The sequence below is a fragment of the Argopecten irradians genome, chromosome 13, assembly GCF_041381155.1.
Source record: "Argopecten irradians isolate NY chromosome 13, Ai_NY, whole genome shotgun sequence".
Taxonomy (NCBI): domain Eukaryota; kingdom Metazoa; phylum Mollusca; class Bivalvia; order Pectinida; family Pectinidae; genus Argopecten; species Argopecten irradians.
In genome coordinates this window covers 2,549,020-2,693,198 of record NC_091146.1, presented here as the reverse complement: position 1 = coordinate 2,693,198, position 144,179 = coordinate 2,549,020, and the positions used below count along the sequence as shown (strand labels likewise).

At 36.9% G+C, this 144,179-nt stretch overlaps 4 protein-coding genes and 1 long non-coding RNA gene across 6 annotated transcripts; 3 read left to right on the top strand and 2 right to left on the bottom strand.

Annotated features, from left to right (window-relative positions):
• The first annotated feature begins 10,685 nt into the window (after nucleotides 1-10,685).
• On the top strand, nucleotides 10,686-14,441 carry LOC138306019 (uncharacterized). The gene is made up of 4 exons (XR_011205760.1): nucleotides 10,686-10,890; nucleotides 12,347-12,457; nucleotides 13,236-13,346; nucleotides 13,873-14,441. It is a non-coding gene; the product is annotated as an uncharacterized lncRNA (long non-coding RNA).
• A 9,275-nt stretch (nucleotides 14,442-23,716) lies between these two features.
• On the top strand, nucleotides 23,717-25,171 carry LOC138306592 (uncharacterized). Its single transcript, XM_069247031.1, has one exon. It carries the CDS (start codon nucleotides 23,717-23,719, stop codon nucleotides 25,169-25,171), a length of 1,455 nt encoding a protein of 484 aa, XP_069103132.1.
• A 293-nt stretch (nucleotides 25,172-25,464) lies between these two features.
• LOC138306591 (uncharacterized) lies at nucleotides 25,465-26,064 on the top strand. Its single transcript, XM_069247030.1, has one exon. The coding sequence runs from the start codon at nucleotides 25,465-25,467 to the stop codon at nucleotides 26,062-26,064; it is 600 nt and encodes a 199-aa protein (XP_069103131.1).
• A 6,882-nt stretch (nucleotides 26,065-32,946) lies between these two features.
• Nucleotides 32,947-117,700, bottom strand: LOC138305940 (ficolin-2-like). 2 transcript variants are annotated; one of them, XM_069246245.1, is made up of 5 exons: nucleotides 117,199-117,700; nucleotides 43,440-43,561; nucleotides 34,409-34,505; nucleotides 33,972-34,136; nucleotides 32,947-33,431 (listed from the first exon to the last, which is right to left on the bottom strand). In XM_069246245.1, the coding sequence occupies exons 2-5, from the start codon at nucleotides 43,464-43,466 to the stop codon at nucleotides 33,175-33,177; spliced, it is 546 nt and encodes a 181-aa protein (XP_069102346.1). In that variant the 5' UTR covers nucleotides 43,467-43,561; nucleotides 117,199-117,700; the 3' UTR covers nucleotides 32,947-33,174. The 2 variants fall into 2 exon arrangements, with proteins under 2 accessions (XP_069102346.1, XP_069102345.1); XM_069246244.1 differs by lacking the exon at nucleotides 117,199-117,700 and adding an exon at nucleotides 51,155-53,586.
• A 10,470-nt stretch (nucleotides 117,701-128,170) lies between these two features.
• On the bottom strand, nucleotides 128,171-139,731 carry LOC138306509 (fibrinogen-like protein A). Its single transcript, XM_069246968.1, has 5 exons — nucleotides 139,163-139,731; nucleotides 135,364-135,485; nucleotides 130,174-130,270; nucleotides 129,215-129,379; nucleotides 128,171-128,681 (listed from the first exon to the last, which is right to left on the bottom strand). The coding sequence occupies exons 1-5, from the start codon at nucleotides 139,605-139,607 to the stop codon at nucleotides 128,422-128,424; spliced, it is 1,089 nt and encodes a 362-aa protein (XP_069103069.1). The 5' UTR covers nucleotides 139,608-139,731; the 3' UTR covers nucleotides 128,171-128,421.
• Nucleotides 139,732-144,179: the final 4,448 nt, after the last annotated feature.

Genomic DNA, 144,179 nt, shown 5'->3' with positions numbered 1-144,179 from the left:
TGACGAGTGGGGAAATCACAACAACATTGACCATCTCAGTAACAATTGACATCACAACAGTCATAGACATCGTAGGTCATCTCGTGGTATTGTAACAACACAACAGTAACATTGAGTGGAAACAACACAACAGTAACATTGACATCTCATCGATCGTAGGTAACAAAAAAAACAGTAAAATTGAGTGGTACAAACACACACAGTAAACATTGACATCTCATCTCGTAGGTATCGAATGAACAACACAACTCAGTGGCAACATTGACATCTCATCTCGTAGGTATCGAGTGGAACCACCACACATGACAGTAACATTGACATCTCATCTCGTAGGTATCGAGGGGAACAACACAAACATAACATTGACATCTCATCTCGTAACAACAACAACAGTAACATTGACATCTCATCGCTATCGTACATTAACAATACAACAGTAACATTGATCTCGTAATCGAGTGGAACAACACAACAAAACATGGTATCATCGAGTGGAACAACACAACAGTAACATTTAGACATCAGTCATCTCGTAGTGTATCTCATCTCGTAGGTATCGCGTGGAGAACAACACAAGCAGTAACCTAGTGCATCTCATCTCGTATTGTATCGAGTGAAACAACACAACAGTAACATTGACATATCATCTCGTAGTTATCGAGTGAACAGACATCCACAGTGACATTGAACATCAGGTGAATGGAACTACAACACAACAGTAACACAGCAACAGTAACAATGGCAATCTCATCTCGTAGTTATCGTATGGAAACTAACACAACAGTAACATTGACATCTCATCTCGTAGGTATCGAGTGGAACAACCACAACAGTAACATTGACATAGCTTCATCCTCGTAGGTATCGAGTGGAACAACACAACAGTAACATTGACATCTAATTTCGCTAGATATCGATGTGAACAACACTACAGTAACATTGACATCTCATCTCGTAGATATCGATATAACTTGACATCTCATCTCATAGTGGAGGGAACATCACAACACAGTAACATTGACATCTCATTTCGTAGGAGGTATCGAGTGATGAACAACACACAACAGTAACATTGACATCTCATCTCGTAGGTATCGAGAGTGGAACAACACAACGAGTAACATTGACATCTCATCTCGTAGGTATCGAGTGGAACACACACCGTACCATTGACCCATCTATCCGTAGGTATCAACTCACAGAGAATGGAATCAACACAAACAGGTACACATCACGACAAATCTCATCTCGTAGGTATCGAGTGGAACAAACACAACAGTAACATTGACATCTCATCTCGTAGTATCGAGTGAACAACAAACAGTAAATTGACATCTCATCCCGGAGGTATCGAGTGGAACAAAACAACAGTAACATTGTACTATCTAATCTCGTTAGGTATCATCGAGTGGAAACAACACAACAGTAAATTGACATCTCATCTCGTAGGTATCGAGTGGAACAACACAACAGTAACAATGACATCTCATCTCGTAGGGTATCGAGTGGAAACAACACAATACAGTAGTAACATTGACATATCATCTCATCTCGTAGGTCATCGAGTGGAACGAGTAACACAACAGTAACATTGACATCTCATCTCGTAGGTATTCGAGTGGAACAACACAACATCAACAGTAACATTGACATATCATCTCGTAGGTATCGAGTGGAACAACACAACAGTAACATTGACATCTCATCTCGTAGGTATCGAGTCGAACAACACAACAGTAACACTCACATCTCATCTCGTAGGTATCGAGTCGAACAACACAAACAGTAACATCGATATCTCATCTCGTAGGAGTATCGAGTGGAACAACACAACAGTAACATCGATATCTCATCTCGTAGGATATCGAATGGAACAACACAACTGTTAACAGTAACACATTGCATCTCATTTCGTAGGTATCGAATGGAACAACACAACAGTAACACTTGACATCTCATCTCGTAGGTATCGAATGGAACAACACAACAGTAACATGAGTACATTAAATACATTGTTTATATTCCTCCTATTGTATCATCCCTATTATCAATTAATGGGTAATGGTTTCCAACGAAATTATTCATTGATTTTGTATGTGGAAATTGATTTCAGACAATCTTGGTTAATTATTTTCTGATATGATATTTTGTAATCATATGATTGTGTTTTAATTATCATATTTTATAGAATAACATGAATATAAATATATCTCGGGTTTCTTTGCAAATATGACAGTTTGAAACATATTTAATTCATCAATACCCAGAACATGGTTTTGTACTAACATGCCAAGGAGAGCTAACACAATGGAATTGCCAATCACCAGCTCCAAGTTGCGGAGTGCAGCTGTTCCGTTTGACATCCCGCAACAAATATATTCATTGATTATGTATTGGAAATTGATTTCAGACAAGCATGGTTAATTACTTTCTGATATGATATTTTGTAACCATATGATTGTGTTTAATTATCAGATTTTATAGAATCATGAATATAAACATATCTCGGGTTTCTTTGAAAATATAATAGTTTGAAATATATTTAATTCATCGATACCCAGATCATACAGTAGTTTTGTACTAGCATGCCAAGGGAATTAATACAATGGAATGGGCTAATCATCAGCTCCCAAGTTAAGGTGTTCGTAGCTGTTCCGCTTGACACCCTTTAACACATATAATAGACACTATTTCATATCAATTTGTTTATAAGTGCGAAGCTCTGTTTCGCTAACATATACGTTAGCACAAGTACATACTAAGATCAATGACCTGTTAGCATGGATGGCTAATTTTGTTCGTACTTCCTGTTTGACCTATTCCGGTTTATGCGTTGCTCCGGTACTGTTCTCCGCAGTAATGGAAAGCATGATTGTATAATTTAAGGATTAACTTGAATAAATTGTTTATGTTATGGAGATATAACACAAAAATCTGAGTGTAATTTAAATAAACCGCGTAATTATTACGCCATCATCACAGCCAACCAGAAGCCATGTTACAAACGGCGACGCCATTTTTTCCTTTATGGGCTGATAAAGTGAATTTTAAGCCAATGAAAATGCTTGTAACAAGGAAAATTAAATCATATATTTATCTAATGCAAATGAATTCATGGGAAAAAAACATTTTTTTTAAAGATAATAATAACACGTTTGAAAATAAAACGCTATAATGGAAACTGTTGACTATGCTAGAACAACCAATGTATGTTACACACCAATGTATGTCAAAAGTATGACAACCAAAGTATGTTACAGACCAATGTATGTCAAAAGTATGACAACCAAAGTATGTTACACACCAATGCATGTCAAAAGTATGACAACCAATGTATGTTACACACCAATGCATGTCAAAAGTATGACAACCAATGTATGTTACACACCAATGCATGTCAAAAGTATGACAACCAATGTATGTTACACACCAATACATGTCAAAAGTATGACAACCAATGTATGTTACACACCAATGCATGTCAAAAGTATGACAACCAATGTATGTTACACACCAATGCATGTCAAAAGTATGACAACCAGTGTATGTTACACACCAATGATTGTCAAAAGTATGACAACCAATGTATGTTACACACCAATGATTGTCAAAAGTATGACAACCAATGTATGTTACACACCAATGCATGTCAAAAGTATGACAACCAATGTATGTTACACACCAATGTATGTCAAAAGTATGACAACCAATGTATGTTACACACCAATGATTGTCAAAAGTATGACAACCAATGTATGTTACACACCAATGCATGTCAAAAGTATGACAACCAATGTATGTTACACACCACCATGCATGTCAAAAGTATGACAACCAATGTATGTTACACACCAATGCATGTCAAAAGTATGACAACCAATGTATGTTACACACCAATGCATGTCAAAAGTATGACAACCAATGTATGTTACACACCAATGATTGTCAAAAGTATGACAACCAATGTATGTTACACACCAATGATTGTCAAAAGTATGACAACCAATGTATGTTACACACACCAATGATTGTCAAAAGTATGACAACCAATGCTTAAATATTGCCTTCTACACCATAAGGTTTTAGCTTGTTTAATAATGTGACTCGCTTTGTCAGATGTATACAGCATGCATTTCAAGTATATAATCAAATGTTTCAGATATCAGGTCAGTGAACCATACAGTTGATCTTTATGACATAAAACAATACTGCTCCTCACAGAGGAGAGGATTTATAAAATTTGAGAAATGAACAACATTTTATAAAATTGGAACTAACGACACAGGTCTGTAATAAGGAACGTATTTACGTTTACCTGATTTAAAAATGGGAATTACATTAGCCCTTTTAAAATCGTTTACATAACTCTTTAGCACACTCTTTAAAAATAATACCAGTTATGAATATTGCCATAGCCACAAAACCTTTTAACACCTATCTGTTTCAGTGCTTTTTGAACATCTGTACATTTCAGAAAGCTGAAAGGACAATAAAATTTAATGTACAGCATATATTTAGGAATTATAACAATTGTCGTCAGCACGGAACACACTTTTGAAAAACGAGTTAAAAATGTTTTCGGAATCAGTAATGTTAGAAAACGATGCGGAACTGTTAGAGATCGAGTAATCAGCGACTTTCCTCTCCTACCTCCGCGTACCTTTAACAAAACCACAATAAACATTTGTAATTGTCTTTTATAGAAAGTTCAACACTTAATTACACTTGATATGTAATCAGCATATTTGGACGTTTGAAGTTATTAGCGTAGCTATCTGATTAAAATACATATCCTTATTATCCCTACGTCTGATAAGAGGATATGACAATATCCCATTCACGTTCTTGTGACCTTTGGAAATGGCCAATCAAATTGCTGCAGCCAGAATCTTGGCTGGGGACGAAAAGGTTTGAAAAAAGCTGTCAGAAGTATTTTCGTTCGTATTGTCATCTCGCCAAAGAGCACAAAAAAAAACTAAAAGTATATGTATACTGGGACGAAATTGAGTTATCAATTGACATTTGAATGTGTAGAAAATTAATTTAATCTGAAGTGCACGTGGTAAAAAGGACATCCGAACATGACCTTGTATGGGATGTTGTCAGATCCTCTATTGAACGGAGTGGTTATAAGGATTTGTATTTTCATCAGATTGTTAGCGTAGGGTAGAATCATGCAGTGACGTGCTTGACGTAGGCAGCATATGTAGTTTCTCTCTCTAACAAATGCTATTGGGTCATTGGCTTATCATAAAAGGAGGCATTTTTTTCTAGTTTTACCGTTGGAATGCGCACACTTTCAAAGTTAAAAATGATGGCGTCGTACAGTTTTTTTGTAAAAATCATTATCGACAGTTCCAGAATAGAAAAAAATAAAACACACCAGTCTGCACTTGAGAACATTCTTCTCGTGGAATAACTGTTTGCACGTTTATAGTTCATAGAAGTACTGTTTGTTTTTCCAAATCGCGTACCTCAGAAATACCAGTAATGCCGAGATGATCGGAGCATGAAGTGTGCGTTAAGTGCGAGTTGCCTGTCCTGGGCTTCTTGTATAGTGAAACATTGTACAAATGACAGCCAACAACACATTTTACGCATGAAACACCACAACACATTGTACACATGACACACCACAACACATTGTAAATGACAGACCAAAACACATTTTACGCATGAAACACCACAACACATTATACACATGACACAACACAACGCATTGTACACATGACACACCACAACATATTCTAGACATGACAGACCACAACACTATCTACACATGACACACCACAACACATTGTACACATGATATACCACAACACATTGTACACATTATATACCACAACACATTGTACACATGATATACCACAAACACATTGTACACATTATATACCCACATCACATTGTACACATGATATAACCACAACACATTCTACACATGACAGATCACAACACATTCTACACAAGATATACCACAACACATCCTAGACATTCACACACCACAAGACATTTTACACATGCATCACCCACAACACACTGTACATATGGCAGACCACAACACATTGTTCACATGACGTACCACAACAAATTGTACACATGTCAGCCCACAACACATCGTGCATATGGCATACCGAAACACATCGTAAACACGACAAACCACAACCACATTGTACACATAACAGACATAACATATTGTACACATGACACACCACAACACATTGTACACATAACACACCACAGCACATTTTATACATGACATACCACAAAAAAATTGTACACATGACACAACACAACACATTGTACACATGACACACCACAACAGATTGTATACATGACAGACCATAACACATTGTACATATGACACACCATAACACATTGTACACATGACAGAACACAAACATATTTTAAACAAGACAGACCACAAACACATTGTACATATGACAACCACAAACATTGTAAACATGACACACCACAACACATTTTAAACATGACACACCACAACACATTGTACTCATGACACACCACAACAAATTGTACACATGATACACCACAACACATTGTATGCATGACATATCACATAAAAATTGTACACATGACACAAAACAACACATTGTACACATGAAAGACCACAACATATTCTAGACATGACAAACCACTACACATTGTACACATGACACAACACAACACATTGTACACATGACACAACACAACACATTGTACACATGACACACCACAAAACATTGTACACATGACACATCACAACACATTGTACATATGACACACCACAACACATTGTACACATGACACACCATAACACATTGTAAACATGACAGACCACAACACATTGTACACATGATATACCACAACACATTTTACATATGACATACCACAACACATTTTACACATGACATATCACAACACAATGTATACATGATATACCACAACACATTGTACACATGACACAACACAACACATTGTAAACATGACAGATCACAACACATTTTAAACATGACACACCACAACACATTGTACACATGACACAACAAAACACTTTGTACACATGACAGACACAAAAAACATTGTACACATGATAGACCACAACATATATTAGACATGACAGACCACAACACTTTCCTAACCTGAAATTGACCTGAAATTGGACCAGAATTTCTGGTTAAAATTTTGACCTGAAATTGACCTGAAAGGAGCAGAACAGTCAATTTCAGGTTAAAAACTAACCTAAATTTCACCTGAAATTGACCTGAATTTCACATTAAAATTTGCTGAGGTCAAATTCTGGTCAATTTCTGGTCAAATTCATGTGAAATTCTGGTCAATTTCAGGTTAGTTTTTTAAACCTGAAATTGACCTCAAATTATATTCCGGTCAATTTCATGTGAAATTCTGGTCAATTTCAGGTTAGACTTTTAACCTGAAATTGACCTCAATTTTCTGAGGTCATTTTCAGGTGAAATTCTGGTTAAATTCATATGAAATTCTGGTCAATTTCAGGTTAGATTTTTAACCTGAAATTGACTTTTCTGCTCTTTCAGGTCAATTTGACCAGAAAAAATCTTGACCAGAAATTGACCTGAATTTCAGGTCAATTTCAGGTCAAGTTTTCTTCTGGTCATTTTCATGTCAATTTTACTGGCAATGTCCTGGTAAATGGTTCACTTGCATCACTGTAGTTCTAGAATTGTACCCATTTCTGAGCATATCAGGTGTTGCAATCACACTGCTGAGGAATGTTTGGTGATTTTTGGTCATTTGTATCAAGATATTTTGGAAAAGGAAACAGTCTTTTACAGTTGAAGAATATTAATCAAAATGTGACCATTGAATTGTTTTTATTTTTCATAACATTTTCAACTTTACTGACCATAAGGAATGAGTGTGACCACCCAAAAGTAGCAGAGGCGGCTTAACTACTTCTAAACCATGAACTTCGTGGATATAAAAGACCGCATCCAGTTCATAGCAAGGAGCTTATGGCCCTAAACATTCCAAATGATCAGGTCACGAGGCTACTAGGTTGCAGCATCCGCACATGTTTATAACCTCCTTCAACACGTACAGTCGGGTAATGCTACCATCAGGAGACAACCTAGCGAAGTCTTATAAGAAATTACAAATTGTCTGACAAAAAGGTCACATTTTAACAAGTTTTCTTCACCATAGCATATTGTTTAAGTTTTATATACATGTACATGTAGATATACGTACATGTTGTAAATACATTTATCTATTAAAAGAAGAAATGACAATCAGATTGTTTTGTCACTTCATGATAGCTTTAAACGATTCACATTCAAAGAGGTTCACCTTCTTCAACTATTTTTTTCTAGGAACTTCGACTTTAGTGGGTCGATTTTTTTCGTAGAGGATCTGTTACACAGCCTAGAACCCTCCTCCCCTCCCTCCCCTCCCCATCCATAGGAAAACAATGACAAAGTCTGTTTTCTGCTTTATGTTATTTATCTTCCAAAAGTTCTTTACTTGATCTTCTTGCCACTGCAATCCCTGAAATGTAAAAGAGAAACATTTACATTCCAACTGCACATGATCTACAAGTTATTTTAGCTGAATCTACGGACATAAAGTCAAACTGCATGTAATATACTGGAGATGGCATACTGTGTTAACACTTTCATTAGAAGTCGGAATCATATTGTACACTGTTCTAGAAATAAAGAACACTTTGTCATCAAATGCATTGGTTTTTTCCCTCTAAAATAGTCATAGTAAGATAAAAAAAATGTTCAAGTTTCTCTTAACATTGGGTTATATATACAATAAATCAGATGACTCAGCCTTACCAGTGTTTTAATTAAATTAGATATTAAAAGTTTCAGGAAAAATCATATACTGTGCTCACTCTATGGATAGAATTTTGGGCATTTTGCTAATAGAAGACACTAATTGCTAAAATAAAGATAATCATTTTAGCATTTTTTACTAAGCCATTTTTTTGGCTGAAGAACGATAATAAATTTGTAGTTTCATTTTTTTTTTCATTCTAAATACCTGAGCTATCAAATCCATATGATTCAAGATGGAATTTAAGTTCCTAAACATTTGTCATTCCAAGTGTTACACTGAAAAAATAATGGCCTGGTTATGGCCTTGAGGAATAAAGGGAGGGATATGTGGAAGAGTATGAAAATATCATGTTCTTTTACTATTTTCTTAGTTTACTTTTAGCAATTTAAAGCATTGCAAATTTTGCCCTATGCGCTATTGTAGAAGTGACTTTGTTGGGCACTAGGTGTGTTCTGCTAAAAACATTTCTTTTTTGCTAAAGATAAAAGAAAGGTTTTAGCAACTTTTGCTAAGGCGTTTTTTTTATCTAGAGTTACCAGAGATATATACATGTAGCATCTGACATAATTTTTTCATAAAATAAGTTATTGCAAAAGCTTAAGGATGTCATATGGAATTGTTATTATGAAATAAAGTCAGTCCCGTGTGTGCGTGTTATATTTGATATTTTATTAGAAACCATTTAATGCATCGTTGTAACTGCAATATGGTAATATTAGTCAGTCATGTCATGATGTGATTCATGTCCAAATATATATATACATGTATAAGCAACCTGCATAGCTAGAGATACCAACAGGCATGCATTTACACTACAATCATAATTATTAAATATCCCCAAATATCACGGATTTCATCACAAATCTCAATACAGCAGTCAGTCAATTTATTATATACAGCATAAGCCTACATGTACAAATGTAGTTGCCTGTTACAATATTTTACTCAACATGTAATTAACATAATAATAAGAAAACCAACAAATCAGAATAAATTAACAATAAATCTGTGTAATTATGACACTAGAATGTTTTATAAAGGCGTGATGTTTTACATACAACGATAATTATTCTATATAGACAATGCACTTTGTAACTTGTTTTTTTTAAGAACTTGTATTAATAGGCCTAGCATAAAGTACAAATGTAGTTCTACATTGTACATTACTTGTCATTAGCTGCAACAAATTAGCTACTGTTTTAGCTAAAAGATGTCACCTTCTGACTGATCTTTTTTTTTATTCTTTATCTTGTGCAGGTACCCCTATTCTTAAAACCACTTTTAAATATGGTACTGAAAATCAATAGGAGTAGTTTATATATGTATATTGTATATTTACATACCGTACATGTACAATTGACAAAACGTCAAGCTCCTGCATGTGATTTACGTGTACTGGCTAGGCTACTTCATAGTCATATTTTTCTGTATTTTGACAAAATTTCAATTTACTGTCATAATTGTATTAATTTTTTTAATTGGCAATTATTGCAGCTACACTGTATGGGCTTAACGAATCATATTCCCAGGGAAATCTAATAAAATATCCCAAGGGCCAGGACCCCAATGAAACTTTTCACAAATATTGTCTGATCAACAAAACAACAACCTTGTTTGTTTTATGAGAGAGAAAAAACTCGTCTAAATTTCATATTCATATCGACGGATTACCTGAAACACCTTCTTTCGCCTCTACTCATTTTCTACGGAAGATTGTCAACATCGATATCCCGGCCTCTGTAGTCAAAACGCGCACGTGCTGTTGTTTACGTCTGCTCGATATAGTCTGCTCTAGTTCAAATCTAGATCATCGATAGTTTATCATTTACGGCTCGGCGGAGTCAAGCATCTCATGACCCAGATTGGATGGAGTCTGTGACAACAGATCAAGACAGTGGCCTATGATATTGTCACAATATTTTGATTATATCGTCAATATTAGTGAATGTGGTGTAATACATTACGATATATGATGTTTGCCGGTACACTACGACTAGGATGCCTAACTGTCAGCGATATTACAAGTAGCTTAACTATGTTATCGGAACAAAATACGACAATCACAAAGTAAGTTTGAGAAGCCAACATCTGATGAAAAATAAAATACTATGCCGCCCGGAAGCGGAGAGGTTCTGATTAAGACAGTAGTTTTTTTACAAAGTACCTAAAATTAAAGCCAAAATAAATCCGTAAGAAAGCTCAGTCCATCTGACCCAATAAATAAAGGTGTATACATTATGTCCGATAGGCCTACTGTTTGTAGGTCTACTCTATGTAGAGTCTAGTAGTTTGTGTATCATCAGGTCCTGTATGGAGTGTATGCATATCCATATTCAGTGAATTAGATTGTCACAACCCATACTGTAATGAATCCTTCAAATTATATTTATAATCATGATTGGCATGAAGAAGTATACATGTACATTAATTGTACCCTACATGTAGACTACATAGTACATGTAGAAATCTACATATAATAATTGTACATGTAGAACTAATTATATATATTTATAAGACTCAAGACTGTCATCATTCTCTATTGTCCATAACCTTGCTTAAATAGGCTTATATAAAGAATAAAGGTTAAATAAGAAATCAAATAAAACAGGAAATTAGAAATCAAATAAAACATGAACACTAGCTGTTAGGTAGTGTTATCACAACTTCAGTGTGGTAATTGTATAAATTCCACACCATAATGGATAATGTTTATATATGTAAATGGTGAAGTTTACATTGGTATACATTCTGCAGCTTCACAAATTAATAAATATAGTGCATAATTATGTACATATACCTACCAGGAAAGGATCTCTTCATGTTTTCGACACAGCTTTTGTAATGAAAAAAAAATCACTAGACTAAGAAATTAGAAATACCAGAGTAGTGATGCATTAATTTAGATACAATAATAATGTTATAATTAATATAATCCTCATTCCTGATTCAATGATGGCATTTATGTTTTGTAAACATTCTTTAATTTGTTCTTAAATTTATCTATGGTACATATTGTGTCAACTGAATATTAATTCAGATCCAACATTGATGATTTCTTTGTGAATCTTATCAATATGCAATTTTGAAATACATAGATTATTTATAGTAAATAACTGGCAACCAATGGCTTAATATAATTATATGATTATTTAATAATATATTTCTAATATTTTTGCTATCATGAAAATATAGAATATTGAAATTAATTGTGGATACTTATAATTACATTTCGTATGTCTAGTCTTTGATGAGGACATTTATAGAACTTTTAACTGATTCGATAGTTCTGTTAAAGTTTATTTTAAGAGAACAGTTATCAGCATGGTGTAATAGGGAAAAGTAAATCTTTTAAAGAACCTTACTTGCAATATTGATTCAATAACCCCAAGTAAATACGGGTAGTTAACCTATAGGTACATATAGTTACATATACACAAAATGTATACATGTACATACATGTATATGTCAGAGATACAAACATGCTAAATTGCCATCAGTAGTTTATTTTTCATTTATTTTCCAGATTTGACAGATTGATGTCTTTGAAATTAAATACCGGAGATATAAAATTGATTTTAATCAAGAAAATATTCCAGGACTGGGCAAGAAGAACTTACCCAAACTTTTTTATTTGGTAAGCAAACAAAATGTGGAAAAAAAAAGTTTGTATGATATTGTACATATGAATGTCACTGTATTGATAAGTGTATTGGGAGCAAAGTTTTTATTCATTGTAAGTTTTATTCCATAATTAACTTTAAAATCAGATTGCTATAACTCATGTGGTATATTATACAATATACATGTATACTTCATAATATCTTCCCTTTGAATGAAGTGAGATATATTGTTTACAAGAACTGGCTCTTCATCCTCTTCTTATCTAATAATATCCTGGCAAAGCCCTGCATTTCTGTAGTGTTAAATATATGACTTATGGTGATGAAATTTGAAGGATACATATGTAGTTCAATTCTGTAACTCAAAGCTGATATTTAATACACTACATTCAGGTAATTGACCCTATGTTCTAAGAGAAAGGTAAAAAGTAAAAGCCAAGTTCACAGTGATTTGATTGTCCAGGCTGGACCCTAACTTCTGAACTATTTGTAGTAATAACTACTAATAAGGGGAGACAATCTTGAGTTACGCTGCATATGATTTGTTCTACAGATGTATTGTTTAATTTAGTCACAATTTTTCTTTTTTTTTCTTTTTGATACACATGGGTCTGTGAAAGACTTGCTTTGTATAAAAAGTATGTAACCATTTTCACAAACATGTACATGATCTAATAGTAACATTCCAACATTATAATTTATATGTCTAGGCATTGATCATAACAAAAAGGCACTAGTATTGTAGCCTCTTTGTTATAAAACTTTATTAATGACAACTGTTGAATATTTCAGACTGACCACATTAAAATGCATGGCCACAAACAGCACTTTTCTCCAGACGTGACAGTGTTTGAAAATTGAAGATCAGCAAACTAGCCATGCCTCTTCGGCTACGAAGATCAGGTATTTTTTCACATCTGAAATGATTTCATACTTAAATACGAGTTGTCTTTCTGAAATTTATGAAACTTACTTAGTCAATATATTTCTTTTATGACATTAAGTTCCTGCTTGTAAATTTTAAATAATGTGGTTAACATTTACCTTGTTTGAAACACATACATTTCTAATGTAAGAAATAGGACTTTTTAGTTCGAGTTGGAGAATGGTTTTATACTAACCATGTAGAATTTTAAATACATGTTGTAATACCTTCGAATAGATCAAATGTCCATAATTAATTAACTTGGTAAAAGACATACAAATGGTTTTCTGGATGAATAACATGACTTGGTAATTTGACGAACAAATAAACAAAATGTTTTTTTCTTTTTTACTTGCGGTTAATTAAGACCAATATTCATATTTTATGCATGCCGGCAAACCACAGAAACATCTAGTAATACATACGTGTACATGCTATCATGATATTTACTTAGTCAACATCATATTCATTGTGGCATTTGTTTTTTATTTCTATTTTTTTTAGGTTTTCTTTCTCCCTAAATGGAGGGACTGATGCCTTCTGTTGGTATGAGATTGCAGATATCTGGGGCCAGTCAGTGCCTGTAACCCCTGAATTGGAGGGAGAAGTCCATACTCTGTTTGTCTGAATTATTGGTTAGGTCAACAAGCGCCGGCTACTCTCAAGTAACAGGCTTGACCAAGGCAACAAGGGATTTGATTGGCTACAAGGCAACACCTCTGGTCATATACAAAGCTCCATATACATTGTATATCACACTGACAAAACCCACATCATCCTTTGTACAAAGCATGTACATATATGTAAAAAGTTAACTTCATCAGTGTATATACCAATTATTACTGAATTGTGTAATTATAAGTACAATTGCTATGTGTCAGAGCAGGAACTTTTGTACATACCGGTATATATATCATGCATAATTTGCGTATTTCTCTGTCCAAAGTGATGCTCAAACATGATATTGGTAAAGAGTTATCGCTCTTTGCTACAAATGATAAGCAAAACATGTGCTTAAGTTTTATGTAGCAGTTATTTTTCTTAACTGCAAAATAAATACTGTTTTAAAAACACTTACAATGTCTTCTCTTCATTTTTCAGACGTTTTTATACTGGAGGAATCATTTTAATAGACAATTTTACAAATTATTTTTAATAGAAAGTAGATCTATGAAAGCCATAACAGTATCCAGTAAATGATCCAAAGAAAATTTGACCTGAAAGTCACCCAAGGAAATCTTAACCAGAATTTCAGGTCAAGATTTCTTGACCTTAAATTGACCTGAAATTGACCAGAAATTCAGGTCAAGAAATATTGACCTGAAATTCAGGTGAAGATTTCTTAACCTGAATTTTAGGTCAAGATTTCTTGACCAGAAATTGACCTGATATTGACCAGAATTTCAGGTCAAGAAATCTTGACCTGAAATTCAGGTTAAGATTTCTTGACCTGAATTTCATGTCAAGATTTCTTCACCTGAATTTCAGGTGAAGATTTCTTGACCTGAAATTCACCTGAAATTCACCAGAATTTTGCATGAAATTTGACCTGAATTTCAGGTCAAGAAATCTTCACCTGAAATTGACCAGAATTTCTCTTGAAATTTGACCTGAAATTCAGGTCAAGAAATCTTAACCTGAAATTGACCAGAAATTGACCAGAATTTCAGGTCAAGAAATCTTGACCTGAATTTCACCTGAAATTAACCAGAATTTCTGGTCAATTTCAGGTGAATTTCAGGGCAAGATTTCTTGACCTGAAATTCAGGTTAGGAAATATTGGCTGTGTACAAACAGGACACAGGAGTCCTACTATCACAAGGAGAACAAATCATCACAACTGAAACATCCACTCATTTACACCAGCAACACATTTTATACATGGGCATGTGGGCGTCCGAAAATAGTTTATTGTAATGGAACATTTGCCTAAACAAAGCAAAATCAACAGATGCTAACCAGTTATATTTGTCTACTAACAATAATTAGACACGTCTTGTCTGGAACCAAAATAATCTAAGATATCGGCCGCGGAGTGGTTCAGATGTCCAGACATATTACCACAAATCCTCCACTCTGGGTCGCGATATCGAATCCCAAGTGGGACTGTTGCCAGGTGCTGACTGTAGGCCGTTGATTTTCCTTCCAGACACTCCAACTTGCCTTCACTACATAAACTTGGTACGTCCAAAAAGACCCAGGTTGGTAACAGGACGGTAACAATAATCAAACCAAATGAAACTAAAATGTATTCCAGAAGTAATTATTGACAAACACATTTTGCCACACATCGTGACACCTGATTATCTGCTACGGATTCTGGAGATCGAAAGTCTCCACCAATATGATATTTAGTGACACGACCTTGAAGTGCTCGTGGACCACACAAAAATGACATCATTGATCATTTGCGATGTTTTATTCAACTGATTAAACGTATCGAAAAAAAATGACCCAAAAAGGTTTATTATCGCGAAAACGAGATTTGGGTAATTAAATTTGGTTAAATGGTTGATTGGACTTGACACATTATTGATACATCTTGCAATACGTTATATATGTTAAGATTCGATCATCATAGTACATATATATATATATATAGGTTGTTGACAGCTAATTACATTATCCATAGCCTGGAGCACTTCCGTGTAGTGGGGACGTAGTTTGTTGCCTTAGCCTGGAACAATTTATTGTAGTGGGGACGCAGTCTGTTGCCTTAGCCTGGAACAATTCAGTGTAGTGGGGACGTAGTTTGTTGCCTTAGCCTGGAAAAAATTATTGTAGTGGGGACGTAGTCTGTTGCCTTAGCCTGGAACAATTCAGTGTAATGGGGACGTAGTCTGTTGCCTTAGTCTGGAACAATTTATTGTAGTGGGGACGTAGTCTGTTGCCTTAGTCTGGAACAATTTATTGTAGTGGGGACGTAGTCTGTTGCCTTAGTCTGGAACAATTCAGTGTAATGGGGACGTAGTCTGTTGCCTTAGCCTGGAACAATTCAGTGTAGTAGGGACGTAGTTTGTTGCCTTAGTCTGGAACAATTTATTGTAGTGGGGACGTAGTCTGTTGCCTTAGTCTGGAACAATTCAGTGTAATGGGGACGTAGTCTGTTGTCTTAGTCTGGAACAATTTATTGTAGTTGGGACGTAGTCTGTTGCCTTAGTCTGGAACAATTCAGTGTAATGGGACGTAGTTTGTTGCCTTAGCCTGGAACAATTTATTGTAATGGGGACGTAGTCTGTTGCCTTAGTCTGGAACAATTCAGTGTAGTGGGGACGTAGTCTGTTGCCTTAGCCTGGAACAATTCAGTGTAGTGGGGACGTAGTCTGTTGCCTTAGCCTGGAACAATTCAGTGTAGTGGGGACGTACTCTGTTGCCTTAGCCTGGAACAATTCAGTGTAGTGGGGATTTAGTCTGTTGTCTAAGCCTGGAACAATTCTATGGAACGCCATAGCTGCCTTAAGACTAGATGTTTAATTGCATCACGTCACCATGTTATAGCATCGTGTCAACATGTCATAGCATCGTGTCACCATGTTATAGCATCGTGTCACCATATCATAGCATCGTGTCACCATGTTATAGCATCGTGACATCATGTTATTGCATCGTGTCACCATGTTATAGCATCGTGTCACCATATTATAGGATCGTGTCACCATATCATAGCATCGTGTCACCATATTATAGCATCGTGTCACCAGGTTATAGCATCATGTGGCCAAGTTATTAAGACGTTTTCCATTAAGACTACTCGGAATGCATTTGGATTTTACCTTACAGTCAAGCGAAAAGACGATCCAGATCACCATCTGCTAGCCAGAAATTATCTCCAGTGTTGTTTGGCGGGAGGACGTTTGGTAGGTATGATTAGATCTATGGTTAGATCTACAGCTACAAAATGACAATTTTCTAATGACTTTTTTAATGACTAATGAAATAGGTAGCGAATATATATTCTGTTTCGTAATACTTTTCGTATCTTTGAAAAGGTGTCTCCTTTTTTATTATGATACAGTCGCTCTATTTTTGGCGGTGTACAGTCAAACAGAAATACTTACTTTAAAAGGTCCCAGTTAAAAAATTATACACAAAGGTTCTGTTTCTATTAAAATTCAAGAAACATATTACGGCTTTGTTGGTTATTAATATTTCAACTGTTTACAATGTACGTTGAAAAGTTCAAAGTATTGTGGTATGAAAGTACATGTACATGTAAATAAAACAATAGAAAGTAAAACGATCAATTAATGGTTATCGTGTTTTTCATCTTTCTTTTTTTCATATAATTGTCTTAAAATACTATTTTTTTCTTAATGTCTATAATCGATTTTTATTGCTTCTGTAGTAATAATCATAAGCATAAATATATTGATCACATTTTGGCTGATTCGAAGGTATTAAGAGAACAAGTTAGGCCAAAATTTCGCACATCTCACTAAAAAATCCTTCCTTGCGGTCAGTAGATAGAGAAAATGTGGGTCAAATATAAAGTGTTGTTTTTTTAATTACGTATCTCTATAATGAAACTGATGTCCGATAGTTGTTGTCTTCAAATTTCTTGTTGTAACGCGGTATTTTAGTTCTTCAATCTGTACAGATACAGTCATTAACACTCAGGGGCGTATGAGGCGGGGGGCGACATCCACCCCTCCCCCCCCCCCCCCCCCACCTTGTAATAATGATGATAACTAGATATACACAAACTAGACTAAAATGTCCATCAAGAGATTATAGTGTTTCAAAAAATGTCTCTTAAAGGTAGGTTTCGCCCAATGAAATATAAAGACTACGAAATGGAAATTTATCCAAAACATCGATATTATCTTCAGATCATTTTCAATGCATACAGCGAACAATATGGGTGGTCAGTTGCCTAGCTTGACCAGGAAAATACTCCTCTAAAAATAGAGCGAAGTCAAGCTTTACATAGAACATGACGTATTTTTTCCCCAAACGAGACCGCAGCAACAAACGGAAGCGTGCAACAAAAAGTCAGATCGCAGTGACAGTTTGCCACGGCATGTTTAGTTAAAGATACAACAACAAATTGAAGTGCGAGGAACTGTTTATACATATCGTATAGTCTAAAACACTTCAATGTTACTTACATACGCTCGCTAGCTTCGTACACCAAACATACATGTAGTTAGTCTGCGGCTGTATGTGCCCTGGCATATTTGTTGAAAAACTCACCACGTGCAACGCCGTTACACGAGTCCCAACAGATCCGAGCAAGTTCCGCTTGGGATGTGGCTTCTGTTTCTTCTATTGCTACATGCCATCTCTGAATTTAAATCCCTATAGATATCCTAGGGTGCTACCGATTCCATTATAATTCCTTCCACTTTGTTGCCGCTTCAGATATTTTTTTTATCTCACACACTTTCGTTCAGCCATTTTGTTTACTTTTAGTGCGTAACAATGCGCATGCGCGAAACTTCGACAACACAATCCATCGCAGCTTCATTTGCATACTATTTTGTCTGACGGACACCGTAATAAATCAAGGATTTCCTTCAATTTTGTATTCAAGACACATTTGTTCAATCTCAAAACGTATAAAGAAATTAAATTGAGGTATTTTAAAAATGTTTTTTCATCTTTTCTTCCGTTTATTGGATTTTACAAAAAATATTTATTTGGTTGGGCGAAACCTACCTTTAAAAGATTCATTTGTTTATATGTTTTAGCAAGACAATTAATTCATTATTATTTTGAGATACACAACAATGTGCCGATTGTGTGAATCCGGTATACATGAATATGTTCAGATCGAGCAGGGTTGCATAATGGTATGACGACATTCACAATTATCATTTCTAAATGCAGGTACTTTAAATCGAAACAAGAGGCCCATGGGCCATAACGGTCACCTGAGTTAGAATATATAATGAAACAAATAATGAAACAAATTAAAGACATATAAACACTATATGCTGGGCCTTGACGTTGGTCAGTGATTTATAAATCTGACTTTTTAAACTATGAAGAGTATTTGCTTCCATCAAACCTGTGAACTTAGAGGTATTTTTTGAAATTTTAATCATTTTGACCTTGTTTGGTCCTGCCCCTCTGGTCCCCCAGGGGGTCATTGAGGACGGATATGGATGTTAAAATGGCTAATAATTCTAATCAAGTTTGACTAATTTCCTACGAAAATTGGGCAAATAATGTTCACAAATATGTTTTTCCTATATAAACTAAAGTAAACTTGACCCCTCCTCAGGGGGTAACGTGAGACCCCAAGGTCATATAATTCACAATTTTTATAAAACACCTTAATATCTTTCCATCTATAATTATTTGATTCTACTATATCCAGAGTGCGCTACAAAACAATGTACACAGCACCAAGGTCAGTGTAATTGTGAGCGAGATATTTACCTATATCACGCTTCAGATATCACGCTTCAGATATCACGCTATCGCCACGAGGTAGTTTTAAGCCCATTTAGCACGATTTCCACGAGATATTGCGCAAGTAACATTAATTTCGGAACATCCCTCGTATGTTTCTATAACTGCACTTTTTCAATACTCATTTGTCTCGTCAACATGTTACTGATCTAGTCATTAGATATTGTTGATATATTTCATGTCCATTTACTATAAGTTACTCAAGCTTATTATGTCAGTACTGTAAAGTAAAGCAACAAGCCAGTTTATTAAGGATGCTCTAGCCATAATTATATTAAAAATATTTGCAAGTGTAAAGTGTATAACTGTGTATGGATGAGACAAGAAATAAGTGTAACCATAATTTTTGGTACTGTTAATGTTGTCTATTATGCCGCATTGCCGTTTACATTTAATGTAAATAATAATCAAACCATCATCAGCATACTTATGTAAACTTTGTTTACTTTCAGCTTTCACTATTTCATCAATAAATCTGACAAGTTCATACATTCGAGCCAGGCTTGTTTATTGTCAGTACAGTGAAAGACAGTCAATCACCACCAATCATGGAGGCAAAAAAGGATTCAAGCTGTCCTGAAACCAAACAGATCACTAATGAGGATCAACCATTAGATGGTTCATCAACTAATCAAGATTTTGAAGGAGATGAGAAGCGGCTTAGGAAACTATCTCAAAAAACAGAGGAACAGTTTAAGGAAACTGTGACAACATTCTCCTCAAAGTTTTTAAGACTCACCACAGATATCGATGATCTTATTACGGTCGACATTCCAGCCTCAGAGTTATCTCGTGTACATGAGGTAAAGGCACGCATTCGTGAATTATTACAAAATTACACAGAATTATCAGAAAAGTTCTTACAGTTCCTCACCAAAGAAAGGTCACAGAGCAGCCTAGAGGAAAAGTCTAATCGCCTATCACATCGTTCACACCTAGAATCAAGAGTACAGCAGGCTCTTTCTCAATTCAGCGTGAATGTGGGAATCACTAACATTGGAACAAAACACAAAGCAATAAGCAATAGATCAAGGGCACGATCAGAACGAAAGGAACAATTGTCTCGCAGTAATAGAAGTTCTAAGGAAAGCAGTGACTATGCTTCGTCATCTTCATCAGTCCTCAAACAGCGTCTTAAAGTGGCGGCTACTTAGGCTCAGTTAGAATTTGAGTTAAAGGAGGCTGAGCTAAGGAAAGAGAAAGCCAGGCTAGAGGAAGAGGAATAAAAAACCTCAAGCAGCTGATACCAGGAAAAAGTTAGAATTACAAGTGGACTTAGATGTTCTCACAGTTAAGAAAGAAGCAGCTTTAGCCGCTACAGAACTAAAGGTTTTAGAAGAGGACAGCCTTTCTGAAAGCGAAAAGTCAAGTGTGGACCAGGAAGTAGTAAATGAAAGGACTCGGCAATACGTCGAAGTACAGAACTCTCTAAATGGAAACCAGTTTAGTGCTAGTCCGAATGATAAGACTGAAATCCCACCTCAAGTAAATTATCAGCGAGAACAAACCTTTTGGAATCCTGCAGCCCCTTCATTTCACCCTACAGCGGCTGTCAATGCTCAAACTCATTGCCTAGATTTTACAAAGTGTCTGATGAAGAAAGAAATGACAATGTCTAGACTTTCACAATTTGATGACCTTCCAGAGAATTACATATGTTGGAAGGCTAGCTTCCAAGCCATTATGAAAGAGGTGGATGCAAATCCATCAGAAGAGCCTGACTTACTGGTCAAATGGTTGGGGCCTAAATCTTCACGTCATGCAAAAAGCATACGGGCATCAATAGCTGGTAACCCGAACCATGGTCGTGAAGAACTATGGAGAAGATTAGATGATCAATATGGCTGCCCTGAGGTAATTGAACCCTCGCTAAAGAAAAAGCTGGACAAGTTTCCTAGAGTCACTGCCAAGGACCCTGAAAAATTATGATCTATTGGACATCATAACAGAAATTTACACTGTGAAGCAAAACAGCAATTTTACAGGAATCCTGTCATACTACGACTCGTCCCTTGGCATCAACCAGGTGGTGTCGAAGCTACCACCCAGATTGCAATTTAAATGGACAGATAGAGCAGCATCGTATACAAAATCACATGGCAATGTCTATCCTCCATTTGGATTTTTCGCAACCTTTATGAAGGAGATGACATCGGTGCTAAATGACCCAGGCCTAATGATATTCAGTCATGATAGCTCATCTGCTGCCAGCACACGTCGTTTTGATAATCAGCGTCGCACAGATATTCGGATGAAGAAAACCGATGTAAAGGGTGATACTCAGCACAAAGACGTGGTCTTCAAAGAAGGTAGATGTATTATCCATGACTCAAATCACACACTTAACCAATGCAGAAAATTCAGAGAAAAGTCTTTGTCGGAACGCAAGAAGTTGCTCGCGGAGCATCACATCTGCTTCAAGTGTTGTAAGTCGAACTCGCATCTCTACAAAAACTGTCATGAAGTGATATGTTGCGATATATGTCGTAGTAACAAACATCCCACAGCTCTCCATCCAACTTCTGACAACTACCATAAGAACTCTGATAAACAGCAAAGGGTTAAGTCAAGTCACGTCGAGGAGAGAACTCCCAGACCAGTCCAGCTCCCTCAATCAGAAAATACAGAGAGACATGATCAGTCAACGTCTGTGTCAAGTCAGTGTACAAGAATATGTGGAAAGGGATTCAGTTGACGCTCCTGCGTCAAAACACTTCTTGTCAAGCTACATCCTGCGGAAGAACCAGATAAGTTTCGTACTATATACGTGATCCTGGACGATCAAAGCAATAAAAGCCTCGGACGCTCTGAAATCTTTGACTATTGGGGTATTCCCGCAAGCGGCTCCGTACCTTTCACAGTAGTAGCATGCTCAGGAAAGCAAACTACACATGGCCGTCGACTCAATGGTTTGGCCGTGACATCTATGGATGGGACATACACCATGAACCTACCTACTATTATCGAGTGTAATCAGATTCCTAGTAACAGGGAAGAAATTCCTCCACCACAAGTGGCTACCTGGTATCCCCACATGTCGGACATTAACTTGCCCCTCGTGGAACCAGAAATAGATATCCAACTCCTCATAGGAAGAGACTTACCAGAAGTCTATCATATGACTGAACAGCGGACAGGGTCCAGTTGTGATCCTTTTGCTCAGAGATTGAAGTTAGGATGGGTCGTAGTAGGCGAGACCTGCCTTGGGAAAACACACAAGCCAGATGTTGTAAGCGTAATGAAAACGAAAGTTCTTCCGGACGGAAGAGTGAGTCTATTTGAAGAGTGTGCTAATAAGTTTCAGGTTAAAGATTCACCTGACCTGCGCAACAACATATTCCTTTGCACGAAGCATGACGACAAACCAGGATTGTCACTCGAAGATCGCTCATTCATGGAGCTGATGGACAGAGAATTTGTCAGAACCACAGATGGGTCTTGGTCAGCACCATTACCCTTTCGCGAAAATAGTCCGCGTCTTCAAAAAAACCAACCCCTCGCTCTTAAACGGGCACGTATGCTGGATGCTAACCTGCAGAAAAATCATACCAAGCAGGAACATATGGTAAATTTCATGAAGGGTATCATCGACCAGGGTCACGCAGAAATAGAACAAAGATGAGAACAAAGAAAGATGGTATCTTCCTTTATTTGGCGTGTACCACCCAAAGAAACCCGGCAAAATCAGGGGAGTTTTTGATTCATCAGCGAATATTCGGGTATATCCCTTAACCAAGTCCTTTTGAAAGGCCCTGATCTTACGAATAACTTGCTTGGCGTGTTACTTCGCTTCAGGAAGTAGGAGATAGCAGTAACTGCTGATGTACAGCAAATGTTTTACTGCTTCTCAGTAAGACCAGATCATAGGGATTTTCTCCGTTTCTACTGGTACAAAGATAATGACCCCTCGCAACCCTTGATAGAATACAGGATGACCAAACACGTGTTTGGTAACGGTCCGTCCCCCGCTGTGGCTAGCTATGGACTCAGGAAAACGGCTAAGGATGCCGAGACCGATTATGGAAGTGATTTTTATGACTTTGTACAAAACAACTTCTACGTAGACGATGGCTTGATTTCTGTGTCGACTCCGGCAAAAGCGGTTAGCCTTCTCACACGTACTCAAGCAGCTTTGGCCACAGGTCATATTCGGTTACACAAGATCTGCTCCAACTCCCAGGAGGTTCTCGACAACTTCCCATCCGAAGACCTTGCGCAGGATTTAAAAGATCTTAATCTTGGCGATGACGACATACCGTCTCAGCGTAGTTTAGGCCTGTGTTGGAGACTTCATACCGATGCGTTTTTCTTCAAGGTGTACGACACTCCGAAGCCATACACTCGTCGTGGGGTGCTCTCCACCATCAATTCCCTCTACGATCCTTTAGGTTTTTTGGCTCCGGTGATCATCAAAGGAAGGGTCCTGCTTCGCGATATGGTCGCGGGAACGGTTGACTGGGACGAGCCCCTATCTGAAACACAACGCGTCAAGTGGGAAACCTGGGAGAAATCTCTATTACATCTTCATAGCTTCTCAATTCCGCGAAGAACTCCCATCTCAAAAGGTGACTTGACCAACGAGGTGCATATATTTGCTGACGCTTCGGAACGCGCTATAGCAGCAGTGGCGTATCTTACCCTAAATAACAACGGAGAGACTTACACCACATTCCTCCTGGGGAAGTCCAAGGTGGCCCCCAAACATGGCAACTCCATACCGCGCCTAGAGCTGTGTGGTGCTCTGCTGGCTGTCGAAGTAGGCGAGATTCTTTCTGAACAGTTGTCGCTACCTCCAGAACAAATGACATTTTACTCCGATAGTAAAGTCGTCTTAGGATATTTGAATAACCGTACAAGACGGTTTTATGTCTACGTTGCCAACCGAGTAAGTAGGATACTCAGATTCTCGAAACCAGAACAGTGGTTTTATGTCGCATCGGAGAGTAACCCTGCTGATGAGGGCACACGGTTTGTACCTGCATCACAGCTGAAAGATAGTATGTGGATCTCTGGACCACCTCAACTTTTTCTACGCTCTACGTTAAAGGAAGAGTCGTGTTGGCTGGTGGAACCTTCGCAGGATGAAAATGTTCGCCCAGAGGTTGTTGCTATGAAGACTCAAATCTCGCCTACCTCTGTTACAGATCTAATACACAAACATTCTGACTGGATGAAACTTATTCGAGCTGTATCTCGGGTCATACTTACCGCGGAACGTTTCAAAAATCTACAAAGAAAGGTTAAACCTGATGAATACCAAAAGCCCCAAGGACTGCTGCATGCTGCTGAGGTATTTATAATCAAAGAGGTCCAGAAACAAGCAGATAGTCGTGAGGTTGACGTTCTTGGACAAGGAAAACCTCTACCTAAAACAGTTCTCTACTAAAACTGTGCCCTATTATAGACGAGGATGGACTACTGCGCGTTGGCGGTAGACTAAATATGTCCAGCCTGCAAGAAAACATCAAACATCCGATTCTGATCCCAGGGTCACATCATATAGCTACTCTCATTACGAGACATTACCATGAATCTGTGTCTCACCAAGGGAGACACTTCACTGAAGGAGCAGTCAGGGCAGCTGGATTTTGGGTGACTGGTGGTAAAAGGTTGATATCCCTCCTCGTACATCGTTGCGTTATATGCAGAAGACTCAGAAGTCGCCCCTGTACTCAGAAGATGGCTGATTTGCCTATTGACAGGGTCACGCCCACACCGCCAGTTTCCTTTGTGGGAGTCGATGTCTTATTGACATGGGGGATAACAACTCGACGTACTAGGGGTGGTGTTCTTTCCAACAAGCGCTGGGCAGCTCTATTTACCTGTATGTTTACGAGAGCAGTTCATATAGAGGTACTAGAAGAGATGAGCTCTTCCTGTTTTGTAAATGCAGTTAGAAGACTGTATGCTATACGCGGGAAAGTAAAACAATTCCGGTCAGACAGAGGAACAAACTTTGTTGGTGCTACCTCCGATCTTGGAGTCACTGTAATCGAAAGTAAGGACATGAAGGACTTCTTGTCAACTCACGGCGCTACATGGATATTTAACCCTCCTCACGCCTCCCATTTTGGCGGAACATGGGAAAGAATGATTGGTGTGTCACGCAGGATTCTCGATGTCATGTTGTTGGGAAATAAAGGAAAGGACCTCACCCATGAAGTCCTCTGTATCTTCCTCGTTGAAGTTACTGCCATCATAAATGCTCGTCCTTTGGTACCTGTGTCATCTGATCCGGAGCAACCATTCATCTTATCGCCATCCACTCTTCTTACCTAGAAGACTGAAGATCAAACGTGGACAGAGTCCGTCCAACATCTTAGTCTCAAAGACATGTACCATTCACAGTGGCGCCATGTCCAGGTCCTTGCAGAGAGGTTCTAGTGTCGTTGGAGAACAGAGTATTTGGCTTCCTTACAACCAAGGAGAAAATGGCAAGAGAAATCGTGCAATGTGATGGTTGGAGATGTGGTGCTAATGAAGGATTCACAGACAACGAGAAACGATTGGCCTAAGGGAATTGTGACACGCGTTATTCATAGTGAGGACGGATTAGTACGTCAAGTCGAGCTTCGTGTGTGTCGCGACAACAAGATATCTAACTTTCTACATCCTGTCTCTGAAATTGTTGGACTGGTTCCTATGGAATAATGATAAGGAGAAATGTGACATTCCTATAGCTACGAACATTTACTTGTGTTGACACATTCCCTATTATATGTGTCATACTTCGAGATCAAGTCAATCTCATTACAAGTGTTTGCCTTAAATAACTGGAATTTTAATTTTTACTGCCAAGTGTTATTTTGTTCAATTTTATATGCTGTCAAGTTAAGAAACATAACATCTTGCTTTATAATATATAGATAAGATATATATAATATATAATATAAGATATAGTGATATAATAATATCAGGCGAGGAGTGTTCTGCCTATTAGGCCTGTAATTATATGGGTGTATGCTACCTATAATTTTTATGTGATTTAGAGTTATCGCCCTTTGTATTTCTCCATATCCGCCCAAATTTGTTTTGATACGGTTCTCAATATGCTGTTTGCCACTTTTAGCCTTTATTGTGGCCCATACTGTGTAAGTCTATAGCTATATAATAATATTTGTTGATACCTTTATTATATAATAACATTGTTTCAAAGCCAAGGTCATAGAATAAATAATTAATCGATAATTGCAATATTATGATATGGGGTCGAAGCGGTAAATTTAACCACGTGTTTACGGTGTTTGTTTCTATAACTGCACTTGTTTCAATACTCATTTGTCTCGTCAACATGTTACTGATCTAGTCATTAGATATTATTGATATATTTCATGTCCATTTATTATAAGTTACTCAAGCTTATTCTGCCAGTATTGTAAAGTAAAGCAACAAGCCAGTTTATTAAAGATGCTTTCGCCATAATTATATTAAAAATATTTGCAAGTGTAAAGTGTATAACTGTGTATGGATGAGACAAGAAATAAGTGTAACCATATCTTTGGTACTGTTAAAGCCGCATAATCCGTATCTTTCAGGGTTCGTAAATCAACAAAAGAAAATTAGGATTCATATGTTATAAAAAGTTATCAACTTTCCCCTAATTACACACCAAAAAAGTCCCGAGTTCAAAGGAAATTAATGATTAAAAGTTCGATACCCAGAGTGTTTGAATATGCATACCGCGCCCTTTTCAATGCTTAGACGATCACGTGACTTTCCAGACCAAACGAAATGGCGTGCCTAGTCAAAAGTGTGTCGTTCATGTTAGCAGGAACTTCTACGGATGAACTTGTTGCTTATCGTGACATGGGAATGTTTTGTGATAAGTTAAAGAGTCCCCCAGAACAATATATATACATTATCGTCGTGTAAACAATACTTCCATTCGGTCATTTTGAGTGTTTACAATACGGCGATCGGTTGACTATGCTTTGCCTAATTTCCGGGGGCCACCGGAGGGATATTTGTTGGAACGGTATTTAAACTTCGTATAAAATACGTGTTGCGATACAATATACATTGTACTAGACTAAATAATAAATTGTACAAAAATGTACCAGATATATAAATAATGGTATTGATAAATAATGAAATAGACAAGATACATCGTACTAGATAGAGACCAAATGGTTATCTACATGTAAATCTTTATCTTTAGTGATACTTTTTTAAACAAATATCTCAGACGATATTTGACTTGCTTTTGATAACCATTTGTTTTATAAACAAAAAAGGTCCAAATGAAATACAATAATAAATCTAGTAAAATAAACACGGAGAGCAAACTTGACATAATATATATTTTTGTTCAAAGTCATATGTGTATACATGTATACATATCTATTAGTGATAAAAAAAAAACCACCATGTACCGCCATAAACGAGTATAAAACTTTATACATGTAGATTCTATGTATTTTTCAGATGTTTATGTTGGAAAAGCTACATGTTCGTTAAAACATGATGATAAATTTCTGGTGAAACTATAAACATTTGGTTATATGATTTCAAGGATTACAAAAAATAAAAAAAATAAAATAAAAAGAAAGGGTTGAGGTTGAAATAAGGCGGTCTAATGTGTGTTAAAAGTTCTGAATGTCTAACATGCAATTATGTATATATTTTCTGTGTAGATAATGAAGACAGCTCTCTTGGTTAAATTTGTGATGTACATGTACATGGGTACATATAGCTTGCCAATGAACCATATAGCTACCATATTATATAATGTCCAGAATTCGCCTCTGAATCAAATGAATCAGAAATATGTATGTACACTGTATAATGAAAGACCTAGGCGTTTCTTATACAATCATATTCATACACAAATATCACATACATATACATTGTATAGTGTACATGTACACATATTGTGCATTGAATTTTAAGTCAATCAAAAAATGACTGGAGTTCAAAATAGCATCCAGTAGTAAATAAGCTGACTATAGCATGTGATTCTCATGTCATCAGAGTAATTAAAGTAAAAAATTCATTTTTTAGTCTGTATATAGTCTAACCTGGTGAAAAATCTAACTTTATTGAATTATTTTGTTAGTTTATTCTTATATATTCAAGTAATCCTAATTCCTTTAGTGTGATCTTTCTCCAAACACTAAGTGGAGTTGCTAAGAGCTTTTACCTGTAGACCTTGATTGACCTGGACTAATTAGAAGTTATTGTCAGTCTATTCCTTTCTAATTCAATCAAAACTTTGCAACTTAAAAATAGTCAATAATGAATAATGCAATTTAACAACAGGCACCACAAGCTATTGTCTCTACAGATATATGGATATTCTTATATATGTGCAATATGTGTATTACACAACAAGATTTTTTTAATTACACATAGGGATATCTGTATATCTATAGATTCAAAATCTTGAGATTTGACACTGACTTTTGACACAAATAACATTTGATCTAGCCCCAGTCTTGTTTGCTATTTATTTTCTGTATTTGAACATTTCTAAAATGAACACTACATAATTAAACAACTCAGACAAATGACATATATTATTTTAATTGGTTTATTGTTCATAAATTATTCAAAAGTTAAACATACTAGGTATGTAAACATGAAATAATCATTATTATTCCTTTTTTCATTTGTGTGAAGAAGAAATAAATTATTTAAAAATATCCTGGTGATAATATGTAAAGAGTAAAGAATTATGCTAGTTTTGTCATACAAGTCTGAATCTGTCCTTCCTTCTTGAAAATCATTTCTTTCTGGTTCATAATGGGTACATTACAAACATACTGTATTTTTTTACTGTCAGTTTTGATCTGAGATACATGTAGTTGTTTTTCCTTTTTATTTTTGGGTGAGCTGTCATCACATCTTGTACGTCTGTCATCTGGTTGAAGGTCCCATACATTCTATAAAGAAAATATGGAGTAAATATCAGTTAATGTTCAGTGATAAATGCTGTATATATATATACATGTATGTACATAATCTTCCAGTGTAAGCCTACATGTAAAACAAACTAGTTCTAATTGTTTTCTGTCCAACACAAATTTATAACAATAACACATCTTTTGAACACAAGTTTATCAAAATCAAACCTCATTGGTACTACTGAGTCATTTCGTGAATTACAGAGGTCTAGGCAATTTCATGTGAAGAATAATGGTACTAATAGTATTGGACATAATATATAATACATATTGTAAAAAATCAATTACTATTCCTTACTTACACCACTTGTATTGTATTGGTGTGAATTTTATATAATTAAGACCCAGCAGATAGGGTAACGAGTACGTGACCAATTGCAAGTGTACACACACGGGCACTGATGAACTAAGTTTGAAAGTGGCTTCTTTAATACAGTAATATCCCTATCACACATTAAAAGGATACATATCACCGCGTATATATAAATATACAAATATATATCAGAAAAGATATCACACTCCTCACGCTGTAACAGTACATGTACTGTAGCTACATGTATATCATACATAACACTAAAGAATGCGATCATCTTTTAGGGAAACGCGTATAATACGACTCTATTAATGCTCCTGTTGTAATCCAAGATTAAAGCTGTTCTATGTTCCCCAATTTATCAACAGTTTTCCTGATTTCTAATCTCTATTTTAATATGGTACCAATTCCAAAAAGCAACCAAACACTTACAGTATAAAATATAACTGTTACCCCTTCGGGACCCCACTCACCTTATAGAGACGAAGAGAAGTCAGTTTATGTGGTTTTGGTAGATCATTCACAATTCATAGTTGTTGTCATAGCTCGAATTCGTTTCCATATAATATTCTCAGCAATTCACAACATTTTTAGTTTAAATAATCTCCTTATTCACTTCAAATCAGCAGTTGATTCTAAGCCGGCGAGCTTTCACTGCAAAGCTCGCTCCATTGCGGTAAACAACTTTTATTTCCGGACATGCGCAAAGTAGCATTTCTAAGCTTTGTAGGCGGTAACTTTTGACTTTCTGTCGGACCGCTCAAAAGTCTGAAATAAAATTTTGCATATTTATATCTTTGGACCTCTTAACTTTCTAGACTTGTAATTTGGGGAAAGTTCATAACTTTTTAGGGCTATTACACCATATCTTGTCATTGTTTGTTTTACGGACCCTGAAAGATACGGATCATGCGTCTTTAATGTTGTCTATTATGCTGTATTGCCATTTACATTTAATGTAAATAATAATCAAACCAACATCAGCATACTTATGTAAACTTTGTTTACTTTCAGCTATCACTATTTCATCAATAAATCTGACAAGTTCATACATTCGAGCGATGCTTGTTTATTGTCAATACATATAATAAACCCTGTAAAATCGTTGCGAAACCCCGATAGCCATAAAGATGCGAAGAAAGATACCGCGAAAAATGGGTTGTCTCACACCATATTAGGAGGAAACGCGATATAAGCAATAATACGCTCACACAAAAAAAAGTACCATAATGTGTTGAGTACGCATTACATATGACAATTGTTTATATCATCTTCTGTACAAACTGTACTTGTATAAAGGATCTATAACATGCAATCTTGTATACAATGCATACAGTGCAGTACTGTTGATGTATCTGATTACATCAATGCTATTGTTGAATGCACCCATCGGAATACACATATGGATTATGTCTAGTAGATTTTCACACAAAAAAATTATTTTGATTAAGCTATATCGAGATTTTCTGGTCATTTACACGGGATATATATGAATAAATAATGGAGTCAATACTGAAACAAAACACGAACTCATGGGGAAAAACCCCCAAAAATCAAAAACAAAAACAGAATTATAATATTTACATATTTAACCTTACCATTGCATTTCAAGTGTGTACGTGTAGTTACATGTATAATACCCATAATGATATAAAACTTCTTTTTGGATATTTAATAATTAATTATATTACCAATTTTCAATACAAATGTATTTACTTTTTTAAAAAAATGCTAGAATTATTCTGTATGCCTGATTACTTGTAATGCTTTCCTATGGAAAACGTTAAGCTAAAGAATTCCTTAAAGGTAATGAAGGTTAATGAAACTGACCCCAGGGGTGTAGAGATCTAAGTGATCGGAACCCCTGGAGTATCGGAGGTGATTATGTACATTTGTATAAGTGTTAGCAATAAGTGATACGTTAGAAATGAAAAGATAGATAAATACGAAATACGGTCGTGTAATAGTTTTCAGCATGCTATTTGGCATAAACGTGTTAAGCCGCTTGGTGTCGTTGGTCATGTGACTTAGATGCCAGCCTTGAGTTCAGATAATATTGCGAAGACATCTACCATAATATTTTTATTTAAATAAAATGCGTGCGCCTCTACACCTACCTATATAAGTAGGAAAAAATCTAACGATATAGGCAGGTTTAGCGGACTTTGTGTGTCTGTATACATGGTGAAAAAGGAAATATAAAAAAGGCTCGTGGGATGAAATTGAGAATTAAGAACCCGTGTTATGTTTTAAGCTTTACGATATAAGATGATTTTGCCTATGACGAATGCGCGAGATTTTGGTGTTTCGGAGGTCTCCCCAGCGAAAAAATATTACTATTTAGAATGGCCGAGATGAGTTTTACGATGTAAGTTAATGAGTTTAAAGTGTTCTTATCATAGTTATTTTTCGATTAAAAGTTACCTGCATTTAGAAATGATAATTGTGAATGTCTTCATACCATTATGCAACCAACCCTGCTCGATCTGAACAAAGACATGCCGCTTCCTACGCCCCTGGTATATTATAAGACTCTTTCATATGCATATATGAAGAATAGGGATATTCTACCCGAGGGTCACAAAATGTTGTAAAATCCAAGGCTTGCCGAGGGTTTTACAACATTTTGTAATCCCGAGAGTAGAACATTCCTATCCTTCATCCACGTAAGATATTTTTTCTCTCATACCTCAACGTTTCATTGTAATTTCACTACTATGATTTCCCGCCATTTTGAAATCAATTCGAAAGAAAACGGGACTGCAAGTAAATTCTCCATACATAAAATTTGTGTGATATTTCCAAAACAATTTCCTTTGTTTTTCAAATAGTGTGTGCTGTCCTGGAGAAGGCTACAATAATGTTTATTGGTATTTGACTGAATGATGATTTATGACATTGATTTGGGAATCACATTTGATTTGGAGGGATAAATAACAACTATGGTTTTCTTTCCTTAGAAATCTTTTAATTATTAAGACATTCAACAGACGCAGCTATATTATTACACATAAAAATATGATTATATTGACTGATGTTTATGTGATTAAATCACAGTAACGATACACAGATTTAAAACCAACTGTTTGATGAAATACAAATAAAATAGATACAATATGGAAAATAACAAGGGATAAGATACATAATAAATTGTTGATTCGTTTGTTGTCCGTGTTAAACACCGGGATGTTTCACCATCATTCTGGACCTCATCAAAGGTACGCGACCCTGGCCAGAGTAGAATTCCCACCACCACAACGATAGACGATCATCCCCAGTATCCTGTACGTACGGCCCGTTCAGGTTACTATGACTACAGGCTTTGTACCACCAGGCGCCGTTACGACTTACAGCACAATTACCTTCATCCACATCATTGTCATTGTCGTAGGTAGAGAACTGGTCACCGTCATGGTAATCCATACCATCATCTGTCAAAACACAGACAGGTTATACAGGATTGATTACACCGAACATCGCGGTTATATTGTACTGTCATACTAGTTCGGGGACCAACTGAAGCTGACTTAAATCTTAATTATACTTAACTACTAGATTCATACACTCATATGTGAATCAATGTGTTTTAACTCAAGTCGGTATTCAATTTATATGTTTATAAAGACTGATGGACAAGGCTAAGTTGCAGTAAACAATAACACACACAAATCTAATCGATAGTCGACATTATGAGTTTCTGATTTCTCATCTCATTCGGTGATGATTCTATAACTGTTTGTCAATATTGTGTAACTCCTATGTTAGTAGACCCAAATTGCAAAATATATCGTATGTATGCTATTTACATTTTAATTTGAATTGTATGTTTAGGGTTTCAACGCTTTCCTGGTATACAAACGTACAATGTGGGAACTTTTATAATTTTCCTATTCATAAAATGATTTGGTAATGATGCTTTCTAAATGCTTTTTAAAGAGATAAAACTCTTAACAAACAAACAAAAAACTTACAGGTGGCATTCCCGGAGAATCCCGATACCGACAGTCGGTACTTCGATGACTCGTCCCCCACACGGAAGTCCTGGTACTCGGCGTACTGTGTATCGTTCTTCCAGGACATCAAATTGATACGAAGTTTGGAGCCGTTCTGGGTTAGGAGGTGTATTATGTTCAGACCTAACAAAATATTTATTAAATCGTCAGACATTGATTTAATATATGTCTTTGTATCACATGTTGCTGATGCCGACAAACAATATAACTGTAAAAAAACAAAAATGAAATATAACCCATGGTACGTTATTCTAGATAGTATAAATTTTGTTATTTTTGTCTAAGCACATACATTTGTTATTGTTATCATAACTTGGTTTTTGTACCGAAACATAAGACATCAGTCAGGAAGAATAATAGACTTGTATAATACCTCATATATACACTGTACTTACCGGCCCAGAATTCCCCGTCTATGTCACCAAATCCTGTCTGATATTCCGTCCAGTTCCGGTAAAAGTCTACAGTACCGTCCTGTCTGTTCTGTATCAGCTGTTAGTTAAATAAACAAAAATAAGTCAGCGATATTTATAAGATGGAAAAGATAGTACAGCAGTTCATTGTTCAGTAAAGTAAAAACATGGCGTCATATGGAATTTTAGTCAATGACAAATATTCAGGGTAATGAAGTGTTTCCCTACATTCTGATGAGTTCTAGGTCAGGATAATGGTGATATATACTTGTTTACCGCTGACAGTCATCGTGCCCGCTTCGCACTCGCTTCACACTCTGCGCATGCGCTACATCCGGCAATACAAACACCCCTCACTCACTAGAGGCAAATATTTACCCCGGTAACATTGACCCCCGGATACTTTCACTACACTCCTCCCACCTTTATGATGAAGGATGCAGTCCCGGATCAATACTTCACCTGCAGGTACATCGGATGTCTGGGCTTTGCATGCAATCTGGGCCAGAAGCCACTGTAATGCTTAGCAAAGAAACTGGATAACTCTTACCTTTTGTTTTGTCTTCTCCATAGCCAGAAGCCACCGAGACACATCCCTCAGAGCTATACTTGGGCAAGAAGCCTCCCGCTCTAGCTCATCCAATTCATCTCAGACCTGGATCTGGCCTGAGGGTCCCCATCACGCGAGTGTTTCACTGGAACAACCTTCTGGCGTTCTCAGTAGACGTTTCCAGCAATTTATCCACCCTGACGTGTCGTATTGGAGCGATGATCACCGCCACGGAGTACAGCTGGTTTGGGGCCGACCATCCCTGACCTGACCCCACGAAATATGGCTTATCTGTCTCAAAGACAATTTTGTCATTCGCGACAGCCTTCAGGGCACGAGTCTGTGGACCGGAGAATGACTTTACCATTCGAGTAAACCCGAGGTAAAGGTTGGTGCGCGCTACTAACCACATGCTGAGGACGTACTCATTTCCAGAGAAGCAATGTAAATACACCCTCTGATCAGCAGATACCTCACTCCTTATTATATATGCAATAATAACATATATGCCTCCGTCCCATTGTCGCCGGACGTCCCTCTACAATGGAGTACCAAGGCATGACGTTTTCGCACCAGCCTCAGTGCTCTCTCCAAGCAGTCCATTTGGCCCGGCCATCGTCCTCGTGGCTCCGAGTGATCCAATCCAACTTCACCCAAAGGTTTCACCCTCGATAACCAGGAGAGTTCCTTGAGCTGTCTAACCCACTCATCTTCCTCTCTCTGATCCCGTGGATGATGCCTAGGATGAAGTCCTACAGCCACAACCATATCATCTGGGATGTCAAGAAGACTCCGCCCAGAAGGATAGGCATCCGGGTCACAAAATGATGCACATGTCCCGACCAGCCTCACCTCCTTCCCAGTGCTCTCCGCCGAACCATCCAAAACGCTACTGAACGTGACTGTGGAAGGTAACCCCATTCTCTTGATGATACGATCCAAGTGAAAGTGAGCATCGAAAGTCACTGGAAGTTCCATCTCCTTCAGCATCCCAGGAGGAATAAGACTTCTTCCAGTACTCCAGATATTCATCCTCCAGACGGGCATACATCAGTAAAATGGCCCTCCAGTGTAGCAACACTGCCGGCGAGTTCATAGGCTCCAGATGCAAAGATATGTCACAAGATCCTCCCAAGTCCCTTGCCGGGCCATAAGCCACGTGCCAAATACATCAAGGCCGTCTTCCGCAGTCCCAAGACCTCCTTGTCCTCAGGTGGCAGATTTTAATCAAATATACCAGAAATGTGGTATTTGAAGGCATGTACCTAGACATAGACATTGGGTGCCTTGCAGCCTGGTACCCAGCAAAGTCTCTCCACCTCCTGGTTTCCTAGCATGTGTATGTTCCTCAAGTCTCGATCTGTCGCGTTTCCGTGATGGTTCCAGGGTCGAACGAGACTGACAAGGGTCACGGTCAGAAGCCCGTGTAACTTCCTGGCATCTCCTTGACGAATACCTCACTCGTCTCTCACTCGTCTGATGAGAGGCTGACCCAGCTTTCCTTCTGCCCTCTCTTCTGGTCAGACAACAAGCCACTGTCCCCCTGGATGTTGATCCATGTCCAGAGGAACTTGATCTACTCTTCGTCCTGGAGGGCTCCCTGTCGTGCTTCCGAGAGACTGGACTAGAAGCCCAGACCTCTCCTTCCCCAGGCCGGTTTGACGAAGGCGTCTCTGCAACTTTCACTGGAATTAGGCTGATCGCTGCTTTCTTCGGAGACTCAAAGATGGAAGAATCCGGGGTGTGTACATCCAGTTCGAGTCACTGAGGAGAACCAGATCTTCTGATTTGACTGGGCAAGAAGCCGCAGTGCCAACATCCTCCATTCTCTATTCCAGTGTGGCGTCGGATGCCAACCGAACGTCTCTCACCATCCCACCCCGAAATGTTGGTTCTGGGTGAGGTTGTCCACTTCACCGAGACATCGCGATATAGTGAACCTCCTTCTGGATCCATGCCAGACCCAGGAGCACACCACTGCCTTAATCTCTGGCGACGCCAGATGAATCCCTGCCTGGGTGATGAACTCCTTTGCATGTTCATACAGGCACTTTCTGTCTGCCAGATCCTCCACCCGTCTTAGGAATCTTTGTTTTCTTTCCATATCTACAAAGGACAGTAAAAGTCCCTAAGTTTTAATGGTTAGTAGTCCTACTACATCCAGCACACTTATACTTATCAATGTCCAATACGTCGGGGGCAGAAATGTTTACGCAGGAACCATGGTACCACTCATCACAATAGTCACATTGTATCATAAACCGGCAATTGCATGGCTTTCGGCAGACGCAAAACTCTGTTTTGTCATCGTGGTCCTCTAAAACCTCATTATCTGTTTACCTAGTCTTGTACACCGTGATCCAAGCTTGCACTTTCCTGTCCCGGCATGGCATCATCCGCTAATGCTTGGTGACAAAGACTGAATCCCGAAGCTTAACGCGATACAAATATGCAGAAAGCTTCTTTACATTAATAACCGGACCCTTCCAAGGAGATTCTTATATTTCTACTTTACCACTGCTGTGTCCAGGACATATACAAGGTCGCCTTCCGAGTATTGCCTCTGCAATATCCTTAGGTCATAATACCTCTTCCTTTGTTTAAGGGTTGTTTTAAGCTTCTCTCTTGCAACCTGATGTGCTTTTTTATGTTTTCCTGAAGACTCATTACATAGTCCTCCGTAGTCTCAGACTTCACTGATGGGTTGGGAAACATCAACTGTGCCGGCGTAGTTACTTCTGTCCCCAACATTAACATATTGGTGGTATAACCAGTCGACCGATTCACTGATGATCTGATAGCTCCAGCTATCTGCTGTAAATGTTCGTCCCACGTATTTTGCGATTTGCTAAGAAAGCAACGAACCGCGTTCATCAATGTCCTGTTAATTTTTTCCAACTGCCCTTTCGATGAGGGTCGATAGGGCATTGTCCGAGACTTATGTATCTGTAGAGTCTTGCAGAGAGCTTCGAACAGCTTTCCTTCAAAATTCCGTCCTTGATCGGAGAAAAGATGGAGCGGATGGCCAAATCACGAAAAGAATTCGTTAACGGCCGCTTTTGCTGTTACCTCTGCCTTCTGGGACGGAAAAAAACCCACATCTCACCCACTTGGCGAACTGATACACCATAATTTAAACAATGTTCATTCCCGCTAGACGTTTTAGGTAGTGGACCCATAACATCTATATGGATACCCAGTAATATTTGCTTTCAGACCTGACAAGTGTTAAGGTAGACTGGAGGGCCTGAAGCCTCACCAGTCTCCCTTCCGTCATGGGTCGTGCATGAATCCGTAATATCACCTTCACTAAGAACGCTGTTGAACTCGAACGCATTGTCCACCACCGTTCCCATCTTCAAGGTTTGAAATGTCTCCCCTGAGTTAACGAGGCATATAATTGGCGCTGTGTTCCCCTTTCTTAAGGTCCTTGGCATCACAAGGCCTAAATTGTCCATTTGTTCTGTGTAGTGGTCCTTCAATACGGCATCTACCTTACCAGACACGCGAACCAAGGAGTATGGTTGAACAACGACATTTCGTGTTAAAGTTACTCGGGCCTCCACTGGTTTGTCCTCCTTGAACTTTGTATTCAATTGAACGCGTTCATCCTCCACTACAAGAGTGTCCGTTTTCATATCATGAACCGCGCCCTTGTGATGTAACAGATCATGTCTAAGTAACATGTCGCCAGCGATCGGTGCCACATAAACTCACTCCTTGTTTATGCTTGCCAATCTTCAGCCGAACTGGCTCGGTCTGGAATCCTTCCAATGCTGAGTCCTTGTCAGCCATATACATTAGAATATGCTTGACCTTCTAAAGTTTCTTCTTTAACTTCTTGTATATGGAAGAATATAATATGGCTATCTCTGCTCCCGAATCCATGCGTGCTTGGATCTCCATATTCCCTTTAGTAATATGTACGGATGAGGACCCTGCACAGACCCTATAAACTCCTAGTTCATCCTGCTGTTCATCGACTTCCATGGGGATATCCTTGTCGTCAAAGTATGGCCAGAAGGCGAGACAGTGCCTTCCATGGAATTCATCATCCCATTCTCCTTGGTAAGGGGATCAGTGAAAACAACGTTTGTGCCGTTACTTAACTCAGGAATGCCAGAAGTCTCCGTCTGAGAAGCTAGATGTTTCGACCCTTTGTTCGTTGGTCACCTAGGGTCAAGGTCGACTTGCCTGGGCTCTTGGCGTTTAAAGTATCCTTCTTATTGCCATCCTCCTTTTGAGATGTCTTCCAGCTACGTCATTTCCTCTTAAAATGCTCCTTCCTTTTGCAGAAGAAACACTCTATATCCTTCCGGCCCTTTCCTTTGTCTTTAGTGGACTTTGTAGGTTTCGCCTCCGCTTGGTCCAACCTCTTTTTCATCTCAGCTAGAGTCTTCTGGATTTCCTCCAGGGCCTTACTCTCAGCTGAGGATCCCACAGCATTTACAGCGAAGGTATCATCTTTATCATTCTTTTTTTCTTTTTGCTGTCCACTGCCTGCGAAATATACTGGTAGTGCTTTACCCTATCCAGCGCCTGTCTGATTGAACGAGGGTTTTTTTTAAGCAGACATGCTTACCAGCTTCCTTGTCCCAGCAACCTTGGCAGAACTTGATGATAACCTCCTCCTTACTATACTTCTCTAGAAGTCATTTGAAGGCTGGTGTAGCCAAGGTTAAAACCCTGTTGGCCCAATCATCAAAGGATTCATCTTGGCGCTGCTGTGCCTGAGTAAACTTCGCCTTCGAGGTCTCCATTAATTCCATATCCCCGAAGCGGCCTTCTAGCATCCTCATCATTTTACTGAAGGAGTAGTACTCACCCTCCTGTGAGACAGTGGTGAACAAATCCAAGGCCTTTCCCTCTAGACACCAGCAAAGGTAATCCCGACTTTTTTCCTTTGTCAACTTCAGTACAGACCGGTAGCTTTCAAACTTTCTCCAGAATGACAGCCAGTTGGATTTAAAATTGAAAGAAAAATTCTTTGGCAATAACTTCGGATTTCTTCGAGACCCCTTTTTTGAATGTCTCTCATGTCTCTCTCTATTCCGGTCCTCAACAGCGATGTCCTCAGAACTTGACGAGTCATAATATGTCGTAGCCTGGTACTGACGACCCCTTGACTCCCTGTCTGATTCCGAAGAACAGGAGTCTCGCCTTCTGTGACGTCCAGATTTGTGACTCAGGTCTGAATGCTTCTGTTGTCGTCCAGGTGACGGTGAAAATCTATCGCGTGATGATAAATGTTTATCCCTCCTTGTCCGGTCTTTAGGACGTACCAGGTTTACGGAGTCGCGTTTCGATGTATACTGCTTTACAGATGACGACACATCTAATGACTTTGTCCTCTGTTTCGACCTTGAACTTGAACGACTAATTGACTGTTTTTCATCTTGCCTGTCCAGCGTATGTCGTGCTTTAGGCCCAGAAGGCTCATAAGCAGTTTGTTGAGATGGCCCTTTAACAGTGTGTTGAAAGCTAGGCCCAAAAGTCTCACTAGCACCCCGCTTTAATGGTTTGAGCTCAGTCTCTGAGTACTGTTGCTCGATAAACCTAAGCTGATATCTATGGTGATCAATCAGCTGTTTTCCAAGCCATTTCGGAGATGGAGTCTTCGGAATATCCATCGGAGAAGTACAATATTGTCTTGAGGTTGCTAACTCTAGTTTCGCCAATCGCTTTTCCAAGTCGCGTACATATGAGCCCGAGGAATTTCCCGATTCATCTTGGACACTGCTGGCGCGCGACGTTGATATCCGTGGCCTTGACCTTGTGTCCTTACTGTCCTGTTCCTGTTTAATTTGGACAGGACATCCCCTCTCTGACTCGCTCACTATAGATGGAACTACAGGCCATTCTCCAGGGTGAGATTTTAAACTAGTTTGTTCCCTAGGTTCTGACGAAATGTCTTCCTCCTTTTGTTCTGAAAAGGCAAACTCTACTGTTACCGATAAGTAACGGTTATTTAGTGGAACGCCGGTTCGGTTCCGGCACCTGTCGTAATTTAGTAAAATTCCAGTTTCGTCCCGGTACCCGGCGGTGATTAGTAGCGCCGCTAGGTAGTGACGTGTGCAATATTATGGGATGGACGGCATGGCGAAAAAGGAAAACAACGCTGAGAGGAGTAAAGATGGAGTTTGATAAGCTTCCTGACTATGGGACATAATAGTTGGTGCACAGGTTATTTGTTCCTATAAGGCACAAACTGTTGATAACATCTAGTAATGAAGTAACACAGGTAGGCTCGTTATATTTGAATATTGATGTCGGTATTGGCCAAGCATTGTTGGCAGCCTGCGGTGTACTACCTGGAATGTGAATTTGTTACGGCGAACTGTTCAATAAATGTGTGCTTTTAGCGTTACATACCTTGTGCGTTATATATTTATCTATTATGGCCTGTTTGAGAGGGCACTTTTGCCTCATAGTATTGTCGAGGGATGGAATAGTGCCCGAGCCAAAGGCCATAATGGGTTAAGTACATCACCCTCAGATGGGACTTGTTTTCATGTCATCGTAACAGAAGCACGTCACAGTGACACCTCACAATGCTAGAATCATTTCCAAACCATATTATTACGTTAAAAGTACAACATATGAATTGTCGCGGAAATCTGTGTTTCTAAAAAACGGGATTCAGCTTCATGAATATTAAAAGTATATCAATATAGAACATGAGTATGTAACTGTCTTCTGTAGAACAGCAAAATTTGCTTCCATCCCCGCACACAACAGCCTGTCCGCCATCTTGACGTCTTGGTCGAAGCGCAACGTTATAATGACGTCACAATACATTCACGTTCAATTTCGCGCCACTTCAATAGTGCCCGCTTGCCCGGGCACTATTGCAAATAGTAGCCATGTGTGTAGCCAATCAGAATCCAGTATTCTGTCACGTGATGTGCTAAATATGTGTATGCTGTATAATCACTGGCGACTAGGTCACTTAATGGTCAACCACATCTACCATATCTGTTTTGGAAATAGTTGTGTCAGGTGGGCCAGAAGCCTCAAACCCTTCCCTCTGACGCTCATGTTCATAATCATCCATGTCCGACATGGGAGAAAAATCTACTGAGTTTATGAGGCTAATATTTTAGGGGTAATAGGTCCCACACGATCCCTCAAATCGACTTATGTCTGTGATTGTTTGGAACCTATTCCCGGTAAACACTTCGCCAACTCCGACTCACTGGCCAGATTTATTTTAAACGACATGTTTATATATCAAATATAACAACAAATCGATCGGGGCAAATATTGAAAAACCAAAAGACAACAATATTCGATACAAATTCTGAAATAAACTTAACTAACAATACACATACCTATTGTGAGGAGATTTGGATATCCTTACGTCCAATCCTTAGGATTTCCTTCGAATTTATATTGTTGTCTAACACAGTGCGAGAATGACACTTGCCCGCCAAATCAAAACACACGTGGTGCTAAGTGTCACACAACTGTCAAAGTCCTAAACACACGTGGTGCTAAGTGTCACACAACTGTCAAAGTCCTCGTGGTCACTTCTGACACCATTGGAGTGTTTCCCTACACTTTGATGAGTTCTAGATCAGGATAAGGGTGATATTTACTTGTTTACCGCTGACAGTTAGCTCCAGTCATCTGGCCCGCTTCGCACTCACTTCACACTCTGCGCATGCGCTACATCCGGCAATACAAACACCCCTCACTCACTAGAGGCAAATACCTACCGCGGTAAAATTGACCCCCGGATACTTTCACTACAGTTATATAACACCATCCTCGAAATTCCAGGGGTTCCGATCACTTACGATCTCTACACCCCTGGACTAGCTCATAGTAAAACTGGAGGCAGTTCAGTGGAACAAATCTTAACCAATTACAAGCCAAAAGCAATTCCTTTGAAGACTACAGAGAGATCAACGCTTAACATTAAAGCCACACAGTCAACCATAGTGTACCGTTATACGGCTCTATTGATGTACATCAAATGACTAAATTACCTGTTCTATTCTGTTGCCTTCAGTTTAACAATGATATAGTCCAGGGGTGTAGAGATAATTAGTGATCGGAACCCATGGAATGTCTAGGCTGAGCGGGATTTGACTGGGTCGATCATCGGTGACCAGGTAGCTCAGTCAATAGAGCTCGTAGGTCCTGGGTTCGAATCAGTTCTGGCCACTACATTTTGTTATACTAGTGATATATGCAGAATTAGTATACGGGCAAATTCACAGGCTATCAGACTAATAATGTGGTGAGCTTATTAGAAAGATTATATATATAGATTTCGTTCGTAAGGATTTTTCTTCAAAACGCTCACCAGTCAGTCGTTATTGTTTTTATTTCTTATAGATTTTGTCCTTAAGGATTTGTCTTCAAATTTATTATATATATATATAGAGAGAGAGAGAACGAAAGAGATAGAGAGAGAGAGAAGATTAAACTACATTATTGTATTTTAATTATTCTTACTGTCCATGGTCCTCCGTCTGTGTCCATATCACAGTAAACATCGTCACTCCGGCCAGGGGTCAAGGTCACATTGTAAATACCGGAGGGACTGCCAGGTCTGACATCACTACAACTCGTAAGCCCTTAACAGAAAATATAGATGAGATAATACAAATGTTGTGTGTATCAACAGTTGTCAGTGTAAAAGGAGTGTGGTTTGTACATAGTGTATCGTGTCGCTTGGCTTATTATCGTGTGAGAGGAATGATAACGGGTGAGATACAAATTCATCTGGTTCCAGTTCACCGTGTTTTATTCGCCATCTTCGTTCTTTCTAATCTCCAACTCGGATCCGCACTCTCCGGAACCTAGCCATACAAAATAAGAAATTAACATTTTCCGGATTTCTCTTAAATCATATAAATTCTATAGTCATATACAGTACATCTGCCCGCAAAAACAAAATTGTGACAATTTTGGGCGAACCATAGAATTTAGTCACCAAAATCATGGAATACATGTAAAACATCTGCATGGAATAAATTTGGCATCTTGATAACATAATGCATCACCTATTTGACATACCTCGGTACCTTATGTAGGAACCTGTAGCAATAAACATGTCTGATAATCACTAAGGAAATGACAAAGTCATAGTGACAAATGTGCAATGAACTAACAGGGTAGATGTGATAAAGACATACATGGCTGAAGTTAAACTGCCTTTCTCTGACAAGTAAGGTACCATGTGAAGTATGGTTATGTTATAAGTAACATGATAAACAAGAACTGGATTCTGTAAGTCAAATATTACACTGAAAAAGAGTATTATGAAGAAAAAAACAATAAACAACAATGTGCAAACCATGCACCTGAGCATCATGGGAGATAACTCTTAATCAAATTATTCTTAAGAACAATACTTAAAATTTAATCAAGACAATAACCATATAAGCATTAAGGCAACAAAAATTCCATTTTGACAAGGAAAAATTACATTGTTAGGCAAAAATACCATTGTTATCTATCAAATGCCACTGCTAAATTGTATGATCCTTACAAATCCATAGATCCATAAAAGGTCAAATTCAGTAATAGTAAACATATAAGATTCCTCATATTGCATATACCATACAATTCTGTTATGTATGATACTAAATACATGTAGTTATGAGATAAGGGAGATAACTCCTATAGTTTTTTTTATCAATACATCCTATGAAGGTCATATCATTGATTTAGGTTATAGAACTTTCTAGAATATAATCATGTATAAACAAATATGTTTGTAAACATGTTGATTTTAAGTAGAGATCTAGAATGATCTATTTCCTGAAAGTTATGTGTGTTTACTTGTTTACTGTTTTTAGTTAGATATTTCTAGAAGTAGAAGGTTCTCCAATATTCTTGAATTAGGGTTTAGCTATATATACTCCAACTGTCCAAAGCTAATCAGAACTGTAACGAGAACTGTAATGAGACCTGTAATAAGACATATCAAGAATTGTACAGCGCCATATAAGACTCTATTGGGAGAGCTATTGTGACTTTATCTGTGGATTATTACAACATTTTGTGTGGATTTATTCATATTGCCTGGAACTTTACAAATCATCTGTGGACATTCATTTTCCTCGTGGATTTTTGATTATTGTTAATTTGAAACCTGGAAGGATCAAGGATTATACCAGGACATTCGCATACAGATAAGTAACACTTTAAATCATCGTATTACTCTTGTACCACCACCAATTACTTTAGATATTGTAAACCATCTTTGTATACTATTGTATATATAATTAAATTGTGTTTTGAATTTAGCTGATGGTTTCTCATTTCTGTTATTCTGGGTCATAACAATTCAATTACTGACAAGCAACAATCACATTATAGTACTCTAGTTGAACAGTAAAGGTAATAATCAAAACAGTCAAAGCAATATCATAATAGACATCTTAATAATCCATTGAAAAATATTGAATAATACATTCTGAATTGTTATAGATAAGTATGATTTGAAAGTTAAGTACAAAGAATTTCAGTTCATCCTAACATGTAATTAATTTGACCTCTCAATCATATTTCTTGGTCAACTGATTCCAATCTAATGTCTTTATCAATATTGAACTTATAGTTAAGATGGCTATTTTGGATTGGAATCGAAAACGAGGCTTGCCATGGGGAGATTTGATTGGACATTTGTGTGGAGTTTGGTGTACCTATACTGAACCCAAAACAGTTGATAAACCTTTATCAACATTTTCGTCCAACCCAAGTTACTCATCGCCTGGCCTAATAGAACGTTTACACAAAGGAATCGTACTGGGTATTTATTGATATATAATAATTTATTTTTTTATCTTAACATACTACCAAATTATTTAATCGAATTGATTATATCACAATGGCGTTGTTTTTTTTATGATGTTTGCAGTTTTAGAGTTTGTCATTCCCTTTAACGTACCCAGCCTAATACAAAATGTATACCCCGCCATTATCTGTCAGGAGGTATATAGCGTCACATTGCTGAATGTCATTTTGATATGATCAAATGTTAGTAAACGATTTGTCCGTGGAAAACCAACCAGAACAGTGGGTACAAACACATAAATTATCTCAGATAGATCTAAACTATTCTCTTACAAATACATAAATTATCTCTGTTACATCTATACCATTCTCTTTGACAACAACATTTCAATTAAATGCACTTGATGGTGTTTAATAAATTAAAAGTAACGTTTCGTGATAGTGTAAATTAATTCATTTATAGCACGTTATAGGGTGCTCTATTCCTAAAACTTAGGTGCAAAAACCTTTTTTTTTCATTCATCGGAATGTGTTGTCAAGACCATCCCAGTGTAAAGGGCGCAGTTTTATAGAGGTTTCCACAATGGTACTGTTTAGTCCGGAGGCTTAAGCCCCATTTTCGGCCGAATCGTGTGATAGTATGAAATTTGGTACACCATTACTATTTTCAAAATGGCCACAAAATTATTTATAGTCTAATATCTTGAAAACCAAATTATGTAGAATTCTAATTTTTGTTCTGTACCTATATTTTCAGTGTTACTGAATTCAAATATGAACATTAGTAACTGATGAAAGCTGTAGGCCATCTCATTTTTCATAATGGCTTACATCGAAATGTTTAATGTCTAATATCTTGAAACTTAATTGATATAGAATCCTAATTTTTATTTCATACCTAAGTGGTAAAAGCTGTTGTCAGCAATCTTGTTTATCATAATGGCAGACGTAGATATAATTAAAATATAATACCATCAAAGCTAATTCATATTAGCTGATATTTGTGTCTACATGTATACCTATATATTATGGGTTATTGCAAATGTTACATGTAATAATTGCATGAAACGGGTCCGAGAATTTTCAAATATATTGAAAACGAATACATAATTGTGTGGGCTTGTTTTTATGGTGACATATTCATCAAAAAGGTGTTCAATTGTTCTTTTTTTCAAATTGGCCCCTATGTTAATCGCTCTAATCGCTCTCCACTAGGACGTTGCTTTCGATGTCACAAGTCAGAAAGCGCCGGTAATTTTGGGTTAAAATATTGCGTTCGACTTTATAGACATCGTTTATATGCTTTTGCATGGTATGTGTGTGATTATGGATTATTGGAGGACTGATGCGTAACTATGACTCTAGGAAAAAAGGTATACTATTGTGAAAACATCGAGGTGGGGGTACAAATTCCAATATGGCGACTGTCGACTCTTTCTAGTTTATAGTAAATATCCCGATTTTTTAATAATTTTTCAAATCCCATATTTTCCGAAAAAAAATCACATGACAGTCATATATACTCATCAGTCTATCCACCAAATACACAAAAAATGTATGACAATATCCATTTTCATTGAGTTGGCCCCCTGTGGTTTTGGTGTCGGGCACAGTAATGGTCAAGTAAAGTGTGCTAATTTGGATGATGACGGAAAACATAAGATGACCTGTGTTAATGATTCGTTTGAATCAAAATGTTTAGAGGGTGAGGATAATTGTAATATTAACGGTAACTAAGTAATAATTTTTGCGACTCTACAAAATTATCAATCTCGTTTTACATGTCCATTATTTAAAGCTGTTTCGGAAAGATAGTGGGCCTTTAAATCAATTAAGAAATTAAAGATCAAAACTTATTTACACCAATGACCATTAAGAAACACCAATATATGCTGCTAGTATCTGACAAGTACATTTTTTAAACCTACTTTATTAAAAAAATATTTCATGTGCCAAAATATTTAATTAAATTTTGTGAGTTCTGGGTTATTTTTTAAGTGATTCCAAGTCCGCAGGTGAGTTAATTACACAATACGTGTATATTGAAGCTTAAGATCGGAAACTGAATCATTTGAAATTTAAATGCGACCGATTTCAAGACGCGTGTCTTTTCAGTTGTAAGTTTTCTATGACAACATTAATAATGACAACCCGAAGTGCGTTCTGATAAACATAGAATGTGGTAACCAAGCCAACCTGATTACAAATTACCATGATAACAGTATCCAGAGAAATGAATACTGTCTGTTAATGATACTATGGTTTAACACCAGATACTGTATACAGCTCTCGCAGCAAATTGCTGTGGGTTTAAGACATTTTCCGTCTGCAAGCGTAGTAAAATATCTATAGAAACTACAGAGAACTATATATCTCGTAGCGAATGGATAACCTTCATTTACTAAGAATATAGAGTAAACTCCAAGCTAGTCCAATTCGTCGTCAACTTTGCGCTACGACGATCCCAAACAGGCGCTTCGCCTCAGAAACTGGGAACAAGTATTCAGTTATAATTCCCTAGTGTGGCTCCAAGGTTGAATATTTAAGGAATGAATAGGGGTGTCATTGAAAGAAAGCATATTTAATCAATGATTTATTGATTCTTATAATATCACTTCCTTTCAGGTAGCTCCATACTTTTGAGAAAACTCATGCCATTTTTGTGTCGTCTGCAATGCAAGGGCGACACCTAGGTATCACTATGTCGGCGTCGGTGTCGGCGGCGGCGCCCGGGAAATGGTTTCCGTGCGATAACTTTAGTATTTATTGTCCGATTTCAACTGAATTTGGTATATTGCTTTATATCAATGTGATCTCGAAAGAGTTCGATAATGGACAAAATACGTCAATACTTGCAAGAGTTACGGGACTTTAAAATCGTCAAAACAGATAAATTCTTAGTTCCTTAACTTACATATTTATTGTCAGATTTCAACTAAATTTAGTATATTGTTTTATATCATTGAGATCTCGAACAATTTCTATAATGTTTAAAATCTGTCAAATTTTGCAAGAGTTACGGGACTTTAAAATCGTCAAAACAGATAAATCCACGGTTTCCGCTCGATAACTTAATATTTATTGTCCGATTTCAACCAAGTTTTATATATTGTTTTATATTAATAAGATCTCAAATGAGTTCGATAATGGTCAAAATCCGTCAAAATTTGCAAGAGTTTTGGGACTTAAAAATTGTCAAAACAGATAAATCCATGGGTTTCCGCTCGATTACTTAAATATTTGGTTTCCGATTTCAACCAAATTTGGTATCTTGCTTTATATTAATGATATTTTGGATTAGTATGATGCCTTTCAAAATCTGTTAATATTTACAAGAGTTAAGGGACTTTAAAATCGTCAAAATATATAATTTCGTAGATCCCAGATGGGTTTGATACTGGTCAAAATCCGTTAATATTTGCTTCTTGAGTTACGGGATTTGATAACTTCGAATAATTATTCTGTAAATAACTATTTTTGTGATGTAACTGCTTTACTTCAAGATAAAAATATTGAAAATAATTAACTATGTCCCGAAAAAAACTCTATTAGGCACTAAGACCTATATGGAATGAAGTACTGATTGCGTATGGATCAAAAGCAGAAGAAATTACTGTATATGTATTTCTGTGCTAGTTAGACACATCTATAGATGATCAGACATCAGTTATTGTTCAAATGATGGGTATCAATTATCCTCTAGTTTTGGTTTTGAACTCTAATTTGTCTCTTGTTCCCACATTATTTTTCTCACATCATGCCTGGCCATGTTTATCTTGAACAATTCAATACTTGGTTCTCTGTTTAAAAATAATACATTGTATTTGACATTTCTGGACATCAATGTCAGCAAAGCGATGGTTGTGTTTGAGATGTTTCAAAACATGTAACAATTTGTAAGCAAGGGGGTTCAAACAGGAGACCACAGATGGATTTGGTGCCCATCAAAGAATGATAATGGAAAGAGCGATATTGCCCAGCTATTTTTAGTAGTGACAGTGACACATGAATATAATTCAAGAGTTAGACTTGACGACTTTTAGGTCACGCTGTTGCGTCATAGCCGATTTTATCACATAATCCGCCCGATTAATTGATTTCGCCAGTGTAATATTGTAGTTTATTATGCCTCAATGAATCCTGCATTCTGATTGGTCGAGAGATATTTGGTATTTTACACTCTCACACGGCAGGTAGCATTAGAACAATATGAGACAATAGACACGTTCATAGCAACCCCCTAGCAACGGGTAATAGTGTATTTTTAACAGTGCAAAATATCAACCGCTCGAAAAAGATGCGCACTCGTTTCTTTTTTCGACGCCATCTTTGTTTTTTTAAGTGACGCTTCAAAATTTATGTGGAGCTATTTAGTAATAGTTTTGCCCAAATTAGTCTTTTTATTTTTTTTTCAAATTAAGGACGGAGCTTTCCGTTTACGCCTTTCCGTTTAACGTCCAAGCGCTATATGTTGGTTTTTATCAACCCGTCGGTGATTAGGTGAACGGAAGATTTCAAGCGTTTTCGTTACGTTGCTAATGTTGTAAACAGACGACGGGACGAAACCAAAATTCATTGAGATTTACAAAAAAATGACGTGACATCATGATTTCGAAGACGGCGAATTGGACATCCGTAATGCGTTTCTTTGAAATGCTGTTTGTTATATTTATGTGATAAGGGGTACTTTAAAATTGTGTATAAAACTTGGTTTTAACGTGTAGTATTTGCTCGCCAGGCGTTCGTACCATCATCTCAATATCGGTTACATCTGATAGAACAACTATGAAAGATTATTTCAAGCAAACTATAAATGTTTGTAAATGCAAACAGATCAGATACAAAAGTGTAGTTTAACTAATATATTTATAAGAAGGAATGGGCCAACTAAAAATTCTTAACATTAATCGAAAACGACGATTCGTTACCTTTTTTACATAAACTTAAGCTTTGCTGTGCTCTTTGGGCGAGGTGACTACGTACAGTACAGATTATTACGACAGCTCTTTCAATTCAAACTGCATGTAATTCGCCCCACCCCAAGGTTCTGGAAGCAACAATAATCAACAATATTACATGTGGTCTTTAAACTAATGGTAGAAAGGGTTTACACTATATTCAAATTTGTTGTAACGAAAAACATTGGAAAATAGCATGCAAATTCAAATATTATATGCCTCTATGTTTACTTAACCTTTTCTAATTTACTTATTTTCTGCACTTGTTGAAGACACATTTAATCCTATTTTCATCACAATTCTGGAATGAATTTGATGATAACCCAGATCAACGACAATGATTTTATTCAAAACACACATTTTTATATACTGGGATCTAAATCATAATATGCTTTAAATGTAAAAAAAATTCTTGTGCCTTGTATGCTGAGAAAATGAGACATAAAAACACTACCGAAAAATACCCACCAGAATGATGCGTATCAGTGATGTTAACTGGCCTGGTCTTTTTAAACGTTTGAAGAACTGAAGACTCATTGGTATCAGCCCCGTCATTGAGTTCTGTGGTATAAGTTTTACACTCTCTTGTTTCTTGATTGTAGGTAAACGAAAGGCAATCCGAACCACATTTAGTTGAACACTCAATCTGACTGTACACGTTGTGTTGAATGGCCGACCAATTTCCGTTGAATTTTGGGATAGACACGTGAAATACACATGTAAAGGAGATCGACATCATCGCCTGGACGGTATACCCGAGAAACAGCATCAGACACACGTACCTACCCATGTTGGAGAATTGTAAGTATATATGGTCTTGTCGGTCTTCAGACCCGGTATCAGGACACTTTGTATAGACTTATATTTACAGTGCGTCGGGCCTAACACGTCAGATTTATAAATATCCTAGTCTGGTAGCAGAAAACGGTACGATTGGACGCATCACTACTCGAAAACAACCTGTTTATAATACATTGGGATTGCGCAAGTTCATTATTGATCAGGCACATTTCCACGTTTTTCTAGCCAAAGATACTACACGATTGGAGTGTGGTTCATTGCATATTACATATGTACACAGTGTGGCACCATCTATCGAAATATTAAGATATGTTCAAATCGGAAATACGTTTTTGTTTGTACATACCGCTTATTACAAGTTTCGATATTTATTATACAATATAATTATTTGATAGACTATAGTTTCCATACATGTCATACTAACATATCTGTGGTAAAACTTTCCTTATTACATGTGGTATAGTTACCATATTTCATTATAAATAATAGGCCTGGTGAATTAAAAGCCCTAATAACATACATGGTCAATAAAGGACTTTTGTGTACACTGTGTTGTATGTGTTGCGATGTGTGGATGTCTGTCTGTTTTGGGAGGCTGCGGTATATTACTGGTATTTCCTTGTTATAATGGAACTCTTAACGTTTACAGTGCTATCCTACTGAAAAAAGCCACTTTTAAGTCACAATATTTACAGTCAGTGGTGAATTGATAGTATAAACCCCGTTGATTTCAACCAAAGGCTACTCAACTTTATTTCTCGATAAATTGAGTATGTCACGCGCAATTTGGAGCCGCGCGGATGAATTTATGATGGTCCAAATCAGAAACTTTTGGTGTTTTCAGTAACCGAACGTACGTTCGATGAACATGTACATGTATCAAAATAGGTTTGAACACATATACATGTACGTGTGTAAATACAAATGTAGAAAAGTTACATTGTTTATGTTACTACCGTACCTCTTTGAGCAATGCTTCCGTGCGTATGATAAATAAACAATGTTGTACAATGTACAGTTTTGCACATTCCGATGACGTCGCAATGTTTACATGTTGTGTGTCCTGCGAATCTGTGTTGTTCTCTACAACATGTAGCCTAGATCTACATTATATTCGTATTTTTAACATCTTTGGTTGTACGCGAATGGATAAGATATGTCAGAACACGTCAGTATTTGAGTTGGATAAGTGTAACCAAAACGACCTAGCACGACAATGCATTTTTGTTCACCTCGGCGGACAGACAAGTCCTGTACGTTATCTAGAATCTACTGTGAATCGGCAAGAGTAGGACTTACATACACAATGTACGTTTGGGTGTTTCGAAATATCAATGAAACGGAATCCTTCAATTGTAGCTTTACAATACTTGTAATAGATACCTCTAATATTTATTGAAGTGTTTAAAACAACAATATAAATATAGCTAACATTTTGAGAGCGGTACAGTAAACGTTTACAGTAGTGGGCCTACCTGTGTTTGTACATGTTCCTCGAAACGACGTCCGATACATTTGAAAATCTCTAAAATCCGGAAAGAATGACATGGAACTATGTAAACATCCGTGTATTCAAGAAATTTCAAACGTGAACTGATTAAGTAGAACTCAAGTGATCACAAAATTGAAGAAACTCTCTGTTTGTCACACCTCCTTGACACAGGCGGTTTGAATCGGACGCCGCGTCACAACTACGTTAAATATCCTGCCACGTTATGAATTGTGTAAGCGTGTGAAATCATACGAAGCAAAATATTAAAACCAAACTGCTTTGCACCATGGTGTTTTTAACAACAGATAAATAAAATGATTTATAGTTCCATACCGGGAAAACCTCAGATATATGCTTCATCAGACGGAACTCATTTTATTGGTATGTTCATTGATAAATTGGCGGGAATTTCCGCCACTTCAAGTGGCTGTTCGAAATGCCTGTCGGAACCAAACGATATAATTCAATTTTAGTCTTATAAATGCCATAAACACTATTAAGGGTAAATTTTGAGCTATGAAAATAATAGTTAAGACTGTAAATATAAGGATTAAAGTCTCTTTCTGGTGGTTCTATCGAAGGATAAAGTTGAGTAGGGTATCGATATTTGTTTCCTGGACCGCTTCGCGGTCCATTCCAAATATCGATACCCTACTCAACTTTATCCTTCGATAGAACCACCAGAAAGAGACTTTAATCCTTACATTATACTGACAACGGGAAACCAATCTTTCCACCTCACTAATGCTGAGTGATAAGCAGGAGCAGCAACTGTCACTTTTATAGACAATGGAGTGTATCGGCCTGTGGAGAGTAGCCGTGAGGCGGTGTCAGAGTAGACGTTATAAAGATGAAAGTAAATTAAAAAGACGAGAACAAATCAAATCCTAATTTAATCGCCTTTTACGATCATGCAATAGGGCCATACATGCCTAACTAATTTATAGAGGTCAATTTTTGTGCAAATGTGTTGAATAAAATAATTAATAAGGATATTACATTTTTCGGTAATTTCCACTTGTCCAGTGAGGGTTGAAGGCTGCGTACGATCATCATTATAATCTCGCGGTAAGAGTGTTATATCATGGGTATTAGGGAAAATCCCCTGGGTCATGTAACAAGAGGCCCATGGGCCTAAACGATCATATGACTATTAGCACAATACAACATAGTCTTTTACAGATTTTAGCCTATTTTACCTCTGTGACCTTGAATGAAGATCAAGGTCATTCATTTGAACAAACTTGGTAGCCCTTCATCCCAGCATGTTACAGGCCCAATGTCAGGTCTCTAGGCCTTCTAGTTATTCTCAAGAAGTCATTTAAAGATTTTAACTTATTTTACCCCTGTGACATTGAATGAATGTCAATGTAATTCATCTGAAAAAACTTGGTAGCCATTTATCCAAGCATGCTACAGGCCCAATATCAGTACTCTGGGCCTTCGGGTTCTTGAAAAAAAGTTGTTTAATTTTTAAAGCCTTTTTGACCCCTGTGACCTTGAATGAAGGTTAATGTCATTCATTTAAACAAACTTGGTAGCCATTCATCCCCGCATGTCACAGACCCAATATCTGATCTCTAGGCCTCTTAGTTATTCACAAGAAATCGTTTAAAGGGTTTAGTCTAATTGACCCCTGTCACCTTGAATGAAGGTCAAGGTCATTCATTTGAACAAACTTGGTAGCATTCCACATGCCCAATATCAGGTCTCTAGAACTCTTAGTTTTTTTAAAGAAATCGTTTAAAGATTTTAGAATATTTGACCCCTGTGAACTTGAATGAAGGTCAAGGTCATTCACTTGAAAAACTGGGAACCCTTTATCGAACCATGTTACAGGCCCAATATCAGTGCTCTGGGCCTTTTGGTTTTTGAAAATAAGTTGTTTATTTTTTGTAGCCTTTTTGACCGCTGTGACCTGGGAAACCCTTTATCAAAGCATGTTACAAACCCAATATCAGTACCCTGGGCCTACTGGTTCTTGAAAAGAAGTCGTTTTCAAGAGTTTAGCCTTTTTGACCCCTGTCAACCTTGAATAAATGTCAAGGTCATTCATTTAAACAACTTGGTAGCCATTCATCCCAGCATGCCACAGGCCCAATATCAGGTCTCTAGGCCTCTTAGTATTCACAAGAAGTCGTTTAAAGGATTTTAGCCTTTTTGACCCCTGTGACCTTGAATGGAGGTCAAGGACATTCATTTAAACAAACTTGGTAGCCATTTATCACAGCATGTCACAGGTCCAATATTAGATCTCTAGGCCTCTTAATTATTCACAAGAAATCGTTTAAATAGTTTAGTCTAATTGACCCCTGTAACCTTGAATGAAGATCAAGGTCATTAATTTGAACAAAATGAAGGATATTACACTTTTCGGTAATTTCCCCTGGTCCAGTGAGGGTTGAAGGCTGCGTACGATCATCATTATAATTTCGCGGTAAGAGTGTTATATCATGGATATTAGGAAAAATCCCATGAGTCATGTAACAAGAGGCACATGGGCCTAAACGATCACATGACTATTAGCACAATACAACATAGTCTTTTAAAGATTTTAGCCTATTTGACCTATTAGTTATTCACAAGAAGTCGTTTAAAGGATTTTAGCCTTTGACTCATGTGACCTTGATTGAAGGTCAAGGTCATTCATTTAAACAAACTTGGTAGCCACAAGAAATCGTTTAAATAGTTTTGTCTAATCGACCCCTGTAAACTTGAATGAAAATCAAGGTCATTCATTTGAACAAACTTAATAGCGTTTCATCTCAGCATGCTACAGGCCCAATATCAGTACCCTGGGCCAGCTGGTTTTTGAGAAGAAGTCGTTTAAAAAGTTAGCCTATTTGACCCATGTGACTTTGAATGAAGGGCAAGGTCATTCTTTTTTACAAACTTGGTATCCCTTCCTCCCAGCATGCTAAAGGTGAAATATCAGTGCCCTGGGCCTTTCGGTTATTGAATGAAAAGTTTACGCACGGCGCACGACGGACGGTGTATGATGACAATAGGTCATCCTGACCCTTTAGGTCAGATGACCTAGAAACGTATGCGATGTGAAGCGTGTGTGAAGTGTGTATTTTGGGAAACTGCGGTATATCCGTGTTGTGTCTTCATGAATAAAGTGGAACTGTTGCCTCTTCTATTATATAATAATGATTTATCATTGAAGCATGCCTCTATTGTGTACTTTATAGGTGGTAACGTTGACATCTCATCTCGAAGGTATCGAGTGGAACAACACAACAGTAACATTGACATCTCATCTCGTAGGTATCGAGTGGAACAACACAACAGTAACATTGACATCTCATCTCGTAGGTATCGAGTGGAACAACACAACAGTAACATGACAGTAACATTGACATCTCATCTCGTAGGTATCGAGTGGAACAACACAACAGTAACATTGACATCTCATCTCGTAGGTATCGAGTGGAACAACACAACAGTAACATTGACATCTCATCTCGTAGGTATCGAGTGGAACAACACAACAGTAACATTGACATCTCATCTCGTAGGTATCGAGTGGAACAACACAACAGTAACATTGACATCTCATCTCGTAGGTATCGAGTGGAACAACACAACAGTAACATTGACATCTCATCTCGTAGGTATCGAGTGGAACAACACAACAGTAACATTGACATTCATCTCATCTCGTAGGTATCGAGTGGAACAACACAACAGTAACATTGACATCTCATCTCGTAGGTATCGAGTGGAACAACACAACAGTAACATTGACATCTCATCTCGTAGGTATCGAGTGGAACAACACAACAGTAACATTGACATCTCATCTCGTAGGTATCGAGTGGAACAACACAACAGTAACACTGACATCTCGTCTCGTAGGTATCGAGTGGAACAAAAAAAACAGTAACATTGACATCTCATCTCGTAGGTATCGAGTGGAACAACACACAGTAACATTGACATCTCATCATCTCGTAGGTATCGAGTGGAACAACACAACAGTAACATTGACATCTCATCTCGTAGGTATCGAGTGGAACAACACACAGTAACATGCATCATCATCTCGTAGGTATCGAGTGGAACAACACAACAGTAACATTGACATCTCATCTCGTAGGTATCGAGTGGAACAACACAACAGTAACATTGACATCTCATCTCGTAGGTATCGAGTGGAACAACACAACAGTAACATTGACATCTCATCATCTCGTAGGTATCGAGTGGAACAACACAACAGTAACACTGACATCTCGTCTCGTAGGTATCGAGTGGAACAAAAAAAAACAGTAACATTGACATCTCATCTCGTAGGTATCGAGTGGAACAACACAACAGTAACATTGACATCTCATCTCGTAGGTATCGAGTGGAACAACACAACAGTAACATTGACATCTCATCTCGTAGGTATCGAGTGGAACAACACAACAGTAACATTGACATCTCATCTCGTAGGTATCGAGTGGAACAACACAACAGTAACATTGACATCTCATCTCGTAGGTATCGAGTGGAACAACACAACAGTAACATTGACATCTCATCTCGTAGGTATCGAGTGGAACAACACAACAGTAACATTGACATCTCATCTCGTAGGTATCGAGTGGAACAACACAACAGTAACATTGACATCTCATCTCGTAGGTATCGAGTGGAACAACACAACAGTAACATTGACATCTCATCTCGTAGGTATCGAGTGGAACAACACAACAGTAACATTGACATCTCATCTCGTAGGTATCGAGTGGAACAACACAACAGTAACATTGACATCTCATCTCGTAGGTATCGAGTGGAACAACACAACAGTAACATTGACATCTCATCTCGTAGGTATCGAGTGGAACAACACAACAGTAACATTGACATCTCATCTCGTAGGTATCGAGTGGAACAACACAACAGTAACATTGACATCTCTCATCTCGTAGGTATCGAGTGGAACAACACAACAGTAACATTGACATCTCATCTCGTAGGTATCGAGTGGAACAACACAACAGTAACATTGACATCTCATCTCGTAGGTATCGAGTGGAACAACACAACAGTAACATTGACATCTCATCTCGTAGGTATCGAGTGGAACAACACAACAGTAACATTGACATCTCATCTCGTAGGTATCGAGTGGAACAACACAACAGTAACATTGACATCTCATCTCGTAGGTATCGAGTGGAACAACACAACAGTAACATTGACATCTCTCTCGTAGGTATCGAGTGGAACAACACAACAGTAACATTGACATCTCATCTCGTAGGTATCGAGTGGAACAACACAACAGTAACATTGACATCTCTCATCTCGTAGGTATCGAGTGGAACAACACAACAGTAACATTGACATCTCATCTCGTAGGTATCGAGTGGAACAAAAAAAAACAGTAACATTGACATCTCATCTCGTAGGTATCGAGTGGAAGAACACAACAGAAACATTGACATCTCATCTCGTAGGTATCGAGTGGAACAACACAACAGTAACATTGACATCTCATCTCGTAGGTATCGAGTGGAACAACACAACAGTAACATTGACATCTCATCTCGTAGGTATCGAGTGGAACAACACAACAGTAACATTGACATCTCATCTCGTAGGTATCGAGTGGAACAAAAAAAAACAGTAACATTGACATCTCATCTCGTAGGTATCGAGTGGAACAACACAACAGTAACATTGACATCTCATCTCGTAGGTATCGAGTGGAACAACACAACAGTAACATTGACATCTCATCTCGTAGGTATCGAGTGGAACAACACAACAGTAACATTGACATCTCATCTCGTAGGTATCGAGTGGAACAACACAACAGTAACATTGACATCTCATCTCGTAGGTATCGAGTGGAACAACACAACAGTAACATTGACATCTCATCTCGTAGGTATCGAGTGGAACAACACAACAGTAACATTGACATCTCATCTCGTAGGTATCGAGTGGAACAACACAACAGTAACATTGACATCTCATCTCGTAGGTATCGAGTGGAACAACACAACAGTAACATTGACATCTCATCTCGTAGGTATCGAGTGGAACAACACAACAGTAACATTGACATCTCATCTCGTAGGTATCGAGTGGAACAACACAACAGTAACATTGACATCTCATCTCGTAGGTATCGAGTGGAACAACACAACAGTAACATTGACATCTCATCTCGTAGGTATCGAGTGGAACAACACAACAGTAACATTGACATCTCATCTCGTAGGTATCGAGTGGAACAACACAACAGTAACATTGACATCTCATCTCGTAGGTATCGAGTGGAACAACACAACAGTAACATTGACATCTCATCTCGTAGGTATCGAGTGGAACAACACAACAGTAACATTGACATCTCATCTCGTAGGTATCGAGTGGAACAACACAACAGTAACATTGACATCTCATCTCGTAGGTATCGAGTGGAACAACACAACAGAACATTGACATCTCATCTCGTAGGTATCGAGTGGAACAACACAACAGTAACATTGACATCTCATCTCGTAGGTATCGAGTGGAACAACACAACAGTAACATTGACATCTCATCTCGTAGGTATCGAGTGGAACAACACAACAGTAACATTGACATCTCATCTCGTAGGTATCGAGTGGAACAACACAACAGTAACATTGACATCTCATCTCGTAGGTATCGAGTGGAACAACACAACAGTAACATTGACATCTCATCTCGTAGGTATCGAGTGGAACAACACAACAGTAACATTGACATCTCATCTCGTAGGTATCGAGTGGAACAACACAACAGTAACATTGACATCTCATCTCGTAGGTATCGAGTGGAACAACACAACAGTAACATTGACATCTCATCTCGTAGGTATCGAGTGGAACAACACAACAGTAACATTGACATCTCATCTCGTAGGTATCGAGTGGAACAACACAACAGTAACATTGACATCTCATCTCGTAGGTATCGAGTGGAACAACACAACAGTAACATTGACATCTCATCTCGTAGGTATCGAGTGGAACAACACAACAGTAACATTGACATCTCATCTCGTAGGTATCGAGTGGAACAACACAACAGTAACATTGACATCTCATCTCGTAGGTATCGAGTGGAACAACACAACAGTAACATTGACATCTCATCTCGTAGGTATCGAGTGGAACAACACAACAGTAACATTGACATCTCATCTCGTAGGTATCGAGTGGAACAACACAACAGTAACATTGACATCTCATCTCGTAGGTATCGAGTGGAACAACACAACAGTAACATTGACATCTCATCTCGTAGGTATCGAGTGGAACAACACAACAGTAACATTGACATCTCATCTCGTAGGTATCGAGTGGAACAACACAACAGTAACATTGACATCTCATCTCGTAGGTATCGAGTGGAACAACACAACAGTAACATTGACATCTCATCTCGTAGGTATCGAGTGGAACAACACAACAGTAACATTGACATCTCATCTCGTAGGTATCGAGTGGAACAACACAACAGTAACATTGACATCTCATCTCGTAGGTATCGAGTGGAACAACACTCACAGTAACATTGACATCTCATCTCGTAGGTATCGAGTGGAACAACACAACAGTAACATTGACATCTCATCTCGTAGGTATCGAGTGGAACAACAAAAACAGTAACATTGACATCTCATCTCGTAGGTATCGAGTGGAACAACACAACAGTAACATTGACATCTCATCTCGTAGGTATCGAGTGGAACAACACAACAGTAACATTGACATCTCATCTCGTAGGTATCGAGTGGAACAACACAACAGTAACATTGACATCTCATCTCGTAGGTATCGAGTGGATCAACACAACAGTAACATTGACATCTCATCTCGTAGGTATCGAGTGGAACAACACAACAGTAACATTGACATCTCATCTCGTAGGTATCGAGTGGAACAACACAACAGTAACATTGACATCTCATCTCGTAGGTATCGAGTGGAACAACACAACAGTAACATTGACATCTCATCTCGTAGGTATCGAGTGGAACAACACAACAGTAACATTGACATCTCATCTCGTAGGTATCGAGTGGAACAACACAACAGTAACATTGACATCTCATCTCGTAGGTATCGAGTGGAACAACACAACAGTAACATTGACATCTCATCTCGTAGGTATCGAGTGGAACAACACAACAGTAACATTGACATCTCATCTCGTAGGTATCGAGTGGAACAACACAACAGTAACATTGACATCTCATCTCGTAGGTATCGAGTGGAACAACACAACAGTAACATTGACATCTCATCTCGTAGGTATCGAGTGGAACAAAAAAAACAGTAACAATGACATCTCATCTCGTAGGTATCGAGTGGAACAACACAACAGTAACATTGACATCTCATCTCGTAGGTATCGAGTGGAACAACACAACAGTAACATTGACATCTCATCTCGTAGTTATCGAGTGGAACAACACAACAGTAACATTGACATCTCATCTCGTAGGTATCGAGTGGAACAACACAACAGTAACATTGACATCTCATCTCGTAGGTATCGAGTGGAACAACACAACAGTAACATTGACATCTCATCTCGTAGGTATCGAGTGGAACAACACAACAGTAACATTGACATCTCATCTCGTAGGTATCGAGTGGAACAACACAACAGTAACATTGACATCTCATCTCGTAGGTATCGAGTGGAACAACACAACAGTAACATTGACATCTCATCTCGTAGGTATCGAGTGGAACAACACAACAGTAACATTGACATCTCATCTCGTAGGTATCGAGTGGAACAACACAACATAACAGTAACATCGAGTGGAACAACACAACAGTAACATGACATCTCATCTCGTAGGTATCGAGTGGAACAACACAACAGTAACATTGACATCTCATCTCGTAGGTATCGAGTGGAACAACACAACAGTAACATTGACATCTCATCTCGTAGGTATCGAGTGGAACAACACAACAGTAACATTGACATCTCATCTCGTAGGTATCGAGTGGAACAACACAACAGTAACATTGACATCTCATCTCGTAGGTATCGAGTGGAACAACACAACAGTAACATTGACATCTCATCTCGTAGGTATCGAGTGGAACAACACAACAGTAACATTGACATCTCATCTCGTAGGTATCGAGTGGAAACAACACAACAGTAACATTGACATCTCATCTCGTAGGTATCGAGTGGAACAACACAACAGTAACATTGACATCTCATCTCGTAGGTATCGAGTGGAACAACACAACAGTAACATTGACATCTCATCTCGTAGGTATCGAGTGGAACAACACAACAGTAACATTGACATCTCATCTCGTAGGTATCGAGTGGAACAACACAACAGTAACATTGACATCTCATCTCGTAGGTATCGAGTGGAACAACACAACAGTAACATTGACATCTCATCTCGTAGGTATCGAGTGGAACAACACAACAGTAACATTGACATCTCATCTCGTAGGTATCGAGTGGAACAACACAACAGTAACATTGACATCTCATCTCGTAGGTATCGAGTGGAACAACACAACAGTAACATTGACATCTCATCTCGTAGGTATCGAGTGGAAACAACAAACAGTAACATTGACATCTCATCTCGTAGGTATCGAGTGGAACAACACAACAGTAACATTGACATCTCATCTCGTAGGTATCGAGTGGAACAACACAACAGTAACATTGACATCTCATCTCGTAGGTATCGAGTGGAACAACACAACAGTAACATTGACATCTCATCTCGTAGGTATCGAGTGGAACAACACAACAGTAACATTGACATCTCATCTCGTAGGTATCGAGTGGAACAACACAACAGTAACATTGACATCTCATCTCGTAGGTATCGAGTGGAACAACACAACAGTAACATTGACATCTCATCTCGTAGGTATCGAGTGGAACAACACAACAGTAACATTGACATCTCATCTCGTAGGTATCGAGTGGAACAACACAACAGTAACATTGACATCTCATCTCGTAGGTATCGAGTGGAACAACACAACAGTAACATTGACATCTCATCTCGTAGGTATCGAGTGGAACAACACAACAGTAACATTGACATCTCATCTCGTAGGTATCGAGTGGAACAACACAACAGTAACATTGACATCTCATCTCGTAGGTATCGAGTGGAACAACACAACAGTAACATTGACATCTCATCTCGTAGGTATCGAGTGGAACAACACAACAGTAACATTGACATCTCATCTCGTAGTATCGAGTGGAACAACACAACAGTATCTCATCTCGTAGTATCGAGTGGAACAACACAACAGTAACATCGAGGTATCATGGAACAACACAACAGTAACATTGACATCTCATCTCGTAGTATCGAGTGGAACAACACAACAGTAACATTGACATCTCATCTCGTAGGTATCGAGTGGAACAACACAACAGTAACATTGACATCTCATCTCGTAGGTATCGAGTGGAACAACACAACAGTAACATTGACATCTCATCTCGTAGGTATCGAGTGGAACAACACAACAGTAACATTGACATCTCATCTCGTAGGTATCGAGTGGAACAACAGTAACACACATCTCATCTCGTAGGTATCGAGCTGGAACAACACAACAGTAACATCGATATATCTCATCTCGTAGTATCGAGTGGAACAACACAACAGTAACATTGACATCTCATCTCGTAGGTATCGAGTGGAACAACACAACAGTAACATTGACATCTCATCTCGTAGGTATCGAGTTGGAACAACACAACAGAACATTGACAATCTCATCTCGTAGGTATCGAAACACAACAGTAACATCTAACATCTCATCTCGTAGGTATCGAGTGGAACAACACAACAGTAACATTCCATGACAACCAATGTTACACACCAATGCATGTCAAAAGTATGACAACCAATGTATGTTACACACCAATGCATGTCAAAAGTATGACAACCAATGTATGTTACACACCAATGCATGTCAAAAGTATGACAACCAATGTATGTTACACACCAATGCATGTCAAAAGTATGACAACCAATGTATGTTACACACCAATGCATGTCAAAAGTATGACAAAAGTGTTATGACACACCAATGTATGTTAAAAGTATGAAACCCACACACCAATGCATGTCAAAAGTATGACAACCAGTGTATGTTACACACCAATGCATGTCAAAAGTATGACAACCAATGTATGTTACACACCAATGCATGTCAAAAGTATGACAAACCAGTGTATGTTACACACCAATGCATGTCAAAAGTATGACAACCAATGTATGTTACACACCAATGCATGTCAAAAGTATGACAACCAATGTATGTTACACACCAATGCATGTCAAAAGTATGACAAACAATGTGTATGTTACACACCCAATGCATGTCAAAAGTATGACAAACCAATGTATGTTACACACCAATGCATGTCAAAAGTATGACAACCAATGTATGTTACACACCAATGTATGTCAAAAGTATTACAACCAATGTATGTTACACACCAATGTATGTCAAAAGTATGACAAACAGTGTATGTTACACACCAATGCATGTCAAAAGTATGACAACCAATGTATGTTACACACCAATGCATGTCAAAAGTATGACAACCAATGTATGTTACACACCAATGCATGTCAAAAGTATGACAACCAATGTATGTTACACACCAATGCATGTCAAAAGTATGACAACCAATGTATGTTACACACCAATGCATGTCAAAAGTATGACAACCAATGTATGTTACACACCAATGCATGTCAAAAGTATGACAACCAATGTATGTTACACACCAATGCATGTCAAAAGTATGACAACCAATGTATGTTACACACCAATGCATGTCAAAAGTATGACAACCAATGTATGTTACACACCAATGCATGTCAAAAGTATGACAACCAATGTATGTTACACACCAATGCATGTCAAAAGTATGACAACCAATGTATGTTACACACCAATGCATGTCAAAAGTATGACAACCAATGTATGTTACACACCAATGCATGTCAAAAGTATGACAACCAATGTATGTTACACACCAATGCATGACAACAAATGTATGTCAACCAATGTATGTTACACACCAATGCATGTCAAAAGTATGACAACCAATGTATGTTACACACCAATGCATGTCAAAAGTATGACAACCAATGTATGTTACACACCAATGCATGTCAAAAGTATGACAACCAATGTATGTTACACACCAATGCATGTCAAAAGTATGACAACCAATGTATGTTACACACCAATGCATGTCAAAAGTATGACAACCAATGTATGTTACACACCAATGCATGTCAAAAGTATGACAACCAATGTATGTTACACACCAATGCATGTCAAAAGTATGACAACCAATGTATGTTACACACCAATGCATGTCAAAAGTATGACAACCAATGTATGTTACACACCAATGCATGTCAAAAGTATGACAACCAATGTATGTTACACACCAATGCATGTCAAAAGTATGACAACCAATGTATGTTACACACCAATGCATGTCAAAAGTATGACAACCAATGTATGTTACACACCAATGCATGTCAAAAGTATGACAACCAATGTATGTTACACACCAATGCATGTCAAAAGTATGACAACCAATGTATGTTACACACCAATGCATGTCAAAAGTATGACAACCAATGTATGTTACACACCAATGCATGTCAAAAGTATGACAACCAATGTATGTTACACACCAATGCATGTCAAAAGTATGACAACCAGTGTATGATACACACCAATGCATGTCAAAAGTATGACCACCAATGTATGTTACACACCAATGCATGTCAAAAGTATGACAACCAATGTATGTTACACACCAATGCATGTCAAAAGTATGACAACCAATGTATGTTACACACCAATGTATGTCAAAAGTATGACAACCAATGTATGTTACACACCAATGCATGTCAAAAGTATGACAACCAATGTATGTTACACACCAATGCATGTCAAAAGTATGACAACCAATGTATGTTACACACCAATGCATGTCAAAAGTATGACAACCAATGTATGTTACACACCAATGCATGTCAAAAGTATGACAACCAATGTATGTTACACACCAATGCATGTCAAAAGTATGACAACCAATGTATGTTACACACCAATGCATGTCAAAAGTATGACAACCAATGTATGTTACACACCAATGCATGTCAAAAGTATGACAACCAATGTATGTTACACACCAATGCATGTCAAAAGTATGACAACCAATGTATGTTACACACCAATGCATGTCAAAAGTATGACAACCAATGTATGTTACACACCAATGCATGTCAAAAGTATGACAACCATGTATGTTACACACCAATGCATGTCAAAAGTATGACAACCAATGTATGTTACACACCAATGCATGTCAAAAGTATGACAACCATGTATGTTACACACCAATGCATGTCAAAAGTATGACAACCATGTATGTTACACACCAATGCATGTCAAAAGTATGACAACCAATGTATGTTACACACCAATGCATGTCAAAAGTATGACAACCAGTGTATGTTACACACCAATGCATGTCAAAAGTATGACAACCAATGTATGTTACACACCAATGCATGTCAAAAGTATGACAACCAATGTATGTTACACACCAATGCATGTCAAAAGTATGACAACCAATGTATGTTACACACCAATGCATGTCAAAAGTATGACAACCAATGTATGTTACACACCAATGCATGTCAAAAGTATGACAACCAATGTATGTTACACACCAATGCATGTCAAAAGTATGACAACATGTATGTCAATGTATGTTACACACCAATGCATGTCAAAAGTATGACAACCAATGTATGTTACACACCAATGCATGTCAAAAGTATGACAACCAATGTATGTTACACACCAATGTATGTCAAAAGTATGACAACCAATGTATGTTACACACCAATGCATGTCAAAAGTATGACAACCAATGTATGTTACACACCAATGCATGTCAAAAGTATGACAACCAATGTATGTTACACACCAATGCATGTCAAAAGTATGACAACCATGTATGTTACACACCAATGCATGTCAAAAGTATGACAACCATGTATGTTACACACCAATGCATGTCAAAAGTATGACAACCAATGTATGTTACACACCAATGCATGTCAAAAGTATGACAACCAATGTATGTTACACACCAATGCATGTCAAAAGTATGACAACCAATGTATGTTACACACCAATGCATGTCAAAAGTATGACAACCAATGTATGTTACACACCAATGTAGCATGTCAAAAGTATGACAACCAATGTATGTTACACACCAATGCATGTCAAAAGTATGACAACCAATGTATGTTACACACCAATGCATGTCAAAAGTATGACAACCAGTGTATGTTACACACCAATGCATGTCAAAAGTATGACAACCAATGTATGTTACACACCAATGCATGTCAAAAGTATGACAACCAATGTATGTTACACACCAATGCATGTCAAAAGTATGACAACCAATGTATGTTACACACCAATGCATGTCAAAAGTATGACAACCAATGTATGTTACACACCAATGCATGTCAAAAGTATGACAACCAATGTATGTTACACACCAATGCATGTCAAAAGTATGACAACCAATGTATGTTACACACCAATGCATGTCAAAAGTATGACAACCAATGTATGTTACACACCAATGTATGTCAAAAGTATGACAACCAATGTATGTTACACACCAATGCATGTCAAAAGTATGACAACCAATGTATGTTACACACCAATGCATGTCAAAAGTATGACAACCAATGTATGTTACACACCAATGCATGTCAAAAGTATGACAACCAATGTATGTTACACACCAATGCATGTCAAAAGTATGACAACCAGTGTATGTTACACACCAATGCATGTCAAAAGTATGACAACCATGTATGTCAACCAATGTCAAAGTATGTTATGTACACACCAATGCATGTCAAAAGTATGACAACCAGTGTATGTTACACACCAATGTATGTCAAAAGTATGACAACCAATGTATGTTACACACCAATGCATGTCAAAAGTATGACAACCAATGTATGTTACACACCAATGCATGTCAAAAGTATGACAACCAGTGTATGTTACACACCAATGCATGTCAAAAGTATGACAACCAATGTATGTTACACACCAATGCATGTCAAAAGTATGACAACCAGTGTATGTTACACACCAATGCATGTCAAAAGTATGACAACCAATGTATGTTACACACCAATGCATGTCAAAAGTATGACAACCAATGTATGTTACACACCAATGCATGTCAAAAGTATGACAACCAATGTATGTTACACACCAATGCATGTCAAAAGTATGACAACCAATGTATGTTACACACCAATGCATGTCAAAAGTATGACAACCGATGTATGTTACACACCAATGCATGTCAAAAGTATGACAACCAGTGTATGTTACACACCAATGCATGTCAAAAGTATGACAACCAATGTATGTTACACACCAATGCATGTCAAAAGTATGACAACCAATGTATGTTACACACCAATGCATGTCAAAAGTATGACAACCAATGTATGTTACACACCAATGCATGTCAAAAGTATGACAACCAATGTATGTTACACACCAATGCATGTCAAAAGTATGACAACCAATGTATGTTACACACCAATGCATGTCAAAAGTATGACAACCAATGTATGTTACACACCAATGCATGTCAAAAGTATGACAACCAATGTATGTTACACACCAATGCATGTCAAAAGTATGACAACCAATGTATGTTACACACCAATGCATGTCAAAAGTATGACAACCAATGTATGTTACACACCAATGCATGTCAAAAGTATGACAACCAATGTATGTTACACACCAATGCATGTCAAAAGTATGACAACCAATGTATGTTACACACCAATGCATGTCAAAAGTATGACAACCAATGTATGTTACACACCAATGTATGTCAAAAGTATGACAACCAATGTATGTTACACACCAATGCATGTCAAAAGTATGACAACCAGTGTATGTTACACACCAATGCATGTCAAAAGTATGACAACCAATGTATGTTACACACCAATGCATGTCAAAAGTATGACAACCAATGTATGTTACACACCAATGCATGTCAAAAGTATGACAACCAGTGTATGTTACACACCAATGCATGTCAAAAGTATGACAACCAATGTATGTTACACACCAATGCATGTCAAAAGTATGACAACCAATGTATGTTACACACCAATGCATGTCAAAAGTATGACAACCAGTGTATGATACACACCAATGCATGTCAAAAGTATGACAACCAATGTATGTTACACACCAATGCATGTCAAAAGTATGACAACCAATGTATGATACACACCAATGCATGTCAAAAGTATGACAACCAATGTATGTTACACACCAATGCATGTCAAAAGTATGACAACCAATGTATGTTACACACCAATGCATGTCAAAAGTATGACAACCAGTGTATGTTACACACCAATGCATGTCAAAAGTATGACAACCAATGTATGTTACACACCAATGCATGTCAAAAGTATGACAACCAATGTATGTTACACACCAATGCATGTCAAAAGTATGACAACCAATGTATGTTACACACCAATACATGTCAAAAGTATGACAACCAATGTATGTTACACACCAATGCATGTCAAAAGTATGACAACCAATGTATGTTACACACCAATGCATGTCAAAAGTATGACAACCAGTGTATGTTACACACCAATGCATGTCAAAAGTATGACAACCAATGTATGTTAACACCAATGTGTCAAATATGAACCATGTATGTTACACACCAATGCATGTCAAAAGTATGACAACCAATGTATGTTACACACCAATGCATGTCAAAAGTATGACAACCATGTATTTACACACCAATGCATGTCAAAAGTATGACAACCAATGTATGTTACACACCAATGCATGTCAAAAGTATGACAACCAATGTATGTTACACACCAATGCATGTCAAAAGTATGACAACCAGTGTATGTTACACACCAATGCATGTCAAAAGTATGACAACCAATGTATGTTACACACCAATGCATGTCAAAAGTATGACAACCAATGTATGTTACACACCAATGCATGTCAAAAGTATGACAACCAATGTATGTTACACACCAATGCATGTCAAAAGTATGACAACCAATGTATGTTACACACCAATGCATGTCAAAAGTATGACAACCAATGATGTTACAACCAATGCATGTCAAAATTGTGTATGTTACACACCAATGCATGTCAAAAGTATGACAACCAATGTATGTGTGTCAAAAGTATGACAACCACACCAATGCATGTCAAAAGTATGACAACCAATGTATGTTACACACCAATGCATGTCAAAAGTATGACAACCAATGTATGTTACACACCAATGCATGTCAAAAGTATGACAACCAATGTATGTTACACACCAATGCATGTCAAAAGTATGACAACCAATGTATGTTACACACCAATGCATGTCAAAAGTATGACAACCAATGTATGTTACACACCAATGCATGTCAAAAGTATGACAACAAAAGTATGACAACCAATGTATGTTACACACCAATGCATGTCAAAAGTATGACAACCAATGTATGTTACACACCAATGCATGTCAAAAGTATGACAACCAGTGTATGTTACACACCAATGCATGTCAAAAGTATGACAACCAATGTATGTTACACACCAATGCATGTCAAAAGTATGACAACCAATGTATGTTACACACCAATGCATGTCAAAAGTATGACAACCAGTGTATGTTACACACCAATACATGTCAAAAGTATGACAACCAGTGTATGTTACACACCAATGCATTTCAAAAGTATGACAACCAGTGTATGTTACACACCAATGCATGTCAAAAGTATGACAACCAGTGTATGTTACACACCAATGCATGTCAAAAGTATGACAACCAATGTATGTTACACACCAATGCATGTCAAAAGTATGACAACCAATGTATGTTACACACCAATGCATTTCAAAAGTATGACAACCAGTGTATGTTACACACCAATGCATGTCAAAAGTATGACAACCAGTGTATGTTACACACCAATGCATGTCAAAAGTATGACAACCAATGTATGTTACACACCAATGCATGTCAAAAGTATGACAACCAGTGTATGTTACACACCAATGCATGTCAAAAGTATGACAACCAATGTATGTTACACACCAATGCATGTCAAAAGTATGACAACCAGTGTATGTTACACACCAATGCATGTCAAAAGTATGACAACCAATGTATGTTACACACCAATGCATGTCAAAAGTATGACAACCAGTGTATGTTACACACCAATGCATGTCAAAAGTATGACAACCAATGTATGTTACACACCAATGCATGTCAAAAGTATGACAACCAGTGTATGTTACACACCAATGCATGTCAAAAGTATGACAACCAATGTATGTTACACACCAATGCATGTCAAAAGTATGACAACCAATGTATGTTACACACCAATGATTGTCAAAAGTATGACAACCAGTGTATGTTACACACCAATGCATGTCAAAAGTATGACAACCAATGTATGTCAACCAATGTATGTTACACACCAATGCATGTCAAAAGTATGACAACCAGTGTATGTTACACACCAATGCATGTCAAAAGTATGACAACCAATGTATGTTACACACCAATGCATGTCAAAAGTATGACAACCAATGTATGTTACACACCAATGCATGTCAAAAGTATGACAACCAATGTATGTTACACACCAATGCATGTCAAAAGTATGACAACCAATGTATGTTACACACCAATGCATGTCAAAAGTATGACAACCAATGTATGTTACACACCAATGCATGTCAAAAGTATGACAACCAGTGTATGTTACACACCAATGCATGTCAAAAGTATGACAACCAATGTATGTTACACACCAATGCATGTCAAAAGTATGACAACCAATGTATGTTACACACCAATGCATGTCAAAAGTATGACAACCACTGTATGTTACACACCAATGCATGTCAAAAGTATGACAACCAGTGTATGTTACACACCAATGCATGTCAAAAGTATGACAACCAGTGTATGTTACACACCAATGCATGTCAAAAGTATGACAACCAATGTATGTTACACACCAATGCATGTCAAAAGTATGACAACCAATGTATGTTACACACCAATGCATGTCAAAAGTATGACAACCAGTGTATGTTACACACCAATGCATGTCAAAAGTATGACAACCAGTGTATGTTACACACCAATGCATGTCAAAAGTATGACAACCAGTGTATGTTACACACCAATGCATGTCAAAAGTATGACAACCAATGTATGTTACACACCAATGCATGTCAAAAGTATGACAACCAATGTATGTTACACACCAATGCATGTCAAAAGTATGACAACCAATGTATGTTACACACCAATGCATGTCAAAAGTATGACAACCAATGTATGTTACATACCAATGCATGTCAAAAGTATGACAACCAATGCTTAAATATTGCCTTCTATACCATAAGGTTTTAGCTTGTTTAATAATGTGACTCACTTTGTCAGAAGTATACAGCATACATTTCAAGTATATAATCAAAGGTTTCAGATATCAGGTCAGTGAACCATACTGGGTTTGTAACAGTTAATCTTTATGACATAAAACAATACTGCTCCTCACAGAGGAGAGGATTTATAAAATTTGAGAAATGAACAACATTTTATAAAATTGGAACTAACGACACAGGTCTGTAATTAGGAACGTATTTACGTTTACCTGATTTAAAAATTGGAATTACATTAGCCCTTTTAAAATCGTTTACATAACTCTTTAGCACACTTTTTGAAAATAATACCAGTTATGAATATTGCCATAGCCACAAAACCTTTTAACACCTATCTGTTTCAGTGCTTTGTGAACATCTGTACATTTCAGAAAGCTGAAAGGACAATAAAATTAATGTACAGCATATATTTAGGAATATAACAATTGTCGTCAGCACGGAACACACTTTTGAAAAACAATTTAAAAATGTTTGCGGAATCAGTATTGTTAGAAAACGATGCGGAACTGTTAGAGATCGAGTCAGCAGCGACTTTCCTCTCCTACCTCCGCGTACCTTTAACAAAACCACAATAACATTTGTAATTGTCTTTTATAGAAAGTTCAACACTTAATTACACTTGATATGTAATCAGCATATTTGGACGTTTGAAGTTATTAGCGTAGCTATCTGATTAAAATACATATCCTTATTATCCCTACGTCTGATAAGAGGATATGACTATAACCCATTCACGTTCTTGTGACCTTTGGAAATGGCCAATCAAATTGCTGCTGCCAGAATCTTGGCTGGGGACGAAAAGGTTTGAAAAAAGTTGTCAGAAATATTTTCGTTCGTATTGTCATCTCGCCCAAAGAGCACAAAAAAAACTAAAAGTATATGTATACTGGGACGAAATTGAGTTATCAATTGACATTTGAATGTGTAGAAAATTAATTTAATCTGAAGTGCACGTTGCAAAAAGGACATCCGAACATGACCTTTTATGGGATGTTGTCAGATCCTCTATTGAACGGAGTGGTTATAAGGATTTGTATTTTTATCAGATTGTTAGCGTAGGGAAACATCATATTCAGGTAGATTCATGCAGTGACGTGCTTGACGTAGGCAGCATATGTAGTTTCTCTCTCTAACAGATGCTATTGGGCCATTGTCTTATCATAAAAGGAGGCATTTTTTCTAGTTTTACCGTTGGAATGCGCACAATTTCAAAGTTAAAATGATGGCGTCGTACAGTTTTTGTAAAAGTCATTATCGACAGTTCCAGAATAAAAAAATAAAACACCAGTCTGCACTTGAGAACATTCTTCTCGCGAAATAACTGTTTCCACGTTTATAGGTCATAGAAGTACTGTTTGTTTTTTCCAAATCGCCTACCTCAGAAATACCAGTAATGCCGAGATGATCGGAGCATGAAGTGTGCGTTAAGTGCGAGTTGCCTGTCCTGGGCTTCTTGTATAGTGAAACATTGTACATATGACAGCCAACAACACATTTTACGCATGAAACACCACAACACATTGTACACATGACAAACCACAACACATTGTAAACATGACAGACTACAACACATTTTACGCATGAAACACCACAACACATTATACACATGACACAACACAACGTATTGTACACATGACACACCACAACAGATTCTAGACATGACAGACCACAACACTTTCTACACATGACACACCACAACACATTGTACACATGATATACCACAACACATTGTACACATTATATACCACAACACATTGTACACATGATATACCACAACACATTGTACACATGATATACCACAGCACATTGTACACATGATATACCACAACACATTGTACACATGGCACACCACATCACATTGTACACATGATATACCACAACACATTCTACACATGACAGATCACACCACATTCTACACAAGATATACCACAACACATCCTAGACATTCACACACCACAAGACATTTTACACATGCATCACCACAACACACTGTACACATCGCAGACCATAACGCATTGTTCACATGACGTACCACAACACATTGTACACATGATATACCACAACACATTGTACACATGTCAGACCACAACATATCGTGCATATGGCATACCAAAACACATCGTAAACACGACAAACCACAACACCTTGTACACATAACAGACCATAACATATTGTACACATGACACACCACAACACATTGTACACATAACACACCACAGCACATTTTATACATGACATACCACAACACATTGTACACATGACACAACACAACACATTGTACACATGACACACCACAACACATTGTACACATGACACACCACAACACATTGTACACATGACACACCACAACACATTGTACACATGACAGACCACAAACACATTGTACACATGACACACCACAACACATTGTACACATGACACACCACAACACATTGTACACATGACACACCACAACACATTGTACACATGACACACCACAACACATTGTACACATGACACAACACAACACATTGTACACATGACACACCACAACACAAATTGTACACATTGTACACATGACACAACACAACACATTGTACACATGACACACCACAAAACATTATACACATGACACATCACAACACATTGTACACATGAAACAACACAACACATTGTACACATGATATACCACAACACATTGTACACATGACACACCACAACACATTGTAAACATGACACACCACAACACATTGTACACATGACACAACAAAACACATTGTACACATGATAGACCACAACATATTCTAGACATGACAGACCACAACACTTTCTACACATAACACACCACATCACATTGTACACATGACACACCACAACACATTGTAAACATGACACACCACAACACATTGTACACATGACACACCACAACAGATTTACACATATCATTTACCACAACAGATTTTGGACATGACAGACCACAACACTTTCTACACATGACACACCACATCACATTGTACACATGACAGTCCACAACGAATTGTACACATGACATACAACATCACATTGTACACATGACACACCACAACACATTGTAAACATGACACACCACAACACATTGTACACATGACACACCACAACAGATTATACACATATCACACCACAACAGATTTTGGACATGACAGACCACAACACTTTCTACACATGACACACCACATCACATTGTACACATGACAGTCCACAACGAATTGTACACATGACATACAACATCACATTGTACACATGACACACCACAACACATTGTAAACATGACACACCACAACACATTGTACACATGACATACACAACACATCATAGACATCATAGACATTCACACACCACAACAGATTCTACATATGACACACCAAATCACATTTTACATATGACACACCACACAACACATTGTACACATGACAGTCCACAACACATTGTACACATGACAGTCCACAACACATTGTACACATGACAGACCACAACATTTTCTACACATGACACACCACATCACATTGTACACATGACAGTCCACAACACATTGTAAACATGACAGACAACAACACATTGCACACATGACAGACAACAACACATCAGAGACATTCACACACCACAACATATTCTACACATGACATACCAAATCACATTTAACACATGACAGACTACAACAAATTATACACATGACAGACCACAACACATTGTACAAATGGCACACCACAACACATTGTAAACATGACACACCACAACACAATGTACACATGACACACCTCAACACACTGTACGCATGACACACCACAACACATTGTACACATGACACACCTCAACACACTGTACGCATGACACACCACAACACATTGTACACATGACACACCTCAACACACTGTACGCATGACACACCACAACACATTGTACACATGACACACCTCAACACACTGTACACATGACACACCACAACACAATGTACACATGACAGACAAAAACACATCAGAGACATTCACACACCAAATCACATCTTACACACGACAAACCAAAACAAATACTACTCATGACACACCACAACACATTGTACACATGGCACACCTCAACACACTGTACACATGACACACCACAACACATTGTACACATGACACACCACTACACATTGTACACATGACACACCACCGCACATTGTACACATGACAGATAACAACTTCATTGTACACATGATAGACCACAACAGATTCTACACATGACAGACCACAACACAGTGTACACATGACAGTCCACAACACATTGTACAAATGACAGATCACAACCCATTGTACAAATGACAGACCACAACACATTGTACACATGACAGACCACAACACATTGTACACATGACAGATCACAACACATTGTACACATGACAGACCACAACACATTGTACACATGACAGATCACAACCCATTGTACAAATGACAGACCACAACACATTGTACACATGACAGACCACAACACATTGTACACATGACAGACCACAACACATTGTACACATGACAGACCACAACCCATTGTACACATGACAGATCACAACCCATTGTACACATGACAGACCACAACCCATTGTACACATGACAGACCACAACACATTGTACACATGACAGACCACAACCCATTGTACACATGACAGACCACAACCCATTGTACAAATGACAGATCACAACCCATTGTACAAATGACAGACCACAACACATTGTACAGATGACAGACCACAACCCATTCTACACATGACAGACCACAACCCATTGTACAAATGACAGATCACAACCCATTGTACAAATGACAGATCACAACCCATTGTACAGATGACAGACCACAACCCATTCTACACATGACAGACCACAACCCATTGTACAAATGACAGATCACAACCCATTGTACAAATGACAGATCACAACCCATTGTACAAATGACAGATCACAACCCATTGTACACATGAAACACCACAACACATTGTACACATGACACACCACAACACATTTTACACATGACAAACCACAACACATTTTACACATTGCACACCACATCACATTGTATACATGACACACCACAACACATTATTCACATGACGTACCACAGCCCATTCTACACATGACAGATCACAACCCATTGTACAAATGACAGATCACACAACCCATTGTACAGATGACAGACCACAACCCATTCTACACATGACAGACCACAACCCATTGTACAAATGACAAATCAATTGTACAAATGACAGATCACAACCCATTGTACAAATGACAGATCACAACCCATTGTACAAATGACACACCACAACACATTGTACACATGACAGTCAACAACACATCATTGACATTCACACACCACATCACATTTTACAAATTACACAGCACAACACATTGTACACATGACAGTCCACAACACATTGTACACATGACACACAACAACACATAATACACATGACAAACCACAACACATTGTACACATGATATACCACAACACATTCTACACATGACACACCACATCACATTTTACACAGGACACACCTCAACACACTGTACACATGACACACCAAAACACATTGTACACATGAGATACAACAACACATTTTACACATGACACACCACAACAGATTCTACACATGACAGACCACAACAAATTCTAGACATGACACACCACAACACATTGTACACATGAAATACCAAAACACATTGTACACATGACACACAACAACACATTTTACACATGACACACCACAACAGATTCTACACATGACAGACCACAACACATTGTACACATGATATACCACAACACATTCTACACATGACACACCACATCACATTTTACACAGGACACACCACAAAGACATTGTACACTTGACACACTTCAACACACTGTACACATGCACGTTCACAAAACATTGTAAACATGATAGACCACAACGAATTTTACAAATGACATACCACAACACATTGTACACATGACAGATCACAACACATTGTACACATGACACACCACAACACATTGTACACATGACACACCACAACACATTGTACACATGACACACCTCAACACATTGTTCACATGACACACACAAACATAGTTTACACATGACAGACCACAACCCATTTTACAAATTACACAACAACAACACATTGTACACATGACACACCACAACACATTGTACACATGACAGTCCACAACACATTGTACACATGACACACCACAACACACATTATACACATGACACACCACAACACATTGTACACATGACACACCACAACACATTGTTACACGTGATATACCACAACACATTGTACACATGACAGTCCACAACACATTGTACACATGACACACCACAACACATTGTACACATGACACACCACAACACATTCTACACATGACAACATACCACAACACATTATACAACATGACAATGACCACAACACATTGTACAAATGACGGGGGGGACAGGACACCACACCACCATTGTACACAATGACAGACATTGTACAAATGACAGACCACAACACATTGTACAAATGACAGACACAACCCATTGTACAAATGACAGACCTAAACACATTGTACACATGACACACATCAACACATTGTACACATGACAGACAGTCACAACACATTGTACAAATGACAGACCACAACACATTGTACACATGACAGATCACAACACATTGTACAAATGACAGACCACAACACATTGTACACATGACAGATCACAACCCATTGTACAAATGACAGACCACAACACATTGTACACATGACAGACAACAACACATTGTACACATTGTTTGACACATGACAGATCACAACCCATTGTACACATGACAGAATCACAACCCATTGTACAACATGACAGATCACAACCCATTGGTACAGATGACAGACCACCACCCATTCTACCACATGACATACCACAACCCATTCAACACATGACAGACCACAACCCAGTTGTAACACATTACAGATCACAACCACCGTACAAATGACAAACACAACACATTTTTACAGCAATGACAACCACAACCCATTCTTACACAAGACAGACCACAACCCATTGTACAAATGACGAGATCAACAACCCATTGTACATAAGACACATCACAACCCACTGAAGCCATGACAGACAACACCACCCCATTATAACACTTACAGAACCACAACCCATTGTACAAATACAGCACACAACCCATTGTACAAAGTGAACAGATCACAACCCATTGTACAAATGACAAATCACAACCCATTGTACACATTAAACACCACAACATATTTTACACATTACAACCACAAACAACATTTTATACACATTGCACCCCACATCACATTGTATACATGACCACCACATCACATTCTTTCCACATGACGTTACCACAGCCCATTCTACACATGACAGATCACAACCCATGTACAAATGACATGAACCACAACCCATTGAACACATACACATATCACAACCCAGTTTTACACAATTATCACAACACAACACAATGTCTACACAAGACATCCACAACATACATTGTACACATGACACAAAACATCACATATACACATGACACACCACCCAACAGATTCTACACATGACACACCACAACACATTTGTACATCGTGATATACCAACAACACAATGTACAAATGACAGTCCACGAACATGGGGACGTACAAAACATTGTTAGCCTGGACAAACAATTGTACAAATGACAGTACCACAACACATTGTACACATGACAGACACAACACATTGTACACATGGGACACACATGACATTGACACATGACACACTACACATTGTACAGATGACACACCTCAACACATTGTAGCATGGAACAATTCAGTTTACACATGACAGAGACACAACACAACACATTGTTACACATGACACAACACAACACATTGTACACACGTACAGTTCTGTTGCCACAGCCTGGAACAATTCAGTGTAACACACACCATGTACACATGGAACAATTCAGTGTAAACGTACATGTTGCATTAGCCATGGACACAATTTCACAAATGGCAGTATGGGACACGTAGTCAACACACATTGTACTGTTTAACACCTGGAACAATTCAGTGTACAGTCCACACACATTGTTAGCCTGGACACATGACATCGTACAACTTAGCCTGGAACAATTCAGTGTAATGGGGGCGTCCGAAAATATTTTAATTGTAATGAACATTTGAGCCTAACCAAAGCAAAATCAACAGAATGCGAACCCAGCTTATATTTGTCTACTAAACAATAATCAACACGTCTTGTCTGAAACCAAAATAATCTAAGATATCGGGCCGCCGAGTGGTTCAGATGTCCAGACATATTAACCACACGGTCCTCCACTCCTGGGTCGCGATATCGAATCCCACGTGTGGACTGAGTTTGCCAGATGCTGTTGACTGTTAGGTCCCGATGATTTTTCCTTCAAGACACTCCAACATGCCTCACTATATAAACTTGGTACGCTCCAAAAAAACCCAGGTTGGTAACCTATTACGCTAACAATAATCAAACCAATGAAACTAAAATGTATTCCAGAAGTAATTATTGACAAACACATTTTAACACATATCGTTGACTCCTGATTATCCAACTACTGATTCTGGAGATCGAAAGACTCCACCATATGAATCTTTAGTGACACGACTTGAAAATGCTTCGGGACCACACAAAAATGGCATTCATTGATACATATGCGATGTTTATTCAACTGATTGAAACGGTATCGAAAAAAAAATGACCCAAAAAGGTTTATATCGCGATAACTCGATATCCTTAGGGTAAATTCAAGTGTAAATGGGGACTTTAAACTGTTGACCATTAGCCTGGAACAATAAATCAGTGTAACATGGGGATGTACGTTGCTAATATTAGCCTGGAACAATTCAGTGTAGTGGGGACGGTAGTACTGTTGCCTTAGCCTGGAACAATTCAGTGTAAGTGGGGACGTACGAGTCTGTTGCCTTAGCCTGGAACAATTCAGTGTAGTGGGGGACGTAGTCTGTGTTGTCTTAGCCTGGAACAATTCAGTGTAGTGGGGACGTAGTCTGTTGCCTTAGCCTGGAACAATTCAGTGTAATGGGGACGTAGTCTGTTGCCTTAGCCTGGAACAATTCAGTGTAGTGGGGACGTAGTCTGTTGCCTTAGCCTGGAACAATTCAGTGTAATGGGGACGTAGTCTGTTGCCTTAGCCTGGAAACAATTCAGTGTATTGGGACGTATATGATTGACTTTAGCCTGTTAATCAATTCAGTGTAGTGGGGACTAGTCTGTTGCAATAAGAGACTGGAACAATTCAGTGTAATGGGGGACGTAGATCAGTTGCCTTAGCCTGGAACAATTCAGTGTAGTGGGGACGTAGCTCTGTTGCCTTAGCCTGGAACAATTCAGTGTAATGGGGACGTAGTCTGTTGTCTTAGCCTGGAACAATATCAGTGTAGTGGGGACGTAGTCTGTATGTCTTATGCCTGGAACAATTTCAGTGTAATGGGGACGTAGTCTGTTGCCATTAGCCATGGAACAATTTCAGTGTAGTGGGGACGTAGTCTCTGTTGCCTTAGCCTGGAACAATTCCGTGTATGGGGACGTAGTCTGTTGCTTAGCCTGAACAATTCAGTGTAAGTGGGGGACGTACTCTGTTTGCCTTAGCCTGGGAACAATTTCAGTGTAAGTGGGGACGTTAGGTCTGTTGCCTTAGCCTGGAAACAATATCAGTGTAGTGGGGACGTAGTCTGTTGCCTTAGCCTGGAACAATTCAGTGTAATACGTGGGACGTAGTCTGTTGCCTTAGCCTGGAACAATTCAGTGTATTGGGGAGACGTAGTCTGTTGCCTTAGCCTGGAACAATTCAGTGTAGTGGGGACGTAGTACTGTTGTCTTAAAGCCTGGAACAATTCAAGTGTAGTGGGGGACGTACTCTGTTTTGCCTTAGCCTGGAACAATTCAGTGTAGTGGGGACGTAGTTCTGTTGCCTTAGCCTGGAACAATTCAGTGTAGTGGGGACGTAGTCTGTTGCCTTAGCCTGGAACAATTCAGTGTAGTGGGGACGTAGTCTGTTGCCTTAGCCTGGAACAATTCAGTGTAGTGGGGACGTAGTCTTAGCTGGAACAATTCAGTTGTAGTGAGTGGACTTAGCCTGGAACAATTCAGTGTAGTGGGGACGTAGTCATGTTGCCTTAGCCTTGAACAATTCAGTGTAGTGGGGACGTACCTCTGTAGCCTTAGTCTGTTGCCTTAGGGGGACCTGGAACAATTTCAGTGTAGTTGGGGACCTGGAACAATTCAGTAGTCTGTTTGCCTTAGCTGGAACAATTCAGTGTAGTGGGGACGTAGTTTGTTGCCTTAGCCTGGAACAATTCAGTGTAGTGGGGACGTACTCTGATCGTAGTGGTGTTGCCTTAGCCTGGAACAATTCAGTGTGTTGAGTGTGGAGACGTACTCTGTTGCCTTAGCCCTTAGGGGAACAAATTCAGTGTAGTGGGACGTAGTCTTGTTGCCTTAGCCTGGAACAATTCAGTGTAGTGGGGACGTAGTCCTGTTGCCTTAGCCTGGAACAATTCAGTGTAGTGGGGACGTAGTCTGTTGCCTTAGCCCTGGAACAATTCAGTGTAGTGGGGACGTAGTCTGTTGTCCTTAGCCTGGAACAATTCAGTGTAATGGGTAGTGGGACGTAGTCTGTTGTCTTAGCCTGGAACAATTCAGTGTAAATGGGGACGTAGTCTGTTGTCTTAGCCTGGAACAATTCAGTGTAATGGGGACGTAGTCTGTTGCCTTAGCCTGGAACAATTCAGTGTAGTGGGGACGTAGTTTGTTGCCTTAGCCTGGAACAATTCAGTGTAATGGGGACGTAGTCTGTTGCCTTAGCCTGGAACAATTCAGTGTAGTGGGGACGTACTATGTTGCCTTAGCCTGGAACAATTCAGTGTAATGGGGACGTAGTCTGTTGTCTTAGCCTGGAACAATTCAGTGTAGTGGGGACGTACTCTGTTGCCTTAGCCTGGAACAATTCAGTGTAATGGGGACGTAGTCTGTTGCCTTAGCCTGGAACAATTCAGTGTAATGGGGACGTAGTCTGTTGCCTTAGCCTGGAACAATTCAGTGTAGTGGGGACGTAGTTTGTTGCCTTAGCCTGGAACAATTCAGTGTAATGGGGACGTAGTCTGTTGCCTTAGCCTGGAACAATTCAGTGTAATGGGGACGTAAGTCTGTTGCCTTAGCCTGGAAACAATTCAGGTGTAGGGGACGTAGTCTGTTGCATTAGCCTGGAACAATCAGTGTAGTGGGGACGTAGTACTCTGTTGTCTTAGCCTGGAACAATTCAGTGTAGTGGGGGACGTAGTCTGTTGCCTTAGCCTGGAACAATTCAGTGTAGTGGGGACGTAGTCTGTTGTCTTAGTCTGGAACAATTCAGTGTAGTGGGGACGTAGTTTGTTGCCTTAGCCTGGAACAATTCAGTGTAATGGGGGACGTAGTCTGTTGTCTTAGCCTGGAACAATTCAGTGTAGTGGGGACGTACTCTGTTGCCTTAGCCTGGAACAATTCAGTGTAATGGGGACGTAGTCTGTTGTCTTAGCCTGGAACAATTCAGTGTAGTGGGGACGTAGTCTGTTGCCTTAGCCTGGAACAATTCAGTGTAATGGGGACGTAGTCTGTTGTCTTAGCCTGGAACAATTCAGTGTAGTGGGGACGTAGTCTGTTGCCTTAGCCTGGAACAATTCAGTGTAGTGGGGACGTAGTCTGTTGCCTTAGCCTGGAACAATTCAGTGTAATGGGGACGTAGTCTGTTGTCTTAGCCTGGAACAATTCAGTGTAGTGGGGACGTAGTCTGTTGTCTTAGCCTGGAACAATTCAGTGTAATGGGGACGTAGTCTGTTGTCTTAGCCTGGAACAATTCAGTGTAGTGGGGACGTAGTCTGTTGCCTTAGCCTGGAACAATTCAGTGTAATGGGGACGTAGTCTGTTGTCTTAGCCTGGAACAATTCAGTGTAGTGGGGACGTAGTCTGTTGCCTTAGCCTGGAACAATTCGTGTAGTGGGGACGTAGTCTGTTGTCTTAGCCTGGAACAATTCAGTGTAATGGGGACGTAGTAGTCTGTTGTCTTAGCCTGGAACAATTCAGTGTAGTGGGGACGTAGTCTGTTGCCTTAGCCTGGAACAATTCAGTGTAGTGGACGTAGTCTGGCTTAGTGGAACAATTCAGTGTAGTGGGGACGTAGTCTGTTGCCTTAGCCTGGAACAATTCAGTGTAGTGGGGACGTAGTCTGTTGCATTAGTCCTGGAACAATTCAGTGTAGTGGGGACGTAGTCTGTTGCCTTAGCCTGGAACAATTCAGTGTAGTGGGGACGTAGTCTGTTGCCTTAGCCTGGAACAATTCAGTGTAGTGGGGACGTACTCTGTTGCCTTAGCCTGGAACAATTCAGTGTAGTGGGGACGTAGTCTGTTGCCTTAGCCTGGAACAATTCAGTGTAGTGGGGACGTAGTCTGTTGCCTTAGCCTGGAACAATTCAGTGTAGTGGGGACGTAGTTTGTTGTCTTAGCCTGGAACAATTCAGTGTAGTGGGGACGTAGTTGTTTGCCTTAGCCTGAACAATTCAGTGTAATGGGGGACGTAGTCTGTTGTCTTAGCCTGGAACAATTCAGTGTAGTGGGGACGTAGTCTGTTGCCTTAGCCTGGAACAATTCAGTGTAATGGGGACGTAGTCTGTTGTCTTAGCCTGGAACAATTCAGTGTAGTGGGGACGTAGTCTGTTGCCTTAGCCTGGAACAATTCAGTGTAATGGGGACGTAGTCTGTTGTCTTAGCCTGGAACAATTCAGTGTAGTGGGGACGTAGTTTGTTGCCTTAGCCTGGAACAATTCAGTGTAATGGGGACGTAGTCTGTTGTCTAAGCCTGGAACAATTCAGTGTAGTGGGGACGTACTCTGTTGCCTTAGCCTGGAACAATTCAGTGTAATGGGGACGTAGTTTGTTGTCTTAGCCTGGAACAATTCAGTGTAGTGGGGACGTACTCTGTTGCCTTAGCCTGGAACAATTCAGTGTAGTGGGGACGTAGTCTGTTGCCTTAGCCTGGAACAATTCAGTGTAATGGGGACGTAGTCTGTTGCCTTAGCCTGGAACAATTCAGTGTAGTGGGGACGTAGTCTGTTGCCTTAGCTGGAACAATTCAGTGTAATGGGGACGTAGTTTGTTGCCTTAGCCTGGAACAATTCAGTGTATGTGGGACGTAGTCTGTTGCCTTAGCCTGGAACAATTATATGGAACGCCATAGCTGCCTTAAGACTAGATGTTTAATTGCATCACGTCACCATGTTATAGCATGTGTCAACATGTCATGTAGCATCGTGGACACCATGTTATAGCATCGTGTCACCTATCATAGCATCGTGTAACATGTTATAGCATCGAGGAACATGTTATTGCTCGTGTCACCATATCATAGCATCGTGTCACCATATCATAGCATCGTGTCACCATGTTATAGCATCGTGTCACCATGTCATAGCATCGTGTCACCATGTTATTCCACCACGTCCCCATGTTATAGCATCGTGTCACCATATCATAGCATCGTGTCACCATGTTATAGCATCGTGACATCATGTTATTGCATCGTGTCACCATGTTATAGCATCGTGTCACCATATTATAGGATCGTGTCACCATATCATAGCATCGTGTCACCATGTTATAGCATCGTGTCACCATGTCATAGCATCGTGTCACCATGTTATTCCACCACGTCCCCATGTTATAGCATCGTGTCACCATATTATAGCATCGTGTCACCAGGTTATAGCATCATGTGGCCAAGTTATTAAGACGTTTTCCATTAAGACTACTCGGAATGCATTTGGATTTTACCTAACAGTCAAACGAAAAGACGATCCAGATCACCATCTGCTAGCCGGAAATTATCTCCAGTGTCGTTTGGCGGGAGGACGTTTGGTAGGTATGATTAGATCTAAGATTAGATTTACAGCTACAAAATGACAATTTTCTAATGACTTTTTTAATGACTAATGAAATAGGTAGCGAATATATATTCTGTTTCGTAATACTTTTCGTATCTTTGAAAATGTGTCTCCTTTTTTGATTATGATACAGTCGCTCTATTTTTGGCGGTGTACAGTCAAACAGAAATACTTACTTTAAAAGGTCCCAGTGAAAAAAATTATACACAAAGGTTCTGTTTCTATTAAAATTCAAGAAACATATTACGGCTTTGCTGTTTATTAATATTTCAACTGTTTACAATGTACGTTGAAAAGTTCAAAGTATTGTGGTATGAAAGTACATGTAAATAAAACAATAGAAAGTAAAACGATCAATTAATGGTTATCGTGTTTTTCATCTTTCTTTTTTTCATATAATTGTCTTAAAATACAAATTTTTTCTTAATGTCTATAATCGATTTTTATTGCTTCTGTAGTAATAATCATAAGCATAAATATATTGATCACATTTTGGCTGATTCGAAGGTATCAAGTGAACAAGTTAGGCCAAAATTTCGCACATCTCACTAAAAAATCCTTCCTTGCGGTCAGTAGATAGAGAAAATGTGGGTCAAATATAAAGTGTTGTTTTTTAAATTACGTATCTCTATAATGAAACTGATGTCCGATAGTTGTTGTCTTCAAATTTCTTGTGGTAACGCGGCATTTTAGTTCTTCAATCTGTACAGATACAGTCATTAACACTCAGAGGCGTATGAGGCGGGGGGCGACCAAGAAAGGTATATTTGTAAAATCCTTTTAAAAATGCAATTGACCTTGTGCGTCTTTAACACATAAAATAACTTTTTTGCTTGAGGGATGTTTTAATTTTTTGTTTCTTTCTTTTTTTTTACAAGTCCGTTCTGTCACACGTGTTATATACTACATTATATGTGTGTGTTGATTTGCTGTAAGCTCATCAGAGTTATTCCCCTTTACTTATCGTTCCAATTATATAAATGCTACTTTGCTATCAATCTAGTTTATTTCTGAATCATAAGAATGTTACAATAAATCTATTTAATTTCTAAAGTAATGTAAATTATGTATTTCTGAGTCAAGGTTTTGTTATATTCTGAATATTTGTTATAATTAGTTTTCCGGATAATTTTGTATTCGTTTCCGTTTTGTATTTGATGATGTATATCTGCGTCAGAAAGGCGCTTATGAAAAATACAGAGAAGAGAAGGGAAGACTTGAATTGTTGTGATTTTATTAATGAATATATGCAATAAAGTATGAACATGGTGGAGAATCCTAAACTATGAACATTCTCACTGCCAAGCGAGTCACTCAACTTCTGGAGGTAAATTATGGCTTGTTTTATGACGAAATTGATATGACTACTCGGTCACACTTAATAACGACAACAAACGACAACAAACAACAACACGTTAAATACAAGGAAAAGTTAGTGACAACACAAGATATGTTATTCAGTACATTAAAATGAATATTTATACCAAGTTTTATGAAGATTGGTGCAAAAATGAAGGAATTGGAGCGATTTGAAAATTCTGAAATCGGCCGCTGGTCAACGATAGATCGAGTGACAAGAGGTTTGCCGTGACGGTATACCGACAACACATTGTAACATCGAATTTGTTTTAAAAACCTAACGACAACAGAAGATATGTTATTTGTCATACTATAATGCATCTATGTACAAAAATTCATTAAGATTGGAATAAAAATGAAGACTTTATACCTGTTTTAATGTTACGAGATCGGCGACTGGTCAAGTTGATATCGTGAGTGTGTATGTCAGGTATTACCGACAACACATCATAGCATTGAAAATACTTAAAAAACCTAACGACAACATAAGATATGTTGTTTGTCATACCATAATGCATCTCTGTACAAAATTTCATTAAGATTGGAGTAGAATTATCGGAGTAATGACGATTTCAAATATGAAGAGACGCAGAGTGTATACATGTGTGTAAGCCAAGCTTATACATGTATGTACAGATCTAGATCAGACCGACAACACAAAATATTTTACGAAATTACGCAGTAATGTTACCGCAAATAATAATATATGTAACCTATATCTAAAGAAAGTAATTGATGTCAAGTGTAATGAATATTGGTGAAGATTTGAGTGAGTAATGATCATTGAAATTCTCAGTAGACCGACAGCTTACATACAGTATAAATAGGCCTAATACTGAAGAGCACACACGTGTGTATATTATCCGTGTGATTACCGTTCGCGACTGTATTTATTGTTATGTAAACATATGGTGTTTATATATACTTCCCATATGTTATCTTAAGAAATACACTATTATATGTTAATATAAAATATTTGCGTATATTTTCGAGAGCATAGGTTCTTTTTGAGAAATATGTGGCCCCGTAAGGAACCGTTTGCCGGCGAGCGAAATAGACGATACACGTACATCGATCAAACTACCGAACTTGGCGAGCGAAATAGACCATACACAGTCAAACAAACTACCGAACGGCAAGTTTTTGGGATTAAATGACATGTACACTTTGTTAATGACATGTAGCATACATGAAAAAACTATACACCCCTTTGTCCCATCTGGACCAAAAAGTAATGTATTCTATCTCATCAACAATGAAACGAATAGGTCAAGGACAAATTCAAGTAAAAGACGCGAATTCATTGATGATTGCGGCTCTTGGAATTCTAAAACTACTTCAGTAAAAGACACGTTTTTTCTAATGTCGCCGTCTGGCGAACTAAATACAATATATAAGCAAGCAGGTGTGTTTTGTAAGGTTGAAAAGCAAAAGAAAGTACCAATGAATCCACAACCTGACATAGATCAAGTGTTTCACCTTAAACGATACTACGGTACATTGTTACGCGATGCATCATACAAAAAACGCGTATCTTGGTTTGAACGTATGCCAGGTTGTCCCCCTAATGTAATGGACGTCGCCATTGCAGAATATTCAGGGACATTTCCGTCAGAACCATGCGTGCATGGTCGCAATAAGACGACTAAGTTAGAGTATGAACGTATGACACTTGCGACGAAAACTATTGTAGAGGAAGGCATTAGATGCAAAAAGGATACGAAAACTATTGTGGACGAAATGATTTATTCAGATACCCAGGACGAGGCGCGTGATTATAGACAGGTTGAAAATGCGAAATATAATATGAAAAAAAAAGAGAAAAATCGGCTAACGGAAATACGCACATGTACTCACAAAACATAGCAGATGGAATGCTATCGGTTTTAAACGACATACGAGAAAGTGACTATATTCGCGAAATCATAGTTACTAAGAATCACCCGCCCGCCATCATACTATACACCGACACGCAGTTGATGGATTTAAAAACTTCGTGTGCACAAAACGGATCAATTTTAGGGAATGATCGAACATTCAATCTCGGTCCATGCTTTGCTACCGCCATGGTGTACACAAATCCCAATTTAGTCAGAAAGGGAAAAGCAAACTCGCCCACTATGCTAGGTCCAGTTTATCTCCATTGGGATGCAACTTTTTTTACATATGGACGCTTTTTATCCCACGTATCGTTTGCACTCGATTTAGACTGGGAATCAATGCGGTCTAGTGATAGGGTCTGATGAAGAAAAAGCGCTCGTTAAGGCTATAGAGAATGCATTCCCGCATGCGACTTTGACGTTTTGTACACGTCATATCATGGAAAATGTTTCCCGGCATTTATCAAAAAAAATAGGAATGACCGACAAAGAAAAAGCGCCAATAATGTCGTCTATCTTTGGCGAGGATGGACTGATAAATTCGGATACTATCAAAGAATTTGATTCAGTATCAAGCAAAATCGACGATATGTATGGTGAACGTATGGGTACATATTGGTCTGAAAAAACTTTACCAACTATCCGGCGCAGGGTGGTTGAGTCCCGAGTACGATGCCCCCATATACCCAAAGGCTGGAAAAACAACAACTGCGAACCAATGAATCACATCATAAAGCTTGTTGGTGACTGGAAAATTTCGAAAGTTCCAGATTTGATAAAACGATTAGAGCACATACAAAACACGCAGTACAACCACGTGCGCAGATCGCTTCACGGAATAGGAGAGTACGAATTAGCTCCACATGCGCAACATTTAAAAATAAGTTCAGTATTTTGGAGAGAACTGCCCGTTGTAGAAAGACAACGAAAAGTGCAGAAGTTTTTGAAACTTGTGAAGCAGAAAAAGGAACTTATATCTTCTACGAATGGAATGCTAACTATTCCAAAAACTGCAGCCATCGCGAAAAAACCGGGTACGCGAAAACGTGTGCGTGGAAATCGAACAGAATCGCACGGTCCGGCTAAACATAAAAAAATGTCCTAGTGAAATCTTGTGTGCCCGCAGGACGGGATTCAAGATATTTAACTAAACAGTTAGACTTTAAATAAACGTTTGCGAAATTAACAGTTGGACACTTTCCGATATGTTTGCGAAATCTTGTGTGCCCGCAGGACGGGATTCAAGATATTTAACTAAACAGTTAGACTTTAAACGATACGTTTGCGAAATCTTGTGTGCCCGCAGGACGGGATTCAAGATATTTAACTAAACAGTTAGACTTTAAATGAAACGTTTGCGAAATTAACAGTTGGACACTTTCCGATATGTTTGCGAAATCTTGTGTGCCCGCAGGACGGGATTCAAGATATTTAACTAAATAGTTAGACTTTAAACGATACGTTTGCGAAATCTTGTGTGCCCGCAGGACGGGATTCAAGATATTTAACTAAACAGTTAGACTTTAAATGAAACGTTTGCGAAATTAACAGTTGGACACTTTCCGATATGTTTGCGAAATCTTGTGTGCCCGCAGGACGGGATTCAAGATATTTAACTAAACAAATGAATTACACGCATGTATGTGTCAGTAAAAATCATTCAATAAATAAAATATGTAAGTTCAGTAATAAAAAGTGCTAAATAAACGCAATATCTGTAAGCTTCCCGAAATTAAAAATAACGATATGTTTGCGAAATCTTGTGTGCCCGCAGGACGGGATTCAAGATATTAAAAGTTAATCTTTCAAATAAAACGTATTAAATAAGTCAAAGTTACCGCGTCAATAAAATAGTGAATCAATATAAAAATATTTACGCAGTTAAAATACACAAAAAAAACTAAATAGATTAGCTACACCAACATATAAAGGACCCTGAGTAGAACCACGTCCACGTTCGTAGGGTCTGGAAACATACTCGTGTATTGAGTATGGCCGAGAGTTCTACACCGACTATAATGATGTTTACACAACAATGGCTTAGACAAACAGTATCGAGACCCTATGCACTCGTACACACGCGTGTACAGGCGTGTGTGAGTCGTCGATCTGTTGTCGGTAGTAAACCTGACCAGTCGCCGATCTCGTAACATTAAAACAGGTATAAAGTCTTCATTTTTATTCCAATCTTAATGAATTTTTGTACATAGATGCATTATAGTATGACAAATAACATATCTTCTGTTGTCGTTAGGTTTTTAAAACAAATTCGATGTTACAATGTGTTGTCGGTATACCGTCACGGCAAACCTCTTGTCACTCGATCTATCGTTGACCAGCGGCCGATTTCAGAATTTTCAAATCGCTCTAATTCCTTCATTTTTGCACCAATCTTCATAAAACTTGGTATAAATATTCATTTTAATGTACTGAATAACATATCTTGTGTTGTCACTAACTTTTCCTTGTATTTAACGTGTTGTCGTTTGTTGTCGTTTCTTGTCGTTTGTTGTCGTTATTAAGTGTGACCCTGACTACTTATCGATAACTTTCGCGCCAAAAACCACGTGGATTTCGGAGCTATGTTATGACAGGACATTTGATCATGCAGAAAGCACGGGTTTTGGAAATGTATGAAGGTGATGATGACATTTTTTCTGAGGATTTCTTGAGAAATACTGAACTTAAACTTAGTACAGAGGTACCTGATCAAACTCAATATTTTTCTCGGCAAATCCACGTGAACATATGCATGTAACTATGAAACTAAGCGGTCGTGTTGACCCTACACAGCCACCCGACCTAACACCAGTATGTTAAAAATCTTGCTAGTCGTTTGCAATTCATTTGAGAGGACGTGCTAGAAAGTGTGCAGCAGACCAAGACAAAAATGCAGGACCGAGTCAATTCAGTCGTGCATACCCGATCTGTTCAGGTTGGGGACTATGTATACCTGCTCGTTGAACCTGCTGGACGAGGAGCTAAGTTTAAGCCGCGTTATTCTGGTCCATTTGTAGTTCATTCTGTGGACAGTCCTCATCTTGTGAAGCTCCGAGATCCTGTTAATGGTCGTGTCAAGAACGCTGTGCATATCAATCGCCTCAAACAGGCTTTTGTTCGTAAACCTTACCCGCGGGATTTCTTTCTTGATTCTGTTGACACGCATGTGGATGACCAATCCGAGTCGAATAGTGATAATGACACGAATACACTCATACATTCTGAAAATGATTTGATGATTGAAAGTGATGATAATCATAATGCAGTGTACCTAACCTCAAGTACTAGAGATGATTCAAATACTGTGTTACCCGCGAAATCTCTTGTGAACCAAATCCCTCAGAAGCAACCGTCTCGCCCAGTTCGCAATGTTTGAAAACCAGAACGATACCGAAATTCTGATTTCTTGTCCCCTCTGTCTATTTCGTCTTCATCTGATGAGAACTATTATCGTGTGAAGCGATTGCTGGCACAAAGAGAAAACAAAGGGGAAAAGGAATTTTTAGTACATTTTGCTGGTGAACCGGCTCATCAGGCTATGTGGATTCATGGGAGTCGTTTAAATGAGAAGTGTCGTGCTGCTGTAGCCCGTAGACCCCCACCAACCATTCATTGACCTTATTGATATTGTGATGCGTAGCTGAATGTTTGGATGGACAAATACATGTATATGTGCTCTTTTTCTGTAAATCTACATATTATTTTGACATAATTCGTTGTGACTTTTCGAAATCTGATGGACATGTAACTTTAAGGTGATTTTTTTAAAATCTACTAGACATGTCCCTTTAATTAGATTTTTTCATGATTTGATGAAAGTGTTGCTTTAATATGATTTTTCACAAAATGGTGGAACTGCCACTTTACTTGATTTTTCATGCTTAGATAGAATTGTTGATTTCATGTAAATTATCTGTACTTCAATTTTGATAGTCATGTCAGTAATGTTAATTTTTCATGATGCGGTGGACATGTCGCTTTAAGTGTTTTCTAGTCTGATGCTATAACTTGTGATAATTAAATCAAAATGTATTTTTTGGTCATTCCCTGAATGTACAATGACACATTCAAGAATGAATAATTACCTTCAACATGTTTTGTAATATTTGAATGATTTGATTATTGATTGTTTTACAATATATAATTTTGGTACAATGGCCTGAAATCCTTTAATGAGTGATTGTAATACAATTCATTAGGCCAGTAATATTCTGTTGTATATTATCTCATCAAATTTTCTAAGTAATTCATTTTGATTTTAATTGATAAATGCCCAGGTGACATATATATGGTGTTTATGAAATATCTCTCTGATATTTTTCAAACTGCAAATGTCATGTGTTAAATTTGATGTTTTTCACTTTTGAATGGAATCTGTTTGACTGTATTATATACACTGTATGTAATCTCAAACCAAACGAGGGGCAAAATGTGAAATATAATTATATTGTCACATGTGTATACTCTTATGTTAGTATTATATGCAAATCGTAGAATTGTTTTGATTCTACATTTTATGCTATTAAGGATGCAATTGATTTTCATGAATATTACTGTTTATATTCTTGTCCTTGAGTGGATTGTAATAGATCAAATAATATTGCAATTTCTTTTGAACATTTTTGTTTTGGAAATTAACTGATAATATTCTGACATCACATCAATTTCACAGTATGCTTATCTATATATATGTAACTTTTGCATCATTCAATATTTTGTTGTTGGAAAGTGAAAATTCATAATTGATTCATTCCTTGTTATAGATTCTCTTGTTTATTTGTTTTGCATTTCAGGAAGAATTTTGCAGTGGTTTTTTTTCAAGTTAAATATTCTCCCTTCTTCATTTAATTTTGACATATTTTTTTTTTAATTGTATTGATTTTGTATTTTTTGTGCCAAGTATTTGAAATTGTCTTATATGTGATACAATATGAATGCAAGCATGCAGAAATACTCATGTTGTGTTTAGCACATGAAAATGATATTACATATTAAGATTTTACTGTCAATTCATGTCTGCTTATGAGTTTATAATTTTGACATGTATGTCCTTGCTATTGATGTCTCTGGAAATTACCTTATTGTTGTTATCGTATTTTAGGTATTTTTATAGTTTTGATGATAGTGAGTGAGGGTTATTGTTTGAGAGAGTGTATCGGATGTATCAACATACCTATTTTCTAGTCATTGGTTGCTCCTAGGGTCACATTTGGTACATGGTCTATTGCAATTGTCACATAAATTCTATCTGGTCATAGTTCATATGTACCTTTTCAGTACAGATAAAGATGACATGTATAATATCTTTCAATATCGGAAAACCATTCATATTATTTGTTTTTTACTTCTAGTCATTAATATTCAGTGTTATATTGCTTAATTAACAATGTATTCATTTTCTTGCAATATTATTACTGTTGATGTATTACTTGATTTTCACTTTAATTAGTTTTCAAATTGAGGTTTTGCTCTATATGAGCTTTTCGCAACTCTACACCCATCTTTTGCCGTCAACACAATTTGTGTGGCCTGGCATTCAGGGGGGGGGGGGGGCGGGATGTTATATACTACATTATATGTGTGTTGATTTGCTATAAGCTCATCAGAGTTATTCTCCTTTACTTATCGTTCCAATTATATAAATGCTACTTCGCTATCAATCTAGTTTATTTCTGAATCATAAGAATGTTACAATAAATCTATTTAATTTCTAAAGTAATGTAAATTATGTATTTCTGAGTCAAGATTTTGTTATATTCTGAATATTTGTTATAATTAGTTTTCCGGATAATTTTGTATTCGTTTCCGTTTTGTATTTGATGATGTATATCTGCGTCAGAAAGGCGCTTATGAAAAATACAGAGAAGAGAAGGGAAGACTTGAATTGTTGTGATTTTATTAATGAATATATGCAATGAAGTATGAACAGCCGTACCGGTAACACACGTCCCGCTCAAGTTTTTGTATTTGTACACAGTGACCGGTTTAGTTACATGTCCTTTTAGTCACACAAACCTAAGCATTAAGTGGAAACTAATTACAGTGTAGCGTCTCTATGATTCTTTAAATTCTAGGAATGCGATACTGTACGTACTTATAGCTATTTTAGACAGCGATAATGGACCGTATGTTTTAATGACATCAACAATTTTGTTGAAAGTGAACGTTTTATAACACGAATCTTTATATCTTCACTCTTCTCTCTGTGAACTGCCCACAGACAAAGAAAAGTTCTTCAAAGATAGAATTTTGGAGTGAAAGTTTGACTGATAAAAATGCACATTATTATATCTATAAGCCAATTAAATCAATAAAAATCAATCTACCAGTCCGGCAAGTCACCTAACTGGTACCTATATAATCACCTATAATTAGAAGAGGCGTTTGTAATATTTACGATAATGTTTCCTTAATTGTATATATTTACGTATATATACATTGTATTCATAAATTATTTTCTGTAAAATACATTTCTTATGATATATTGATTGAAACTGATGATGCCGCGCAAACCAAAATCACGAACTGATGCCAAATTAGATATAAACGTCTATATAGTTTTCTTATGATAAATAAACAAAAACTTACCGGTGTATACACAACGACATGTATCATATGTATCCGGCCTTAAGGACTCCAATATCGGACGATCATCATACAAAATTACACTGATATTTTGGTAAAAACAATAACGGTTTAATAACGCACAAACTGGGGTACAATGACATTACAGTATACACAATCTTCAAAAAATGTGTAATGTGTTAAGTTATATATTCCATTCTTAAAAGGTTATCGTTGGATGAATTTCTCTGAAAAAAATCACAGCTAAAAGAAAAAAAAAATCTTTTGATGATTCTTGTTCAAGCATTCGTGTTGCTTTAAATAAATGTATCACATGCAATATATATGCCTTCTAAAACACAAATTTAGATAGTATAACATGGAAGTTGTTCTTGTCATTAATTTACTTACAGGTAGATCTACAATGCACATGTAGAAACAAGATAGAGATATGAAATAGACAAAATGTTATGTTTTACAAGGTAGGTAACCCCCTGTCATACATGTATACATATAGTCCTACAGGTAGTAGGAAATTTGGCCGTTGTCCTGCGGATCGGAAAAACAGTTTGTCAAAAAATAGGCGAGGTGTTCCGATTGGGCCTAGCAGGTGATCGGGATCGTCTTTGTGCTTGACTGTAAGGTAAAATCCAAATGCATTCCGAGCAGTCATAATAGAAAAAGTCTTCATAACTTGGCGACACGATGCAATAACGCGGTGACACGATGCTATAACTTGGGGACATGATGCTATAACCTGGTGACATGATGCAATAACACGGTGACATCATGCTATAATATGGTGACACGATGCAATAACACGGTGACATCATGCTATAATATGGTGACGTCATGCTATGATATGGTAACACGATGCTAAAACATGGTGACACGATGCAATAACACGGTGACATTATGCTATAACATGGTTACACGATGAAATAACACGGTGACATCATGCTATAACATGGTGACACGATGCAATAATATGGTGACACGATACTATAACATGGTGACACGATGCAATAACACGGTAAAATCATAATATATAATCGCGACATGATGCAATAACCCGGTGCCATCATGCTATAACATGGCGACACGATGCAATAACACGGTGCCATCATGCTATAAACATGGTGCCATCATGCTATCATGCTATAACATGGCGACACGATGCAATAACACGGTGCCATCATGCTATAACATGGCGACACGATGCAATAACACGGTGCCATCATGCTATAACATGGCGACACGATGCAATAACACGGTGCCATCATGCTATAACATGGCGACACGATGCAATAACACGGTGCCATCATGTTATAAACATGGCGACACGATGCAATAACACGGTGCCATCATGCTATAACATGGGGACACGATGCAATAACCCGGTGCCATCATGCTATAACATTGCGACACGATGCAATAACACGGTGCCATCATGCTATAACATGGAGACACGATGCAATAGCACGGTGATATTATGCTATAACATGTTGAGTCGATGCTATAACATGGGGAAGTGATGCAATAACACGATGACATCATGCTATAAAATGGTGACACGATGAAATAACACGGTGACATCATGCTATAACATGGTGACGTCATGCTATAACCATCACTCGCGATGACCTGTCGAGGTCACACATTCTTGGAGGAGTTAGAAACGGTACCACCACTGTCATAGCGCGTTTTGTTAGGTATACCGACCGCCACAAGATCTTTCTGAACAAAAAACTTTGCAAAAATATGGGAAACAAAATCTTCATCACCGAAAGTCTGACCAAATATAGGTCATCTCTAGTCGGACGGTTGAACAAATTACGCCATGAAAAGCACATACATTCCCTGTGGACGATGGATGGTCGTATATTTTATAAATCTGGTGGAAACACTGAAACGATTCTAGTAAAACCAGAGGCATGTGTGAGCGCACTCGAGGCTAATTGTCGCCTACGTTCCCATGGCAACGTATCATCTCCCATGGCATCGACCTCCTCAGCTTCCATGTAGATCCCAGTTACATGTACATGCTGTGAAAGACGATACTTTACCTTGAAAAACTTTGTGTTAAAAAAAACCCCAAAAAATGCACATCTACTTTGTTGTTTGTTTTATTCATGTTCATTGTGTATTTATATATATACCAATATAACCTATATGCTTGAAGACTAATGTCAAAATCTACATATGTAAAATGTAGCTTGGTACACATGCATCAAGTGGTCGGTAATCAATTCGTTTACATCAAAACAGCACCACCATCTTGCCCCTTGTTTCCGTCAATAATGACATGGGCATATACAATAAACAATACTACTCCAATCTGCCTGACCCGTTTCTAATTATCCGCAATGTGACATATTTTTTTTAATGTTTTTGATGCGTTTATCCTTACGAAGTACATGAAGTACAATTGTAAATACACATTTTAGTTGACCAATTATAAACGCTCGGACGTCGTAGAAGACATGAGATTGGAATCTCGGTTACACATATGTACACGAGTACCCGAAGGTCTTCGTTATGATGCCACCTCTATCTGTGTGTGTTGGAAATTGACACCTTCACATATACATATTGTGCCAATCACTTGATGGTTGTAATGTATCTATTTTTTCATGTAAATATACAAACACACTTTTCCTGAATAACAATATAAACATGTGGATTGTGTTTGTAGCTTTAAATGGAGTAGGTAGCTAATTTCATAAAAATGTATGATGTTATCTCAATATATTCATTTTAACTCTAAATACGTGTAATGTTATATATGTGTATAACTATAACTGCATTAGACAACATTTATATATATAAAATAACATGCTTGCAAAAAAGTGCATATGGTAATATCAAAATTTAACATGGTGCTATTATTTACACGTAAATCTCTAAAAAATACATAAAACAAGGTCAGGTTGAAAGTATTCAGTGTAAAAATATACATGACAGTAGTTGGTATGTCTGGTGTTATATTACAGTGTTGGTATGTCTGGTGTTATATTACAGTGTTGGTATGTTTGGTGTTATATTACAGTGTTGGTATGTCTGGTGTTATATTACAGTGTTGGTATGTCTGGTGTTATATTACAGTGTTGGTATGTCTGGTGTTATATTACAGTGTTGGTATGTCTGGTGTTATATTACAGTGTTGGTATGTCTGGTGTTATATTACAGTGTTGGTATGTCTGGTGTTATATTACAGTGTTGGTATGTCTGGTGTTATATTACAGTGTTGGTATGTCTGGTGTTATATTACAGTGTTTGGTATGTCTGGTGTTATATTACAGTGTTGGTATGTATGGTGTTATATTACAGTGTTGGTATGTTTGGTGTTATATTACAGTGTTGGTATGTCTGGTGTTATATTACAGTGTTGGTATGTTTGGTGTTATATTACAGTGTTGGTATGTCTGGTGTTATATTACAGTGTTGGTATGTGTTGGTGTTATATTACAGTGTTGGTATGTTGGTGTTATATTACAGTGTTGGTATGTTGGTGTTATATTACAGTGTTGGTATGTCTGGTGTTATATTACAGTGTTGGTATGTTTGGTGTTATATTACAGTGTTGGTATGTTTGGTGTTATATTACAGTGTTGGTATGTTTGGTGTTATATTACAGTGTTGGTATGTATGGTGTTATATTACAGTGTTGGTATGTCTGGTGTTATATTACAGTGTTGGTATGTCTGGTGTTATATTACAGTGTTGGTATGTTTGGTGTTATATTACAGTGTTGGTATGTCTGGTGTTATATTACAGTGTTGGTATGTCTGGTGTTGTATTACAGTGTTGGTATGTCTGGTGTTATATTACAGTGTTGGTATGTTTGGTGTTATATTACAGTGTTGGTATGTTTGGTGTTATATTACAGTGTTGGTATGTCTGGTGTTATATTACAGTGTTGGTATGTTTGGTGTTATATTACAGTGTTGGTATGTTTGGTGTTATATTACAGTGTTGGTATGTATGGTGTTATATTACAGTGTTGGTATGTATGGTGTTATATTACAGTGTTGGTATGTTTGGTGTTATATTACAGTGTTGGTATGTTTGGTGTTATATTACAGTGTTGGTATGTCTGGTGTTATATTACAGTGTTGGTATGTTTGGTGTTATATTACAGTGTTGGTATGTTTGGTGTTATATTACAGTGTTGGTATGTTGGTGTTATATTACAGTGTTGGTATGTTTGGTGTTATATTACAGTGTTGGTATGTTTGGTGTTATATTACAGTGTTGGTATGTTTGGTGTTATATTACAGTGTTGGTATGTTTGGTGTTATATTACAGTGTTGGTATGTCTGGTGTTATATTACAGTGTTGGTATGTTTGGTGTTATATTACAGTGTTGGTATGTTTGGTGTTATATTACAGTGTTGGTATGTCTGGTGTTATATTACAGTGTTGGTATGTTTGGTGTTATATTACAGTGTTGGTATGTTTGGTGTTATATTACAGTGTTGGTATGTTTGGTGTTTATTACAGTGTTGGTATGTTTGGTGTTATATTACAGTGTTGGTATGTTTGGTGTTATATTACAGTGTTGGTATGTTTGGTGTTATATTACAGTGTTGGTTGGTGTTTTGGTGTTATTTACAGTGTTGGTATGTTTGGTGTTATATTACAGTGTTGGTATGTTTGGTGTTATATTACAGTGTTGGTATGTCTGGTGTTATATTACAGTGTTGGTATGTTTGGTGTTATATTACAGTGTTGGTATGTTTGGTGTTATATTACAGTGTTGGTATGGCTGGTGTTATATTACAGTGTTGGTATGTTTGGTGTTATATTACAGTGTTGGTATGTTTGGTGTTATATTACAGTGTTGGTATGTTTGGTGTTATATTACAGTGTTGGTATGTTTGGTGTTATATTACAGTGTTGGTATGTTTGGTGTTATATTACAGTGTTGGTATGTTTGGTGTTATATTACAGTGTTGGTATGTCTGGTGTTATATTACAGTGTTGGTATGTTTGGTGTTATATTACAGTGTTGGTATGTTGGTGTTATATTACAGTGTTGGTATGTCTGGTGTTATATTACAGTGTTGGTATGTTTGGTGTTATATTACAGTGTTGGTATGTCTGGTGTTATATTACAGTGTTGGTATGTTTGGTGTTATATTACAGTGTTGGTATGTTCTGGTGTTATATTACAGTGTTGGTATGTCTGGTGTTATATTACAGTGTTGGTATGTCTGGTGTTATATTACAGTGTTGGTATGTTTGGTGTTATATTACAGTGTTGGTATGTCTGTTGTTATATTACAGTGTTGGTATGTTTGGTGTTATATTACAGTGTTGGTGTGTTGGTGTTATATTACAGTGTTGGTATGTTTGGTGTTATATTACAGTGTTGGTATGTTTGGTGTGTATATTATTACAGTGTTGGTATGTCTGGTGTTATATTACAGTGTTGGTATGTTTGGTGTTATATTACAGTGTTGGTATGTCTGATGTTATATTACAGTGTTGGTATGTCTGGTGTTATATTACAGTGTTGGTATGTTTGGTGTTATATTACAGTGTTGGTATGTTTGGTGTTATATTACAGTGTTGGTATGTTGGTGTTATATTACAGTGTTGGTATGTCTGGTGTTTATATTACAGTGTTGGTATGTTGGTGTTATATTACAGTGTTGGTATGTCTGGTGTTATATTACAGTGTTGGTATGTCTGGTGTTATATTACAGTGTTGGTATGTTGGTGTTATATTACAGTGTTGGTATGTTGGTGTTATATTACAGTGTTGGTATGTCTGGTGTTATATTACAGTGTTGGTATGTTTGGTGTTATATTACAGTGTTGGTATGTTGGTGTTATATTACAGTGTTGGTATGTTGGTGTTATATATACAGTGTTGGTATGTTTGGTGTTATATTACAGTGTTGGTATGTTTGGTGTTATATTACAGTGTTGGTATGTTTGGTGTTATATTACAGTGTTGGTATGTCTGGTGTTATATTACAGTGTTGGTATGTCTGGTGTTATATTACAGTGTTGGTATGTTTGGTGTTATATTACAGTGTTGGTATGTTTGGTGTTATATTACAGTGTTGGTATGTCTGGTGTTATATTACAGTGTTGGTATGTCTGGTGTTATATTACAGTGTTGGTATGTTTGGTGTTATATTACAGTGTTGGTATGTCTGGTGTTATATTACAGTGTTGGTATGTTTGGTGTTATATTACAGTGTTGGTATGTCTGGTGTTATATTACAGTGTTGGTATGTTTGGTGTTATATTACAGTGTTGGTATGTCTGGTGTTATATTACAGTGTTGGTATGTTTGGTGTTATATTACAGTGTTGGTATGTTTGGTGTTATATTACAGTGTTGGTATGTCTTGTGTTATATTACAGTGTTGGTATGTTTGGTGTTATATTACAGTGTTGGTATGTTTGGTGTTATATTACAGTGTTGGTATGTTGGTGTTATATTACAGTGTTGGTATGTTTGGTGTTATATTACAGTGTTGGTATGTTTGGTGTTATATTACAGTGTTGGTATGTTTGGTGTTATATTACAGTTTTTGTATGTTTGGTGTTATATTACAGTGTTGGTATGTCTGGTGTTATATTACAGTGTTGGTATGTTTGGTGTTATATTACAGTGTTGGTATGTCTGGTGTTATATTACAGTGTTGGTATGTTTGGTGTTATATTACAGTGTTGGTATGTTTGGTGTTATATTACAGTGTTGGTATGTTTGGTGTTATATTACAGTGTTGGTATGTTTGGTGTTATATTACAGTGTTGGTATGTTTGGTGTTATATTACAGTGTTGGTATGTTTGGTGTTATATTACAGTGTTGGTATGTCTGGTGTTATATTACAGTGTTGGTATGTTTGGTGTTATATTACAGTGTTGGTATGTTGGTGTTATATTACAGTGTTGGTATGTTTGGTGTTATATTACAGTGTTGGTATGTTTGGTGTTATATTACAGTGTTGGTATGTTTGGTGTTATATTACAGTGTTGGTATGTTTGGTGTTATATTACAGTGTTGGTATGTTTGTGTTATATTATATACAGTGTTGGTATGTTTGGTGTTATATTACAGTGTTGGTATGTTTGGTGTTATATTACAGTGTTGGTGTGTCTGGTGTTATATTACAGTGTTGGTATGTCTGGTGTTATATTACAGTGTTGGTATGTCTGGTGTTATATTACAGTGTTGGTATGTCTGGTGTTATATTACAGTGTTGGTATGTCTGGTGTTATATTACAGTGTTGGTATGTTTGGTGTTATATTACAGTGTTGGTATGTCTGGTGTTATATTACAGTGTTGGTATGTATGTTGTTATATTACAGTGTTGGTATGTCTGGTGTTATATTACAGTGTTGGTATGTCTGGTGTTATATTACAGTGTTGGTATGTTTGGTGTTATATTACAGTGTTGGTATGTCTGGTGTTATATTACAGTGTTGGTATGTCTGGTGTTATATTACAGTGTTGGTGTGTTTGGTGTTATATTACAGTGTTGGTATGTTTGGTGTTATATTACAGTGTTGGTATGTTTGGTGTTATATTACAGTGTTGGTATGTTTGGTGTTATATTACAGTGTTGGTATGTCTGGTGTTATATTACAGTGTTGGTATGTTTGGTGTTATATTACAGTGTTGGTGTGTATGGTGTTATATTACAGTGTTGGTATGTCTGGTGTTATATTACAGTGTTGGTATGTTTGGTGTTATATTACAGTGTTGGTATGTTTGGTGTTATATTACAGTGTTGGTATGTTTGGTGTTATATTACAGTGTTGGTATGTCTGGTGTTATATTACAGTGTTGGTATGTTTGGTGTTATATTACAGTGTTGGTATGTTTGGTGTTATATTACAGTGTTGGTATGTCTGGTGTTATATTACAGTGTTGGTATGTTTGGTGTTATATTACAGTGTTGGTATGTTTGGTGTTATATTACAGTGTTGGTATGTCTGGTGTTATATTACAGTGTTGGTATGTCTGGTGTTATATTACAGTGTTGGTATGTCTGGTGTTATATTACAGTGTTGGTATGTCTGGTGTTATATTACAGTGTTGGTATGTCTGGTGTTATATTACAGTGTTGGTATGTTGGTGTTATATTACAGTGTTGGTATGTTTGGTGTTATATTACAGTGTTGGTATGTTTGGTGTTATATTACAGTGTTGGTATGTTTGGTGTTATATTACAGTGTTGGTATGTCTGGTGTTATATTACAGTGTTGGTATGTTGGTGTTATATTACAGTGTTGGTATGTTTGGTGTTATATTACAGTGTTGGTATGTTTGGTGTTATATTACAGTGTTGGTATGTTTGGTGTTATATTACAGTGTTGGTATGTTTGGTGTTATATTACAGTGTTGGTATGTTGGTGTTATATTACAGTGTTGGTATGTTGGTGTTATATTACAGTGTTGGTATGTTGGTGTTATATTACAGTGTTGGTATGTTTGGTGTTATATTACAGTGTTGGTATGTCTGGTGTTATATTACAGTGTTGGTATGTCTGGTGTTATATTACAGTGTTGGTATGTTTGGTGTTATATTACAGTGTTGGTATGTTTGGTGTTATATTACAGTGTTGGTATGTTGGTGTTATATTACAGTGTTGGTATGTTGGTGTTATATTACAGTGTTGGTATGTTTGGTGTTATATTACAGTGTTGGTATGTTTGGTGTTATATTACAGTGTTGGTATGTTTGGTGTTATATTACAGTGTTGGTATGTTTGGTGTTATATTACAGTGTTGGTATGTCTGGTGTTATATTACAGTGTTGGTATGTTGGTGTTATATTACAGTGTTGGTATGTCTGGTGTTATATTACAGTGTTGGTATGTTTGGTGTTATATTACAGTGTTGGTATGTTTGGTGTTATATTACAGTGTTGGTATGTTTGGTGTTATATTACAGTGTTGGTATGTTTGGTGTTATATTACAGTGTTGGTATGTCTGGTGTTATATTACAGTGTTGGTATGTCTGGTGTTATATTACAGTGTTGGTATGTTTGGTGTTATATTACAGTGTTGGTATGTCTGGTGTTATATTACAGTGTTGGTATGTTGGTGTTATATTACAGTGTTGGTTTGGTGTTATATTACAGTGTTGGTATGTTATGTTATATTACAGTGTTGGTTATGGTTGGTGTTATATTACAGTGTTGGTATGTTGGTGTTATATTACAGTGTTGGTATGTCTGGTGTTATATTACAGTGTTGGTATGTCTGGTGTTATATTACAGTGTTGGTATGTTGGTGTTATATTACAGTGTTGGTATGTCTGGTGTTATATTACAGTGTTGGTATGTTGGTGTTATATTACAGTGTTGGTATGTCTGGTGTTATATTACAGTGTTGGTATGTCTGGTGTTATATTACAGTGTTGGTATGTTGGTGTTATATTACAGTGTTGGTATGTTGGTGTTATATTACAGTGTTGGTATGTTGGTGTTATATTACAGTGTTGGTATGTCTGGTGTTATATTACAGTGTTGGTATGTTTGGTGTTATATTACAGTGTTGGTATGTCTGGTGTTATATTACAGTGTTGGTATGTCTTGGTGTTATATTACAGTGTTGGTATGTTGGTGTTATATTACAGTGTTGGTATGTTGGTGTTATATTACAGTGTTGGTATGTTGGTGTTATATTACAGTGTTGGTATGTCTGGTGTTATATTACAGTGTTGGTATGTTTGGTGTTATATTACAGTGTTGGTATGTTTGGTGTTATATTACAGTGTTGGTATGTTGGTGTTATATTACAGTGTTGGTATGTTTGGTGTTATATTACAGTGTTGGTATGTCTGGTGTTATATTACAGTGTTGGTATGTCTGGTGTTATATTACAGTGTTGGTATGTTTGGTGTTATATTACAGTGTTGGTATGTTTGGTGTTATATTACAGTGTTGGTATGTTTGGTGTTATATTACAGTGTTGGTATGTTTGGTGTTATATTACAGTGTTGGTATGTCTGGTGTTATATTACAGTGTTGGTATGTCTGGTGTTATATTACAGTGTTGGTATGTCTGGTGTTATATTACAGTGTTGGTATGTCTGGTGTTATATTACAGTGTTGGTATGTCTGGTGTTATATTACAGTGTTGGTATGTTTGGTGTTATATTACAGTGTTGGTATGTCTGGTGTTATATTACAGTGTTGGTATGTCTGGTGTTTTATATTACAGTGTTGGTATGTTTGGTGTTATATTACAGTGTTGGTATGTTTGGTGTTATATTACAGTGTTGGTATGTTTGGTGTTATATTACAGTGTTGGTATGTCTGGTGTTATATTACAGTGTTGGTATGTTTGGTGTTATATTACAGTGTTGGTATGTTTGGTGTTATATTACAGTGTTGGTATGTTTGGTGTTATATTACAGTGTTGGTATGTCTGGTGTTATATTACAGTGTTGGTATGTTTGGTGTTATATTACAGTGTTGGTATGTCTGGTGTTATATTACAGTGTTGGTATGTTTGGTGTTATATTACAGTGTTGGTATGTTTGGTGTTATATTACAGTGTTGGTATGTTGGTGTTATATTACAGTGTTGGTATGTCTGGTGTTATATTACAGTGTTGGTATGTCTGGTGTTATATTACAGTGTTGGTATGTTTGGTGTTATATTACAGTGTTGGTATGTCTGGTGTTATATTACAGTGTTTGGTATGTCTGGTGTTATATTACAGTGTTGGTATGTCTGGTGTTATATTACAGTGTTGGTATATTTTGGTGTTATATTACAGTGTTGGTATGTCTGGTGTTATATTACAGTGTTGGTATGTATGTTATATTACAGTGTTGGTATGTCTGGTGTTATATTACAGTGTTGGTATGTCTGGTGTTATATTACAGTGTTGGTATGTCTGGTGTTATATTACAGTGTTGGTATGTTTGGTGTTATATTACAGTGTTGGTATGTTTGGTGTTATATTACAGTGTTGGTATGTCTGGTGTTATATTACAGTGTTGGTATGTTTGGTGTTATATTACAGTGTTGGTATGTTTGGTGTTATATTACAGTGTTGGTATGTTTGGTGTTATATTACAGTGTTGGTATGTCTGGTGTTATATTACAGTGTTGGTATGTATGGTGTTATATTACAGTGTTGGTATGTATGGTGTTATATTACAGTGTTGGTATGTCTGGTGTTATATTACAGTGTTGGTATGTTTGGTGTTATATTACAGTGTTGGTATGTTTGGTGTTATATTACAGTGTTGGTATGTTTGGTGTTATATTACAGTGTTGGTATGTTTGGTGTTATATTACAGTGTTGGTATGTTTGGTGTTATATTACAGTGTTGGTATGTTGGTGTTATATTACAGTGTTGGTATGTTTGGTGTTATATTACAGTGTTGGTATGTTTGGTGTTATATTACAGTGTTGGTATGTTTGGTGTTATATTACAGTGTTGGTATGTTTGGTGTTATATTACAGTGTTGGTATGTCTGGTGTTATATTACAGTGTTGGTATGTCTGGTGTTATATTACAGTGTTGGTATGTTTGGTGTTATATTACAGTGTTGGTATGTTTGGTGTTATATTACAGTGTTGGTATGTCTGGTGTTATATTACAGTGTTGGTATGTTTGGTGTTATATTACAGTGTTGGTATGTTTGGTGTTATATTACAGTGTTGGTATGTCTGGTGTTATATTACAGTGTTGGTATGTTTGGTGTTATATTACAGTGTTGGTATGTCTGGTGTTATATTACAGTGTTGGTATGTTTGGTGTTATATTACAGTGTTGGTATGTCTGGTGTTATATTACAGTGTTGGTATGTTTGGTGTTATATTACAGTGTTGGTATGTTTGGTGTTATATTACAGTGTTGGTATGTCTGGTGTTATATTACAGTGTTGGTATGTTTGGTGTTATTATTACAGTGTTGGTATGTTTGGTGTTATATTACAGTGTTGGTATGTCTGGTGTTATATTACAGTGTTGGTATGTTTGGTGTTATATTACAGTGTTGGTATGTTTGGTGTTATATTACAGTGTTGGTATGTTTGGTGTTATATTACAGTGTTGGTATGTTTGGTGTTATATTACAGTGTTGGTATGTTTGGTGTTATATTACAGTGTTGGTATGTCTGGTGTTATATCACAGTGTTGGTATGTTTGGTGTTATATTACAGTGTTGGTATGTTTTGGTGTTATATTACAGTGTTGGTATGTTTGGTGTTATATTACAGTGTTGGTATGTTTGGTGTTATATTACAGTGTTGGTATGTCTGGTGTTATATTACAGTGTTGGTATGTTTGGTGTTATATTACAGTGTTGGTATGTATGGTGTTATATTACAGTGTTGGTATGTTTGGTGTTATATTACAGTGTTGGTATGTCTGGTGTTATATTACAGTGTTGGTATGTTTGGTGTTATATTACAGTGTTGGTATGTCTGGTGTTATATTACAGTGTTGGTATGTCTGGTGTTATATTACAGTGTTGGTATGTCTGGTGTTATATTACAGTGTTGGTATGTCTGGTGTTATATTACAGTGTTGGTATGTTTGGTGTTATATTACAGTGTTGGTATGTTTGGTGTTATATTACAGTGTTGGTATGTTTGGTGTTATATTACAGTGTTGGTATGTTGGTGTTATATTACAGTGTTGGTATGTTTGGTGTTATATTACAGTGTTGGTATGTCTGGTGTTATATTACAGTGTTGGTATGTTTGGTGTTATATTACAGTGTTGGTATGTCTGGTGTTATATTACAGTGTTGGTATGTTTGGTGTTATATTACAGTGTTGGTATGTTTGGTGTTATATTACAGTGTTGGTATGTTTGGTGTTATATTACAGTGTTGGTATGTTTGGTGTTATATTACAGTGTTGGTATGTTTGGTGTTATATTACAGTGTTGGTATGTTTGGTGTTATATTACAGTGTTGGTATGTTTGGTGTTATATTACAGTGTTGGTATGTTTGGTGTTATATTACAGTGTTGGTATGTTTGGTGTTATATTACAGTGTTGGTATGTTTGGTGTTATATTACAGTGTTGGTATGTTTGGTGTTATATTACAGTGTTGGTATGTTTGGTGTTATATTACAGTGTTGGTATGTTGGTGTTATATTACAGTGTTGGTATGTTGGTGTTATATTACAGTGTTGGTATGTTTGGTGTTATATTACAGTGTTGGTATGTTGGTGTTATATTACAGTGTTGGTATGTTTGGTGTTATATTACAGTGTTGGTATGTCTGGTGTTATATTACAGTGTTGGTATGTTTGGTGTTATATTACAGTGTTGGTATGTCTGGTGTTATATTACAGTGTTGGTATGTTTGGTGTTATATTACAGTGTTGGTATGTTTGGTGTTATATTACAGTGTTGGTATGTCTGGTGTTATATTACAGTGTTGGTATGTTTGGTGTTATATTACAGTGTTGGTATGTCTGGTGTTATATTACAGTGTTGGTATGTTTGGTGTTATATTACAGTGTTGGTATGTCTGGTGTTATATTACAGTGTTGGTATGTTTGGTGTTATATTACAGTGTTGGTATGTATGGTGTTATATTACAGTGTTGGTATGTCTGTGTTATATTACAGTGTTGGTATGTTTGGTGTTATATTACAGTGTTGGTATGTCTGGTGTTATATTACAGTGTTTGGTATGTCTGGTGTTATATTACAGTGTTGGTATGTTTGGTGTTATATTACAGTGTTGGTATGTTTGGTGTTATATTACAGTGTTGGTATGTTTGGTGTTATATTACAGTGTTGGTATGTCTGGTGTTATATTACAGTGTTGGTATGTCTGGTGTTATATTACAGTGTTGGTATGTCTGGTGTTATATTACAGTGTTGGTATGTCTGGTGTTATATTACAGTGTTGGTATGTTTGGTGTTATATTACAGTGTTGGTATGTCTGGTGTTATATATTACAGTGTTGGTATGTCTGGTGTTATATTACAGTGTTGGTATGTTTGGTGTTATATTACAGTGTTGGTATGTTTGGTGTTATATTACAGTGTTGGTATGTTTGGTGTTATATTACAGTGTTGGTATGTCTGGTGTTATATTACAGTGTTGGTATGTTTGGTGTTATATTACAGTGTTGGTATGTTTGGTGTTATATTACAGTGTTGGTATGTCTGGTGTTATATTACAGTGTTGGTATGTTGGGTGTTATATTACAGTGTTGGTATGTTTGGTGTTATATTACAGTGTTGGTATGTTTGGTGTTATATTACAGTGTTGGTATGTCTGGTGTTATATTACAGTGTTGGTATGTCTGGTGTTATATTACAGTGTTGGTATGTTTGGTGTTATATTACAGTGTTGGTATGTTTGGTGTTATATTACAGTGTTGTTTGTGTTTGGTGTTATATTACAGTGTTGGTATGTCTGGTGTTATATTACAGTGTTGGTATGTTTGGTGTTATATTACAGTGTTGGTATGTTTGGTGTTATATTACAGTGTTTGGTATGTTTGGTGTTATATTACAGTGTTGGTATGTTTGGTGTTATATTACAGTGTTGGTATGTTTGGTGTTATATTACAGTGTTGGTATGTTTGGTGTTATATTACAGTGTTGGTATGTTTGGTGTTATATTACAGTGTTGGTATGTTTGGTGTTATATTACAGTGTTGGTATGTTGTGTTATATTACAGTGTTGGTATGTTGTGTTATATTACAGTGTTGGTATGTTTGGTGTTATATTACAGTGTTGGTATGTTTGGTGTTATATTACAGTGTTGGTATGTTTGGTGTTATATTACAGTGTTGGTATGTCTGGTGTTATATTACAGTGTTGGTATGTTTGGTGTTATATTACAGTGTTGGTATGTCTGGTGTTATATTACAGTGTTGGTATGTCTGGTGTTATATTACAGTGTTGGTATGTTTGGTGTTATATTACAGTGTTGGTATGTATGGTGTTATATTACAGTGTTGGTATGTATGGTGTTATATTACAGTGTTGGTATGTCTGGTGTTATATTACAGTGTTGGTATGTCTGGTGTTATATTACAGTGTTGGTATGTCTGGTGTTATATTACAGTGTTGGTATGTTTGGTGTTATATTACAGTGTTGGTATGTTTGGTGTTATATTACAGTGTTGGTATGTTTGGTGTTATATTACAGTGTTGGTATGTCTGGTGTTATATTACAGTGTTGGTATGTTTGGTGTTATATTATACAGTGTTGGTATGTTTGGTGTTATATTACAGTGTTGGTATGTTTGGTGTTATATTACAGTGTTGGTATGTCTGGTGTTATATTACAGTGTTGGTATGTCTGGTGTTATATTACAGTGTTGGTATGTTTGGTGTTATATTACAGTGTTGGTATGTATGGTGTTATATTACAGTGTTGGTATGTATGGTGTTATATTACAGTGTTGGTATGTTTGGTGTTATATTACAGTGTTGGTATGTTTGGTGTTATATTACAGTGTTGGTATGTTTGGTGTTATATTACAGTGTTGGTATGTTTGGTGTTATATTACAGTGTTGGTATGTACGTTTATATTACAGTGTTGGTATGTCTGGTGTTATATTACAGTGTTGGTATGTCTGGTGTTATATTACAGTGTTGGTATGTTTGGTGTTATATTACAGTGTTGGTATGTTTGGTGTTATATTACAGTGTTGGTATGTTTGGTGTTATATTACAGTGTTGGTATGTCTGGTGTTATATTACAGTGTTGGTATGTCTGGTGTTATATTACAGTGTTGGTATGTATGGTGTTATATTACAGTGTTGGTATGTTTGGTGTTATATTACAGTGTTGGTATGTCTGGTGTTATATTACAGTGTTGGTATGTCTGGTGTTATATTACAGTGTTGGTATGTTTGGTGTTATATTACAGTGTTGGTATGTCTGGTGTTATATTACAGTGTTGGTATGTCTGGTGTTATATTACAGTGTTGGTATGTCTGGTGTTATATTACAGTGTTGGTATGTCTGGTGTTATATTACAGTGTTGGTATGTTTGGTGTTATATTACAGTGTTGGTATGTTTGGTGTTATATTACAGTGTTGGTATGTCTGGTGTTATATTAATTAGTTTATCGGTTGGTATGTTGGTGTTATATTACAGTGTTGGTATGTCTGGTGTTATATTACAGTGTTGGTATGTTTGGTGTTATATTACAGTGTTGGTATGTTTGGTGTTATATTACAGTGTTGGTATGTCTGGTGTTATATTACAGTGTTGGTATGTTTGGTGTTATATTACAGTGTTGGTATGTTGGTGTTATATTACAGTGTTGGTATGTTTGGTGTTATATTACAGTGTTGGTATGTCTGGTGTTATATTACAGTGTTGGTATGTTGGTGTTATATTACAGTGTTGTATGTTGGTGTTATATTACAGTGTTGGTATGTCTGGTGTTATATTACAGTGTTGGTATGTTTGGTGTTATATTACAGTGTTGGTATGTTGGTGTTATATTACAGTGTTGGTATGTTTGGTGTTATATTACAGTGTTGGTATGTTTGGTGTTATATTACAGTGTTGGTATGTTGGTGTTATATTACAGTGTTGGTATGTTTGGTGTTATATTACAGTGTTGGTATGTCTGGTGTTATATTACAGTGTTGGTATGTTTGGTGTTATATTACAGTGTTGGTATGTTGGTGTTTATATTACAGTGTTGGTATGTTGGTGTATATTACAGTGTTGGTATTTTGGTGTTATTACAGTGTTGGTATGTTTGGTGTTATATTACAGTGTTGGTATGTTTGGTGTTATATTACAGTGTTGGTATATTTGGTGTTATATTACAGTGTTGGTATGTTTGGTGTTATATTACAGTGTTGGTATGTTGGTGTTATATTACAGTGTTGGTATGTTTGGTGTTATATTACAGTGTTGGTATGTTGGTGTTATATTACAGTGTTGGTATGTTTGGTGTTATATTACAGTGTTGGTATGTTGGTGTTATATTACAGTGTTGGTATGTTTGGTGTTATATTACAGTGTTGGTATGTTTGGTGTTATATTACAGTGTTGGTATGTCTGGTGTTATATTACAGTGTTGGTATGTTTGGTGTTATATTACAGTGTTGGTATGTTTTGGTGTTATATTACAGTGTTGGTATGTCTGGTGTTATATTACAGTGTTGGTGTGTGTTGGTGTTATATTACAGTGTTGGTATGTTTGGTGTTATATTACAGTGTTGGTATGTCTGGTGTTATATTACAGTGTTGGTATGTTTGGTGTTATATATTACAGTGTTGGTATGTTGGTGTTATATTACAGTGTTGGTATGTTTGGTGTTATATTACAGTGTTGGTATGTTGGTGTTATATTACAGTGTTGGTATGTCTGGTGTTATATTACAGTGTTGGTATGTTGGTGTTATATTACAGTGTTGGTATGTTTGGTGTTATATTACAGTGTTGGTATGTTGGTGTTATATTACAGTGTTGGTATGTATGGTGTTATATTACAGTGTTGGTATGTTGGTGTTATATTACAGTGTTGGTATGTTGGTGTTATATTACAGTGTTGGTATGTCTGGTGTTATATTACAGTGTTGGTATGTGTGGTGTTATATTACAGTGTTGGTATGTCTGGTGTTATATTACAGTGTTGGTATGTTTGGTGTTATATTACAGTGTTGGTATGTTTGGTGTTATATTACAGTGTTGGTATGTCTGGTGTTATATTACAGTGTTGGTATGTCTGGTGTTATATTACAGTGTTGGTATGTCTGGTGTTATATTACAGTGTTGGTATGTTTGGTGTTATATTACAGTGTTGGTATGTATGGTGTTATATTACAGTGTTGGTATGTCTGGTGTTATATTACAGTGTTGGTATGTCTGGTGTTATATTACAGTGTTGGTATGTTTGGTGTTATATTACAGTGTTGGTATGTTTGGTGTTATATTACAGTGTTGGTATGTTTGGTGTTATATTACAGTGTTGGTATGTATGGTGTTATATTACAGTGTTGGTATGTCTGGTGTTATATTACAGTGTTGGTATGTTTGGTGTTATATTACAGTGTTGGTGTGTATGGTGTTATATTACAGTGTTGGTATGTCTGGTGTTATATTACAGTGTTGGTATGTTTGGTGTTATATTACAGTGTTGGTATGTTTGGTGTTATATTACAGTGTTGGTGTGTATGGTGTTATATTACAGTGTTGGTATGTTTGGTGTTATATTACAGTGTTGGTATGTTTGGTGTTATATTACAGTGTTGGTGTGTCTGGTGTTGTATTACAGTGTTGGTATGTCTGGTATTATATTACAGTGTTGCTATGTTTGGTGTTATATTACAGTGTTGGTATGTTTGGTGTTATATCACAGTGTTGGTATGTTTGGTGTTATATTACAGTGTTGGTATGTTTGGTATTATATTACAGTGTTGGTATATTTGTGTTATTACATAATTGGTTTACACTAATCTATATATGAGGAAATACAATATTTTCAACTATTATCCCGACTGTTCAATAAAACCTTGTTATATTGCACAGTTCGAAGTTATATTGCACGCTTCCATGGAAACGTCATATTGCACGGTTCGAGATGTTATATTGCACGGCTTTAGGAACACCTCGCTGTTGTTGTCTAGTTTTGTAGAAAACTTCCGAGGAATCGCGCGTAACAGTGAGTTACGTTATTATGACGTCACAAACGTTCATGCTCAATTTCGCGCTATCTTTATAGATCTCGAATCAGGCACGTCATGTAGACGTTTATCGAGTAGAGGACGGACACGGCGAATGCATTAGATTAAAAGGCTGCATGCGGTTCAAATAATGTTAAAGAAGACAATAAGACATTAAAACGGGAGTTACAACGTGACGTAGGTGGGTTATACGTCAATATTCAATATGACTTGAAGCTTTTCCGTACGGTACGGTGCTGATGATTTTGTGTGATTGTCGTATTCGTTTTATAAAAATATTCAACTAAAAAAACTAGTGATTATGTAATAAAACAAATATTTCATGGGTTACTGTGCACTAGTTTATAATATTTAACCCGAGGTGGTGGTAATCAACAAATGTTATATCGGCCTCGTGCAATATATATTTGTTGATTACCACCACCTCGGGTTAAATATTATAAGACTCTTTCATATGTTGATATGAAGGATAGGGATATTCTACCCGAGGGTCACAAAATGTAAAACCCGAGGCTTGCCGAGGGTTTTGCAACATTTTGTGATCCCGAGGGTAGAATATCCCTATCCTTCATATCCACTTATGAAAGAGTATTTTTCTTTCATACCACGACGTTTTATTGCAATTTTACAACTATAATATCCCGCCATTTTGAAATAAATTCGAAGAAATCCACGACTGGAAGTCAATTTTCTTACATGAAAAATTACGTGATATTTTCAACACAAATTCCGTTGCTTGCATCTTTTATAGTAAAACCAGTCAATTTTGTGAAAAAAATGTTAAAAATTTTACCGAGGAAATAGAGATTTTGTTGACGCCGTGACGTCATGAGGCTTTATTGCATGGGTAGCCATGCAATACAGCCTCAGGCGACATGAGTGTATTGCCTTAGACCAGCCAGTATTACACGTGTAGGTATGAAAGAATATGAACTAGAGCACAGTAACCCATGAAATATTTGTATATTATATCACAGTGTTGGTATGTTTGGTGTTATATTACAGAGGTGGTATATGTGTGCTGTTATGAATCTTTAACATTGCATATATATGGTGTAAATTTTCAAGTTTTGTGCAATGTTTATGTCTGGTCAGTGGTGTCATTAATCAATGTTATATATAACCTAAGTCTGATTGGGTAAATATCTTGTGCTATTTTTCAGTTTATTCTATTAAATATAGATTTGTAAAACATAATAGTTTCTCCACTTCACTACCTGATACCAGAAATACATATGTCGAGCTTCCTTTATATTCTTTTCTTTTTCCTAATTCTTTTCTCTATCTTTAGACCTTTCTGTTCTTGTCCTTTCTATGTAAGACATAACTCTGGCTGGTTTGGCGTTGGTTTTGACAAAATTGATAAAACTGATGGCTACTCTGTCATTTATGTAATCTTTGATGACCATGGGTAATGATTTAGCTTAATACAGAGTAGCTATCGGTTGTTTCTACCAACGTACACACGGTACATTATATCCACTACTTTATATTTTCCCATTTTTATATATATATAGGTAAACTATATACAAGATGCAGGTCTAATTTGTTGTGTATAATCTGAGGAAGGCTCTGGGTACTGTTCCCTGGCCGAGACACACCAAAGTCTATAAAATTGGTAGTTTCTTCTCCTGCTTAGCGTTCAGCATACAGGGAGTGGGACGACTGGTTCGCCCGTTGTCAGTATAATGTGACCGGGTGGGGTGTGTTGCTTGGTGTCTTCGGCGGCATGCTTCAGTGATATAGCACTATAAAAAGGGCAACAGTTCCACTATACAAGAAGACACAACATGAATATACCGCAGTCTCCCAAAACACGCACCTCGCACAACATACACGCAACACACCGCATACATGGGAGGCCGTCCTTACATGACCATAGCTGTTAATAGGACGTTAATTAATCAAACAAACAAACAAACAAAAAGTATAATCAATTTATTATTATTAGCCATCCATATTACTCTGTCTACTCTTACTAACAACTCTTGCTTCCTACTTATATTACAACTCCTCATCTTATCTAGTAACGACATCCACCCTAATCCCGGCCCTAACCAAACAACCGACGTCTCTATTTTCCATTTAAACATTCGTAGTCTGAAAAACAAGTTATCATTTCTGGAAAATGCAGCGTCAGATTATGATATTGTCTGTGTCACCGAGACTCACCTTGATTCTTCGACTGTTGACGCTGATATACTCCTTAGTGGTTATGATATATACCGTAGAGATCGTGGAACACCGGGAGGGGGTATAGTTGTTTACACTTCCAGTCTCCTGTGCACCCGTCGTAGAGCTGATTTGGAATTTCGGGAGGGTGAAATTATTTGGACAGAACTCCAGTTTCCAGACCAGAAATATCTTCTCTGTACTGTGTATAGACCCCCAAACTGTCCTCGTTCTTTTTGGAATTACTTCCGACACTCAGTTGAAAATGCTTTTAATGAAACTTCACATGTAATAATTGTTGGCGACATCAATGTTGATCTCATAACTATTGGTAGAAACCATGTTCTTGTTGACATTCTGGACTCCTTTCATCTATCGAATATAATTCATAGACCGACACGTGTAACACGACATAGTTCGACCTTACTTGACTTAATCATTCTGTCGGACACGTGCACTTTTAGCTACGCTGATGTAATAGACATAGACGGTGACATTTCTGACCATAAAGCGACAATGTTTGAATTGACTGTTGGGACAAATTTTAGAAGTACATATGAAAGAAAAATAAGATGTTATAACGACGCAAATTATGACCTATTCATTAATAAATTAGACGATACGGACTGGGTAGACTTATTTTCAACTGCCAATTCTCCTGACGACATGTGCGAACTTTTTACAAAACGATACTTAGAGATAGCTGGGGAATGTATACCGACTCGGACTGTGACAATTAGACCTAAAGACAAACCCTGGTTTGACTCAAACTTACGACGAGAAATACGCAAACGAAATAGACTATTGAAATTGTATAAATCTAACCGAACTGACAGAAATTTATTTAACTTCCGGAAACAACGTAACCATGTAAATAATGTTAAGAAAAGAACAAAAGAATTTTTTTATGCTGATATTAATGGAATTTTAGATCGATACTCAAATTCAAATCCTCGAAATTTTTGGAAAATAGTCCGTAAATTAATAAAAACATCTGATGCTTCTAGCACTATACCTCCTATTAGAAATGTACATGGCAATATTGAAATGACTGATGGTGGTAAAGCTAATATTCTCAATGATTACTTTGTTTCCATTTCTGCTATTGACGACAATAATACTGAAGTACCGACAATAGAACTACGGACAGACTCTACTATTTCTGACATACACTTCGAATTGAATGACGTAATTGACATACTGAAATCATTAAATATAAACAAAGCTGTTGGTATTGATACTATTAGTCATAATATATTAAAAAATACAGCAATGTCAGTAGCTTTCCCATTATCTCTAATATTCAGATCTTCTCTGGAAACTGGAGTATGCACTAGTAACACCATTATTCGAAAAAGGGGACAAACACAATTTCACTAACTATAGACCAATCTCATTACTAAGTACTGTTGGGAAAGTTTTTGAAAGATTAGTTGTAAAATATCTAAATAACTATTTGATAAATAATTCATTAATATACAAATTCCAATCTGATTTCAGCCTGGTCATTCGACAGTTCATCAACTCATTGAGATTTATCACACTTTATGTGAAAACCTAGAAAAAATGCATCCTACATGTTTAGTTTTTTGTGATATATCGAAAGCGTTCGATCGTGTGTGGCACAGGGGACTGGAGGTGAAATTAGCAAACTATGGCATAACTGGTAATCTATTAAATTGGCTAGTAAATTTTGTGTTGGGGACTCTAAATCATCTATTAAGAGTATTAATGCCGGTGTTCCACAAGGTTCTGTTTTAGGCCCTTTATCATTCATCTTATACATGATATATCTAATAATCTTCAGAGCCTTTCAAAATTATTTGCAGATGATACATCGTTGATATATTCAAATCCATCCCCTTTAATTGTCGAAACTGTAATTAACAATGATTTGATACATATTCAACGATGAGCGGAAAGATGGTTAGTAAAGTTCAATCCTTCTAAAACTGAAGCATTACTTATCCATAACTCTGAATTAGATTATGCGATAGATATTATATTTGATAATGTTAGTGTAAACTTTGTAGAAAATCATAAGCACTTGGGAGTTATATTAGACGGACAATGCAAATGGACAAGCCACATTGAAGATATTTGTAAAAAAGTTTCTAAACAGATAAGTATTTTACGTAAGTTGTAATTTATGTTAAATCGACAAATTTTATATAGAATATATAATTCCTATATTGTACCACTACTTGAATATTGCTGTGAGGTATGGGATGGGTGTACTCTCGGTGATGCAGACAAATTAGAAAAACTCCAATTAGCAGCTGCTCGTGTAATTACGGGATTACCGTCTTACACGAGCAGAGATTCTTTGTACTCTGAAACTGGACTGGAACCACTCGCAAATAGAAGATCCAGAAGAAAACTGCAGCTTTTTTAAAAAAAATAAAAAACAATCTAGCACCAAATTACCTAACAGCTCTTCTTCCAGCTTTAATCTCAGAAAATTCTCAATATAACCTTCGTAATGCCAATAATTTCTCTATACCTAATTATCGTTTACAATTAGCAAATTCATCCTTTTTCCCCTCTACAATCCAACTTTGGAACCAGTTAGACCTTGGAATTCGACAAAGTGTATCATATTCGGCATTTCAACATTCTCTTCGTAGTTTTAGAGATACTCAAATACCCATTTACTTTCTCATTGGTGATAGAAAACATAACATTTTGAATGCCAGATTAAGAAATAAATCCAGCATTCTTAATAATGACTTATTTCAAGCTAATTTGACTAATTACAAATACTGTCAATGCGGACATCCTATCGAAGATGCACATCATTTCTTTTTTGTATGCAACAATTATACTAATCGACGCCTAAAATTATTTCGTGAGCTAAATGATTTCATCCCGTTAGACCTGCACCTACTTCTATTCGGTAATTCTATTTTATCCAAGCAAGATAACGAAACTATTTGCCAATCCACCCAGCAGTTTATTAAAGATACTAATAGATTAAATTAGAATATTGCTTTGTTTGTTTTAGTATATTACATCATTCTGGTCTTTCCCGGCTTGGGTGACAAATATGTTTGTGATAAGATTTTATAGAAGGATCAGCGAACGAAAAGGAGAAAGACATCGAAGGCACGGTATGTGATAGACATTAGATAGTTTGAATGGCATGAACAGTGGAATAGTTAACACCGGTGATTGTCACCTGAGCCGGGATGGACCATCTACTTTATTAAAAACATATATATATATATATGTTATATATGCTAATAAGTCTCTCTCTCCCCCCCCCCCCTCTCTCTCTCTCTCCTCTCCCCCCCCCCTCCTCTCTCTCTCTCTCTCTCCCCCCCCCCTCTCTCTCTCTCTCTCCCTCCCCCCCCCTCTCTCTCTCTCTCTCCCTCCCCCCCCCCCTCTCTCTCTCTCTCTCTCTCTCTCTCTCTCTCTCTCTCTCTCTCTCTCTCTCTCTCTCTCTCTCTCTCTCTCTCTCTCTCTCTCTCTCTCTCTCTCTCTCTCTCTCTCTCTCTCTCTCTCTCTCTCTCTCTCTCTCTCTCTCTCTCTGTATATATATTTGTATATAGTTAAGGTCATCCGTTTGTTGTTGTATATAATAGATAATAATTGGAGCGGGCTTAATATAAGTTTGTGAACTTGTGCCCAATCCTTTTTGTGTATGAATTTACAAATAAACTATGTTTAAATCAAAATATGGTTACATGATGCTATAATATGGTGACACAATGCTATAACACGGTGATATCATACTATAACATGGTGACACGATGCTATAACACGGTGATATCATACTATAACATGGTGACACGATGCTATAACACGGTGATATCATACTATAACATGGTGACACGATGCTATAACACGGTGATATCTTGCTATAACATGGTGACACGATGCTATAACACGGTGATATCATGCTATAACATGGTGACACAATGCAATGATATGGTGACACGATGCTATAACACGGTGATATCATACTATAACATGGTGACACGATGCTATAACACGGTGATATCATGCTATAACATGGTGACACGATGCTATAACACGGTGATATCATGCTATAACACGATGATATCATGCTATAACACGGTGATATCATGCTATAACACGGTGATATCATGCTATAACACGATGATATCATGCTATAACACGGTGATATCATGCTATAACACGGTGATATCATGCTATAACACGGTGATATCATACTATAACACGGTGATATCATGCTATAACACGGTGATACCATGCTATAACATGGTGACACGATGCTATAACACGGTGATATCATGCTATAACACGATGATATCATGCTATAACACGATGATATCATGCTATAACACGGTGATATCATGCTATAACACGGTGATATCATGCTATAACACGGTGATATCATACTATAACACGGTGATATCATGCTATAACATGGTGACACGATGCTATAACACGGTGATATCATGCTATAACATGGTGACACGATGCTAAAACACGGTGACGTGATGCAATCAAACATCTAGTCTTAGACAGCTATGGCGTTCCATATCAAAATTTCTTTGGTCTGTAGTCAGATATTATATTCTGTGGGCAGTCAAATTTAAACTTGCGATTTCTTATTGATATATACAATTGTAGTGTATATAAACCTCAAGCTTCATAAAACATTATTGTGTACCAAATGACATGGACATGCAGTATTGTAATACTTTTTATGAGTTCTAAAACGTGTGGTGATATTCATTTACCGAAATATTGACTGTTATATGTAGGAATGTATGCCGTTAACGCTATGGAGAATCTATATACTACATGTATGTACTATATAATATGTGTGTTAAGGCCGTGAATTAGTTTGTTATACTGTGACCAAATAAAGCTGAGAAACAAAGCCTTAACAAGTATTATATAGCAGACGCATGTTTCGGTACGATCCCGGTCATCCTGTAAACATGTTCTCCTATGTCGTTTTTATTGAAGAGATGACGAGGAGAATAAAATACAGTATAACACTATGTGTATACAGGATAAAAGAGCAGCATAGTGTATTGATAAGAATATAGTGATATGAAATTGTCTCTCTATTCTGTGTAATGCACATGAAACTGAATGAAAAACAAGTAATAGGCCTTAAAATCGGTGGAAATGTCTGGATCAAGATGACGTCTATCCTTTGTAAATGACGTCATGCTACGTCATATTTGACGTCATAATCATAAAATGACGTCGGTTGAAACTTCGGAAGATATTTATTTACGGTCATTTACATTAATTCAGTCATATATACTGATATATATTCAGAAAATAAAGCATTTTTTAATGGGGTCTGGTATTTTTGAGATCGGCCCAATCGGCCCCCTGGCACTCTGGAAATCCGAAGATCGGCCCAATCGGTCCTCTGGCACTCTGGAAACCCGAAGATCGGCCCAATCGGCCCTCTGGCAATCTGGAAACCCGAAGATCGGCCCAAATCGGCCCTACGGCACTATAAGGGTTAACATATTTGAAATCTGTTTGGTATATAATACTTCATATTTTAAAACATGACTAAATATATCACGTCTTAATGCTTCTAACTATAAAACATATTTTCAAAAAGTGCACTTTAGATTTGACAAATATAGTGAATGACGCATTTGAAACTGAATATGAATAATCCCCGTTTCCAAATCCCAATAAACAAACTTCCCTTTCAAGCATTCCTTCCTAAGTTTTCACACAAACTAGGAGCCTGAGAATTCCTCGATATTATACTAAAATTTTCAAAACACCCTGACAATATATTTTTCACATTAGAAAAGAAAAGAGAAATAAAAAAAACCACACCATTAATACAAAATAATTCAATTTTGCTTGTTACGAGCATTTTCATTGGCTTAAAAATTTACTTTATCAGCCCATAAAGGAAAAAATGGCGTCGCCGTTTGTAACGTTGCTTCTGATTGGCTGAGATGACGGCGTAATGATTTCATAGACAAAAGAGTCCCAAAATGAATTTTGAATATTGAAGAGATTAGCTTTAGTAAATTGAATTATAAGGATTAACTTGAATAGATTTTTTATGTTATGGAGATATAACACAAAAATCTGAGTGTACTCTTCGCGGTTTATTTAGAGTACACTCAGATTTTTGTGTTATATCTCCATAACATAAAAAAATCTATTCAAGTTAATCCTTAAATAAATGAAATTATAAGGTTGTTGTGTTGAGATATGACGACACCTTCTTCTTCCTTGATATCTTTATTTTAACTGACTTACGAGATGACGTCACGTCAGACCATTGACTATGACGTCATAATCACAATGAGAATTCACGACAAAGATCAATAATGATGATATTTTGCGAGAGCCTCAGTTTTATTAGATCTGAATTTATATTGATACGTTTGTGTTGAGACAAAAATAAAATGGGTATTTCGCATACTTGGTTGCCGATGCATAAGGGTGCATGGTTATAACTACAATGTCATTTCACATCGTTGATGATGTTTCTAATAGATATATGATTATATACTTCATACGACTTTGAGTATTTTATAACATTATCATTATGTTACGTATGTATTTACCACAGGCCACTATTGCGCCATAATCTTAACGAAGATCATATAGAAATTTAAAAAAAAACTGCATGATTTTTACAATTTTTCACAGGAGATTTCTGTGAAATTGAAATTTTACAAATGTGGATATATCCTACATAAAGTTTTAAACACAATATCATATACACCATATATATCATGTTTACCGATTGATTATTGAAGCTGATAATGTTCTGTCAACCAAGTCATTTTTGCGAGCGATATGTTTTCTCGCGTTTCACTCGCATACTATTAGATAAAATAAACCCTGTATAGTTTCAAGCACTGATATAAAAATATGATTTTACAAAGTATGAATCTATATCGCAAAAATAAATCGTTGCGAAAACCCGATAGCCATATAAGGATCTATAATAAGCAATCTTATATACAATACATACAGTGCAGTACTTTTGATGTATCTGATTACATCAATGCTATTGTTGAATGCACCCATCGGAATACACATACGGATTATGTCTAGTTGATTTTCACCAAAAAAATGTCATTTTGATTAAGCTATATCGAGATTTTCTGGTCATTTACATAGACTATATATAAATAAATAATGGAGTCAATACGGAAACAAAACACGAATTCAGGAAAAAAAAACAACCAAAAAAACAAAGACAAAAACAAAAACAGAATTATAATATTTACATATTTAACCTTACCATTGCATTTCAAGTGTGTACATGTACTTACATGTATATAATACCATAATGATATAAAACATCTTTTTGGATATTTAATCATCAATCATATTACCAATTTTCAATACAAATGTATGTACTTTTAAATAAAATGCTAGAAGTAAACAGATTTGTCTGTAGACATGTTCACACACTGTCGATTACACACGTGTTTTTTTTTTCAACACGTGCTCAGTCCGTGTCACGTATAACGGCCACCCACACAATATCAGGAAGGTATAGTCAGCTTTCACCGTGCTGAAATTCACATGTTAACGTATCAGAACATGTGTATGTTTGATTTTTTTCCTCAGAATTTTGGTTTTAAGGAAATTTCCTTCTGGTAAACCACTTTACATTTCTTTTCATCGGCCGAGGATATGTCCCAACGCTGTTTCCGCGGCCGTGCTCTTATTTTATTGATTTCAGGGGGTGTATATCTGTAACACAGGGACCTGGCACGACAATTTTTAACCAATAGTATACATATATATATTATAGTATCAAGGGTATGAATAGGTCCGTTTTTCTCGACCACCGAGTTAGTACCCTTGATACTATAATATATATATATATGTATAATGTTAGTTTTAAAAAATCGTGCCATGTCCCTGTGATCTGTAAGAACACTGAAGCCCGATCCAGGTTTGAGACCTATACCTGTTTACATCACCTCATCTCTGTCGATTAGACTGCTAAAACGCACATTTATGTTTTTTTCCCTCCTGACCCCTTTCTTTGGTGAGTTTTTCTCTGGGCTTCTCATCCTCGGGCCGCTCGACACTTTTAAGGACAAGATTCCATTTACGGCCCTAATTTTAGTCTTTCATGAGCCTCATTGTTCATTTTGGTGTCAACGTCAGGTTCTAACCTGTTTAAAGTCTGGTTAGCATGCGTATCGAAGCTTTCTAGGTAATCGACACGCGCACCCAGGTCTTTCACCGTGCCTCGTATCACGTCAATTTCAGGATTAAAACTGAAATGCATATTTGCGAAGCACTCCGCTATATCCTTGTTTTTATAGGATTCAACAAGAGCCTGGTACTCTGCAGTTTTATTAGGTTCATTATCCATGACTCCAGGAGCACACGTACACGTAAACTGAATAGGCCACGTACAATGTATCTATACATGTAAATATTTTACAGGTGGGCAGGTATGCACCGCCACGTGCCTCGGTATTTATATTCATACAACAAAACGCGTTCCAAATTGGAGTAAGTTCAAAATAAAGTTTGCTTGACAAGCTACCTTGCTACATAAGGTCACTGCTGGTGCATGTTATTGACTTCTTATAGTATCAGGAGAGCTGTTGTAATTGTTCCACTCATCTTTTCATCTCAACCGGAAGTCCTTATTCTTTAAATCTTATTATCACTTGGACAAAAAGTTGTACACATTATCTTACCGGTCTCCTTCGTTCTGACCGTCATGGTAAGAAATGGTTCCAATGGGATAGTCCAGGGCCCAGTTTCATGAACATTACTTAACTTTAAGGAATTCCTTAACTTAAAATTCTCCATAGGAAAGCATTACATATTTTAAGGAAGGCTCCTTAATTTAATATTTTCCCTTAACTTCTGTAATGTTTTCCTATGGAAATTTTAACTTAATATTTTCCCTTAACTTCTGTAATGTTTTCCTATGGAAATTTTAATTTAATATTTTCCCTTAACTTCTGTAATGTTTTCCTATGGAAATTTTAATTTAATATTTTCCCTTAACTTCTGTAATGTTTTCCTATGGAAATTTTAATTTAATATTTTCCCTTAACTTCTGTAATGTTTTCCTATGGAAATTTTAATTTAATATTTTCCCTTAACTTCTGTAATGTTTTCCTATGGAAATTTTAATTTAATATTTTCCCTTAACTTCTGTAATGTTTTCCTATGGAAATTTTAATTTAATATTTTCCCTTAACTTCTGTAATGCTTTCCTATGGAAATTAAGGAATTCCTTAAGTTAAGGAAGGTTAATGAAACTGGCCCCAGGGGTGTAGAGATCGTAAGTGATCGGAACCCCTGGAGTATCGTGGGTGATTATGTACATTTGTATAAGTGTTAGCAATAAGTTAAATCCGAAATACGGTCGTGTAATAGTTTGCAACATGTTATTTGGTGTTACAAAAAGGACTTAAATATACATAATTACAACGGGAGTGATAACTAGTGTACATATCATCAGGGAAGGTGTAGACATTACAGATGTAGTACACTTAGAGGGAGGTCATTATGGGTAATGGGGTTCATTACATATCCGTAGCTAATGACCAGTACACATAAGAAAACGCTGGTCAAGCGTTTTTGAACTGGACATGGGCCCAGATAAGGTAAAGGGGTTCTTGGGTCTTCTCAGAATCGTAGGAAGTTTGGGGATACATAGAGGTGCGGGGGATAGGAGAGAGAGAGCAGAGAAAATACCGAGAGAGACTACCAGAAAGAGTACTAGGGGAAGTACCATAGACTCTGGAGAATGAGGCTGACATAGCGACTGGAGATTTAGTACATACTAGTTCTAAAGTATGGGATTTAAATAGAGATCAGGCCAGAACTAGAAAAGGAGTTACTGACTGAAATGGAGAGTGAAAGAAACAATTGTAATACAATATACGATCATAGAACTTGTAATAAACATCAACTTCTAAAAAGGACCCAGAGTTATATTTTATAACATTGGCATAAACGTGTTTTAGCCGCTTGGTGTCGTTGGTCATGTGACCTAGTTGCCAGCCTTGACTTCAGATAATATTGCGAAGACATCTACCATAATATTTTTATTAAAAGAAAATGCGTGCGCCTCTGAACCTACCTATATTAGTAGGAAAAAACCTAACGAATTAGGCAGGTTTAGCGGACTTTGTGCGTGTGTATACATGGTGTAAAAGGAAAAAGACTCGTGAGATGAAATTGAGAATTAAGAGTTAAACACGCTAAAAAGCTTACTGTGCTAAAAAGTGCTAAGATAAATCGTGCGCTAAATGTCTTGTTTCTCTGCCTCTTCGATTGATAACCCATGTTATGTTTTGAGTTTTACGATCTAATTTGATGATTTTGCTAATGCCGAAGGCGCGAGATTTTGGTGTTTGGGGGTCTCCCCCGCGAAAAAATATTACTATTTAGAATGGCCAAGATGAGTTTTACGATGTAATTTGATGATTTTAAAGCGTTCTTATCGTAGTCATTTTTCGATTTAAAGTTACCTGCATTTAGAAATGATAATTGTGAATGTCTTCATACCATTATGCAACCCTGCTCGATCTGAACAAAGACATGCCGCTGGTATATTATAGGACTCTTTCATATGTATATACATGTATGAAGGATAGGGATATTCTACCCGAGGGTTACAAAATGTTGTAAAATTCAAGACTTGCCGGGGGTTTTGCAACATTTTGTGATCCCGAGGGTAGAATACCCCTATCCTTCATATCCACGTATAAAAGAGTATTTTTCTCTCATACCTCAACGTTTCATTGTAATTTTACTATGATTTCCCGCCATTTTGAAATCAATTCGAAAGAAAACGGGACTGCAGGTCAATTTCCCATACATGGAAATTGTGTGATATTTTCAAAACAATTTCCTTTGTTTTTCAAATAGTGTGTGCTGTCCTGGAGAAGGCTACAATGATATTTATCGGTATCTGACTGAATAATGATTTATGACATTGATTTGGGAATCAAGTTTGATTTGGAGTGATAAATAACAACTCAGGTTTTCTTTCCTTAGAAATCTTTTAATTAAGACATTCAACAGACACAGTTATATTATTACACATACCGATATGATTATATTGACTGATGTTTATGTGATTAAATCACAGTAACGATACACAGATTTAAAACCAACTGTTTGATGAAATACAAATAATACAACAACAAAACGAAGACAATAAAAATAAATACAATATGGAAAATAACAAGGAATAAGATACATGATAAGTTGTGGATTTGTTTGTTGTCCGTGTTAAACACCAGGATGTTTCACCATCATTCTGGACCTCATCATAGGTACGTTATACCGGCCAGAGTAGAATTCCCACCACCACATCGACTCCCAATCATCCCCAGTATCCTGTACGTACGGCCCGTTCAGGTTACTATGACTACAGAATCTGTACCACCAGGCGCCGTGACGGTCTACAGCACAATTACCTCCTCCCCACACGTCATTGTCATTGTCGTAGGTAGTGAACTGGTCACCGTCGTCGTACCCCATACCATCATCTGTCAAAACACAGACAGGTTATACAGGATTGATTACACCGATCATCGAGGTTATATTGTACTGTCATACTAGTTCGGGGACCAACTGAAGCTGACTAAAATCTTAATTATACTTAACTACTAGATTCATACACTCATATGTGAATCAATGTGTTTTAACTCAAGTCGGTATTCAATTTATATATAAAAAAAGACTGATGGACCAGGCTAAGTTGTAGTAAACACACACAAATCTAATCGATAGCCGACATAATGTGTTTCTAATTTCTCACCTCATTCGGTGATGATTCTATAACTGTTTGTCTATCTAATGTAACTCCTATGTTAGTAGACCCAAATTACAAAATATATCGTATGTAAGATATTTATATTTATATGTAATAGTATGTTTAGGGTTTCAACGCTTTCCTGGTATACAAACGTACAATGTGGGAACTTTTATAATTGTCTTATTAATAAAATGATTTGGTTATGATGCTTTCTAAATGCTTGTTAATGAGATAAAACTCTTAACAAACAAACAAAAAACTTACAGGTGGCATTCCCGGAGAATCCCGATACCGACAGTCGGTACTTGGATGACTCGTCCCCCACACGGAAGTCCTGGTACTCGGCGTACTGTGTATCGTTCTTCCAGGACATCAGATTGATACGAAGGATGGAACCGTTCTGGGTTAGGAGGTGTATTATGTTCAGACCTAACAAAATATTTATTAAATCGTCAGACATTGATTTAATATATGTCTTTGTATCACATGTTACAAATTCCGATAAACAATCAAACTGTAAATATTATAAAAAAAAAAAAAAAAAAAAAAAATGAAATGTACATGTAATGCATGATGCGGTATTCTCGATAGTATTAATTTTATTATTTTGTGTCTAAGCACATACATTTGTTATTGATATCTAAATTTGGTTTTTGTACAGAAACATAAGACATCAGTCGTGGATAATAATAGACTTTTCTTTCATACCTACGGGTGTAATACTGGCTGATCTAGGGCAATACACTCATGTCGCCTGAGGCTGTATTACATGGCTACTACCCATGCAATAAAGCCTCATGACGTCACGGCGTCAACAAAATTTTCATTTTTTTCGGTAAAATTTTAACATTTTTTCACAAACTTGACTGGTTTTACTATAAAAGATGCAAACAACGAAATTTGTGTTGAAAATATCACGTTATTTTTCATGTATGGAAAATTGACTTTCAGTAGTGAATTTCTTCGAAGTTATTTTAAAATGGCGGGATAATATAGTTGTAAAATTGCAATAAAACGTCGAGGTATGAAAGAAAAATACTCTTTCATAAGTGGATATGAAGGATAGGGATATTCTACACTCGGGATCACAAAATGTTGCAAAACCCTCGGCAAGCCTCGGGGTTTACTACATTTTTTGACCCTCGGGTAGAATATCCCTATCCTTCATATCCACATATGAAAGAGTCTTATAGTATAATACCTCATATATACACTGTACTTACCGGCCCAGAATTCCCCGTCTAAGTCACCAAATCCTGTCTGATATTCCGTCCAGTTCCGGTAAAAGTCTACAGTACCGTCCTGTCTGTTCTGTATCACCTGTTAGTTAAATAAACAAAATAAGTCAGCGATATTTATAATATGGAAACGATAGTACAGCAGTTTATTGTTTAGTAAAGTAAAAACATGACGTCACACGGAATTTTTAGTCAATGACAAGTGTTCAGGGTTATATATTTCAGGGGTTCCGATCACTTACGATCTCTACACTTTTGTTTGTTTGTTTGATTAATTAACGTCCTATTAACAGCTATGGTCATGTACGGACGGCCTCCCATGCATGCGGTGTGTTGCGTGTATGTTGTGTGAGATGCGTGTTTTGGGAGACTGCGGTATATTAATGTTGTGTCTTCTTGTATAGTGGAACTGTTGCCCTTTTTATAGTGCTATATCACTGAAGCATGCCGCCGAAGACACCAAGCAACAAACCCCATCCGGTCACATTATACTGACAACGGGCGAACCAGTCGTCCCACTCCCTGTATGCTGAGCGCTAAGCTGGAGCAGAAACTACCACTTTTATAGACTTTGGTGCGTCTCGGCCAGGGGACAGAACCCAGAGCCTTCCTCACAGGGGCGAACGCTCATCTCAAGGCCAAAAGTGAGGCGGTGTCAAGGGAGGCATTAGGAAACAAAGTCAGTTAGGAAGAATAGAAAAGATAAGATCCTAAATTAAGTCGCCTCTTACGATCATGCAATAGGGGCAGCAGGTACAATTCTAACGCCCTACCTGCAGGGCTAGATCTCTACACCCCTGGACTAGCTCATAGTAATCTTAACCAATTACAAGCCAGAAAACAATGCCTTTGAAGACTACAGGGAAAGCAACGCCTAACATCAAAGCCACACAGTCAACCAGTGTATGGAAAGCCATAGCTGTCTTATGCTGTAAATCTTTAATATATTATGTGGTTTTGTCTTTATATTGAGTGATCATGTCTTTATATTGTTTGGTTTTGTCGTTATATTGTGTGGTTCTGTCTATATATGATGTGGTTTTGCCTTTATATTATGTGCTTTTGTCTATATATTGTGTGGTTTTGTCTTTATAATGAGTGATTATGTCTTTATATTGTTTGGTTTTGTCGTTATATTGTGTGGTTCTGTCTACATATCATGTGCTTTTGTCTATATATTATGTGCTTTTGTCTTTATGTTATGTGCTTTTGTCTATATATTATGTGCTTTTGTCTTTATGTTATGTGCTTTTGTCTATATATTATATGCTTTTGTCTTTATGTTATGTGCTTTTGTCTATATATTATGTGCTTTTGTCTTTATGTTATGTGTTTTTGTCTATATATTATATGCTTTTGTCTTTTTATGTTATGTGCATACACCAATATATGATGTGTTTTTTTTCTTTATATGATGTGCTTTTGTCTTTATATAATGTGCAAATAACAATATATGATGTGGTTTTGTCTTTATATGATGTGCTTTTGTCTTTATATAATGTGCAAATAACAATATATGATGTGGTTTTGTCTTTATATGATGTGGTTTTGTCTTTATATGATGTGGTCTTGTCTTTATATGATGTGGTCTTGTCTTTATGTTATGTGCTTTGGTCATTATACTATGTGCATACGCCACTATATTATGTGGTCCTTTCTTTATATCGAAACAACAATACATGTATATCAAACGGTTTGATGTTTCAGTTGGAACTAAATGTCCGGGGCCGCTATTTGACCGACACGCATTCAAACGTCATCTTGAGAGACCGTTTTAATTCGCGCGAAAAAAATGGAGAAGCTACTATGAGAAATCGATCTTGCAGCTCTACATCCTAACTTCTAAACGAACAAATTCGATGTAAATCTATGTCGGAGTTCATCTGACAATGCGCTAACAACCCTCTGGTTACAGACAATCGGAGACAGGGTGCGTTTCAGAGAGGCCCTGAGACGGCGGAGTGGAAACGGTATAACCCATGGCCATCCTGGGAATGAAATCTATAGGCCTAAGTTATCCCTTCTTCGGACTTTTTAACGTTTCAACAGCTAAGCTAAATTTTGATATGATCAAAACAATCAACATTTTTTTACCAGCAGTAGGTAACAGAGTGATTTAGAAAAAAGACTGTTGAATGTTAAATAACAAAGTTATTAGATCTATACAAAATATACGTATCCGATTTTAATATTGATTATCGATCGGTTATTCTGATTAATCGATTATCAATTTCCAACCGATACCAATTACTAGTAAAATTAGAAATATTACCGAATGTCAGAAATAGATGTAGCACAGCAAATACTTGTGTGTGCCTGTATTGTCTGTTCAAACGCTATCGTTTTTTTTTTTTTTTTTTTTGCTTTTGCAGTAAATAGTGACACTTCGGGTCGATTTATGAATGTTGAGTGATTTATACTTAATAGCTATCGGTCAACTCGAGTTTTTTTGTACCATTTGTGTGCAAATAATACCATTCACTGTTTGGGAAAATAGTGTCGTACATATATTTCCCATTTTATTTTTATTTCTGCTCCCATACTTACAAATATTTCAATTTGAATCAGCAAAAACATTCAGCTTCCACTGAAAAAAAAAATATATCTCAAGAAGACGTTTAGATGTGTGTTGGTCAAACAACGACCCCAGATATTTAGTTCCAACTGAATTTTTAAAACGTTTGATATATTGGTGTTTCGATATAAAGAAATGACCACATAATATATTGGTGTATGCACATAATATAATGACCAAAGCACATAACATAAAGACAAGACCACATCATATAAAGACAAGACCACATCATATAAAGACAAAACCACATCATATAAAGACAAAACCACATCATATATAGACAAAACCACATCATATAAAGACAAAACCACATCATATAAAGACAAAACCACATCATATAAAGACAAAACCACATCATATAAAGACAAAACCACATCATATAAAGACAAAACCACATCATATAAAGACAAAACCACATCATATAAAGACAAGACCACATCATATAAAGACAAGACCACATCATATAAAGACAAAACCACATCATATAAAGACAAAACCACATCATATAAAGACAAAAGCACGTCATATAAAGACAAAACCACATCATATATTGGTGTATGCACAAAATATAAAGACAAAAGCACATAATATAAAGACAGAAGCACATCATATAAAGACAAAACCACATCATATAAAGACAAAACCACATCATATAAAGACAAAACCACATCATATAAAGACAAAACCACATCATATAAAGACAAAACCACATCATATAAAGACAAAAGCACATCATATAAAGACAAAACCACATCATATAAAGACAAAACCACATCATATAAAGACAAAAGCACATCATATAAAGACAAGACCACATCATATAAAGACAAGACCACATCATATAAAGACAAAACCACATCATATAAAGACAAAAGCACATCATATAAAGACAAAAGCACATCATATAAAGACAAGACCACATCATATAAAGACAAAACCACATCATATAAAGACAAAACCACATCATATAAAGACAAAACCACATCATATAAAGACAAAAGCACGTCATATAAAGACAAAACCACATCATATATTGGTGTATGCACAAAATATAAAGACAAAAGCACATAATATAAAGACAGAAGCACATCATATAAAGACAAAAGCACATCATATAAAGACAAAACCACATCATATAAAGACAAAACCACATCATATAAAGACAAAAGCACATCATATAAAGACAAAAGCACATCATATAAAGACAAAACCACATCATATAAAGACAAAACCACATCATATAAAGACAAAAGCACATCATATAAAGACAAAACCACATCATATAAAGACAAGACCACATCATATAAAGACAAAACCACATCATATAAAGACAAAACCACATCATATAAAGACAAAACCACATCATATAAAGACAAAAGCACGTCATATAAAGACAAAACCACATCATATATTGGTGTATGCACAAAATATAAAGACAGAAGCACAAAATATAAAGACAAAAGCACATATTATAAAGACAAAAGCACATCATATAAAGACAAAAGCACATCATATAAAGACAAAACCACATCATATAAAGACAAAAGCACGTCATATAAAGACAAAACCACATCATATATTGGTGTATGCACAAAATATAAAGACAGAAGCACAAAATATAAAGACAAAAGCACATAATATAAAGACAAAAGCACATCATATAAAGACAAAACCACATCATATAAAGACAAAAGCACATCATATAAAGACAAAAGCACATCATATAAAGACAAAAGCACATCATATAAAGACAAAAGCACATCATATAAAGACAAAACCACATCATATAAAGACAAGACCACATCATATAAAGACAAGACCACATCATATAAAGACAAAACCACATCATATAAAGACAAAACCACATCATATAAAGACAAAACCACATCATATAAAGACAAAACCACATCATATAAAGACAAAACCACGTCATATAAAGACAAAACCACATCATATATTGGTGTATGCACAAAATATAAAGACAGAAGCACAAAATATAAAGACAAAAGCACATAATATAAAGACAAAAGCACATCATATAAAGACAAAAGCACAAAATATAAAGACAAAACCACATAATATATTTAAGATTTACCGCATAAGACAGCTATGGATTTCCATAATAGTGTACCCTTATACGGCTCCTTTGATGTACATCAAATGACTAAATTACCTGTTCTATTCTGTTGCCTCCAGTTTTACCATGAGATAGTCCAGGGGTGTAGAGATCGTTAGTGATCGGAACCCCTGGAGTATCGAGGATGAGCGGGATTGGACTGGGTCGATCAGTAGCCGAGGGTTCTAATCCCAGTCTGGCCGCTACATTTATAGACGGTGGTGGTATAAGGGTTAAGTAAGACTGGGTCGATCATCGGTGACCTGGTAGCTCAGTCGGTAGAGCTCACAGGTCCCGGGTTCAAATCCCGTTCTGGCCACTACAATTTGTCCACTCATGTTACACTAGTGATATATGCAAAAATATTCGTTATTGTTTTAATTAGATTTCGTCCATAAGGCTTTTTCTTCAAATTTTTTATAAATACTAGAGAGAGAGAGAGAGAGAGAGAGAGAGAGAAATAAACTATCATAATTATTCTTACTGTCCATGGCCCTCCATCTGTGTCCATGTCACAGTAAACATCGTCACTCCGGCCAGGGGTCAAGGTCACTGTGTAAATACCGGAGGGACTGCCAGGTGTGACATCACTACAGCTGGTAAGACCTAAACAGAAAATATAGATGAGATAATAAGTGTGTGTACCAACAGTTATTAGTACAGATTCCGCTCTTAAAGTTTAAAAGTAAATTTTTGCGAAAACATTTATGGCACTTAAACACTTCAGTTTACAACTAAAATACAATAAACAATTATAAATGATGAGCTAGATACAGGAGACAAACTTTTTAATATAAAGTTCTTAGAAAGTCAACAGGCTGGTTTAGTAAAGATGAAAACCACAGTTTTAAATAAAGTAAAAATATTGTTTATATTCTGAAAGTTCTGTATCATCCAATTATTTCAACTTCTGTTTGACCTGTAGCCATGGAGACTGGAGCCATTACGTAGATATTGTATTGGTCCGATCACATGGAGACTGGAACTTTTTTTCAAACTTCAAATACAATTCAGTTAAAACATAAAAAAAAATCAACGAAACATTTTTTGTCGTGTCTTCATACATATAATGTATCCTCTGAATATGGCATAATATGAACCTTCACACCACCTGTTTCACTATACTAAGTTACTAACAAAGTTTGAAACTAGATTTTATTAGAAATCTACTTACCGGAATAACCATTCAACAATACAGACTGTACGTGCATATATTGTTGAATGGTTCTTCCGGTAATAAACAAGTAATAAACAGTTCAAGGAACCCCTTTCCTTAGACAACATATGACAGAAACTTCAATAATGCTCACAGTACCCTAGTCGACGACTACGGCAAAAGTTAGTGACTCGTCAGACATATTTTTAACAATTTCTAAATTGGCGAAAATGTCAAATTCAGTGATCCAATGTCAAATAAAAAGATATGGGTTCAAGTTTTGATATATCAGCATCAAACTATATAATGTATAATATAAAGTCATTCAAAATTGTAAAATCACAAAATATCTTTCCCGCCCAAAAGGACATGGTACGGAATGACGTCTGGCCGGCGCGCCCTGACTGACGAGTAATATACTCGCCCGCCACACAGGCGATTCAGCTCCGAAAGTTACATTATGATAATAACTCACAATCCCGATTTGAATTCTCCACCATGTAGTGTAGTGAGAGGGCTTAGGGGGCCTCGCTCTTCTCTTACATCTTGGAATTAGTAGTGACACAAGAAGACGTCTGTTCAGTTCCAAACCAAGAGAATACCATGAAGGGGAATAACTCTTTATACACAAAAACTAAATTATCTCCCTTTGACTGTCATTGCATAATCTTGTAACAATAATTAATACAATCTGTACATATTTGGAATCGTTCGGAGAAAACTATTAACTAATGTACCGTTAATGATACACTTTTTTGTAATGATTTAATACATTTTGTTCTTAAATTTTGGTAATTACAATGTATCTACCATGAACACATGAGGTGATAGTGGAACAGAGTCTGCGTAGACAAAACAGTGACACGAAAAAAACCCTGATGATATTAGTACGGGAAAATAAATACATTATAAAACTAGTGACATTAGTACAGGAAAATACAGACATTATAAAACTAGTGTCATTGGTACAGGAAAATACAGACATTATAAAACGAGTGACATTAGTACGGGGAAATAGAGATATTATAAAACTAGTGTCATTGGTACGGAAAAATAGAGATATTATAAAACTAGTCACATTATGTACAGGGAAATAAAGACATTATAAAACTAGTGAAATTAGTACGGGGAAATAAAGATATTATAAAACTAGTGACATTAGTACGGGGACATAGAGATATTATAAAACTAGTGACATTAGTACAGGGAAATAAAGACTGACATTATAAAATTAATGACAATAGTACGGGGAAATAGAGATATTATAAAACCAGTGACATTAGTACATGATGTACAGTGAAATAGAGACATTTTAAAACTAGATACATTAGTACGGGGAAATAGAGATATTTTAAAACTAGATACACTAGTACGGGGAAATAGAGACATTTTAAAACTAGTGACATTAGTACGGGGAAATAGAGATATCATAAAACTAGTGACATTAGTACAGGGAAATAGAGACATTTTAAAACTAGATACATTAGTACGGGGAAATAGAGACATTATAAAATTAATGACAATAGTACGGGGAAATAGAGAGATTATAAAACAAGTGACATTAGTATATGATGTACAGTGAAATAGAGATATTTTAAAACTAGATACATTAGTACGGGGAAATAGAGATATTATAAAACTAGTGACATTAGTACGGGGAAATAGAGATATTATAAAACTAGTCACATTATGTACAGGGAAATAAAGACATTATAAAACTAGTGAAATTAGTACGGGGAAATAGAGATATTATAAAACTAGTGACATTAGTACAGGGAAATAAAGACATTATAAAACTAGATACATTAGTACGGGGAAATAGAGAGATTATAAAACCAGTGACATTAGTACGGGGAAATAGAGATATTATAAAACTAGTGACATTAGTACAGGGAAATAAAGACATTATAAAACTAGATACATTAGTACGGGGAAATAGAGAGATTATAAAACCAGTGACATTAGTACGGGGAAATAGAGATATTATAAAACTAGTGACATAAGTACAGGGAAATAAAGACATTATAAAACTAATGACAATAGTACGGGGAAATAGAGATATTATAAAACCAGTGACATTAGTACGGGGAAATAGAGATATTATAAAACCAGTGACATTAGTACAGGGAAATAGAGATATTATAAAACTAGTGACATTAGTACAGGGAAATAAAGACATTATAAAACTAATGACAATAGTACGGGGAAATAGAGAAATTATAAAACCAGTGACATTAGTACATGATGTACAGTGAAATAGAGACATTTTAAAACTAGATACATTAGTACGAGGAAATAGAGACATTTTAAAACTAGATACATTAGTACGGGGAAATAGAGACATTTTAAAACTAGATACATTAGTACGGGGAAATAGAGATATTATAAAACTAGTGACATTAGTACGGGGAAATAGAGACATTTATAGAGACATTTTAAAACTAGATACATTAGTACGGGGAAATGGAGATATTATAAAACTAGTGACATTAGTACATGATGTACAGTGAAATAGAGACATTTTAAAACTAGATACATTAGTACGGGGAAATAGAGATATTATAAAACTAGATACATTAGTACGGGGAAATAGAGATATTACAAAACTAGATACATTAGTACGGGGAAATAGAGATATTATAAAACCAGTGACATTAGTACGGGGAAATAGAGATATTATCAAACTAGATACATTAGTTCGGGAAAATAGAGATATTATAAAACTAGATACACTAGTACGGGGAAGTAGAGACATTTTAAAACTAGATACATTAGTACGGGGAAATAGAGATATTATAAAACTAATGACAATAGTACGGGGAAATAGGGATATTATAAAACAAGTCGCATTATGTACATGATGTACAGTGAAATAGAGACATTTTAAAATTAGATACATTAGTACGGGGAAATAGCGACATTTTAAAACTAGATACACTAGTACGGGGAAATAGAGACATTTTAAAACTAGATACATTAGTACGAGGAAATAGAGATATTATAAAACCAGTGACATTAGTACGGGGAAATAGAGACATTTTTAAACTAGATACAAAAAATGTACATTAGTACGAAGAAAAAACCATGTCAACACAAGAGGCAGTAGCATGGGAAAATAAACGGATACCTTTCAGTCCATTGTCATAGCGTCGTTTTATATTTTCTAGTTCCGCCTTTACAGCTTCAAGGGAAACATTCATGGCGTTATTGCGTTGTTTTGTTGTTTCCAATTTTGCCTTTACAGCTTCCAGGGAAACATTCATGGCGTTATTGCGTTGTTTTGTTGTTTCCAATTCTGCCTTTACAGCTTCCAGGGAAACATTCATGGCGTTATTTTGTTCTTTTGTTGCTTCTAGTTCGGCTTTTACCGCTGTAAGTTCAGCGTTGACCTCGTCCATTTGAAGTTTACTGGATTCGGTCTCGGCCTCAAGGTGACGTCGAATAAGAGGCAATGCCTTCTCCAAAATTTCATTTTCTTGAACTGCTTTACAGAACTCACGTTCCGGACCCATCGTTTGCTGGTAAGTGGTATTTACCAACACTAATACCATTACGACAATGTAGATATGCATTATAACGATACTAGTTTTCTGTAAATTGGTTATCCTGTAATGTGCCCTACTGTTGTTATGATATGTATCCACCGTGTGGTATCCTTACTGTTGTTGAGTTATTACTTGATGTATCTAATATGTCCGTGTTCATTGCTTATATACTATCCACTTATGTATAAATTTATACACATCAGCCAATCAACGATGAGATAATATATTGTGTATGTTACACAAACCGTGATTAGTCAATCCCTAAAGAATGGTTATCAATAGAGTGAATGACTCAATCACTGATGTATGGTTATCGATATAGTGCTGGTTCAATCCCTGATGTATGGTTATCGATAGAGTGCTAACTCAATCCCTGATGTATGGTTATCGATACAGTGCTGGTTCAATCCCTGATGTATGGTTATCGATAGAGTGCTAACTCAATCCCTGATGTATGATTATCGATAGAGTCCTGTCTCAATCTTTGATGTATGATTATCGAGAGAGCGCGTGCTTAATCCTAAGTGTATGGTTATCGATATAGTGCTGGTTCAATCCCTGATGTATGGTTATCGATAGAGTCCTGTCTCAATCTCTGATGTATGATTATCGAGAGAGCGCGTGCTTAATCCTAAGTGTATGGTTATCGATAGAGTGCTGGTTCAATCCCTGATGTATGGTTATCGATAGGATGTGGGTTCAATCACAGATGTATGGTTATCGATAGAGTGCTGGCTCAATCACTGATATATGACTATCGAGAGAGCGCGTGCTTAATCCTAAGTGTATGGTTATCGATAGAGTGCTGGTTCATTCCCTGATATATGGTTATCGATAGAGTGCTGGCTCAATCCCTGATGTATGGTTATCGATAGAGTGCTGGCTCAATCCCTGATGTATGGTTATCGATAGAGTGCTGGCTCAATCCCTGATATATGGTTATCGATAGAGTGCTGGCTCAATCACTGATATATGGTTATCGATAGAGTCTGTCCCAATCACTGATATATGACTATCGAGAGAGCGCGTGCTTAATCCTAAGTATATGGTTATCGATAGAGTGCTGGCTCAATCCCTGATGTAAAATTATCGATAGAGTGCTTGCTCAATCCCTGATGTAAAATTATCGATATAGTGCTGGCTCAATCCCTGATTATATGGTTATCGATGGAGTGCTGGTTCAATCCCTAATGTATGGTTATCGATATAGTGCTAACTCAATCCCTGATGTATGGTTATCGATAGGTGCGGGTTCAATCACAGATGCATGGTTATCGATAGAGTGTTGGCTCAATCCCTGATGTAAAATTATCGATAGAGTGCTTGCTCAATCCCTGGTGTAAATTATCGATAGAGTGCTGTCTCAATCCCTGAGTTGTGGCTATCGATAGAGTGCGGGTTCAATCCCTGATGTATGGTTATCGATAGAGTGCTGGCTCAATCCCTGATGTATGGTTATCGATAGAGTGCTGGCTCAATCCCTGATGTATGGTTATCGATAGAGTGCTGGCTCAATCCCTGATGTATGGTTATCGATAGAGTGCTGGCTCAATCCCTGATGTATGGTTATCGATAGAGTGCTGGTTCAATCCCTGATGTATGGTTATCGATAGAGTGTTGGCTCAATCCCTGATGTATGGTTATCGATAGAGTGCTAACTCAATCCCTGATGTATGGTTATCGATGGAGTGCTGGTTCAATCCCTAATGTATGGTTATCGATAGAGTGCTAACTCAATCCCTGATGTATGGTTATCGATAGAGTGCGGGTTCAATCACAGATGTGTGGTTATCGATAGAGTGCTGGCTCAATCACAGATGTAAAATTATCGATAGAGTGCTGGCTCAATCCCTGATGTATGATTATCGATAGAGTGCTAACTCAATCCCTGATGTATGGTTATCGATAGAGTGCTGGCTCAATCCCTGATGTATGGTTATCGATAGAGTGCTGTCTCAATCCCTGATGTATGGTTATCGATAGAGTGCTGGTTCAATCCCTAATGTATAGTTATCGATAGAGTGCTGGTTCAATCCCTGATGTATGGTTATATCGATAGAGTGCTGGTTCAATCCCTAATGTATAGTTATCGATAGAGTCCTGTCTCAATCCCTGATATATGATTATCGAGGGGCGCGTGCTTAATCCGCGATAGAGTGCTGGCTCAATCCCTGATGTATGGTTATCGATAGAGTGCTTGCTCAATCCCTGATGTAAAATTATCGATAGAGTGCTTGCTCAATCCCTGATGTAAAATTATCGATAGAGTGCTGGCTCAATCCCTGATGTATGGTTATCGATAGAGTGCTGGCTCAATCCCTGATGTAAAATTATCGATAGAGTGCTGGCTCAATCCCTGATGTATGGCTATCGATAGAGTGCTGGCTCAATCCCTGATTGTATGGTTATCGATAGAGTGCTGGCTCAATCCCTGATGTATGGTTATCGATAGAGTGCTGGCTCAATCCCTGATGTAGAGTGCTGGCTCAATCCCTGATGTATTGTTATCGATAGAGTGCTGTTCAATCCCTGAATGTATGCTGTGCTAATCCATGATGTCCATTATAAACGGAGGAAATAAGAGATATTATAAAAACTATTGTATTTGTAGTCAACAGGGATAAATTAGAAGTAATTATAAAACTAGATACATTATGTTTCGGGGTATGATAGGAGAGCATTATTATTCCAGTGAAGTTAAGTACGGTGGAAATAGAGGATATTTATATAAACTAGTGTCATAAAGTTCCGGGAAATAAAGAACATTATAAAACTGATGGACAATAGTACGGGGAAAATAGGTGGAGATATTTTTAAAAACCATGGGACAGTAGTTCGGCGGAAATACGACCGCGATTGCTATAATAAAGAACCCCAGTTGACTTTTCAGTACAGGGATAATTGAGTATATTTATATAACTAAGATGTAGTGTCGATTAGTACCAGGGAACTAAAGACATTATAAAAAAATCCATTGACATAAAAATAGGTACGGGGGGAAATAGAGATATTATAAAACCAGTGACATAAGTGTACAGGGAAATAAAGACATTATAAAACTAGAATGACACTTAGTACGAGGGAATTCTTGAGATATTATAAAACCAGTTTCACATTAGTACGGGGAAATAGAGATTTTGTATAAAACCAGTGACATTAGTAGGGGAAATAGAGATAATTATAAAACTAGTGACATTTAGTACAGGGAAATAAAGACATTATAATACTAGTGACTGATTAGTACGGGGAAATAGGGAGTAAATTATTAAAACCTGTGACATTAGTACATGATGTACAGTGAAATAGAGACATTAAAACTAGATACATTAGTACGAGGAAATAGAGACATTTTAAAACTAGATACCGGCTAGTACGGGGAAATAGAGATCATTTTAAAACTAGATACATTAGTACGGGGAAATAGAGATATTATAAAACTAGTGACATTAGTACGGGGAAATAGAGACATTTTAAAACTAGATACATTAGTACGGGGAAATAGAGATATTTAAAACTAGTGACATTAGTACATGAAATGTACAGTTTAAAACTAGAACATTAGACGACATTTTAAAACTAGATACATTAGTACGGGGAAATAGAGATATTATAAAACTAGTACATTAGTACGGGGAAATATAGAGATTATTACAAAACTAGATACATTAGTACGGGGAAATAGAGATATTATAAAACTAATTAGTACGGGGAAATAGAGATATTACAGATGTACAAATAGAGATATTAGTTACGGGGAAATAGAGATATTATCAAACTAGATACATTAGTTCGGGAAAATAGAGATATTATAAAACTAGATACACTAGTACGGGGAAGTAGAGACATTTTAAAACTAGATACATTAGTACGGGGAAATAGAGATATTATAAAACTAATGACAATAGTACGGGGAAAATTGGGGATATTATAATAACAGTCGCCTATCTGGTACTGAGATGTACATTGAAATAGAGGACAAAATATTTTTTTTCAAAATTAGATACAATTAGTTTAAGGGGAGAAATTAGCGTCATTATTATAAATAGTATACACTCAGTAAGGACGGAAAGTAGAGAATTTTGTTTATTCCTAAGATTACTATATTGTACGAGTGGAAATAGAGTTTTTTTATATAATACTCACATTTTGAAATAACTTTGTGATTCGGCGTGACAAGATTAGGACGGCCGAGGGGCACATTAAGAGCATCAATTTTTTAACCTATTGCTACGATAAATTTTTGTTCTTTCAGTTCGTAAGAGAATAATGTACTTAGAAAAGAGAAAAAAAAACCTTGGTGGTCAGCGACAAGAGGCAGTAGCATGGGAAAATAAACGGATACCTTTCAGTCCATTGTCATAGCGTCGTTTTATATTTTCTAGTTCCGCCTTTACAGCTTCAAGGGAAACATTCATGGCGTTATTGCGTTGTTTTGTTGTTTCCAATTTTGCCCTTTACAGCTTCCAGGGAAACATTCATGGCGTTATTGCGTTGTTTTGTTGTTTCCAATTCTGCCTTTACAGCTTCCAGGGAAACATTCATGGCGTTATTTTGTTCTTTTGTTGCTTCTAGTTCGGCTTTTACCGCTGTAAGTTCAGC

What these genes read in the sequence shown, in the direction of transcription:
- LOC138306592 (XM_069247031.1), top strand. Translation starts at nt 23,717, where the DNA reads ATGACCAAACACGTGTTTGGTAACGGTCCGTCCCCCGCTGTGGCTAGC.
- LOC138306591 (XM_069247030.1), top strand. Translation starts at nt 25,465, where the DNA reads ATGGCTGATTTGCCTATTGACAGGGTCACGCCCACACCGCCAGTTTCC.
- LOC138305940 (XM_069246244.1), bottom strand. Translation starts at nt 51,476, where the DNA reads ATGGGTAGGTACGTGTGTCTGATGCTGTTTCTCGGGTATACCGTCCAG. An exon ending in AGACGGGGAATTCTGGGCCG is followed by an intron (nt 34,137 to 34,408) that starts GTAAGTACAGTG and finishes ATATTTTGTTAG; the next exon opens with GTCTGAACATAATACACCTC. An exon ending in ATTCTCCGGGAATGCCACCT is followed by an intron (nt 33,432 to 33,971) that starts GTAAGTTTTTTG and finishes GTGTTTTGACAG; the next exon opens with ATGATGGTATGGATTACCAT.
- LOC138306509 (XM_069246968.1), bottom strand. Translation starts at nt 139,607, where the DNA reads ATGCATATCTACATTGTCGTAATGGTATTAGTGTTGGTAAATACCACT. An exon ending in CTATGACAATGGACTGAAAG is followed by an intron (nt 135,486 to 139,162) that starts GTATCCGTTTAT and finishes TTTTCTGTTTAG; the next exon opens with GTCTTACCAGCTGTAGTGAT. An exon ending in ATTCTCCGGGAATGCCACCT is followed by an intron (nt 128,682 to 129,214) that starts GTAAGTTTTTTG and finishes GTGTTTTGACAG; the next exon opens with ATGATGGTATGGGGTACGAC.